The 126,629-nt window shown below is 32.2% G+C and overlaps 15 protein-coding genes and 1 long non-coding RNA gene across 26 annotated transcripts; 11 read left to right on the plus strand and 5 right to left on the minus strand.

Moving 5' to 3' along the window:
* The first annotated feature begins 1,085 nt into the window (after positions 1-1,085).
* LOC149904504 (uncharacterized) lies at positions 1,086-3,114 on the plus strand. Its single transcript, XM_090107515.1, has 4 exons — positions 1,086-1,769; positions 1,975-2,109; positions 2,309-2,352; positions 2,532-3,114. The coding sequence occupies exons 1-4, from the start codon at positions 1,761-1,763 to the stop codon at positions 3,004-3,006; spliced, it is 663 nt and encodes a 220-aa protein (XP_089963641.1). The 5' UTR covers positions 1,086-1,760; the 3' UTR covers positions 3,007-3,114.
* A 4,413-nt stretch (positions 3,115-7,527) lies between these two features.
* LOC149904505 (uncharacterized) lies at positions 7,528-9,184 on the plus strand. Its single transcript, XM_090107060.1, has 4 exons — positions 7,528-7,539; positions 7,815-8,468; positions 8,592-8,761; positions 9,072-9,184. Exons 1-4 carry the CDS (start codon positions 7,528-7,530, stop codon positions 9,148-9,150), a joined length of 915 nt encoding a protein of 304 aa, XP_089963186.1. The 3' UTR covers positions 9,151-9,184.
* Positions 9,185-16,778: 7,594 nt separating this feature from the next.
* Positions 16,779-27,494, plus strand: LOC149904506 (uncharacterized). The gene is made up of 4 exons (XM_090107468.1): positions 16,779-16,931; positions 17,212-18,348; positions 26,235-26,334; positions 26,849-27,494. Exons 1-4 carry the CDS (start codon positions 16,923-16,925, stop codon positions 26,959-26,961), a joined length of 1,359 nt encoding a protein of 452 aa, XP_089963594.1. The 5' UTR covers positions 16,779-16,922; the 3' UTR covers positions 26,962-27,494.
* LOC149904507 (uncharacterized) lies at positions 23,303-26,049 on the plus strand. The gene has a single exon (XM_090107149.1). The coding sequence runs from the start codon at positions 23,499-23,501 to the stop codon at positions 25,719-25,721; it is 2,223 nt and encodes a 740-aa protein (XP_089963275.1). The 5' UTR covers positions 23,303-23,498; the 3' UTR covers positions 25,722-26,049.
* A 48-nt stretch (positions 27,495-27,542) lies between the features above and the next one.
* On the minus strand, positions 27,543-29,823 carry Pex2 (peroxisomal biogenesis factor 2). Its single transcript, XM_090107474.1, has 5 exons — positions 29,503-29,823; positions 29,335-29,412; positions 28,825-29,250; positions 28,232-28,453; positions 27,543-27,679 (listed from the first exon to the last, which is right to left on the minus strand). Exons 1-5 carry the CDS (start codon positions 29,533-29,535, stop codon positions 27,596-27,598), a joined length of 843 nt encoding a protein of 280 aa, XP_089963600.1. The 5' UTR covers positions 29,536-29,823; the 3' UTR covers positions 27,543-27,595.
* A 742-nt stretch (positions 29,824-30,565) lies between these two features.
* Eaf6 (chromatin modification-related protein EAF6/MEAF6) lies at positions 30,566-31,815 on the plus strand. Its single transcript, XM_090107287.1, has 4 exons — positions 30,566-30,847; positions 30,933-31,136; positions 31,262-31,298; positions 31,382-31,815. The coding sequence occupies exons 1-4, from the start codon at positions 30,704-30,706 to the stop codon at positions 31,807-31,809; spliced, it is 813 nt and encodes a 270-aa protein (XP_089963413.1). The 5' UTR covers positions 30,566-30,703; the 3' UTR covers positions 31,810-31,815.
* LOC149904510 (osteopetrosis-associated transmembrane protein 1) lies at positions 31,803-33,551 on the minus strand. The gene is made up of 5 exons (XM_090107286.1): positions 33,382-33,551; positions 33,001-33,302; positions 32,651-32,877; positions 32,185-32,356; positions 31,803-31,978 (listed from the first exon to the last, which is right to left on the minus strand). The coding sequence occupies exons 1-5, from the start codon at positions 33,465-33,467 to the stop codon at positions 31,923-31,925; spliced, it is 843 nt and encodes a 280-aa protein (XP_089963412.1). The 5' UTR covers positions 33,468-33,551; the 3' UTR covers positions 31,803-31,922.
* Positions 33,552-33,916: 365 nt separating this feature from the next.
* Positions 33,917-35,278, plus strand: gdl (gonadal protein gdl). The gene is made up of 4 exons (XM_090107442.1): positions 33,917-34,031; positions 34,220-34,380; positions 34,468-34,601; positions 35,105-35,278. The coding sequence occupies exons 1-4, from the start codon at positions 33,940-33,942 to the stop codon at positions 35,243-35,245; spliced, it is 528 nt and encodes a 175-aa protein (XP_089963568.1). The 5' UTR covers positions 33,917-33,939; the 3' UTR covers positions 35,246-35,278.
* Positions 35,279-38,056: 2,778 nt separating this feature from the next.
* On the minus strand, positions 38,057-46,038 carry LOC149904512 (1-acyl-sn-glycerol-3-phosphate acyltransferase gamma-like). 3 transcript variants are annotated; one of them, XM_090106967.1, is made up of 8 exons: positions 45,942-46,038; positions 45,257-45,471; positions 44,990-45,162; positions 42,212-42,373; positions 41,920-42,120; positions 39,399-39,536; positions 38,503-38,722; positions 38,057-38,285 (listed from the first exon to the last, which is right to left on the minus strand). In XM_090106967.1, exons 2-8 carry the CDS (start codon positions 45,435-45,437, stop codon positions 38,209-38,211), a joined length of 1,152 nt encoding a protein of 383 aa, XP_089963093.1. In that variant the 5' UTR covers positions 45,438-45,471; positions 45,942-46,038; the 3' UTR covers positions 38,057-38,208. The 3 variants fall into 3 exon arrangements, with proteins under 3 accessions (XP_089963093.1, XP_089963095.1, XP_089963094.1); XM_090106969.1 differs by having other exon boundaries at positions 45,972-46,024; XM_090106968.1 differs by lacking the exon at positions 45,942-46,038 and adding an exon at positions 45,724-45,918.
* Positions 46,039-50,379: 4,341 nt separating this feature from the next.
* On the plus strand, positions 50,380-51,845 carry LOC149904513 (tRNA N6-adenosine threonylcarbamoyltransferase, mitochondrial-like). The gene has a single exon (XM_090106981.1). The coding sequence runs from the start codon at positions 50,613-50,615 to the stop codon at positions 51,840-51,842; it is 1,230 nt and encodes a 409-aa protein (XP_089963107.1). The 5' UTR covers positions 50,380-50,612; the 3' UTR covers positions 51,843-51,845.
* Positions 51,846-52,299: 454 nt separating this feature from the next.
* Positions 52,300-53,211, minus strand: sun (ATP synthase subunit epsilon stunted). 2 transcript variants are annotated; one of them, XM_090106983.1, is made up of 4 exons: positions 53,048-53,211; positions 52,834-52,964; positions 52,690-52,712; positions 52,300-52,399 (listed from the first exon to the last, which is right to left on the minus strand). In XM_090106983.1, the coding sequence occupies exons 1-3, from the start codon at positions 53,074-53,076 to the stop codon at positions 52,699-52,701; spliced, it is 174 nt and encodes a 57-aa protein (XP_089963109.1). In that variant the 5' UTR covers positions 53,077-53,211; the 3' UTR covers positions 52,300-52,399; positions 52,690-52,698. The 2 variants fall into 2 exon arrangements, with proteins under 2 accessions (XP_089963109.1, XP_089963108.1); XM_090106982.1 differs by lacking the exon at positions 52,690-52,712 and having other exon boundaries at positions 53,048-53,210.
* Positions 53,212-54,099: 888 nt separating this feature from the next.
* LOC149904515 (traB domain-containing protein-like) lies at positions 54,100-61,650 on the plus strand. Of its 3 annotated transcripts, none has more exons than XM_090106921.1 (11): positions 54,100-54,175; positions 54,567-54,751; positions 55,196-55,288; positions 55,557-55,726; positions 56,110-56,234; positions 56,318-56,444; positions 56,875-57,014; positions 57,489-57,640; positions 57,967-58,072; positions 58,792-60,007; positions 60,446-61,650. In XM_090106921.1, exons 2-10 carry the CDS (start codon positions 54,574-54,576, stop codon positions 58,904-58,906), a joined length of 1,206 nt encoding a protein of 401 aa, XP_089963047.1. In that variant the 5' UTR covers positions 54,100-54,175; positions 54,567-54,573; the 3' UTR covers positions 58,907-60,007; positions 60,446-61,650. The 3 variants fall into 3 exon arrangements, with proteins under 3 accessions (XP_089963047.1, XP_089963046.1, XP_089963048.1); XM_090106920.1 differs by having other exon boundaries at positions 54,117-54,252; XM_090106922.1 differs by having other exon boundaries at positions 54,128-54,152.
* A 359-nt stretch (positions 61,651-62,009) lies between these two features.
* Positions 62,010-64,650, plus strand: LOC149904516 (traB domain-containing protein-like). Its single transcript, XM_090106789.1, has 8 exons — positions 62,010-62,106; positions 62,187-62,332; positions 62,517-62,641; positions 62,729-62,855; positions 62,974-63,116; positions 63,225-63,382; positions 63,624-63,726; positions 64,526-64,650. The coding sequence occupies exons 1-8, from the start codon at positions 62,010-62,012 to the stop codon at positions 64,626-64,628; spliced, it is 1,002 nt and encodes a 333-aa protein (XP_089962915.1). The 3' UTR covers positions 64,629-64,650.
* A 3,260-nt stretch (positions 64,651-67,910) lies between these two features.
* On the plus strand, positions 67,911-68,738 carry LOC149904517 (uncharacterized). The gene is made up of 2 exons (XR_016457233.1): positions 67,911-68,230; positions 68,498-68,738. It is a non-coding gene; the product is annotated as an uncharacterized LOC149904517 (long non-coding RNA).
* Positions 68,739-69,566: 828 nt separating this feature from the next.
* Positions 69,567-72,068, plus strand: LOC149904518 (formylglycine-generating enzyme). The gene is made up of 4 exons (XM_090107058.1): positions 69,567-70,199; positions 70,499-70,670; positions 71,138-71,297; positions 71,606-72,068. The coding sequence occupies exons 1-4, from the start codon at positions 69,665-69,667 to the stop codon at positions 71,744-71,746; spliced, it is 1,008 nt and encodes a 335-aa protein (XP_089963184.1). The 5' UTR covers positions 69,567-69,664; the 3' UTR covers positions 71,747-72,068.
* A 480-nt stretch (positions 72,069-72,548) lies between these two features.
* Positions 72,549-113,600, minus strand: LOC149904519 (very long chain fatty acid elongase AAEL008004-like). 6 transcript variants are annotated; one of them, XM_090106781.1, is made up of 10 exons: positions 113,539-113,600; positions 87,614-87,657; positions 86,254-86,322; positions 85,890-85,972; positions 85,400-85,507; positions 83,375-83,458; positions 82,553-82,609; positions 81,579-81,821; positions 77,036-77,188; positions 72,549-74,556 (listed from the first exon to the last, which is right to left on the minus strand). In XM_090106781.1, the coding sequence occupies exons 3-10, from the start codon at positions 86,309-86,311 to the stop codon at positions 74,404-74,406; spliced, it is 939 nt and encodes a 312-aa protein (XP_089962907.1). In that variant the 5' UTR covers positions 86,312-86,322; positions 87,614-87,657; positions 113,539-113,600; the 3' UTR covers positions 72,549-74,403. The 6 variants fall into 6 exon arrangements, with proteins under 6 accessions (XP_089962907.1, XP_089962906.1, XP_089962911.1 ...); XM_090106780.1 differs by lacking the exon at positions 113,539-113,600 and adding an exon at positions 99,034-99,246; XM_090106785.1 differs by lacking the exons at positions 83,375-83,458; positions 113,539-113,600 and adding exons at positions 84,078-84,158; positions 99,034-99,246.
* Between the last annotated feature and the right edge of the window lie 13,029 nt (positions 113,601-126,629).

Genomic DNA, 126,629 nt, shown 5'->3' on the forward strand with positions numbered 1-126,629 from the left:
AATGGACACTAGAAAAATAATTTCAAATAAAATTTGTAGAGAAAATAATAAATCTAAAAACTACATACATTCATTTTATTGATTAATCCAAGATTTTACGAGTTATTAGCCAAAAACGATAAACCGTTTCAATAAATAGGCCCATAAACCGTAAACAGTAAGGTTTACCAAAAAGTTTACAAACTATAAAAGATGTAAAATTTTACTTTCTACAAAAAAGTCTTAGTAACTTTTGCTCTAAAGTGGATAGTTTTCGAGATATCGGTCAAAACTAAGAGAAACTATAAGATTCCGAAAAAAGCTATAAGATTGCGAAAAAAGCTCCACCTGGATCTATCATCATTTTGTGTTTAGCTAAAACAGAACTGGAAATAACAATAACCCTTAACCTAAAACAGAAATGAAATTGGATCGGAAGTGCAAGGTTTAAAAATGCTTTATTTACTGAGTTATGTCCGGGTCTTACCATTTGAAATGGTTTATTTTTCCATTTACATAGACATGTTTAGTACTTAACTTACCTATATTTTATGGTAAAAAGGAATCAAAGATAAACTATATAATATAGGGATGAAATTTGCAACATAAACGGCTGTATCTTTTATTTGTGTTGATTATTCATTATTATTTCATATTTATACCGCCACGCGTTCTTGAAAAAAAAGGTATTTTTAGACAGACGGACAACAAAGTCTGCCTCTCTGTTTGTCTGTCAACACCCTTTTTCTCAAGCTGAAATTTATTTCGAATACTCAAATCGATGGTCTCTTAAAGCTGTGAAAAAATCAAACTTATAAGCCAACGCAATCAAAAGATACAGCCGTTTTATGCTGCAAATTATCGCAAATTTCACATTCGCAAGGGAATCAAAACCTACATTGTATTTCCAGTAAACACAGAGTCTTGAAATTTGGTTAAAAGCAATGTCTTATAGCACAGATAAAGGAAAAATTGCTAAAACATACACATTTTAGAGTTACAACATAATAAAAAGTAGGTTTGTTCGGAGCGCGACTCCGACTCGCACTTGACCGGGTTTTTTTTGCCCCACCCTGTGCCCATGGCTAGCTACGCCCATGTACAAATGTATTTATTAACTCTAACGTAATAACGGTGATGATTGTTGAAAAAAATAGTCCCTCATTTTTTTACCAAACTATCTATGTGTACAAAAAAATGTCTTATAAAAATAAAATATATAAAACACATGTATAGTGCCGAGATTCAAGTGCGCCTCCAAATTTCATACCTCCTTTAGCTTTTTGTCCACTGTACTGCGATATTATGAGCAGGCGCTTAAAATGTAGCTAGGCTATTTTTCTATATGTTTCTATATGTGAATTTCCCTCTTCGCATAGGTATTTTAAGCAAAAAATTTATTTTATAAGGTCTTTATTATGGGTACTGGAGGTATTATGAACAAGAAAAGCAGTACGAATAAACAGTAACCAATTTTTACATAAATGTAGGTACATATGTATTTTTCTTTTTAATAATATACTATATGCATTTGCCACAGTACATACAGATAAATCGAAATAATGACATTATTAATTTACATGAAAATTGTAATGCGTAGATTTATTTAATGTTATGGTAATATTTTAAAGTCATTTAGCCATTATAAATTAATACATTATTTCCGGGATGTGCACGCAAATCATTAAAGCTAATAGTTGAAACTGATCTTTATATGCCTATTTAAGATACCGATAATCTATTATTTTGCGTAATAGAGGCTCAATCAGTAAACGTTCAACATGATTAAGGTAAGTCGTCTTCAATGTTCCAATCAATCGAGTAATATCCTTTTTTCGTTCAAAATATTGTTGACTATTTTTATCTTACTACTTGTATCGCCAAACATATATGTATTTTAAATAGAGGAAGATTGATGGGCCTTGTTCTTTTTTAATTAAACTCGATTCTTCATTGTTAAATTTCATAAGACATATATATTTAATACCATTTCAGTTACTTCTTTTCACCGCTGTAGTCGTAGCAGGGGTTGTAAGCGCCGAGGAACAAGTTGCACAACTGTCTCAAAACTATGAGAGCACAGACTACATAAGACATTATGAACCATACCCTTATCACGACAGGAGAGATGTATGTATTTCAAATAAAAATCAAAACTAGAGATATTCGAAATCTCATACAATCGTCATTTGTCACTGATACAATATTTGGCTTAAACGTGACATTGCTTACTGCAAACTCCTTTTTGTATGTGAACTACGTAAGCATATTAATTGATTCAGTTTATTCGCCGCAAATCTTATTAGTGTATTTAATGTTTTATTTACAGAATAGACATGATAGACACCATCATGATCGTGACCGTCACCATTCGTAAGTTTAACAAATTCGTAGAATTCGTTAAATTCGTAGTTTTAAGATGCTAAAAGGATATGTCTTTTAGCATCCGATGTAAATTCTTCAACTTTAATATTCCAAAATTAAATCGCGCCTATAAATAAAAACGAGCAGAGTGGTAGAAACTCGTTTGATAACACAATTTTATGTTACAGGCACAGACACAGAGGCCACGACGACCGCCACCACCGTGACAGGCACGATCACCGCGACAGACATGAATACATCCCATACCATCCACCCACTCCATATGTAGTTCCTAAAGTAGAAGTCAATTACTTGAACCACGGCGTTGGACACAGTGGCTATTCAAGAGCTGAACAGTATCATGACAGTCACGTTCCTGTCGTGCCTAAACCCTATGTACCTCCTGTTCATCACACTCCCTACGTAGAAAGAAACTACGCCACACCAAACTATGGAATCAGTCATTATTCACCCGTAAAAGAATCATACAGTCATTATCCTTATGCGGAACGGAAATATGAAAATAGCTATGAACACAACTATGGATACAGCTACCCTGAAAGAGACTACATTCCTGTTAAAGAACCTGAAGTCGAACCATACAACTATTATAATCCATATGGTAGTTACGACTCGTATAGAGGATACGACACTTATTATTAGATGAATAAATCTTGACTGAACGATATCTTATATTCTCCGGCCAGCTTTAATTTTAACACTAATAATTATTAAATTTGATATTTTATTTCTATATATTGGTATCACTTATTTTTTATAAATTTTTGCATTAAACATTAAAAATACTTACAATATTATGTTTTATTTTCAACATTAATTTTTCACAATGTGATAATAGATAATATTATGTCATTATAGTAGTTACAAGGTAGTTATTTATTTCTTAAAATGATCAAATAGAGAAAAGATATCGAACTATGAGTAGGTATAGTTCTGGGAATAAAAACTGAAAAGCATAAATATTAAAAAAATAACGAGGTAGAATTTCCCTATCACTCAGATAAAGTTTAACGTTCATGAGAATAAGTTCATTAACTATATATAAATTATATATTAGATACATATTTTTATTCCTCATTATAAAAATTAAGCCAATTAAAAAATCTGATTGAATAATTATCCATATTATGAGCAAACGGATATAATTAGACTGATAGAGAAATTCAGTTTCCATATTTGTACACAGATATCTGTACATTGTAATACTACGTTAGGTACCTCTTCACTTAAGTTATGCTAAATATTCCTAATTAAGTATCAATTTTGTTCACGCGATTTAACGTTTAACATAGCAATTATTATGCTTGAGATTGTGGCAGATATTTTTTTGTAATAAGTAATTGAGATCGTTAATCATCTTACGTAGTATTACCGTTCTTAATACACACATTATCAGCGAATCGAACATGCAATATACTTCAGAATCATGTTTCAAGTAAGACACGTGCTAAAAAATATTATAAATAATAATAATGTGTTTTAATTAATAATGCTGTTGAATCGTCTTTCAGTTCTTGATTTTTGCTGCCATAGTAAGAAGGGGTATTGCCAGTGATACGGAACTAAATGCGTATGGTAATAATTACAACACAGAGGATGTAACCGACGGATTATTGCTAAATTATAATCGTGATATAACAGTAAGTTTATTTTTAATCAATTTTACTCTTTAACTTGGCCATTATATATCTCTAAATTAATAACCAGAAAAGCTATTCCATTGTAGTTTAAAGATAACCTCCTTCTAACTTTTACAGAATAAATGGAACGTTGACGTGGATCATGTGTATGTATTTTATATTAATGGTTAAATAAATAGTAATCCTGACTTCTCAATTTCCTGCACAATAAACATATTAATGTTTCTAATACATTTCAAATTTTACAGATCACCTCCAATCAACATACCATACTGGGCTAATAATGAAAATAACCAGAATAATATAAATCCAAGTTATATATTTAACAACTATGGTCTTAATGATAACAGCTACTTGAACGGTGGTTCAATTCAATCAAATAATAACATTTTACCACACAGCGAAATAGTTCCAAATCTAGCAAATTATCCTGGACCGTTATTTTTTCCAAAAAAAAGCAATATATTTCATAAAGAACACAGAGTTACGGATGCGTTATTCAATACACAACGTGATTTCTATCACGACCAGATACAACCAATCAAAATAATAAATTTACCTAATAATAACAACTACCCGAATCGTGCTGAGAAGACTGAATTTAGTAATGGGAATATAAGATCTAACTATAACGCACACCGAAGTGGTTTACATTTTAAAGATGTGGCAAATATTATTTCTAACAATAACGCAAAACAAAGTGGTATACATTTCAAAGATGTTGTGCAGGAAGTACTTTTAAAAAAGAAAAATAACGCGAACGTGGAAGATGATGTTGATGAAAGTAATAATAATAATCAACATCCTTTTAAAACTGGACAAGAGTTACCTGTAAGTAACAGCTATGCACGTTTTGAAGACAATATAAAATCAAAACCTGTTTCTGAAGATATTGACTATCGACAATATGATAACAAACGTTTTAAGGAACCAGAAGATTTATCCAAACAAGTTTACGTGCCTGAAGTTTTTTATAAATCTCGTGAAGAAGTAAAAAATAATATAAAATCAAAAGCGCAACATTCTGTTTCTGAAGACATTGATTATCGTCAATATGATAACAAACGTTTAAAGGAACCTGAACATTTGTCCGAAGAAGTTTACGTGCCTGCAGTTGTTTATAAACCTCGTGAAGAAGTAAAAAATAGTATAAAATCAAAAGCGCAACATCCTGTTTCTGAAGACCTTGATTACCGACAATATGATAACAAACGTTTAAAGGAACCAGAAAATTTGTCCGAAGAAGTTTACGTGCCTGCGGTCGTTTACAAACCCCGTGAAGAAGTTGAAAAAAATAATTACAACGAGTCGCCCGAAAGTAATAGTCATAAAGATTCCAAAACTCACGGCAGAGTTGGCTCTAGTACTAATAAGGACAGAAATTTGTTATCGAAGAATTACGATCGCAACCCTTCAAATTACCCACAACAAGGACGAAGAAACAATTATTATAGAAATCAGCAACCTCGAAATAATGGTTATAGGCAAAATTTAAAAGGAAATGTTCCAGAAGTTGAAGACAATAATTATATTGCATACCTAAAACGTATAATCCAAGTTATTTTTTCTAATAAAAAGTACGTAGCCGATTTTTTAAGGAATGTGAATCCAGTTAAAGAGTTGTTTGAACCAATATACTATGAATTAACAAACAAAGGTTATGAAATGAATAATGACGGCAATATTGCACGACCTGAGAGCAGTTATAATCACAATAATAAAGAACCAGAAATTGATATAAGAAGTTTAAATAGGCCGAAATATATGAGAAATGCGGCATCTATAGTAGATTTACGTGTACAGCAACATCCTGTATTAGGCAATGATGGTGATGAAAATATTTATAATGAAAATATCGCATATACTGTTAATAGTAACAATCCGCAGATACAACGTTCTCACAGAAATATAGCGACAGTAGATAATATAGCAGTACCATCAGATTATACTTTAGAATATAGTGGAAATATTGAAAAAAATCCTGGAAACCTTGAATATGGTATTAATCCTCCCCAAGAAAGTATGAAACAAGACGAAGAGCCCAATAAGCCTAAGTTAGAGTATGGTTCATTTTATACCGTAGGCACTTTGATGCCCACAGTTGATGCCCGTAAAAAGAGTTCCTCTACCATATATACTCCCTGAGTACAGACGCCATAACGAAAGTTTTAATGATGAAGTACAGTAATATAAAGTATAATAAAGAATAAAATGTAAATTAATTTCTAATGTCACACTAGATTATAATTTTTATGTAAAATTTTATAAATAAATGTATTAAATGTGTCAATTTTTATTTTATTGTACTTAAACCTTTTTCACAATCGAGGCTTTATATCTGAGCGCATACCTCCAAATATTTTAACTTTTTTAACTAGCTCTACCTATATAATAAAAGAAAATAAATAATAAAATTTAAACCCTAATCATTTGTAATACACATAAGAAATATCTGCAATATTTCTAACACTGAAATATATCCATTCACATGGAAAATTCGAGCTCTATTTCATTTTTATCTAGGCTAAATATGATGTTAAATATTGACAAAAGAATGTAAATTAAAGAATTGTTTAAGAAGCAACACTTCTCATTCGGGAAAAATATTATCTTCTTTGATATAATTATACTTATAACTATGTATAAGCACGAATGAATTTAGACATAAGACAAAATTATCTACTTTCTTTAGCTCACTCATTGAACTAGAGATAATAATAATGATAGCTGTTTCTAATCACAGACCCTAATTACATTAATGCCATGTCTTTTTTCTGGATATAGATATACAAAAATTAATAAGGCGATAAGGCCGCAAATTTGTACGGTGAAGATTCCTTTTGGAAGATGCTGTATTTTATATCTGTGCATTGTACAATAAAGTGTTTATTTATTTATTTATTTATTATTATACTAGCAGATAAGTGAAGATTTTTATCTTCACTTCTCTGCTTTAATAGATACCTACTTAAACTGCGTTTTATTTTAACTTTGATGAGTACAGTTATTTAAGAATTTTGAATGATCAATCATTATTGATCCAATTGATAACAACATAAAGAAATTCTGTAAACTAATTTCTTTCGTGTGTATATCAGACTACGTTAGTTCTTAAAATAACATTTCAAATCACATTGACACAATTTTCCTACTAATTTATACTAAATCTGGTATAACAGAAATTGTGTTTAACCTTAGATAAGCAATAAATAATATTAGGAACACGTTAGCGAGACTCGTGTCAATAATTATATTGTGATTATATCAATAATTAATTAATGACCAGTTTACAATGCGTGTTTAGAAACATAACGCCCGCCCTTGACGGTAGCAAAGGAAACTCATCAACGTTTCACGAATTAAACTCGTTATGATAAATTCTCTTCAGGCAGGATATAATTCAGTAAGTGTCTTTATTAACACATATAAAACACTAATTTTTGCAGTAGATGCATCAGTATAAAGATCGCCTGATTTCAGAGACTGCATTATAGTGTTTCAAGTTTCAGCGCTATTAACAGACATGTGGTTACAGGTTTGTTTTATTATATTTTATTTAAAGATTATTCGTGCAGATTTGCGCAATGCAACTAAATAACTATATAATTTAATAAAATTCTAACAACCTTCCAATTTTGAAAGAAATATAGATAAAAGTGAATTCATTGTGACAGTGTGACGGATGTCTAAGTGAAGACGGATTTCATGCTTTTCATTTTACCCCGAAGTTATTTGAATAGAACCTTATATCATAACCAGGATATGAAAATTTTGCAAGTTTAATTTATTTCTCAAAATTTCTATTTTCAGATAACCGCTCTCTGCCTCCTGGCTATAGGAGTACAGAGTAATGCAGTTTTAGACACTCATTCTCACGGTCTCGGGCACCACGGCCTCTATCCGTACGCCCAACGTTATGGATACTACAGTTATCCACATCTGTCTCATGGCAACTATGGTCATTATCTGAGCCATGGTAGTCACCACGGTCACAACTATGGCCATAATTACAACCATGGATACCATGGATACAACTTAGGTCATCTGGGACATTTGGGTCACTACGGACATCACGGATACCTGGGCCACCACGGTTACGTGAGCCATCACGGCCACCACGGCTACCTGGGACACCTCGGCTACCACGGTCATTTGAATCATGGTTATCACGGTCACGGACATGGCTATCACGGCCACTACGTTCCCCTGCGCCACGGATACTCTCATTTGCTTCATGGATATAACCACGGATACAACTATGGCCATCATCACACGCCCGTTCATCACGGACACCACGGCTACTACGGACCTCTTCGTCATGAACATCATGGTTACCACCACGCGCCTGTTCATCACGTTCATCGCGTTGATAATCTACATCATGACAATCATGGACACAATGTCGGACATTTGGCCCATGGCCATCATGAGCCCGCCCATAATGTTCATGAACATAAGGAACACGTAAGTTAAATTTTATCAAATAAATTTGTATATACCTTCTCCGATACAATAACGATATACGAGTTCATTTGACATTTACATCTTAGCAATGGCAAAGACTTGAAATAAAATTTAAATTTTCAGCATGCATTCCCGGAGTACAGTTTCTCCTACTCCGTGCACGACCCTCACACCGGTGACGTCAAGGGTCAGCATGAGACCCGCCACGGAGACCAAGTCGTTGGTAACTACCACCTTCTGCAACCTGACGGCCATGTCCGTCACGTGGACTACAAGGCTGATGATCACCATGGGTAATTATTATTGTTTAAATTTATTAGAAAATGACGATTAAATCATATATTATGTTAAAACTTTTAACAGCTTGCTGGGCGATAGCATGTACAATATGGGACGCGAATTGATTTAAAATTAAAATAATTTTAATCGAACAAAATATACTTATAATTTCCTAATTTCTCAATTAGTCGGGCTTATATAGCTTTTAGGTACTTTTATCTATATATAATTAACGATTTATCGAACACGACAAAGATTAAAAATGTTTTCTTAATTTACATTCAACTACAGTTCAATTTTTAAACATAATGCTTTTGTCTGCAGTTTCCGCGCTAATGTCCACTACAAGTCTGTTCATCCACATTATCATCATCATGATCGACATCATGGTTACGCCCATTAAGAATATCGACTCCGCCAACTTTTTATTTGACCTCGAGTATGAAAAAGAAATTATTAGCTATTTCAAATTTAAAAAGTTGCAAAGGCTTTTTATTAAAAGCATTGAAAAAAACAAAATATTGTCTTTTATTTCTTAATGAGTCCTTTATTAAGTACCTACCTGGACATTTTTAAGGTTTTATTAGATTCCTCTTGTTTTTTTTTTAACTATTAAATGAAAGTGGAGAGTTTTAATATTGTATCATCTATGTTTATGATAAAGAACTTTTATGCGAACTTATGCGAATGATTAAAGTGCATATCTATGCCTTTCACCGTTTCACTTTGGCGCAAATGTACAGCATAGTAATTTGTATTTATTTCAATAGATGGCGTGATTATAAAGGAGAGAAATAATAAATCAAATAAGTAGGAACTTTCTAGAAAAAACAAAATGACGCCTATTAAATTTTAATTCATGCTATTAACGTGAAAAATATTTTCCATAATATTGTAAATTTTGTAAGGGGATACCATAAAACTTCTTATGGGTGCAACTGCTTCATGCTAAGTTAAGCATAAGCACAGATTACTATATACCTAGTTTGGTACTTTAATGAATCTGTTGAAGTTGAAATCAAATCTTGCCGCCCGATAATTGCTTGTAAACCCTATTAAGAGATTGAAAAAGCATTAGAATTTACGACACTCACTTTTAATACAATAATTAACTAATATATGTAGATATAAATATTTCATAATAATTCAAAACGAAGTATGTAATAAAAAGCGTATCTACTAATTAAACATGAGATTAATCTTGTTTTTACAAGGACTTTATTGCACACCAATTTCTAATAGATATTCAATTACGAAGAATTGTATAGTTATGTAGAATACATGTATCATGTTTTATTTTAGATAGTTTTTTATTATTTTTACATTGCTTTTATAGAAAGTTTCAATAAAACAGGGCACAGAAGGCTGGTCACTTTCAGTAGTTGGGGTCAAAACTCAAAACTGAATAGTAAAAGTAACTTATAAATGCATCTGTCCTCTGCGGAGGGATAAGTCATAAGATATATGGACTTAATATTTCATATACCTACCTACTCTATCTTACTTATTCGCAGAAACTATTTTAAAAATCATCATAACAAACTTAAAACCAAGACAATTTTTCCCTATATAACAGTTAGAAATCCTTTACGCGAGAAAATAATTCATAGATGCTAATGAAATTAGTGTGTATTTTCATTTTTTTACGATTCTATTTGTAAAGTTATCCAAATCAATAATGTTATAACGATAGGAGTAACACACTAATTTAATTGTTGTTTTTATTCTTCAGAGGGTGAGCAACAGTGCTTTACCAAGTAAATTAAATATAAATAGATATTTCCGTATTCTTGGTAGGTACAAGATTATGTACAGAAACAAGATTTACCTTAGGTGTACAGAGAGAAGACAACAACATTTTGCTCAATGTCTCTTGTAAATCAGAGCAAGGTTGGTTTAAAAGCAAGACCTCTAGGACTAAAATACCATAGAGGCGTTCAGAAGGGGATATTTTTTGCGATTTCCTTTCCTTATAACGCAATAACTACTAGCAATTACCTACAGTCCAAAAATACATAACATAGATGAATATTTTATAAAAAATATGTTAGTGTCATTAAAAGTATCTAAGTCGGATATTGGTACTTATATCACTGAGATAAAAAGGACTGGTATTTCCTTGTGACTCGAAAACAACGCACTTGTAACTACGTTCAAGCAAGCTGCACGTTTTAACCTAAAATATAATTTATAATACCATATAATACAACAGTTCAGCCAGTATTGTAATTCACTATTTGAACCCAACCTTATATGATACAGAGATAAGGAAATATTCGAATCCGTCCCTACTCTAGGGAAATAGTTTAGCTAGTAAATTATAGATTGAGTATTAATTTACGAAATACGGCTCAAGTGCTATAAAAATACAATTTATTTTGTTTTAAAACATTTATACAAATCAACTAACAGTTAGGTACTGGTAAATTGCTAAAAGTAGTTTTGTTTCGGATGATAGCCAGATCAAAAAGCAATCATTACTTGAAAATAAAATATTACAAATCCATATAATATACTTCTATACTTACGAAAAGCATTAGAAGTGTTACACATATTCAACATCTTATACTTACACTTTTACGTACCTTGAGGCTATTTAACAAGGCATGCGCCATACAGACTCCGAAGAACTGTCAAAATGCAACTATTTCTGGACCAAATTAAATTGAAGTCGCAAGAGGCACGTACGTAATACGCATATGAATTATTCACTATGCAGATTATAGATTATATGATTACTTAACAAGATTAATCAGTCTGATACAACCACTTTTCGATTCGAGATAAATACCCTTCCAACATCTACTGATAGTGATAAGTGTTTGAATAAATTTTGAAAGTGCAACTAGCCAAATATGTAATACGTGCAGCTTTTTATTACCTATAAATTACATAAAATTTTGACTGCAAAATGTTTCAGAACAACAAAGTTCGGACAACTATAAACATATTACATAGAGTTGTGATCGATAAATTATAAAAAGATCGTAATGAATTTTATATTAAAATTAAACGAAAGTTATTTTAATAGGAATACCCCGAATAGGTACGTGTAAGTTTAAACATATTTAAAACCAATTCATTTTATAGGAAGCCTAAGCATAAACTTTGACCCTGTGCTTTCAATTCACCTTTGAAAATACATAGGCGTAGCCGAATAATGACAAGGCGTATACATATTATATCCTCGCCTTTAAAATGTCATTTTGATCAAGAGGCACCGACAATGGATACCTACTTGGGTCACAATTACGAAAACAACAGTAACCGAGTTGTAGTCTTTCAGAGGCATTTCAATTGTTCTGTACTAAAACTTAGCAACAAAGAATTCACCAATTGTATGGTTATTAATTATTATTAATTACTCGGTGACAAAAACGTGATTTACTTCATTCAGTCTAAGTTGTGCCCTACTGACACTCATAAACAGCTAGTTTGACCTATTATAATGTCTAATTCCGTGACATTTGAATACTATGTAGCCGTCATGGAACAAAGATATTGCTTCAAAGGCAATGCTAGGATTGTGAAGAAATTCGCATGATGGAAAGGCTTACTAATGTATAATGAATACTAATATAACACATACGCAAGAGCGAAAACAATGATTTGGTTTTTATGACTTTTAAAATAATAGGTACCTACAGAGCTTTATGAGATTTAATTTGAACAAGCAAATCAATTTTCAAGTATCAACTATTTTTAAAACGATAAATCATTTTTAAAGAATAAATGTTAATTCAATGCTTTCATAAAAGCTCGGTTGACCTTCCGTTCAAAGTTCCAATGATCAGTTTGTCATCGTACTCACGATCGAATCTTGTACCTATACTTATATGTCCAGGTGTAAAAGGTTTATTGAGTAATCGCACTTGGCCTTTTTGTCATCTGAAGCTTATAGTGAAAGTGGTAATTAACGCCTTAATAACAACGAAAACTGGATTTAATCAACTTCGAATAATCTGGATGATCCCAGTTCTTGACGTGTTTTTAGACTGTATCAAGACTGTATCTATGTCATGTTGTGTATTATTATAATATGCTAATCTTTGTGTGATATAAAAAAGTAGAACAACAAGCAAATAATTCGCAATTTTGGATATTTGAATTAGTCAATAGAGACTTGAGTAAATGTAAAAAAAAAGATTAAATCTAAACAAAATACCGACGACGTTGCGGGCAAAATCCAATTCGTTGAAGACTTGTAAGCCCATTAAAGTAATTACATTTAAGTAATGTTGTTTTATTGAATGATTCTAGTTCCTTTCCCCGTTTATTTATTTAGTATATTAACCTTGTACACTTAATAAATACGAAATTACATTGAATTTGAAGCCTCGCGCCAGTTTGAGCATATTACGTAAAGGAATTAGTTATTACATTTTACTCGCCTGTCTTGGTACGTGCCGAGAAACTAGTCATCAAACAATATATCTGTTAAACTCGTTATTGATCGATCGATTTATTTACTTGTGTTACGTACGCCATATGATAATATGTTGTTGAACTATTTACAACATAATATTACGAAGTTTCAACTTTCGATGAACTTTGAGCACTGCATAGAGTCAATAAACATTGTCCTATAGGTAATCTTTTACAGAAAAAGTATCCACACTCATTAAGTGTACTTTCAATAGGAGTAAGAGTAGATATAAGACTGTATTTTATAGAAAAATAAATGTAAAATTTTCTGTAAATCCAAAGCGCACATTAATTAACCATTAAAGTTGTAAGACTTTAAAGCAATTAGCTCAAAACACTTCAAGTCCTAGACGTGAGAGTTGCATAATTTGTATTGAGTTGTGAGCTTAAGAGCTTATAGTACTTGTGCAAGGCACTACTGTCCTTATCTAACCTCCTTTACCTACGTAAATTACAGCACATGTGTAACTACGTAGGGTCACTTAATAACTAACGTACTATATGTTTGCAAAATGACATTATATTTTACGCAATACCGATTTAAATACAGAAGTTTATTGGTGACAAATTTAATAGACATTTTCATTTTGAATTCAGAATCATAGTTTAATATTAACACGTATTAACTTATTAAAATAAAAATGTAGAGCACAGCATAATTATTATTATACGTACTGAAAAAATGCATGCTATACTTATTCGAAAATGTATGAAGAAATGTCATGTCGTTTTCTCCAATACAATACGGGAACCTGTGATGTGCCTGTGACAAGTATAATCTGACAGTTTTTGCAAGTTTGAAACGGATATCGAAATTTACAATAAAGCTGCTGAAAAAGCACTGAGCATTGAGCAACCTGTTTTAAGCTACTTTGTTTACAATTCAGCTCTAAACAGCGAGTAAAACTGTATAACAATGAGGTATATTTTTGGATACGCATATCCAGTAAATGCCGATTATCTAAAATAAATTTGATTAATTCACATATATAAATCCATAGTAAGCACCATTGTATAAACACTTCTATTCGCATTAATAGCAAGTCCTGACTGATTAATTGCTCGACTGTGCTTCCCATAAGCTGAATCGATAAAGCGGAAATAAAACCTCCATTGATGTAATATGAATTATGATTTCATGTACGTAATCATAATTTATATGTTTTATTATTGTTGCGAATATATTCTGAATGTATTCTTGAATTTTTGATATATGTTTGCCAATTACGATTACTTAAATTACGGTGATACATTTCTAATTAACTAGATAGTATTCTTATATAAAAACTAGCTGCGTCCTGCAGTTTTACCCGCATAAATTAGGTGGTCTTTTAATTCTAGACCCTAGTGCTATTTAATGCCATTCATACATTCATATGCTAAAAAGCAGTTATTTTAATTTTACAAGCAGAGACATTTATTATTGTCATAAATTATGCATATATCCATTTAGTGTTCTTAAGTTTGGGAAATATAACTAATATTAGAATAATGTGTTTAGGAGACATTAAGTATTGCAAATAGGTTCTCTTGTAAAACTAGAGCAGGACGTTATGTTATGTAAATTATTGCTAGTTTAATCGATATAAGTTCACATATTCCAATACTAATGTAACTGCAAACGCGTAGGTTGAAATGTTAGTGTTGTAACTTGCAGGAACATATGCAATTCACCCTATGTGCTAAACACACCTTTGTGAATAATATAATTAATTTCGAAACTATTACAATTTGCATTTAAAATATAATTAACTTTTTACCACATTTAATTAATGAAACCTAGCAACACTCATAGTAAGAGCCAGATTCATAAATTTTTGCCACTGATTTATGATTGATTGATGCCACCTTTGTATTACGATAAATTTATAAAAATAGAATGATTGATTTTTTTTAGATATTCTGTTAATATTTACATTAAAGCATTCGGATGCTATAAAACTAAATATCAAACACTTTTGTATTATATAAATTGAACGCAAATTATATATTTGTATGGAAACAAAATACAGTATGTCAATTAAGTTTTGAGAGAGAAGTAACTTTTATTTAAATTTCCACAGCTAATTTATTTACAGCCAGTTTTGAACTAAATATAGAATTAGTGGAAAAGATAAAATCAATCTAGTTATTGATAACTCACGCGTAAATTAAAGCAGAAAACTGTTATATAAGCTGCAAAGTTTATGTGAGAAATTCGTGCTCAATAAATATTTTTGCGAAAATGAATAAAACTAGCTAACTACTTGCTCCGACTTTGCCGGGAACCAAGGTAAAAAATTATAGAGCTTTCGGTAAAAGCTTTTTTAATTTTTTTAAACGTGTAGTTTATTCTTTTCGTTCGAATAAATTATATCTCGACACAAATGTAGGTACCTATTTTTGATCTAGGTCACTTGTATGTATGTTAAAAAATCATCATATTTAATTTCGTCAGTATAATATTTGAAAAAAACATTTGGAGAGGAGAAACAAGGAGAAAATGGAGAAAAAGCCTTTAAAGTCAAGAGTCATGTTTATTTTAGCCCTTTACTAATTGCATAGATTGTCATTAGAATCGACATCTTTCGTGTCCGTGGGAGCCAAGAGGTCACGTTGTGAGAATGCATAGTTATCGATAACATCTGTTAATGGCTATTATTTATTGTAATCCATACCCATTTAGATATTATTGCACACCCGCCCATTTATTTCTATTTATTCTTAAGAACTTATACAAAAGAAAACCTCTGAACTTTTAAATACAATAAAAGATATTATGTACAAAGAAAAACTTAGAATCGATAACAAAGATCGATAAACGGATAAGCGTATTTTGAAAATAAATTTAAATAACCTGTAGCACTATTAACTATTCTGTGCCTGTAGTAATTAAATCCTTGAAATTATCTTTACTCTGACGATTATCTTTAGCTACCTATTACTTTTTAGGTATCCATAATTTCAGATAAAAAGGTCCACTAAATAAGAAATAATCGAGTAAAATGTCCACCTAATTTTGTAAAGTGTGTTCGTAAGTATCGGTATGCCAAAAAGAAGTAAAGTTCCCTCATAATAATTATTGGCACTCGTTCTTCAATCTGTCAGGCAATAAACACAAAACTGGGAATGATTTGATTTTCTAAGAACGTTTAGTTTAAATTTCAAAAATTTCCTATTTTTATTAATTATTGATAGTCTATAACTACTTCGCAATTAAAAAAAAATATTGTATGTATGCAATATTGATATACGGCCGCTATAATGCATAGATAAAACAATTTCAGGTCTAAAATATTATTACCAAATAATTTGAGTATGTATATTGTATAATTACTCTAATTACATTATAATATCTGAATATAATTAACATTCAAAACTAAATATCTATTTCCTTGTAGAGCGCTCTTTTTCAAAATATTACAAACTAATTAAAACGTACATGATCGTAAGTATTTTATTAATTATACATTTTACTGTTTCTTACTTGATACCTATAGTTTTGTCAAGAAAATTATAGTTATATACTATATCGTTACTCATTACCAGTATATTTAGATTAAAGCACTAAACCGCGCCCACTTTACTAACAGCGAATGTGAAAAAGTATGACCTGTTCTTACACATATGAGATTGCTATATAAGAGTTAGCGGGCCCACTTTGCTCTCATTTCAATTTACGCTTTGCCAAATACTATTCAAGTTTTCAATTACTAAGTGATATGCTCTTATAACAATAGACGTGAATCAAGGATTTGCTATCGGACAATCATGACGCCAGTAAGTATCATAGACACGAATAAATTTTAATAATTCACACACACAAAGCAAATTATGATTCATTTTTTACAAAAAAATTAGTTATCTTACTTCATTTTTATGAATAGTTAGACTATTGTCGAAATACAGTTCTCTGCTAACAAAAAAAATATATAAAAAAATTAGATGATCCTTATTTTATTATAAAATTTGACTAGGTACTTTAAAACCTGAATACCAAATAGACTTACCATAGAGCCTATTCAATTTCCAATTAGTTATTTAAAATTTTTATTTTCAGGTTATACTCTTAGCATTTGCGTTCCTTTCAAATGCCTACGCTTATCACGACCCGGACCTTAACTACCATTTAAGCCAAGTGCAAACTATACAAGGCTGTGGCGACGGCGGCTACTCATATCCCACTCCAGCTGTGCAATTAACTACAGCCGGTGTACAGGCAACAGCAGCACCACAATTCTTTCAACCAATTCAACAATCAGCAGGAAATGCGTATAATACTCAAGGTGGATACGCAAAAACAACCTTCTTCGAACCAGCTCCTCAACAAATGTCATATCAATCCCATCCGAGTTACCAAGGCCCCCAAAATTTCGGGGTTGAATCGTACAGTAGTGCACAAAGCGAACAGCATGGTTATGCTACTTCTGAAGGATTGTCATCTGCGGCGCAAACTAGAACTGTGATCCCATCGGCAACTTACGCTCAAGCTCCTATAATAGCAAAAATAACAGCCGCTCCCTTACATGCCAAATTCTCTTTGGCACCAGCAAAAACGACATACAACTCTCAAAACTTTGTATCTCAAGGAAATGTTATTGCTACAGGTTCATTAGCCAAAGCATCTTTAAATTCATACAGTGCCCAATCAATTGGACCAGTGGTATCTCAAGTGTACGCCGCTCCCAGTGCCGGTTACCAAACTTCGCCAGCATTAAGGGTTCAACAAGCAAATCCCGCTATTTTCGCTTCAGCGTCAAACCAATACAATCAAGGTTATACAAATACTGGTTATACATCAACTTATAACCAGTACAATCAAGGATCCTTGAATGCAGCAAAAGTACAAACATTGTACAGTGCCCCTCCAGTTTATAGAGCCCCGCAAGCAGCTCAATATTCTGTAAATCATGGACAAATCAACCAACATGCAGCTGTACAGTACTCAGCACAGCCTGTAGTGCAGTATTCACAGCCGGCTTTAGTACAATACAAGGCTCCCGTGATCACTCAGCACGTCGCACCTGCAATTCAATATGCTCCGATTTCCCAAAGTGCATCCAACATCGGCCACTACACACCGGCTGCGGTACAACAGGTCGTCCCTGCAGTACAGCAAGTCTCTCATCTAAGTGTGGCCTCTGGATCTTCCGCACATCATTCTAAGAATGTGCACACGGAATTTTTGGAAAACTACGTAAGTAACAAAATTTTTTGAATGTATATTCTAAACTAAAGTCTAAAAGTCAAATAAAAATATCCGATTTTTTTAAATCTAAAACCCGAAAATGAATTGCTTATCGCCGAAGCTATAATTTATGCAACATTTATCTCTCACATTAAAAGGTGATGTTAGTCTCCGGAAGTTGAATCATTTAGATATAAATAAAAAATAAACATTTTGAGATATTATACATTTCGATCCGTAAAAACCTTAGTTATTTCGTCATGTCCAAGCAATCACATACACATACGTGATGTAATGGAAATAGATCGGTACCAGAATATGCCATGAACAAGTTCTGTGACATGGCTATGACATGACCCCGATAAAAAAAAAACTAGATCCAGTTTTGATAGACTATCAATTTGTATCGATACTTTTAAACAATAGCTTAAGAATAGCTTAGCCTTTCTTTTATATTACCTAATTGAAAAACAAAACCAACATAATAGCGCATGTAAATTGTAAGTGTTGATATTAGGTATGTGCGTCATTTGACCGGAAGTCAATAAATATTTAAACGCGCGACTATGTAACAATATGAAAGTATCTTCTTTTATTTTTTATTTTAATGCAATTTTTCAAATATATAATCGGACGACCTATATATTATTATGTGTACAAATAAAAATATCCTGTATGTATAAATTTTTTCTCAAGTTGCAACTGCTTTTGTTTAAATTTTAAAATAAAAACTGAAATAGTCACGTTTCTATATTTCAACGTTTTGTATTCATCATTCACCAGGACATTCTTGTGCTCCTTTCATTTCGTAAGCTTACCTACCTATTAGGATACAAAATCTCCGTTGTTTTTTATGATAAAAATTTCCCTTGGCTAACCTCCCTCGCGTTCGAAGTGTACCTAAATCAAGAACATTCTGGAATCCTTTAAGATACAAAAAAAATCAAAATCGGTTTAGGAATCGTAGTAACGTTTCCTAATTTGTAGCATGGACTAATAGAACTTGAGTATATTTGTCTATGTTTGTAGTAACAACGCACAGAGATGCATATATGTATAAAATGCATATGTATAAATTATTATTTTCCAGTTATATTTCAGTTATATACATTTAAATTTTTAACAAATTATGTAGATTAAAATATTTCGCGTTTCATTATATCTTTAAATCATAATTTTAGCTTGGTTCTTTAATGATATTAAATTACAAAATGTTTTGTTATAAAATAATAAATCTTAACGCAACACCAAAATTCATTAACATCCACTTAGAAATTCAGGTCTGGCGAAACTGGACACGGCGAGGATAAATACTATTAACAGATGTTATCTTTCGAATGGACTTTATTTTCGAAATGCCCCATTCCAACAGTTTTACGCACCATTGCCAGTATTTAACTTACGAAATTTCGATTGTTAACAATTCCTTATTGATAGCAAATACAAGAACTGTTTAACTATACAGACTATTAAGTTTAACGCTAAACTTTTATTTCGAAATTTAATTTGCGCCATGCTAAAGACCGTTTTATATAGAGATTGCGAGCACGGAATTCTAAGAATTCTTAAGTATATTTTTCTGAATGAAAATACTAAAACTGACCATCAAAGCTATTTGCTTTTGATAAAGTGTGGAATTTAGTTTACCTCCATATTATTGGATTAATATTCAAGAATTTGCGGATTGCTAAATTCTCTTAGAATATCATGTTCAATGTCCGTGTTGTTAGCTTAGTTGTTAGCAAACCACAATTTGATTTATATGAACTGTTAGTGCTTTATGTTAAATTTATACACTGTTTACCTAGTTTATATTGTACGGACTTTCACTGAAGCTTGTTTATAATTTTTAAGTTTCCTAGCTTGCAATATCCCGATACCTACAGCTGGCCGGATTGGCACGGGATAAAAAATAAACAAAAAGTACCTATATGTAGAGAATCCACCTGCGCTTTTTTTTACGCAAGTATTATATTCATACATTTCGAAATTAAATACTTTTGGATTTGTGGTCACGGGGAGATTAAGCTCGCTGTAAAGTGTTTGAAACGTCGGGTTAATAATATAATAAATAAATCGCGTATAAATCCGCTAAAAACTCTTAAATTTCTTTTAACGATTAAATATTATAAAGTTTGATTTCGAATATAGGAACTGTAAAAGTTTTAATGTTTATCAACAATGAGAATAATTTTCTTATCCTTTTTCGGGAATATGAAAATATGCGTCATCCTTATATTATTATATCTATCCGAATTTAACGTTTCTATATTGTAAACAGGTACAAGAGTCTACCTATACTGTAGACTGTATAGGTTGATAGAGTCAAATTACTTTACGCTCTACAAAAAAAATCCCGAAAGATAAAAAAAATGTCCTGTCGAGCCATTCCGTAGATAATAAATGTATATGAATTTAATAAAATACCTATGTATGACCAAAAAATTGTTTTGTAGTTTTTCTAACACTAGCAAATAATTCTAGAATATTTTCTGTTGACCTGGATACATTAAAGTTAGCGTTAAGGCCACATAGCTCATATATAGAAAATCCATTAATCGCGTATTCGTAGTTATAAACCTTTAATAAATTGATTAATAAAAATTATTTATCTGATATATTGTGGCTGATCTGCGTTATTTTAGAGGCATTGGAATGGTAATTTTATTCGTTCCTATAATATTATATCTGTTAATACGGTGAGAGCCATAAATAGTAGTATGTAAACACCTTGTGCAGGCGAAGAAATGACAATGACGTCATGTCCATTTCATTACAAAATGTATTGGCAAATAAGAAACTTTTACGAGGGAGGATAAAAGAAATTGGCACGAAATCTTCAAAAGGCAAATCCGCATTCAACAGCATTTAGTAGTCTTCTTATTTGATCACTATAGATTAAGCAATGAACTTCGATTATGTCCTTACGCCGTTATTCGAGGCCTTTAAACAATAATGAGAGAGACATCTTTGATTTCCGGCCGACATTACGTAGTTGTAGTTCCAATTATCTCCACAGAGGGCCTTGTTGTCGCGCTTCCGTGTTTACCAGAGTGACGTTTGTACAGCTAAGCTTATAAATAACGGTTATCGCAGTAATTAGCTCATTGGCGTCTTAATTTTCGTACCGACAGTATATCTTGGGATAACGCTGTTAGCGTTCGTTTATTATCCTTTGGAATAAAAGTTGTAGTTTGCTATTATATTATATTACGTTTTGAAATTAAAATTTTAAATATTAAAATTAGTAACAGTTTAAAATTTAAATAGAAGTTGTCGTGTAAAGTGTATTTAAAATGAGTGACGGAGGTAGTGAGAAGATGCCAAATGATAATTTGGTATCCAGCGATTGTTCGTCGTCGTTATCGTCGGATGAAGAGGAGGTCGTACGTTCACCTAAAAAGACGGTTAAAAGAAAACGAAAAAGCAGCAAACCTAGTAAGAGCAAGAAAACACGTAAGGAAAATGAAAGTTTGTCATTACTTTCAAATCAGGTCAGTGAAATACAGCATTTTCTTGCGAATTTCTCCTCTAGTTTTGGCTACTACCCGCCGGGGTATAGTTATTGTTCGGATGGAATTAATTTAGATGATTGTGATCATGTAAGCGAACCGGCTGTCGAGCCGAGCGTTTCTTTTAATTTCGATTTGACTACAAATTTAAAAGAGCCAACCGTAGCAAATACTTCAACTGAACATTTGCAATTATTAAATTCTCTTCAACATTTTAATTCGGAGAATTGGACAAACGTACGTTATGCCGATATTCAAAAATTGTATAACGCTCGTCCGGGATTTGTTGATCTTGAAGTAAACGATGAAATTAAACAATTCGAAAAATCTAATAATTTAATTGCAACTGAAAAGTCGTTAAGTGCTATTACTCATGCGTTAATTATGCAAAGTGATGCGTTAAAAAAGGGCGTATCGGAATTGTTACAATGGACTAATGACAGTGAGGAAATAAACAAAGAATCCTTGCTTTCTAAAATTAAAGAGACATTTTCGGGCAGTTTTCAAAAAATTTCTCTTGATTGCTTACAATTAGTATGCGGTCGACGAGCGGATATTGTTGAACAAAGAAGGGATTTTTTCTTAAATTTGGTAAAAGATAAGTTTTTGAGGGTTAGTTTAAAAAAGATTCCGCCTTCTTGTGAATATATTTTTGAAAAGGAAGCATTTTCTGAATTTTTAAAAATAAATGGCGGTATTAATAAAATTTTTTCGCAAAATAAATCCTCCTTTTCTGCGCAAGAAAAGCGAGTTATTTCTGGGTCCCAGGCTGCGCAACCTGGACCTAGTACGTTTATTCAAAACCAAACCGGTCGCTCCTTTGCACCGTTTGCGTTCAATTATAATAATAATAGTTTTAGACATTATGCACCTCCCAAAGGAGTGCGTCCTAATTATGACTTTAATGAGCGTTTATTTCGACCTCAATTTAGATCACAATTTAAGCAAATGCGTTTTAACCGACCGCAATCTAACAGTACTAGTGCCTCGCGTCCAAGAGGCAAAGGTGATAAAAGATTTTGACTATTTACAGACGTTTCGGGGGGGCAGGTTAACGGAGTTTGTGAGTATTTGGAAAGAGAGGGGTGCTCCAGAAGCACTGCTAAAAATAATAACAGGTTACAAAATTCCTTTTCAAGCGAAACCGCCCTTGGTCATGCCGCGCCATACCAAAGTCCACTATCAAACTGTTCCATCTGTCGAGATGGATTTGGCAATAAACAATATGCTAACCGAAAATATTTTACAGCATGCCCCCGAAACGCCCAGTTTTTTATCTACCCTCTTTCTAACTCCGAAAAGCGACGGTTCAATGCGTCCAATTTTCAATTTAAAAAGACTGAATCAATATCTCAAAGTAACGAAATTCCGACTAATTTCGGTACATCGAGTTCCAGATTTTCTACAGCCGCACGATTTCATGGTAAAAATCGATCTCAGCCAAGCGTACTGTCACGTGCCCGTAGCCGTGAGTCATCGCTGCTTTCTGAGGTTGATGTACAAGGGCCAGATGTTACAGATGACCTGTTTACCATTTGGGCTTGCAACAGCACCCAAGGTTTTTGCGTCCCTGACGAACTGGACAGCGGAATTTCTGCGCGAAAAAGGTATTCGAATCATTGTTTTCCTCGACGATTTTTTAATTGTATGCCAGGACAGAGCCAAGCTCGTCAACCAAGTGGAGTTCGTGCTAAAAAGTCTAGAGGAGCTGGGCTGGAAGGTAAACACCAACAAATCGATACTCTCACCTCAGACCTCTTTAGAATACCTGGGTATAGTATGGGACACGTGGCAGAACAGGAAGTGTTTACCACAAAACAAAATCCGGAAAATAAAGGTAAATATTTCACATCTATTGGAGAGTCAGGTCATAACTTTGAAAGAGGCTCAGAGTACTGTAGGCTTTCTAAACTTTGCTCGTCTCGTTATACCCCAGGGCCGGCTCAATTTCCGTTGTCTCTTAACACTTTCAAACAGACTGCTGAAACACCAAGGCCGAACGTCGTTTCATCTGCCGCAACAGGTGGTCAAGGAGCTCAAGTGGTGGCTGGTAAATTGCGAGAAGTTCTCTCGAATTCATCCTCCCTCAACCACACATTTCTTAACAACGGACGCGGCGGATTCGGGTTGGGGGGCCGAGCTAAATGGTATTCATATGAAGGGAGAATGGGTGGGCGCAGAAAGCTTACTTCATTCGAACCAAAAGGAAATGCTCACTGTTGTCAAATGTTTAAGGGAAGTGGGTCCCTCTCTGATTCATTCGTCAGTTCTTCTACAGTGCGACAACAAAGCCGTTGTAGCCTACTTGAAAAACGAAGGGGGTTGTCGGTCGGCGGAACTGATGAAACTAACTTACGAAGTTTACCATCTGTTAGACATTTTCGACATACATTTGATTCCTCACCACATTCCAGGCAGTTACAATATGGAAGCAGATCGCCTATCGCGGAACATGTCCCCCGCGGAATGGCATTTACTACCATCAACGACAGATCTAGTGTTTGCGAAATGGGGAGTGCCAGATGTAGATCTTTTCGCTTCAACACGAGCTCATGTGGTACCCAAATATGTGAGTCTAGACCAACGGGATCGACAAGCATGGAAACACAACGCGTTTGCTTGGGACTGGACCTTCAGGTTAGCGTGGGTATTTCCTCCTCCGAGTGTCCTGCCCCGAGTTTTGATGCATCTCAATCGAGCGAAAGGTATGTACCTAATAGTAGCACCGAGGTGGCCACGGGCATTTTGGAGAGCAGATCTGAAGTCGCGAGCGATAGCACCACCCTTCACCGTCCGCCACCTGGAGACCAAACTAATAGATCTGACCACGGGTCTCCCTCCACCAAAGGTAAAGAATATGGTTCTCGAAATTTGGAAATGTGGGGGTGGTCGCAAGCGTTAGAAACATGGTCAAGCCAGCAAAAATCGCTGTTGCGGTCAGGATGGCGAGGCTCTACTCTTAAAACGTATAAACCTGCTTGGGAACGGTGGATTAATTGGTGTTTAAAACACAATGTCGACATTAAGAATCCAACAGGATCTGATTTAGCCAAATATTTAGCTGATTTACATTTAGTCGAAAAACTTGCATATAGGACAATTTTAGTTCATAAATCAGTCGTGTCCACTTTATGTAAAACGGAGGACAATTCTAAGTTAAGTTCGAATATTTTAGTAAAACAGATTTTAAAAGCTATAGCAAATACTAGCCCAAAATTGCGCGCGGGTAACATTTGGGATACCTCCATTTTGATATCGTGGTTAACTAATCATAATGTGCAGAATAGTAGTAACTTGTGGGAAATTTCACGCCGTTGTGCCATTATATTATTATTGTGTTCAGGTCGTAGAATACATGACTTGACACTTTTGAGTGTTGCAGAAGGCTTTTATGTAGATAGTACCATAGAAAATTCTATAGTTTTTTGGCCCAAACATGGATCTAAGACTGACTCGGATTCATATGTTCAATCGGGTTGGAAATTATTGTCAAACGCAAGTAACTGTAATATCGACCCCGTATTTTGGATTAGAAAGTTATTAGATCTGGGCATGGATAGGCGTAACTCGGCTAACGTAGATAATTTATTTGTAACCGTTTGTGGCAAGGCGAAAGCCGCTTCTAGAACTGTAATAGCTGGTTGGGTGAAATCTGCTTTGAGAGAGGCGGGTGTTGAAGCTGCTCCTGGTAGCGTTCGATCAGCTGTTGCCTCTAGGAGCTGGTTAGACAATGAATCTATAGATAAAATTCTTGCAAGGGGAAATTGGAGGTCACAAAATACCTTCAAAAAATATTATAGAAAAGAAGTGAGACCGGTTAATAATCAGAATAATTCTTTATGTGCTCTGTTTGAGCCCTTATCACAATAGTAAATTGAAATGATTATATTAATATATTTTTTGTAAATAATCACATTGGCGTCTTGTTTACCAGGCGAAACCAAACAATATCTCATTATTGTTTAAAGGCCTCGAATAACGGCGTAAGGACATAATAGTTGAGTTTTACTTACCATTAAAACTCGTATTATGTCCAGGAGCCTTATTCGAGGCCTTACATTAAGTCCTGCCTGGTAGTTTGATTAAATAATTAATAAAATAAAATTATTAAAAATAATGAGACTCAATGAGCTAATTACTGCGATAACCGTTATTTATAAGCTTAGCTGTACAAACGTCACTCTGGTAAACACGGAAGCGCGACAACAAGGCCCTCTGTGGAGATAATTGGAACTACAACTACGTAATGTCGGCCGGAAATCAAAGATGTCTCTCTCATTATTGTTTAAAGGCCTCGAATAAGGCTCCTGGACATAATACGAGTTTTAATGGTAAGTAAAACTCAACTATTATACGTGTTTGATAATTTTTATTTTTTTTTAGGATGCTCACCCTCGGTATGCTTTTGAGTACGGCGTAAATGACCCACATACTGGTGATATCAAACAGCAAAAGGAAGAACGTGATGGAGATGTCGTCAAAGGTAATCATTAAATAAATAAAGATATACAGTTTATACATTCATGTATACATTCAGAACATCATAAGTCATAACTTTATGAAAGCAAATAGTGCATTGTAAAAGCTTTTTATTGGTTAATCTATATTATTTTGAGAAAAGATACAATGTGGTTTTACTTTTAAATTATTCAACACTATTTACCGCTATAAATACTAAATAGGTAAAGAGTTTGTATGTTTTAACTTCTAACGCACTAATATCAGGAACTACTGGATCGATTTAAACAATTATTTCACATATTGATATAGATAAGTATATCTATGGACCACAGAACAAGCCAAGGCGGACCGCTAAAAGGTGATAAGATTAAAATAAAAATATAGATATATGTACATACTTTTAATTGCGATATAGTACGTAATACATATATATAGTACTTAACTAACACGTTCCATAAAATAATAATAATTGACATACGCCACTAACTCCATATTGCATCACCATGAATCTTATCGATAAAATTTGATTTATTCAGGTCAATATTCACTGGTAGAACCGGACGGCTCCGTGCGTACTGTGAACTACGTTGCCGATTGGGAAACTGGTTTCCACGCTGACGTCCACAATAGCAAAGACAGGAAACATTGAAAATTCTTATACTAAATACGACCAAATGCGAAGCAGAGTCAGGACTATAGGTTTAGATTTAAAAAAAATTGCTAAGGTTTAAATTTCGAACGCTGTAACAAGGCTGTAAGTTGGAACATTCGAGAATAATTCAATTTTTTTAGTCAATATCAAAAGAGAACAGGAAATCATGTCACAAAAATTACCTACTACCTATGTAGTTATGTATGTTTTAAAATTTTTGTGTCATCGGATTTAAATTATATTGGTTAAATTTTTTCTCGTAATTTTTAATACCTTTTAAAAACTAACTGATGGTTGTTACTTGCATTATTCGTGCCATAAATTTTATGTCCTATTTTTTACGTCTAGCACGAAATCCGCATCTTATTTTTAGTTGTAAGTAAGTAAATATAATTTAAATTAAAAATTAAATGAAAATGCGTATAGCATGTATGTTTAATGATTTACTCGAATAACGAAGATGTAAATAATTTAGGTTGTTAATTTTATAAATATTGTATATAAATTAAATAAAATACTGATTGTAACAATGCCAATATTTTATTTATGAACACAGCCTAGCACCCTTTGTATATTTTATTAAAATTCTTACGAACTAATTAAAAACATTTGTCATAAAATATAATGAATATTAATTGAGAACCAACTTAGTAATTTCTTTACCATTATAATAGCACTTTGGACACGCGAAATCGGAGTCAGCAATCTTATTGGCCTGAAAAAATAAAAAATACTGATAAAGCAAATTTTTGGATTATATATTATCTGTAAAAATAGAAGTGATTTTGTCACAAAATAATAGTTAGTAATAAAAAAATAGTTGCGTCTTATGTTTCATAAATCATAAAATTGAAATTCTAAGTTCAGTGACATCATGGGCATAGATAGGGACGTTTCAGAAGTGCGAGCACTAAAACTGTCGAAAAAGTATTCACATGTCATCGAGAGCATGACTCTATAACATATAAAAAATTTTTTTCTTTTACACAGGGCACTTCTCAAATTCCCATACAAATATGAGAACAATATACTTTGACGATGGTTTTAGAGCTCGCCAACCTAGAAGTAAATTAGGCTAAAACATTATGAAAGCTGTCTTTTACTTATCTTTTTTTCTAGATAATCAAAATAAAAAGATTAAAAAGATAGATAATAAAAAAAAATTAGGTACTATGATAATGATTTTGACGCATTAAAATATTATTAATTTATTAATGTACTATCTCTTCTACCTTAATTTATGCTCATTTTATTCAAAAAATCATACCTGTAAACAGTAGTAACAAAATATATGAGCGCAGCCCATAACATGAGGTAGGATAGGTTTTTCCGAGCAAGAAGCACACACTGTATTCACAGTCATCACTGCTTGTTTTGAAGAAGATGCTGGTCTGACGTAATTTCTCCACCACATGTATTTCAATATCTTTGCCAATTTTTGCCTCAGCCCAAACATGTTGACTAATGAAAGCACTGTTCCAAATAATTCCTAAAATAGATGAAAAAAAATTAAACATAAAAATAAATAAATCAATATTTCAGGACAATTTTCACATACGGCATGATCTGATCCTTTACTAAGCTTTCGCTTGTGTTATGGAATCCAGATGGCTGATAAACATACATATATAATTTTTAATACATACTTATATGAAAAAATATAAGTATGTATATATATAGATAATTAATACCCAGACACAGAGCAAACATCTATGTTCATCACACAAATATTTGCCCCGGGTGGGAATCGAAACCACAATAATAATATGTCTGTACTTTTAATACTGTATTTAAAGTTGCTTAATTTTGCATTATTAGATTTCACATAATATTTAAAAATGTTACAAAATGGTCACTTACAATAGAATTATGCCACAGAAGTTCTCTTGTCCACGATAAATCAGTTAAATTCTCTCTCACAACTTTATCTGCAGTTAATTCTAAACCCAGAACGAAGTCAATCAAGGCAGGATGCTTCCCACTTTGGATGAAGCGAAGAAAATTCAATATATCACCCACTATTTGATAAGTTTCCAGTGTATGTAACATATTTTGAACTTTAGTATTAGAAGTAAAACTGTACAATGCCCTCTCCTTTAAATATTTAAGACCTATTGTGTAGCCATAGTACCAATACAGTTTGCTTTTTGAAAAATTGTCTGCTCTATATTTTAATGACAACATTTCTTGGCCAAAGGTACATTTTTTATTACATACAGAATATTTGAAAATCCATGTTCTTATCAGAAGTTCAAGCTCTGGATATATTGGTTGGAGGATTCCAGGCTGAAAGATAAATTGATATTATTATTATTTAATATTGTATAATGATATTTTTTGAAATCATACAGGAACTTCACACATAGTTACCTCTAAAAACTTTGTAGCCTGAAGAAGTATGTTTTTGAATAGCTCTTCCAATTCCGTATCGAGTTGTATGGAATCCAACTAAAAATAAAGGTAAAAATTGCATTTATTGTTCATAATGCAATGCATGTTGACTATCACAACATACATATTTTAAATATATTACTTTACCTGGGTCACGCGTGGAATGTATGTAATAGACATATTGAAGTGTAAAAATTGAGACGATATTTTAATATCACCTATAAAATTAACTGTTTCGAACTCAAGTGGTAGGTAACCAAGTTATCTTTACGATAGCTTGAACTTTGCTTTTATAATACACAAATTTAATTATGGTAGATAAGGTTTTCCCTTATTTTTTTAAATGTATACCAATAGACTTTATATATTTCTTATTGTTAAAATTAGAAAAATAGCTGTGATTAATGAATAATTATTATTTTCCTAATTACAGTATCTCCTGTTTACACCTTTCATCATTCATGTTCCATTTTTTATATTGTATTTTGACAAATGAGTAATGACAGTTGACTCTTGACATAGAGCGCACGTCATTACCATCGGAAAAAATTGCGAATACAAAAGTTGTAGAACTTTATAATACCTACAACTATGCCATTGAACTTTTTTCCATAGGACTTGTAGTTTTGTCGGAAATCAAGAGAAACCATTTTTTAGCCTTAAAAGCTCCCGAACTCGGATTGTCTGTAATTTATTTTTCCTTTAATTTATATCGCATTCCCCTCCTTTTCTAATGGGTAATGGTAAATCCTACTGCGATTTTTTTTAGGTATTTATCATTTTAGAAGGGATTAGCCGGTGTACAACGCGTACTTCACTGTGTGAGTATAGAGCAAAGAGTATAGTAACTATGTATTCTTATACATAGTTACTACTATGTAAACCAAATGTTTCTATACTCTTGTATAGAGAGCAATAGAGAGTGACCGAGAATGCGTGCAAGCAGACGCCATCTTCAGATCTATTCTCTATCTGCTCGGGTCAAGGCTCGGGTTATAGCTAACTAGGTCCCTTCTAGGGCCTATCTACTTACAATAAAATTTAATAATTCCTTGAGCACAATACCCACAGACAATATACCAAATACAACGGGAATGGCAATATAAGGCTAGCATAAATTACCGATGGCAGCACTAGGTTTGACAGCTATAATAATGACATTTATGACTAATACATAATCTGTGCATTTATGTTATTGACAGACGACAGTTTTATCGTTTGCAGCTTACACATGTTCTGCGTTTATTTGTTTGTTATTCAACATTAATCCGTAGTTATTGTATATATAATAATTCCATTTCGATATTTGTGTTGTTTATTCAATTAAAAGTTTAGATAAAGCAGCAAAATGGTTGTCTCTCCACAAAGCCCCGCTAGTGAAACCCAAAGTGTAAAATCTAAAAACCTCAATATGGCGACGAAACCATCGCAATCTGTCGCAGATACAAGGGCAGAGTTAGCAGAACTAGTAAAAAGAAAAGCAGAAGTGGCTGTTAGTACACTTTTTTGAACAAATACAAAATTTACGTATTTTTTATGTCTAAATACAAATTAATTAAAACTTGCCGCTTTTTTAGGAGACACTAGCTAATTTAGAAAGACAAATTTATGCTTTCGAAGGTTCATATCTAGAAGACACACAACTTTATGGCAATATAATTAGAGGGTGGGACAGATATCTTACAACTAATAAAAGCACAAATTCTAAAGCAGACAAAAGAAACAGAAAATTTAAGGAAGCTGAAAGATTGTTCTCAAAATCCTCTATAACTTCTATGGCCGTGAGTTACACTGAATATATATTTAATAGACTACTTATATTGTGTATTATTTATTACTTGAATTAGAAATAACAAGTTTATTATGTATGCTTTTGATATACAACATGTTGAATTTGTTATTTCAGGCTGTTAGTGGATTGGTTGATCCCGCTGAAACGAAAAGTGAGTAGAACTATAAATATTTATGATAAATATTCCAATTGTTCTTTCATTTGTACTATTATGTAAACCAAATGTTTTTCCAGATGAGCGAAATAGTGAGACTGAATCCCAAACTAATGAAGACTCGTCAGACACCCAAATAAGCACTGGCTTGAGTATTGGAACTTTGAATCACACAACCATACATGGTTCTACTGAAAGTCTAGCGTCAAAGCCTTCTGGAAAACAGCAAACCAATGGCAGCATTGAAAAAAGTATGTCATTAACAAAAACTCCTACTCCAAAAATAGTAACAAGTGGTTTATTACAAAAGTCCTTCACTGCGGACTCCAAAATGTTATCTAGTATGGGTTTGGACAGCAGACCTGGAACACCAAAAGACAAAGATGGTGGGATGAGTCTTATGAGCAAAGGCGACTTGACACCTAATGCATTAAAACATAAATTATCAAATAGCAGTAGTAATAGTAATGTTAAGAAAAATAGTAATAAGAAAGCCAGAAATCGATAGAATATCTTTATTCTTAACAATTATCTCTAACCATTTAATGATCTCTATGAAGTAGTTATATGAAATACTTAATGAAAATAATTGTCTTTGGTATTTTAATTTATATTGAATTGTCAGCTGCTTCTGCGGCTATCAATAGACCTCATAAGTGACTGCTTAAATCTTGACTCTGTAAGAAAAATATACTTTAAGATCCATAAATAACATTACAACAAATTAGTATGTAATTTAGATATAATTATAATTAGCCAAATAAATGTTCAAACAATTTAACAGTGTTTTATTTTTTAAATATTATTCTCAAGCATTTTAGTGCTTTTATTTTGTTACTCAAAATAATATTGACATAGGTATTTTATTTTGGAATATACTTACGCTTTAAAACATTGGGTAAATCTTTGATTGGTGCGCAATATCTCAATGCTATATAGAACAAAATGGGAAGGAAAGATATTATCCCAGTGCAGCACAGAAATACAACTTCAGGGGACCTCCGTAAATTGCAACAACTCAATGTCTTGCTCCAAATAGATCTTGTTCTATTCATCTATAATAAATAATGAATCAAAATACTTTGAAATAGAGCACAACCTCTCTTAGATGTGCAATATTATTAACTTTATTTCAAATCATTAGAAAAAAATACTATTAAAAGTTCATTATAAATTGTAGTGAAAATAAATGTTGTTATAGATTGAAAACAAATAACAGTTGGCATTGTGAAGCCATATATAATATTGAAAAAACTGTAGATGTTAATGTGTCTTATAATTCTACTACAAGGACATATCAATTATCACATAAGGGAAATAAAATGCAATATCCAAACAGTCATACTCACAGAATCCACAATATCCATGCAGACACTATCCACTCCTATTTTATCTTTACTTAATGTTTTATAAAACTCATCCAATTCAACATATTTTTGCATGCATTTCTCGCATACAATTTTGTCATCTGTGTTTATATTTGAAACAATACACTGCATTGTGTCATTGAACTTTTCGTAAAATTTTGTTGTACTATTTTTAAGTGTTGTAGTTTCATTAGACCATATGAAGCAATCTGAAATATGCATGAGTATCATGAATAACACAGTTTGAGCTGATTATCTACGTAACATATCAATTAAATCATTATATATATTAGGTATATTATATATTATGAATGGATAAACTTTACACTTACCATTACAATTACCTTTATCCCAAATGCCTAACATACCATCATGGTGTCGCTGTATTACATTCAATCTATCCTGGGACATAAAAATTGAACCACAGGAAGTTCCGTTCACTGTGGTATTTAACAATTCTTTATATGTATCATGAAACTTGACATAGTGCTTTACGCAGTTTTCACATAATCTAATAGGCCGTGCATTTATGATTGAACATAACGTGAAATTTGATGCAGAATCAGCGAATGCTTTTAATATCTCAAAACACACCTCTGGGTAAGGATATAAATAACCTTGTCCTGCAAACTCCCTTGAAAATTAATATTTCTGTTAAAATATATTTCAGTCAATACTTATTATAATAGGTTTAATCAAATACAAAATCTTACACTGATGTAAGTTGTGGAAGATCGTAGCTTAAATTAGCATGAAGCAAAGTCAATTGAAAAAATAGCACCACACTGAATTTTAACATTTTACAAGATCTATCGAAATAAGCCAGGAATATCTTAAATCTTAATACATGAGAGTATCCAATGTAGGTGGTCCGTGGTAGGTGGTAGGTACCTACGTCCTAACTCCTACTCTTTGTTTTTATTTGGTTGCAAATTTACTTTGAAGTTTGAAGTTTGACAACTTTTACGAAATGCCAAAATGCAAATCAAACGTCAGATTTTAAGGGACATTGACATAATATTTTGACCTGCCGCTACTTGTAAGTTTTACGGTGTTACTCTAATCTTGTACTCACAGCTTGTACTATAAATTGAAAAAAATTGATTATCTGTTGCAAATAACAGCTGTAATTTTGACATCTGGCTCAGAGTAGTTGACACTTGACAGAGATTGGAAAAATGCACAGATTTTGATTTTGTTTACTAAATATTTTGGCAAACTTAGTTGTAAAAAAATACTAATATGCAAAGAATTATATTCAGTGTTTGAAAATGGATTTTGTTGAACCTACACCGGAAGCGTTGCAGAGAAAATTATATTTTCTTTTGGAACAGCTACAAGACATGGCCAGAGAATTACCACCGTTTGTATTTTCAATTTAATAAAATCCTCCTTGTTTTTATAATTTTTGTTAAAATGCTTATTTGTTTATATGGATATTGCAGATGAAAATATAAACATAGCCATTCAATAGCTATTATATAATTTGAAAATTTACTTTGAATTTATAAAATACAGACTGTTTTAATGTTGAAGTATTTTTTTTTGCAGCAAATATCAAATGAGAGTCCCAATAGAACTGTTATCAGGGCTTGCTAATTGCCTTCTTAATGATACTGTTTTCGAAATAGTCAAAGGTCTTATGGAAATTCAACATGTCACTGAAAAACATTTATTTCAACAAAGGCTGCAAGTTGTTAATAAACATACAAGTAAGTTAATAATCTCTACTTAGATAAAAGTAGCAAAATTCAAAGCTGCTGCTGTATAAGTAAAATAATAATACAATGACTTTACAGCTGAAATTCAAAATATGATTAACTCTACTCCTAATCCAGAAGATCAGGAAATACAAAAACACATTTTATTAAAGAGACACAAAGAAGAAATGAAGCAGACTGATATGAAATTAGTTATACAATTAGATCAAAAGGTAATTAATATTTTAAATTTTCCCAGACAAAAATAGAAGAGTTATATCTCAACCAAATATTATGTATTTCTTATCATTCATACTTAGCCTACACATTCTTATTTAAAGTGGATTACATATCAACAACTTTTGCAATATAAATATCGTAATTGCCATGTACACATTTGTGTATCACCCTCAATGCCAAACTGTTCCTCAAATAATCTATACTAATATTATAAATCTGAAGAGTGTTTGTTTGAATGCGCTAATCTCAGGAACTATGTACTGGTCCAATTTGAAAAATTATATCGGTGTTAGATAGCCCATTTATCGAGGAAGGCTATAGGGCCTATAGTATAGGCTATATAATAAATCATCACGCTAAGACCAACAGGAGCGGAGCAATGCGGGTGAAACCGCAGGGAACAGCCAGTGCTTAATAAAGTCAAAAATAATTTCAATTGGATACTTCTTCTTTTCTTTTCTCTACTTTTCAATTAATGAAAACATAATTTTCACAGGTCAGTGATCAACAGGATACACTTGAAAAAGCTGGAGTTCCTGGATTCTTTGTTACCACCAAACCAATAGAAATAAAAGTACAAATGTACCTGTTAGATTTTATTTTAAGACTGAGTAAAATGGATATTCCACAAGTTTGAATTTAAGTTTAAATATAATTGTATATAATTTTTTATTGTTTTTCATTTATTTTCCAAATATTTTTCACAAATCAATCTCATGGAGAGAACCATGATAAAGTTATAGGATTTTTTTAATAGTTCAGATTAATGATATCAATAAATAGTTCAGATATTTTATCATTTTCTACTGCCATTTTATTAATTTAGGTAAGAAATAAAACAAATTATTATTTCGAAAGGTTTTAGTAAAAATGACTACATCAACAATAATTGCAAAACAAGTTTACACAAATATTATACAGTATCGATTACTTAACTCTGACATTACAAGCAAATAATTTTCTGGAGTTTGACCACCTAATAAATAACATATACCTAGTACATAGTATTTCTCCAGAAAATCATTAATTTTTTACACTATTAATACTTCAGTTTAAACATGTAAATCCTTCATACATTTTTAACATGTTATCACAAAAAAATTCCAATTGGTATTTATTTAAGAACCAAAAATAAAAAAAACAATATCTAAAAATACGAGAGAAATCACAAAAAGTTTAAAAAAAGTTGCACATATGTAATGTTTATTTTGTGCTAAATTACATATTTATCTTACTGTAAAATATAGAGTATAATCTTATAATAATGCATAGGATTAAGCCATATGTTACACAAATAGAAATTATTAAACAATTCAAACCACCAGAGTTATACTAACTTTAAAATACATTTTACACAAAAAATATATATTTTGTCTTGTATGTGGGCAGAGTTTTTACAATATTAACCTTTTGAACGCCAATGACATCTATAGATGTCATGCGCAATCGTGCCCTGTGCGCCAACGACACCTATACATGCCAAGAAACAGATCATAGATAAATACAAAATAAACATATTAAACCTTTACTTTTACGTGTTTTATTTATACAGTTTATGAACTGAATCCCCAGTTATTACATAATTGTACACAGTAAACAAAATTGCCAAGTAGTTATTCAAATATTTGATGACAAAAAATAACTTAATTAATGGCTAAAAAAGCATGTTCTCTCGCGCCAATGACATGTATACGTGCCTACTAGTGATGTAGTGTAATATTCAAGTAACTTCATTAAAATTTCAGCGAAATTACTCTAATTCGCTTAATTTTTGTAATAACTACAAAAAAAATATATAAGCTTAGTCACTGAGAAAAAAGGTAAATACTACATTCTTTGGTATAATACCATATTGTCTATATTGTGGATATTGTTGATTTGAATATTTTCCTTTTCGCCAATCATGCGCATCCCTAGCACAGTATCGATATGCAATCCCTTCTGCGCCATTGACATGAATAGATGTCGAACTGGTGACGTCGTAAGCGCGTGCCGTGTTGTTAAGTGCGGAAAGTTGTAAAAATATTTTATCGAGTAGGTATCTACCAATATTATAATCGCAAAAATGGCAAGTGAAGAGTTTTATAGTACAGAAGAACTATTGCGCATTTTAGAAGTTTTCAAAATTTATTACCTAATAAGTCTAATCAGTGCCTTTATTAGAATATTCTTATGATACAAATTGTCGCTATGTCATATCAAAATATGGTAATTGACCTAAATAGGTACCTACATATAATTAGTATTTGTAATAACTCAAGTATTAAACTAAATGATTGGAAAATAAATATGTAGTTTTAATGCAATTCCCTTTATTTAAAGGTAATAGTTGTTTTGATATTTACAAATAAACACTCCACGATAATACCTATAGTTCATATAAACTTAATAAATAAACTCGATAAGTTATAATAATATACAGCTACACATCCCTAATCAGAAGCGAGAGATTATAAAAAAAAGGATGGTTGCCCGCGCCATTGGCATGTATACATGCCAATGGGGCGTAACTGATAGAGAATAGTGCTGTAACTTGCTGCAATTTTATATGTATTTTTGTATCTCAAAAGGTTGATTTTTTTTGTTGATAGTTGCTATAAATGTGGTCTTAAGTTTTTACAGTAGGAGATGAGGTTAAATAAATATTATTTTTGTGTTATAAGCTGTTTATTCAAATATTCAGACGTGAATTATTATGTTTATCGATAACATCTTGGAATCCCTACTATTTTCAAGGTTATCTCATTGAATTTGTGGCTTGGCGTGGAGGGCACGGCGATGCGTTTTTGCTCTGGCGGTCAAAAGGTTAATAAATACCAGTACCATAATGCTATTTTTATAGGTTTCACACACACACTTAAATATAAATACTGTCTGTCAACCCATTTTTTTATCAAGTGAATTACTTTAAGATGAACAGAAACATTTAAAAAGGGCACTCATCAGTATATATTTATAGTATTATAAAGAATTAGTCACATTTACACACAGTCCATAAAAATAGGTTACATTTATATAAAATTAAACAAGCAAAAAGATATTTAAAAATCCTGTTCTTATTTGAGCTTTTTCCATTTGTGATGAATTTTCTATAAAAAAGCTTTCCTTGAAAAAGTTATGTATATGTACTATATTGAACCTACCGTTATATTTTCCTAGTGGTTATTATTATGAAGACAAAAAATACATCAATGCTACCTACAAGATTATAAAATACGCAACATTTGTAAAATAAAGGACTTTTCTTATAATATTCAAGGATTTGTATTAAAAATTTGCTGTGAAAAAATATATTAGAATACAACATTTCAAAATTTTGTTCAGTTTGTGCAGTACTTACTGAGTGTGAAAATAGAATTTGAATCCTAATCAATTGAACAGCTAGGTACAAAATTTAATAATTTCCTTTTGAGTTTTAAATTTAATTATACTCACACATATAATCACATAAAGTGTTGTAAAGAATAAATATAAAACAAATATTCAACAATCACTAAAATAAATAGACATATTCAAGTATCATGTATGCTAGGCATGTACTTTTGTCAATTTTTAAGTAGGTATAAAAAATAGTTTACTTGGTCTACATTTTTAATAACGTTACTTCTTTTCTGTCCCATATGAAGACCCATGGCTGATCTGAGACATTCCAATCGACTTTTGAAGCAAAACATAGACTGAAAAATAAAATAAAAAAATGTTAAAACACCAGCTTGAAATATTTTTTGTCGCAAAATCATCATTTATTCATTCAAATTATTTTAAGTACAACTTAACTTCAATGGAAAATGTATGTGTCCATAATAAACATACTTTATTTCTTCCAATTAAAAAATCTAAAAAAAAATGTAATTTAATTAAAAAAAAATATTTATTTAATTTTTTAATACTCACAAGCAGCGATAATAGCGCCTCCAATGGATAAATATATCAATCGGCCGCTAAAAAGAAGTCCCATGAGGTAATACAACATAGGCGTTAATGTGACGATCGCCCAACCCACGGTATTTAGTAACGAATACACACGACGAGGTCTGTAGAACGGCTCCACTCTCTCCACACCAGACTCTTGGAAGAAGTCGCCCGTGTTCATGAACGATTCCATCATTTTGTCCTGAAAAATCATATTATTTACTAGCTTTTGAAGTGAAAACTTCTTTAACGGCGTTGGGTATAAAATCTTAAACTCGCGTCAGGACACGTGGCCTGATCGAAAAGGCGTAAGACGGATTTTTTTAGCCCTTATATTCCATGCGTAAGACGGATACCATTCCAAAATATCAAACATGCTGAACGTTAATAATCAAGTTTTCACTTCTGCCGGCACTCCCGGAGTGCAACCCGTCTTTTTTTTTGTCCACCCGCACAGTTCTCATTCCCGTTGGATTTTCGGGATAAAAACTATCCTGTTATGAGTTACCAAATTGTGTACCAAATTTCACGAACAAACATACAAACTTTCGCATTTATAATTTTAGTAGAATTAACAAGTTGTGTGTTTATTATTTTCCAAACAATAAATAACTTGCATTTTTTTAGTGCACAACACGACACGGTCGCGGCATGATCATGACACACCTATCGTATTCTTTAAACGTAAGTACTTAAGTTACAAAATATTAAATTTCAAATCTTACAATTTTATAACTTATATTTGAAAAACTCAAGTAGGTAAGTACATTTTTGACGCAAATTGCTCTTTAATCACCGACATCCTGATAACTAAATGTACGCATTCTAAAGTTTTTTTCTAAAGATAGAATACAAGAAATATAAATATGCTATCATACCTTTACGACGAAGAGATCGTGCAACCATTTTGCACCCTCTGCCTCACCCTCGGGAATTTTCTCAACCGGTATTCGTTCAATATACAGGTGTGCGTGCACCGGTTTTCCATACAACATACTCATCAATGTAGGCGGAACCTATTAGAAAAGTAAGAATAAATAGCACATTAATCATAATTTATGTGTAAATTCAAAATAAGTTTCTCCCGCGACTTTGGTCTCATGGCACGCAGATAAGACGTTAGATGCAGTTTTTCCCGCGTAATTTTAATCATTTATTCGTCCGCTGATTATATCTTTAATAGGTAAGCCGTTCTCTATTACTTTAAAGTTTAAACCCTAAAGATAAAGAAGCACATCGGCTTCGGGCTTATGATATAACAGTACAGATTATAGAGTGCATATAAAGAGTCATCGTTTGTTGTCAACCAATTAGGTTGTCAACGTTCCATTTCCTATACAGGGTGTACCAAAAAGTAGTGATGAACGGAAGCTGAGAGGTAGAGGACCTAGAGGGCTATCCGAATCACCCCCATGTATGTTATGCGATTTTTCGTATTTTCGGAGTTATGACGATTTTTTCAATTTTTCACCTATCGCCGAGTACGATGATATTTTCACTCATGCTGACGTAAATGATTGCGGAAGATGCTTGATTTTTTTTGTGTGCTAAGCTGAAAGATAGGCCAATTCAGTATGGTAACATTTACTATCGTTAGATCTTTGAATGGAATAAAAAAAATAATTAAATGGCAAGAAAGATAAAATTACCCAGTATGTTCACCACTTCAAGGGCCCGTAAAAAAATAAAATCACATAAAAAAATTTTTCCGTTTGACTTTTAAAAACTTGCTCTATCTATCAGATAGCTACCCTGAAAATTTCATTTTATTATTCAGAAGGCTTCAATCGAATAATTTAAATCTAAATGTGGTAAGTGCAAAAATTGAATTAACATGATGATCATTAAAACCAATAAATAGGTGTTTAATTACCAGAAATTTTTAAAATAACCCCGCTGTTGCTCAATGCAAGTGCGACATCACCGTAAAAAGTTGTCTTTTAAATGTCTGAATGCCCTTTTATCATTTTTAATGGTTTCTTCTGTTACTATGAATTTCCGGGTTATTTCGTCTAAATTGTGGCATTCTCTCAAGTAGCCGAAGTCTTTTTAATATTCCCATTGAAACAAATCAATGGGGTTTAGGTCGAGGGACCGTGGAGGCCAGGCTTTAAGGCAGGCTTCACCGGCGCATGCGCAGGCTGCAACGACCAATCCATCTTTCAGGGTATCTTGGCCCTTTAGCCTGGCCTGCACGGTCCCCGGACATAAACCCTATTGATTATTTTCCGTGGGGATACTACAAAGACGAGAGACTGCCACAATTTGGACGAAATAACCCGGAAATTCATAGTAGCAGAAGAAACCATTAAAAATGATAAAAGGGCATTCAGACATTTAAAAGACTACTTTTTACGGTGATGTCGCACTTGCATTGAGCAACAGCGGGGTTATTTTAAAAATTTCTGGTAATTAAACACCTATTTATTGGTTTTAATGATCATCATGTTAATTCAATTTTTGCACTTACCACATTTAGATTCAAATTTTTCGATTGAAGCCTTCTGAATAATAAAATGAAATTTTCAGGGTAGCTATCTGATAGATAGAGCAAGTTTTTAAAAGTCAAACGGAAAACTTTTTTTATGTGATTTTATTTTTTTACGGGCCCTTGAAGTGGTGAACATACTGGGTAATTTTATCTTTCTTGCCATTTCATTCTTTTTTTTATTCCATTCAAAGATCTAACGATAGTAAATGTTACCATACTGAATTGGCCTATCTTTCAGCTTAGCACACAAAAAAAATCAAGCATCTTCCGCAATCATTGACGTCAGCATGAGTGAAAATATCATCGTACTCGGCGATAGGTGAAAAATTGAAAAAATCGTCATAACTCCGAAAATACGAAAAATCGCATTACATACATGGGGGTGATTCGGATAGCCCTCTAGGTCCTCTACCTCTCAGCTTCCGTTCATCACTACTTTTTGGTACACCCTGTATATCTCCTATTCATGACCAGAATAATTGAGAAGCGTCAATTACAATAAAGTGAATATCACCTTGCTACGAATGTATCATTCATTGTTTACACGCACTTATTTATCATAGCATATAATTTAGATGTATTTACTATTAAGTTTATCATTATACGCATATTATTAATATACTTACTTACAAATAAATACTATTACTGGAAATGTGTAAAAAAGCATTTTTTATGTACATTTACCTAGTAAAGTTATATTTTCTGTGTTGAAAATTGCTTAGTAACGAGTATGATAATTATCGTGTGATATCGTAATTATGTATTGATATTACTATACCTAAATGCATCCTGCATTTTTTAACGTGTGAAGGCCTCATTAGTTACTCATTTAATAAATTTAAAATGCAAATATACGATTAATTTTCGAACAATGTACAGCATCATTATTAAATTAAAACACGTCGTACCTTGCTATCTTTCTCGAAGGCCAATTGAATATTATAAATAACTGGTATTTTTCCGCGGAAATGCTGTAAGCTGGTCGTGAAACCTCTTGTACGGGGTGTTAGGTGATGCTTAAGTAGTGGTAAATTCTTTTCCTTGGCAAACTTCAATGAAGCTTCATGTTTTTTCTCCGTAAAACGGGTACCTTCGGGCGTCAATAATAGCTGAAAAAAGTGATTATTAATACCATTTTAGTTACCATACCAGTTATAAAACACACATAATAATAATTAATATTCATTTGTAAATTCTCACCCATACTGGATCTGGATATTCACAAATTTTCGCAATCTGTTGCTTAATAATTTCCTTATCTTTTTCGTACGATCGTTCTAAAAATACGAACTCGGAAAATTTCCACATCCAACCGATTGGTGGCATGTATTGAATGGACTTTTTAGCGTAGGCTTTACAGTTCTGAAACAATTTTATTATTTAAAAAAATGTCTCTGTAATATTACAGCAGGCAAATTGTATATAGGGACCCGTAGACCGTAGGAAAGTTTTTAATGAGTAGGAAGATTTTTATAATTTTCAAAATTTAAGTACGCTGTACGTGATTTGGTGCGACGTCCATTTGCAGCAATCCTTATTTTAAGCATTTTGTTTAAAAACGATACATTGCTTTTAGTCTAAGGATATGGACCTTAATTGTGAGGACGAAAAGTAGAAAAGTATTATGAATTTGCATCCGAAAATATCAATTAGAAGAATAAATAATAATTAATAATAATAAATAAAAGTTCATTTATTTGCATTCATAACTTAAAACTTTTACAAAGGAACTAAATATTATGTAAACGTGTAGCATTTTCGTTGTGTAGGAATAGTGTCTGAAATAGGTCTGTGAAAGAGTGTTACTAATAAATTTAATACTGTTTTGCTTGATTAATTATAAACCAATAACGCATTCTTATTAAAATAAGGCGTAATTAAAGGAAAAATATTGCGTCTGCTATATTTTTAATGTCTGCAATAAAGAAGTCATTGATATAATCGAAGTCATAATAATAACAAACAAAACGAGGTAAACGATTAATGTAAGTTACAATACTTAATTAAATTCTTATTTCACTGATAATGCTGTGATAATTTTTTCAACTCATTAGGGTCTGGTTACATAGCGTGATAGTATAGTGATATACACATTCTACTGTAAAAGTAGTCGCTTGTATTATTTTTAAATGAAAATACACTGTAATAATTAAAGCATTTAACTTAAGAAAATAGCAAAAATTATTGAAAAAGATTTCCTGGAAGATTTATAATCAGAAGGTTGGTTCATCGACGATTTTATAATCAGAAAAAAGTGGCATTCAAAAAAATTAATAATCTAATAACAATTCCATGAATGTAAATTTCACCAACGGGAGTGCAATCTCACACATGAATTGTTTTTTTTTATCTCTCGGAATATCATTGGTGTCGAGATACTTCCGTTCGAAAATTGTTTCGTAGAGAGAAGTATGCTCGTTCCGCGAGGGATATTCATTTGGTCTATTCATAAAAACTAGCGAACGTCTTTTCTAAATTTAAAACGATGATACCTAGCAAAGAAAAAAAAAATTCATGCGTTTTTTTCTAAATTTGTTCTATTTATTCGGTGAATACGATTGCATAGTGACTGTTCTAAATGACCGATACCATTGATTAACACACGGTAGTATTTATCAAGGGCATGTAATCTATTTGGTACCTAATTAGATTATACAATCCTTCTTACATAAAGTCTCCTTATCTTCAAACAGCGGAACACGAAAAGCCAAATCGATAGTCATAAAATAATGATAATAACTGTTACTTTGGTAATTCACATATACTTATTTTCCATTCAAAATCTTTGATAATATTTATCATTTAGTTTACTTTCATAATATGGTATTTTTTGTGACAAATGACTCGTTATTTCCCATTTGGATGATACGCGGCGGTCAGCAAGTAAAATCGCGTAACTCCGAATTCGCGTAAAATGGAGTAGCGAAAGTTGGGGTATTTCTGTACTCATATTTTGAGTAATATCTCCACCGAATGTACTTAATTACCTACATACATAAAATTAATGAACAATTGATAATATATTTTTATCATTATAATATCCAATATTACTAATGAGTCACTTTAAATTAAACAATAAGATTATTATTCAAATTAAGTTATTGACATAAAGATCTGTATTTGGGTTGTCCAAAAAATGTTTACCTAAAAACTTGTATTAAAAATTATTTACATATTATTATGAAATATGTTTAGTCCTTCAAGTACTATCATCTCCCTACTAACTACTATATACTATCACATGCCCGCTAGAAAAAAAAACATAACTTATTTGACAAGGCTCTTGTGAGTTAAATTTTAATTTAAAATTCAATGTTATCACAAATAACTACAATCTCTCATCTTTCAAAATCTTGACAAAAAATCTGTAGACCATGAGTGTTATTGTGTAACAATCACAAAAAAAGCTTGAGTAGGTTGTTTTTTGCTGAGGTAAGGCACAAAACTATTATCATTATCTGGCTGCTAGAAATTTTACAATTCCTGCATGTGTTTTATATGACAATAGTTTTAACTTAAATATTAAAATTTACAATTCAAAAAAGCAAACAGAAATAATAAGAGGATGTAATAATACTTTGTAAGACAGCACACACACAATTATCAAAATATTACATCAGTAAATATTATCAAAGATAAGTCCTTTAATCACAAATGAATAGAATATCAATGATAAATCAAAGTCAAAATGATTAAAATTAATAAAAAAGCAAAATATTATTATTCATTTCTAACCAATTTTCGTCAATTTACTAAATATTGACAACAATGACCAATCTTGATTGAGACTAGCCAACCAAATCTTTGGTAAATATGTAGGATGATAATGTTGTCAATATGCAACAGAATTAAACTATATTTGGAAGACTAACTAGGCACAATTATTCTCTTGGTCAAACTTGAAAACTATGATGAAATAAAATACTAGTAAGGACTATGTTAAATTAAAAAAATAAACATTAATTTAATTATACTTACTCCTAATACTTTGATGCCGTCACAAAAATGCCATCCCATAAGCCAGTCTATTTCATAGCTGTGATTCATTATAAGATATCCATGCTCTTTGCCATAATATTTATCATATTCATCTTTTTTAACGTAAATTGACATTTTCGTTCCAGCCCACCATTCTGACATGAACACTAATTCTAAAAACATAATAATATATTTTAACATAATTCATAATGCTAATGTACATTAAATAAATTCATATTTACATACAGATACAATTAATATACTTACGGCATGCAAAAGAGTATGACAAGTAGTAATTAATTTTTCTATACAAAGATTTATTAAAGGGGCGAAGTCCAAAGTATAATATAGCTTGAATGAAATTAAGCAGTAATCCTGAAGTGAAGTAGGATATAGCAAAACATAAATGAACAAGTGTTGATTGCTTCAACACACTTAACAAATACATTTTTGCGTCAGCTTCCTTTTGTGGTCATGTAATCCTTAAAATAATTAATGAATATTTATTCTAATGACATAACAATTAGCATACAATAAGATGAACATAATAATATAAATCATTCAAGAATACTTATTTAAAGTAATACATCTAATTCATTACTAAATGAAAGTCAAATTTTATTATAAAAATAAAGTTCAAAAGTAGGTAAATCACTATCTATTTAGATGACAAAAAATACTTCACGCCGATAAACCTAATACCACGAAGAATATCAGCAAAGTGTTAGCCATACCTATTAAATAAAATATAAGATACAATAATTATTACACTCCACGCACTATATTTTATAATAACTTAAATGTATTCGGCGAGATTCAAATTAGTAATTTATGATAATATTAGATATATATTTGTTTAATATGCTTGAAAGTTTTAACACTTGATAACGTTACATTATAGACAAATTAAATTTATTATTTTAATTTTAGTATCTTTACATAAATTTAATACCTCAACATTTAATTTCAATGTTAATTTTACAAAAACGAAAACCACAGAGGGCACTGATAGACACTGTAATGAAATGATTAGCCGTGGTCAATGTTACCACTATTGAATATTAAATTTAAATCTAATTTAGAGTTACCATAATAGTTATTTATTAATAATTTAATTATAAAACTTTTATATAGTCCAGCACAGAAGGCGGCCTTATCACCTCTTCCAGGCAACTTAATGTGTAATTATTCAATCAATGACATATAAAATCATGTGAACTATGGACATACAATCAGGTGAACTATGGACATTCATTCACTGCCGTACACGGACTGCTCGAGCCGTCGCTACCGCTAATAAGCCAGGCTCTATCAGGTTTCAGGACATGATCCGCTACGCTGGCCAAGTACGGATTGCGGTTGCTATATAATATGTTTTTGATCTAAGACATTTAGTGACATATCACACTAGCGGATTGCGAGCGGTTTCAAAGCGGAGCGGGTGCGCAACGAATACGTTGCGGTTGCGCAGCGAATTCGTTGCGGACGCGTGGCAGATGCGCAACGTTTACGTCGCAGTCATGTACACTCATTAACAAAATGGAATCCGTGCTGGTTGTTACTTATAACTTGTGATAGTATAATAATTATGAGATCATTATTTTTTACGAGTTTCATAACATGTTAATGTTTAGGGTATTGTTTTATCTATTAAATCTTGGTCGAAATGCAATCAGATAACTTAATTGCTCATTAAGAAAGTTCATTAGTGAAATAAATGTTAAAGCTCCTTAACTAAAACAGGGCTATCTTATTATTAGATAAATAGCAGTGAATAGAAAATTTTATCAAGCAACCAGCAACTCACTATCACTTTGCTCATAATTAGGTTCACAAAATCTCTTTATAACATACGTTGCTATGGGAGAGATTATACTGGTCAGTCGTTACATACTTTTGGAATGTATGGTACATTCTAAAAGTCCTAGTAATTCAATTTTATAGCACCTTTTTTTAACAACTCCAGTTGTTATTACATCTTTAGTTAACTGTTAAGTAAGTGCATTTCCACAGTACGGTTAAAAAATTGAGTGCTACAGAAACGATGGAAATATTGAATGGAAGTTAGGCAAGGCGGAAGGGCTGGCTTTTGTGCGAGAGTATACAAAATGACGCGTCCGCAACGAATTCGCTGCGCAACCGCGGCGTGTTCGTTGCGCGCCCGCAACGTATTCGTTGCGCACCCGCTCCGCTTTGAAACCGCTCGCAATCCGCTAGTGTGATATGGCACTTAAGGTTTATGATTTCATTCACCGTTTGAGCAGTGATGACGTTATCCAAGTGCGCAGATATATTTAAAAATCAATTTATTTCCTGCGCGATTGACTAATTTAGAACCCTCGGCCACGACCGATATGTCTGAAGTCCTACCACTAAACCATAACTGCTTTGTATGTGAATTAATTTGAAATCTTTTTTCTTATTGAGTTACACAGATTAGTTACATTTTTTTACTCTGTGGTTTTTAACTTTATGTTTTTATCGACACTGGCAAAAAGCCAAGAAGCTTCAAAAAGCCTTCGTTCGATGTCAAAATAGTAATTGTCATTTGTCAATAAACACATGTTCCTATTTTAGTATTTTTGTTTTATAGTAAACCGTAGTCATGTAGCCACCCGCGTCTTACCCACAAGGGCCTCTCGCGGACGCTTGCCTACCAGATTCACCTCACCTCCCGCGCCCCTCTGTAACGGTCGGCGCGTCTGCCGCACGTGCAGCAGGGACGCTTGCCAAAAAGGTTCACCTCACCTCCCGCGCCCCTCTGTAACGGCCGGCGCGTCTCCCGCACGTGCAGCCGTTAGTTGAGTCGAGGATAAACCGCGAACGCGACACTACGCCTAACTTTAACGTTTCCCGCGCAAACCCTAACTTGATCTTGTGTGTATTCTCATAATATAGTGTATTGTGACCTTGTGTGGAAAGGCGACCACTGATCCACAACCTTTGTACAAGTATTTTATTAGTAAAGAACTGACATCCACCCCTGAGTTATCATTTCTGCCTGCTGGCAGTGGCGTACCCCATACCTGTGACGACCCATGTCTATATCTGGCGCCCAACGCAATACAGTGTTTCGCGGCAGTATCAATTAAAGCTGTACCATTTACTCCCAAAATCTCGATTTTGAAAATGGGACGTAAGTCGCGACGTTTTAGATCATACCTCGATGGGCAACCCGTTATTATTGGAAGTGATCACCAACCACTCCGCTGGCTGCTGACCTTAAAATCACCAACCGGTCGGCTAGTGCGGTGGGCTCTCAAACTCCAGTCGTTTGATATACAATTCCAGTATACTCCAGGTAAAGCAAATGTTGTGGCCGATACACTAAGTAGGCCGATCTGCACAGGAGAAACCCGCGATCAATGCGGCATTTGCTCTGTAATAATAGACGTACCTGTGAAGAAACCGGATCTGTTGAGACAGGAACAGCTGGCAGATCCAGAACTGGAGAAGATTGTCAAGGAGCTCGAAGCCACCGATGATGTCGCAGCCCAGCGATGGACAGAGCGGGGATATATGATGGATCAAGGAGTGCTGTACCGGTATAACCCCGACTCGGACAGTGAATCACCACAACTCGTAGTTCCAGCTGGTCAACAGCAAGACATCTTGAAGCAATGTCATGACTCTGCAGTAGCAGGGCATCCTGGTATTGACAATACTTACAGGAAAGTATCACAGCTGTACTTCTTCACAGGAATGCGCAGGATAATAGCCGACTACGTGAAAGCCTGCGTTCAATGCCAACGATACAAGGCCACCAATAACAAGCCTCCAGGCCTCCTCCAGACGCCCGTCATGAATCAACGTAACGAGGTGTTGGCCATAGATCTATTCGGTCCATTACCGGAAGGAGAGGAAGGGGAACGGTGGATATTGCTCGTTGAAGACACGGCCACAAGATGGGTAGAACTATACGCACTTAAGGATGCTACAGCTGAAGCCTGCGCACGTGTCCTCATCGAAGAATTCTTCATGCGGTTTGGGTTGCCTCGTCGGATCATATCCGACAACGGAGTTCAGTTCATTTCGGCAGTCATGCGTCAATGTATGTCAGTCTTGGGTGTGACACAGAACTTGGTGCCACTGTACCACCCAGAAGCCAACCCAGCAGAAAGGAAAAACCGCGACCTTAAGGCACAGTTAGCACGATTGGTTGAAGGAGACCATAGTACCTGGCCCAAGAACTTGCCGGTGATCAGATTTGCTCTAAATAGTGCCGTGTGCCGTACAACAGGAACAACACCGGCGTACCTGACATTCGGAAGAGAGCTGCGGTCCCCTTCGGAAGCAACACATGACCAACGTGCCATACTGGACAAAGATAACTTTGTTCCACAAATAACACCCTACTTACGACGATTCCTCAGCTCGTTGTCGGCGATCAGAGAACGAGTCGAGAAGCAACAGGACAAGGCGAAAGAATACGCCGACCAGTCGCGTCGGCGGGTAGAATACAAGGTGGGTGATAAGGTGCTACTAAAATCGCACCTCTTGAGCAAAGGTTCAAAGGCACTCACTGCAAAATTTATGCCGAGACGCGATGGTCCTTACGTCATCACCAAGAAGATAAGCCCTACGACGTACAACATTGCGCGTATGGAGCTGCCTCACGAGATTATAGGGAAATACCATGTTCAAGATTTGACCCCGTTCATTAGTAACGATGATACTCCGCCGGATCCTGTTAACCCCGTCAAGAAACGCGGACGACCGAAGAAGGTAAAAGAGCAGCTAGTCCAGGAACGAGGGCGTACACCTGAACTAGAGGGGGAGTATATAGTAAACCGTAGTCATGTAGCCACCCGCGTCTTACCCACAAGGGCCTCTCGCGGACGCTTGCCTACCAGATTCACCTCACCTCCCGCGCCCCTCTGTAACGGTCGGCGCGTCTGCCGCACGTGCAGCAGGGACGCTTGCCAAAAAGGTTCACCTCACCTCCCGCGCCCCTCTGTAACGGCCGGCGCGTCTCCCGCACGTGCAGCCGTTAGTTGAGTCGAGGATAAACCGCGAACGCGACACTACGCCTAACTTTAACGTTTCCCGCGCAAACCCTAACTTGATCTTGTGTGTATTCTCATAATATAGTGTATTGTGACCTTGTGTGGAAAGGCGACCACTGATCCACAACCTTTGTACAAGTATTTTATTAGTAAAGAACTGACATCCACCCCTGAGTTATCATTTCTGCCTGCTGGCAGTGGCGTACCCCATACCTGTGACGACCCATGTCTATAGTTTTTAATAAAATTTGTAAATTACTCTAAACCCAATTTTATTAATTTTAATTATTATTATAATATTGTCCTTAAGTATTGCAAAGATAAATAAAAAAAATATCTACAAGTTTTTCTATAAAACTTTGTTTTGTAGTACATGTTACCTCAGATGAACATTGAAATAGTTGTTGCCTGTGCTTGCTGCAAGCTTTATTGATAAAGAATGAAGTTTATTAATATAATCCGACTTTTGGATAACCCATAAGAATAAAATCGTTAAGGTAAACATCAAACCTTCATCATTATCAGTATTTCAAATGGGCTGCTGTAAGTCTGACTGAAACAAGTAGGCTTAACTATAATTTCATTCATTTAAGTATATAATATAAAAGAATATTATAATGCGATTTTTTGGTTTAAGTTATAGTAAGATAAAATTTAGGCGAAATTCTCTTGTTCGCATTCCATTCTTTAAATTTTGTAGTCATTCTGAGAATATAGTTATTGGCATAGAAACATCATGTGATGATACTGGATGTGCAATTATCAACAGTAGTGGCCGAATACTAGGAGAAACTTTATTTTCTCAAAATGTGACTCATCTTAGATATGGTGGTGTGAATCCTTTAATTGCTAGAGATTTGCATCGTGACAATATAGAATTGGCAGTAAAAGAGACACTTGGCAAAGCTCAGCTTAGTATGAAAGATATTGATGCAATAGCAGTGACAGTTAAGCCAGGATTGCTGTTCAGTCTACAAATAGGTGTTAAATTTGCTATGCACCTGTCCAAGTCTCATCAAAAACCTATTATACCAATCCATCACATGGAAGCGCATGCATTAGCTGCTCGAATGTGTCACAATATAGATTTTCCATTTCTGGCATTATTAATATCAGGTGGACATTGCTTATTAACTTTAGTGAGAGGTGTGGATGATTTTCTATTACTTGGTGAAACCCTGGATAATGCTCCTGGTGAAGTATTAGATAAAGTGGCAAGGAGAATGAAATTAAGAAATATACCTGAATACTCTCAACTGGCTGGTGGTAGAGCTGTAGAATTAGCTGCTCAAAAATCAATGAATAAAGATTTATTTTCTTTCCCACTACCTCTATATAAAATTCGGGACTGTAATTTTAGTTTCAGTGGATTGAAAGACGCTTTCATAAGGCATTTATTGAATAAAGAGGTTGAGCATTGCATTCAAGGTGATGAAATTATACCAGAAGTGAATGACTTATGTGCTGGGTTTCAGATGGCAATTGCAAGGCATTTGGTACATAGAACAGAAAGAGCTGTGCAATTCTGTGAAAACCATAATTATCTACCTAAAGCAAATAAAAGCATTGTGGTATCTGGTGGTGTTGCTTGTAATAATTTCATTTTTGAATGTTTAGAATCATTGCGGAGTATGGGCTGTAATATATTTCGACCACCCCCTAGGCTGTGCACAGATAATGGTATTATGATAGCCTGGAATGGCATAGAAAAACTAAAAACAGGATATAATCCTACCAATTTTACTCTCAATGAAATTGACCCCGTTGCACCTTTAGGTATTAATATTAAGAATAATGTTGTAAATGCTAACATACATGTAAAATCCACTAGATTAAAAAATGTTTAGAAATATTAGGAGTCTTTATCTATGTGCCCATTTCATTTTTATGTTCCTGTTTCTATTTTGTTTCTTCTGTTCCCCTGCCCTATCTCATTTTGTTTATAACATACAATGAGAGTGAGGAATAAGAAGAGTTAAAAAATATATACCTTATAGGCTTTTACCAACAGTTTAACTTTACATTATCAGGAATCTTCTATATACATATATAAAACTCAAAGGTGACTGATATAGTGATCTATCAACGCACAGTCCAAACCACTGGACGTATCGGGCTGAAATTTGGCATACAGGTAGATGTCATAACGTAGGCGTCCCCTAAGAAAGGATTTTAGAAAATTCATCCCCTAAAGGGGTAAAATAGGGGATGAAAACTTATACCATGAAAATTTATCTTTTCCGCGCAAGCGAAGCTGCGGGCAACAGCTAGTAAATCAATATAATTAAAATAACAACAACAATATAGAGTAACATTTGAAACCAAGATTTATTTAAATATGACTAAAATATAATTGCAAAATTTCATCCTTCTTCAGTCTACTTAGCCGCAGCATTTTGAAGATCTGAAAAATAAAATGTGTATATTAATTTATATTTAAATAATTGTGTATTATGATGCACACTTTGTTACACAAGACAAAAACTTGTTAGTCATCAATCATCGGTTTTGTCAAGACAGTATCACATGGGCATATTTTATTTGAATGTTATAATGTTTTACATAAGATTATCATACATTTAAACAAAAATAAAATCACACATTTTAGTAAGGAACAGCCTAAACTAAAAATTAAATACATGCTAATATATGGCACAAGATTGACGAAACACACGGGTTAACAGCCTAACTTACACCTGAAGTTTAGTCTTTCTCATCTGAAAGTCAAGAATAAATTTTAGCAATTGCTATCAAAAGAAGGTTGGAATACTTATTGCGAATTGAAAATATTCCTTTCGACATATAGATTTTCATTTTTATTTATGAAAATAAACTTACGAGCTGGTTTGCCATTAGCCCAGGGTGTTATACGAACGTGGGATTCATCGCGACGCAATGCCTCCGTTCGGAGTTGCGGCTTCAGAGATCTCCTCAAGATCTGAGCGGCAATGTTTGAGTAGTTTATGTAACTAAAAATTAAGGTTTGATTATGTATGGTATTTCTCAAAACTCCACTAATGAAACGCTACTAAAACCATGTAATAACCCTTACTTTAAACCCGCTTGTCTCCAGGCACTCATTTTAAAGTTTTCTTACTTTATTTAGCAATAAAATATGTACAGTAGATAACCAGCGAGGTCTAAAGATTCCGAAATTAAAATCTTGAAAAAAGAATCCTCGCTATGATGTAACAGATGTGATGTACAGAATATATAAAATACTCCGAGATAAAATATGAAAATATTCCCAGATTATAAAATTCTAAAGTTGCCATTCACTCGTAATGCTAGGCGTCCATTACAGGCGGATCGGGCCGGGCCGCATCGCAACGGGCCGTCTCTAATAGACACGCTGTTTGCTCCTGCGTCCACCTGTACGGGGCGCGGCGGACCGCCTAGGCAGATTTTATCTAACAGACGCTCGCCGCTCACATCCGCCTGCCTGCGTCCACTAGACGGGTCGGGGCGGGCCGGGCCGCAGCGCACCGCCGGCAGAAATCCGCCTGCGAAGCGATATCCGCCAATGCGTTGCGGCCCGCCCCGGCCCAATCCGTCGCTAATGGACGATGTTTCATACAAAACATAGGCCGGCCTATTTTTGCGTTGCGATGCGGCCCGGCCCGATCCGCCTAGTGGACGCCAGCCATAAAAGATTGTTGTTCGTGATTTATGATGTAAGATGAATGAGGAATAGAACTATGTAGGTGCGATCTTCATTATAATAAGATGATTTCTTAAAACATGTGAAATTATTGCAAAATTACCAAAGTCATTGGTCATAGCGTGGCTTATAGCGTGGCCGTGGTCATAACTCATAGCCATAAGCCCAAAAGACCTTGCTGCCACTCGAAAAAAAAAAGAACTTGACACATGTGGCACCGTGTGGCACTGACATTTAGATTTAGTATTGCCAGCTCAATTTTTAAGCACATTTAATTCCTAAATCTAAACACAAACGTTTTTGGTAAAGGTAGAACTAGCATCATATACACCTTATATGAATTTTAAACCTTTTATTTAAGTGCTTTATAAAATGAAATTGTATCAACAAGTCTCATATATTTCCCATACATCATAATATATACATATTTAAGTTTTTGGAACATTTTGTATACTTGCAACACTTATCGGATAACGTCTGAAGTCGTTTGTGACTGGCACGTATTTAATTTTTGGAAAAGTAAAAATAATATTTTTCTTTCTCTTTTTGCTCATGACTCCAATATTACTTAATTAATCCTCGCATTTTTTACATTTGTAAGATTTTGCACACACTATGTTTTATTTGCTTTGCTTTGGTTTTATGGTACATAATTACAAAAGTTTTCATAACGTCAAGCTGGTATTTTATCAACATACCTATTATTATTTAAATAAATAATTATTTAAACTAGTGCTAAATAGCAAAATAAATTTATTGTTAAATTGTACAATCTTTGGATAAGTGTCTATAATACATGCATTGAACATTATATTTCAATTTCAACATATCCACGTAGCAAACTTACAAGAAGGCAACCGCCACGAATATATTTTATGTTATGGCTTGAACACATTTTGTGATTTCGCAGGATTTTTATGAAAAAAATGGAAGCTGATGGTGAAAAAGAACATTTGTTAATCAATCAAGCATCCAAGGCTGCAGGAGTAAAGTGCGATATTGTGAATGAATGTCAAATGTTTTTAAAGGCTGAGGAAGGTGGAGGAGATGCACACAAAATTATGGGAGATAATATTGTAGCAGAGACTGAAAAAAGTAATATAACTACTTTACTTTTTAAATTTAATTTTGTGCATACTGAATATTGAATGTATTCATAAGTAAATTATATTGTGTAGAATATCGAGATTTTATATGGAACTGCTAACACATTGCAAGTAATATGGGTTTCCTAAACTGTACAGAAACTCAATGACCACATAACATATTATGATAGATTGGTGTGTAATAATTTATGAATTTGTGAAGGTCTTACAGTAATAAGCTTATTAAGTCTCTTATCTAAATGTGGTGTGTATAAGGCTTCCCACCCACAGTCTTTCAGTAGACATCACAGTAACAGTATTTGAGTTCTTTCTAGTATAGCATAAAATAAAATATGGTTCTAAAAAGGAGAAATGGAAGAAAAAAAAGTATAAACTGGTTTTATATGTGATTATTTTTTTAATGAATACAAGTTAACATAGTGCTCTTTTTCAGGTAAAAATAACTTTATTAATCCACCGCAGCCTGAAAGTAAAGAAATTTCATCAAAGGAAGCCTTACATTCAAATCCAGATAATGTGAATGAAGGTGAAGTACATTGAATCATTTTTATTTGAATAACATTTTTATGTTTAAATGTTCAATTAATTATGTTGAGAATAATTTAATATTTAGAACTACAATTTAAATAATTATTACTAGACTGCATTTTTAATAGAATGAAATACAGATCTAAATTATAATATTATAATCCTACAAACTCTTGAGATAGAGATTATAAAAGAACACTAATTTATACTCCTACATCAATTTCAACAGGAAATTTATCCTTTTATAATGAATTTAAACATTATAGGAAATGGCCGACAGTCTTTGAATGATAGTGCTAAAGGTCAAGAGTCCCCGGATTTAAGACAAGATGGATTACCAAATACTGTTACAGTGTTAGATGCACCAAATGGTGGTAAAGTGTACTTGGTTGGAACTGCACATTTTAGTTTGCAATCTCAAGAGGATGTTTCAAGGGTGAGTTGGTTAAATACATTTTAAAACTAAAAAAAATGTTGTGTGGTTTTATGAAACCACGGTAAAAGTGAAACTTTATCGTACGGTTCGACCGTCACGCGACATGCGCTACATAGTCCGGGATACATCGTCCATTTTTGCAAGTGATTACTATCAAGCTAATTTTTCGTGAGTAGCTTTATTTTGATGAGATGCCCAATAATTTCATGTACGAAACTCTCGATTGTGGAAGCTACCAGAGGAAACAAGGATAAAATATTTTGATTTGATGGTTCTCAAATATTTATTACACAATTTGTAGGACAATATGTCCTACAAATTGTATGTGTGTAGTTATATTCTTACTGAATGTTAGGAAAATGTTAACAATGCATTATTTTTAGGTCATTCAAGAGGTATCCCCACACATAGTTATGGTTGAACTCTGTGAGCAAAGGACCAATATTTTATTACTTGATGAAGAGGTTATTTTAAGAGAAGCTAAAAATATTAATATTAAGAAAATTAGGTAAGAATTCAATTTTTCTTAAATTAATTGTAATCCCGATTCATCATATTTTAATTTCTACATTTTATTTTTTACGTTTTTAGGGCAACTATGGCTCAAAATGGGGTATTCAATGGTTTAATGTACATATTGCTTTTAAATATGTCTGCAAATATCACCAGGGAATTGGGAATGGCACCTGGTGGCGAGTTTAGGAGAGCAATGGCTGAGGTAATATTTAATTCAATTACTGCTATAGTTATTAGTACAATGTATTTATAATTACACTAGCTTTCCACCCGCGGCTTCGCCCGCTTTGCCCTAAAACTTATTAAATTATATACTAAAACCTTCCTCGAAAACCACTCTATCTATTAAAACAAACCGCATCAAAATCCGTTGCGTAGTTTTAAAGATTTAAGCATACATGGGAATATAGAGACAGAGAAAGCGACTTTGTTTTATACTATGTAGTGAAGTTATATTGTTAAATTTTACGAATTAAAGACTTTAAATTTTAATGGGTTTTAAATGCATCCCTGTGTCTCTCCATGACCAAACTGCAAAATGTGCAAAATGTTGGGTTGATAATATATAACAAATAAATAGTGTTTATATCCATTTAAGTCTTTAATATCTAATCGTTAAAATTTTATTTTAGGCTAAAAAAGTTCCAAATTGTATAGTCCAATTAGGGGATCGTGCTATTGACATCACCCTACACAGAGCAATCGCATCTCTATCCTGGGGACAAACGATTCGGTTCATTTGGCATTTACTTACATCTAACCAAAGTATAAGGTATGTTTTTTGTATCTTCTGTGAAATTATTATTTGTTAAAGTAGGTACTTGATAGGTAATAAAGATTTATTTTTATAGCATTACAATGTCATTTATAGGTAATATATATTTAATGAATTTTTCACAATAGTTTGGACTCGCGTCATTCACTTACCATGATGACGCGGCCTCAGACCTTTATCAAATATTTATTATGTAAAAAAATTGGTTTATTGTAAAGTAGGTTTACGATCGAGATGTTTACGTGATAACGTCTTATTGGTGGCAGCGCTCGAGATGAGACGGGAGATCGGTCCGTCCCTCTCTCGTTATACCTGCGATCGCGCTCGTGAGGTTTTGGTGTGACACAAGTTTCTGAACATGTCACCCGACTAAAACGATTTTAAAAACGTTATCACGTCAAAATCTTTTCAAATACATATTATTTATATACATAAATTCTAACAATATATAATACAAAAAAATAATTGCAGTTTAGAAGAAGTAGAGAGATGCAAACAGAAGAAAATGCTAGAAGACATGTTGGAAGAAATGGCGGGCGAGTTTCCCGCTCTCAAGCGCGTGTTCGTCGTCGAGAGGGACATGTATCTGTGTCACTCGCTGCAAGTCGCCGCTTTGCAGACACGTGAGTGGGAAGCCTTATTATTTAATAAAATAAAAATAATATTATGTAGATTGTAGAAATGAATTTACTTACTTAGTTGTAATTTTTTAAGAAATTTTTTCAAATCCAATAATTTATATACTAAATACTTTTGACTAAGGGTTATAAAATGTTAAAAACGTTTCATAATGTTTCAATTAAGTATAAAATTAAAAAAAAATGTTTCATATTTTGATTTTAATAAGAATTACATTAAACCAATCAGTACTTATTTGTGTTTAATCTGCACTTTTTTCAATCTTATATACCCAAAATAGGTTTTTTTTAATCTAATAAAATATTTGCAGGTAGGGAACCATGTCGTATCGTGGGTGTGGTTGGTATCGGTCACGTGGCCGGTATCGTCGACTATTGGGGCAAGATCACACCGCAAGATATAACGCCGTTGCTTGTGTGAGTATTTATAGCATAAGAGAATATTTGTTTTCATGTCACACATATAGCCGTTGTGGCAGTTAAAGTTCACATAGTTAAAATATAAACTCAAACATTTATTAATTCAAGTAGACTTCGTTTAAAAGAGTGTAGCGGCCTTATATATATTTTGGATAGCTAAATGAAACAACGGATTGACAACCTCTTTATATTGCAACCAATTACCAACTAAAGTACAAGTGACAATACATATTAATGTTACATGATACATGACCAAATAAGTTAATTGTAATATACTGACGGCACAGAGAGCATTTGAAATCGTCAAAATGCAGAAAAATTATAATTTACCACAGTTTCTAAGAGAAGAACCGACGAGATATACATCTTGTGTAACCGCATTGCTCCGCTCCTGCTGGTCTTAGCGTGATGATATAATATAACCTATAGCCTTTCTCGATAAATGGACTATTTAACACCAAAAGAATATTTCAAATTGGACCAGTAGTTAGGAACCAATGATTTTATTTCCTGTATTTTAACGTTTTTCTTTAAGAAACTGTATTAAGCACTATGTAATTTATGTATTATGACTGATGTACATGTCTTTAAGAATAAATATTTTTTTACTTTTTAACTTTACTTTAGTTCCTGAGATTAGCGCGTTCAAGCAAATAATCTCTTCAGCTTTAAATATTACTTTATTATTCATTCATTAATTAATTAATTCCTTCCAGCGTGCCGCCCCCGTCCCTGTCGACGCGTATAATCCGTGTGTCGGTGCGCGTGGCGTGCGCGGGCGCGCTGCTGTACGCCGGCTACAAGCTGGTGCCGCGCCGCTGGCTGCCGTGATGCACGCGCACGGTATATAGCATCACTACATAGTACAATCCGTGTGTCGGTGCGCGTGGCGTGCGCGGGCGCGCTGCTGTACGCCGGCTACAAGCTGGTGCCGCGCCGCTGGCTGCCGTGATGCACGCGCACGGTATATAGCATCACTACATAGTACAATCCGTGTGTCGGTGCGCGTGGCGTGCGCGGGCGCGCTGCTGTACGCCGGCTACAAGCTGGTGCCGCGCCGCTGGCTGCCGTGATGCACGCGCACGGTATATAGCATCACTACATAGTACAATCCGTGTGTCGGTGCGCGTGGCGTGCGCGGGCGCGCTGCTGTACGCCGGCTACAAGCTGGTGCCGCGCCGCTGGCTGCCGTGATGCACGCGCACGGTATATAGCATCACTACATAGTACAATCCGTGTGTCGGTGCGCGTGGCGTGCGCGGGCGCGCTGCTGTACGCCGGCTACAAGCTGGTGCCGCGCCGCTGGCTGCCGTGATGCACGCGCACGGTATATAGCATCACTACATAGTACAATCCGTGTGTCGGTGCGCGTGGCGTGCGCGGGCGCGCTGCTGTACGCCGGCTACAAGCTGGTGCCGCGCCGCTGGCTGCCGTGATGCACGCGCACGGTATATAGCATCACTACATAGTACAATCCGTGTGTCGGTGCGCGTGGCGTGCGCGGGCGCGCTGCTGTACGCCGGCTACAAGCTGGTGCCGCGCCGCTGGCTGCCGTGATGCACGCGCACGGTATATAGCATCACTACATAGTACAATCCGTGTGTCGGTGCGCGTGGCGTGCGCGGGCGCGCTGCTGTACGCCGGCTACAAGCTGGTGCCGCGCCGCTGGCTGCCGTGATGCACGCGCACGGTATATAGCATCACTACATAGTACAATCCGTGTGTCGGTGCGCGTGGCGTGCGCGGGCGCGCTGCTGTACGCCGGCTACAAGCTGGTGCCGCGCCGCTGGCTGCCGTGATGCACGCGCACGGTATATAGCATCACTACATAGTACAATCCGTGTGTCGGTGCGCGTGGCGTGCGCGGGCGCGCTGCTGTACGCCGGCTACAAGCTGGTGCCGCGCCGCTGGCTGCCGTGATGCACGCGCACGGTATATAGCATCACTACATAGTACAATCCGTGTGTCGGTGCGCGTGGCGTGAGACGGTGCCACGGGCGAAGCCGGGGCGCACCTCTAGTTGTTTTATATATTTCTACTAGCTTTCTAAAGAACAACCCGCATAGTTCCCGTTCTCGTGGGATTTCCGGGATAAAACCTATCCTATGTGTTAATCCAAGTTACCTTCTATGTGTGTGTTTCATTTCATTGTAATCGGTTCAGCAGTATTTTCGTGGAAGAGTAACAAATACATACTTCCCATTCGCTAACCTTCTGTGGGTGTGGGTGTGGTGTGTTATGATTCCTTAGCCAGTACGAGCAGGCACAATTCTCGGCTCCCACAATTTTTGCGTGAAAGAACAATAAATATCTTTTAACAGACAATATTATGTCATGAATACGTCAATAATACAGAACTTTTTCTTTCAGGTGAATCCATGATAATCGGATTGGAAATATTTCGGAACTCTAAAATCGACCAAGTCGATGTCTTTTGAAACGTAAAAATTGTTATAAATTAAAAGGGCCTACGGTTAGACCGATACTATATGTTTGAGCTTATGTGTTCTCTATTATTTTCTATTTAATTCCAATTTGCATTATACTACACTTTCAATCTAATTGCAATTCACTTATGTTCAACGTTTGGTTAATTTAAGTGGAGTTAGAATTTCTTTACTTTTAAGAATACAATAATGTTATTTTGAATGATTGCTTTTATTTTATTTATAATTCGAAATAATTATCGCAGGACTAATATGTTATTCAGGAAATTACAAATTTATTTATTCTCTATGTTCTTCTTATAATAATCTATTAATCTCAACTGAGTCATATCGAAAATTTAAACTTATCAAGACAGACAGACTTGAGACATTTTTAAAATAAAGTGGGACCTAAAATATAAGAAAATACAATTATAAATTAGATATAAATCGTGTAGAATTTAAGAGTTTTTCGTTATCTTTTTAAAAGATATAATACAATTATTTAGCAGCTATATCTACATTGAGTTATGTTACATAGTTTTATTCCTATATGTGCATTTGCGGTAGATTTTGAACACATTTAAATGATTTATTAAATAGGTACATGTTTCAATACATAATTCATTAGACGTAAAACTTGTTACAAATTGAAATAAATATTTATTTTCAGTTCAATGTATTTTAAAAATATCTCAATTCTCTTAGATACGGTCAATTTATAACACCAATAGAATTAGTAATAGGATTTTAAAACCTTAAAAAATAAATTAAAATCATAGTTAGAAAAAGGACTTTTATGTTCTTTTATCTTGAAAATCATACACTTAACCATTCGATCTATTGCTATCTCTACGACTCACGAATGCATGACCACCACAATGTTTAAATTCTCTGTGTGAGAAATGTATTTGAATTATTAATACAATGTCAAAATTGAGAAAATATTGAATAACTTTAATTAGACTGATGTTATATTTTGCTTTTATTATTAGTGTAATCAATATAGTAGTATAGAATTGAACTAGGTTATACATATGTTTCGAATTTATTAAATTGTAAATTTAAATGCGATTATAATTATTATAAAACCAATCCAATTGCTGTTATTATAGTTATTATGTAAAAATAAATGCGTTTTTATTATAATTGGCTTTTATTTTAATCCAAACTCCGTCTTTTGTGCATTGACTATTAAGTATTAAAAATTTTAAAAGGTGTACTATAGGTACGATTGCTAAAACGCCGGCAAACCTAGGGCAAACTCATAGCAAGTTATGTTTTGACATTTTAAAGTATGAAAACTTTTTAGAGAAGTCAGTAAAAATATATAGAACTATTTTTGTTTCAAACTCCTTTAGTTACGTTTACTAAAAAATAATCACAAAATGACATTGATACAACTCGCAACAATGGACTGGAATCTGGATGTGGAAATAATAGTTTAAAATACAATGTTTTATCATAAAAAATTAAATTACAGTGTTTCTTAAAAGTACAATCAAAATATGCTATACTCTACAGCATGCCATATATTCAGGTATCCGTTAATCACATCAAATCTATCGAGATCGTTAATCGGTGAAAAAATTTCTAGAGTTAACTGTAAGTAACCTGTTATAGAAGATATTTTTTATGTTTATATACAATATGGCAAATAATACGTTTCTTATAAATGATTATAGGTATAGCATCAGCATTTCGAGGGTTCAGTGATACAAAAATAGAATTACCTCCTTCAGCGTCTTTTCTGCAAAATGACGGCAGCGCCACTGTCGTGTTACTTGGGACCGTCCATTTCAGTAAACAATCAGTGGAAGATGTTTCCCAGGTTACTATGTTAAATATTTTAATTGCACATGGCTTCGGATGTACGTACTTATAACTTGCTGATTTTCTAAATTATTTTAATTGCAAGCGCGGCGTTACGGTGATGTATAAATCCTCTAATTCAATATGTACTTACAGAAGGAATATTAATGTGTAATTATTTTGTATTGTAATTTTATTTTTAGATAGTGAAGTCACTAAATCCAAATGGAATAATGATTGAGCTATGCCGACAGAGAGTGTCGTTACTAGAACTGGATGATAAAAAGTTCTTAGAAGACGCCAAAAAATTTGATGGAAAAAAATTGAGGTCGACTATTTCTACTACATATTTGCAAATTTTTCTTTAATTAATCGTTAATTATTTATTGATTTTAACAAGATTTTTTCTGTATAGACAAGCAGTAAAAGGTCAAAATTTTGTGTCGGGTATGTTACATGCTATGTTGCTAAAAACATACGCCGATCTCGCTAAAGAGTTGGGTGTGGCGCCTGGGGGAGAATTCAGGAGAGCTTATCATGAGGTTGTATTAAAAACTTATCGCTTTATAATATTAGTGTAATAGTTATTAACTTATTAGTAATTATCGATTAAAAGAGAGTAGGTAAAAAATCGTAACTGAAAGGGGGCTTTTTTTTCAGATGAAAAAAATTCCTGGCTGCAAATTATTTCTCGGCGATAGACCCATTCAAATAACGATTGCAAGAGCTTTCCAGTCCCTCAGTGTGATAGAATTGGGACAAGTTCTTTTTCATTTAACTAATTCCAAACCAAAACCAATAGAGTGCGTATTTAGATATTTTTCAATTTTAATTTAACGATTCCCCAGCACGTTGTTTATAAAGCGGCTGCTTTCTCTCTTCGTATCCGTTTACTATATATTATTTTGCAGTAAATATCAACTAGAAAAATACAAAAGTAAAGACTTTGTTCAAGCCCAATTTGAAGAAATAACGAGAGAGGTACCGGCTTTTAAGAAAATATTTCATGTGTTCGTTGACGAACGTGATAAATGTCTCGCGTTTTCTTTGCAAGAATGTGTACGTGCCGGTAAGTTTATTTTAAAAATATAGTCCGAGGGACCGAGGGTTATAAATTAAAACTGTTATCTGAGAATTGAAAATAAAATAATTGTATTTTGAATATTGAATCGATCATCGAAATATTACCAATTAATACGAACGGTCTTAGGCGAATACAGTTGAATAATTGTTCTTGGGATGAGATAATGTGTAAGCGCTTATTGTGAGGTGCATATATGTGCATACCATAATTCTTTTTTCCTTGACAGTCGAAAAGCCTCGTGTCTTGGCAGTTGTAGGAATGGGCCATGTGGATGGAATTATGAAATATTATGGCAAAATGAGACAAGAAGACATCGTGCCATTGCTATTGTAAGGGGTTAATTGTTTTTCAATGGGTATATATTTTGATCTTGTTGCTTTAAATAATATTTATGAGTATTCAAATAATGTTAAGCATATTGCATGCTTGAAAAATGTTAAGTAGAGTTTTTTATTTTTATAATGAGTAATGACTGAAAACCTTATAGCCTCAGCATAAAGCTAGATTATTTCAGGGAAAGTCAAGAGCAGCTTAAATTTCATATGTTTTTTTTTGTCGTAGGCATAGACAGGAGCAGTATAGACACAATAAACCTCTAAACAATATTCCTTTTCCTTTCTTCGTTTTAAACATATAAGCCACGACACTTAAAACTACACGATTATCTGTCGTCACGACACGGTGGGAACGCGCCCTTAGTTTTCATATCATTTGTATGTTCTGTGTGATGTGTTCGGAATCAACAACAATCAAATTCACAACAAGATATTTTATTATTTTATCTACAGTTTAGATTAAATTCTTATACATTTATACGTTAGCGAAATCATTCAAATTAGGTACTTAGTTATTTTCTTAATTTTTTGAGTATATCCCATACTTAAGAAACAGCAATATTTTTTTCTACTTCAGCAAGATGTTTATGTATGTATTTTTATTTTTTCAGTGACTAAATTATGATCAACATCTACTTTTTGAGAGGAGACATTAGAGTTCATTTGCAAAATAGTTGAAGACATACTTAGGTAAAAAGTATTGCTGTTTATATTTTTATAATGCATTAAATTTTGTTTTTTGTCGTTGTATACTTTCTTATCAAATTAAATAAAAAAATTATATTTGTTTCAGAATACCTCCTACGCCCGTGTATTGGGTAATACTTCGTGCAACCATAAAATTCACATTTTATTTTTTGATATTTTCTTTTATTTACCGGCTAATTTTTGGCTAAATAAAATTATTGTTCTATGTTTACCACCAAATAAAGAAACAACAAATACGTTTGTGTTTTATTTAAAATCTAAGAACTGTATATTGGGAGAAAGCACAATCTTATTTTTGAGCTTATTGTGATGCAAAGTGTATGCAAAGGTGCAAAAGTAAATAATAGCTGACGCAAAAACCTCCGTAGTTCAAGAGGATTTACAAAAAAGGTGTTTAGATGATCGTTTTTTATGAAACTGCTTAATTTTCTTCAAAATATATTGCGAAGGCAAGCGCATGAGCGAAAGAGTTATCATTGCGGGGTTATATTCTTTATTATTATATACATTTCTCGTGTCACTGTGTTAGTAATCATACTCCTCCCAAACGGCTGGACCGATTCTTGTGAAATTTTAGAGTAAGGCAGAACAACGTCTAGAACGCACAGGTAGTTAATTTATAAGTAGTTTGAATTGAAATGCGTTAAGTAAGAATAGGTATTATAAAATATAGGGAACAATTTATAACCGCACCAAAAACACATTCAAAGATCCGTCCTATATTATTGCACGCCTCATAAGCGAAGCGTTGAGGTGGGTACCTACTACTGTCACTTCGCGCAAAACATCTGATTTTTCAAACTTAAAATGTCTTTATGTATCATACATTGCACTTGTAAGATAATACATACACACACATATTAAGAAAAAACACTATTTTTAACGTTCATGATATTTTTGATGTCATTTTTGTTATTTAAACTAGTTAAAAAACAGTTTAAAAAAGTTCTGTCTTGGACGTCCGTGTGTCTGTATGTGCGGATCCTTTTTCTTGTTAACACGATAGCGACCGAAATACTTTACTAATCGAGTCTTTTTTTTTCTCTTACGCTTGAGTATGCTCAGGAATAGAACCCTTTCATTTTTCAGGGTCTGATTCGATGTGGTTTAATTGTTATTAAATAAACAAAAATAATAATTAATAAATATTTATTAAAAAAAAATTATGAGGCGTGCACTTTTGGATTTTCCAAATTATTTTTTTTATATTTGCCTGTATTATCACAGGTATTATATAAACTAACTACTCTTTGTTACTTGCTCTGTGGATCCGTTATCAAATTCGCCCTCGGAGCAATTATCAAGCCTGGAGACTCAGAGGAATAAACCTATAGAGTACTTGTATCGAGCGTATACAATTTACATATATTTGTTTCTCTCTATCTAAAGAAAACGTCGTATGAAAGAATGAGATAGCTATAGACTACAAGCTACGTTTAAACATAGTCATGGCACCATTTTTACTATAGGTACGTATTTAGATAGATAGAAGGTGATAGTGATGGGATGTGCTTCAATCGATAAAATCGTGAATGCATTTTGCATTTACGGTTTCGTGAAATAATAAATAATAAAAAAAACAAAATTAATCATAAATTTCAGTTGAATACATTATTTGTTTAATCCTACGAATATAATAAATGCGAAATTATGCGAGAATGGATAACTTTCTCTTTCACTGCTGAACCGATTACAATGAAATTTTGTACATTCACACATAGGATAGGTTTTATACCGGAAATCCCACATGAACGGGAACTGTGCGGGATTTTCTTTAAAAACGCGGGCGGAAAGCTAGTATATTTTAAAATAAATTTTAAAACTTGAAATGTAACTAATTTAAAATAAAGATCAATAAAGTTAAAGGAGTGAGGAGAAAGGCACACTCAGCATGAATTTTAACAAGTTCATAAAAGGACAGTCTTAAAGAAAACATTTTCCTTACATCCTACTAATAAAGCGAAAGTTTGTGAGGATGGATGTTTGTTACTCTTTCACGCGAATACTACTAAACCGATTACAATGAAATTTGGAAAAATTACTTTTGATCCCGTAAATCCCACAGGAATGGGAACTATGCGGGTTTTTCTTTGAAAACGCATGTATATTAAGTATGTATTTCAATAGTAGTTTCTGATCTATGAGAACTGTCATTTAATCAACCGTTTAATTTTCACACAGTTACACATTTAAAGTAAATGTGTAAAAAAATTTCCAAATAAAAATTCACTCACACACAAATGTATTTATTATCTAAAGGAACAAAAAAATACGTAAGCGTAAGATTGCACAATTCTTCTAGAGTATCCATCTTGATAACACGCAGGCTCGAAATGCAGTGAACACAATCTAGCAAATTTCGACGGCGTCCAATCTACACGTCTCATGTTTTATACCCATTTTTTATTTAGCTCTGGAAATCTAAAACAAAATGAATTTATTAATAATCTAAAAGAGAAACAACAAACTAAACAGATAAGTCAAATAAAACAACCACGTGGTATTTTTTATTTTCCTGCTGTAGAAAATTTACATCTATTATTTGCTACAACAACTACATATAAATCTGATATAAGAAACAAAATAAATAAATCAACGTTAATATGAAATAGATTTTTTGTCATAAATCGATAATATACGCTAGATGTGTTACAACACTACGGTGGTAAACAAAATGCCAAACGTGATAATATTGTGACATTTTTTAAAAATTATTTAATTCTTTTGTATTCCACAACCCCATAAAGTGAGTAAATGTTACAGTTACAACATAAACTTATAAAAAAGCGCTTGTTAAAACCTTCAAATAGGGTTAGAACATAAATATTTATCAATTTGCTGAAAATCACTTACCGATAGAAAGATATTTTTTCATTGTTTTCATCCAAAACTCCCATTCGACTAGTAATAGCCGGTAGTTAAACATACAATAGTCATTTTAGCACACTGACAAATAAAAAGAAACACTATACACTTTATATTTTCTAAATATTTCGTTAAAAACACTTGACGCACTGAGCCCACCAGCTGGTTGGAAAACAAACTGACTGCCGGCGCGCTACGTTTGAAGACAGTGCAGATACTCTATCGCTATCTCAATCTGACTTATGCTGTTATTGACTAAGAGTAAGTAGATTAGAAAATATGTATTTTGTTCTGTCTCAATAGCCCGGTTTACACGCACGCTCTTTCGCGCGCGATTCGGCTTTCACGCGGGAAAGAGCGAGAATTTAAACGATGACAGAGAGAACGAGATTGCGCGTCCACTCCGCACACACTCCAACGCGCCATGCTTTCCTTCGTTCAATCGCGCGCGATTATCGTTTACACGCACAATCTTTCCTCTTTCCTCAGCGCGCGTGCTTTCCCGCGTTCAATCCCGCGCACTCAATCACGCGGTAAAGAGTGTGCGTGTAAACCGGGCTATTATAAGAACTCTATAGGTTTATTCCTCTGAGCCTGGAGAAGTAACAATTAATTGAACAATATAGCACTAGTTTGGCCTTTTTGGCTTATGGCAAAATGTCATGCGAAAAAAGAGGACAGATATATGTCAGTTCGACAGTTTGAAATGACATGTGCCCATGTCAATTTGTTTCAGTGACCAGTCTGGTCACGGACGCATGGTGATTTTAATAATTATTTTTGAAGTGAAAAACGAGTGTTTTAGTTTAATTTGTTATTTTATGAAAAGACAATTGACTAAAGATAACATGGCTTGTGATGCTTACGGCTGTAAAAGCCGTAGTAATGTGAAATCGGACGAAGATAGAAATTTGTCATTTCACAGGTTAGTGTTTTGATCAATTTTTTTGTTAATTGTATGATAAATAAGTTAATTTACCTTATTTTCTTAATCATCTATGTTTTATCTAACCGTAATCATTGAAATGAAATCATAATCAGCTTAGTTTTTAGAAAAAATTCAAAATATAACTTCCATAGTGTTGTGCAATTATCGATACTTGAGTAGGAACGAAGTACTTCATTGATAATGACTGCTTTAGGTTAGGAGAAAAAAAAGGTATTTAAGTATGGATTTTATTGTTATTTGCAGGTTTCTGGCTTGAGAACAATTAAAAGATGTTTGAGTTAAAGCTATAGCACAGGAAAAATTGGAAGCCTTCAAAACATTCTCGGCCTTGTTCAAATCATTTCGAATCAGACGGGAAGAAAAGTAAAGTGCTTTGCAGAGATGCTGTGCCACAAGTTTAAGGTGGCATCTATTTTAAATAATAAATATTGTAATTTGGTAATTAAGTATCGAAATAAAATGTTGTTAAAAAAATAAATGTTTATTTGTTTTATTTGAAGCAATTTATTTTAAACTTGTACCAATTTTTTCCTGTGGGAATGAGTTATTTTCCTGTGGTAAATTGTAGCTTATATGTTATTCTGATGTTTAAACTATATAATTGTAAAGTTCCATAAAAACTCATTCAGTAGTGTTTACGTGAAAGAGTATCAAAATATGTCCATTCTTATATATTTTTGCTTTTATAATATTAGTAGGATACGACTATTGATTTGTAAAAAGATCAACTAGGTGGAAGTCAGATTCGCGCACGAAGGGTTCCGTATGTAAAAATACTATGAATGAATCTATGAAAACAGGAAAAAATACGTACCTTTTTACGAAACCATAAAAACAACCTAAACCGAAATACCTAATAATATTTTTTTATAAATACCACTACCATACAATGCAAGGCAGTCAATACGCATCGTAAATGAATAATTCCAAATTAAACGAATCTTAAAATTTGAAATTACCTATCCATAATTCAAAATTAAACGAATCTTAAATTATCTTCAAGCAATTTTATAACTTAATTTTTTTATTTATCGATATTTTAGTATTCGATAAAGTAAAGGCAAGCACTACCTTTTTAGAACAAAAAGTGGCTACATGTGGATTTGAATGCCAAGCAGATAACAGTGTGTTGTCTCTTTCTATCGCATTAATTAGGGTATTGAATAAAAGAGAGCCACTATATAAGAAACGTTCAATTAATTGTTACTTCTCCAGGCTTGTTAATTGCTCCGAGAATTCGCCACTGTCAGCTGTCAATTGTCATTGGCAAATTAATTTATGTGTATTGTTTATTTATATTGCAAAATGCAAATATTCTTTACAATGTATGTAATCTTTTAGTTGTTACAATATTTATGTCGCGGTTATGTACTTTTTATGTTCTTTAGAAACTGGGTAATATACTAAATCATGTTGTGGTTAGAGATTTTCCTTATTGCTGTTTTACACTTTGATCTCATTCAAAATAAGGATAGTGGTTGTGGTTGTAATGTAAATCGTAATAAAGAGGAACGAGGATATAAAGATAGTATATTTGGCGCCGGTTTTGATGAAAGTCAATGCAAAGTAAAACTCGACGAAGGTATCGATAATGTCGAAAGAAATGACAGTGAAATGGTTTTAATTCCCGGTGGCACGTACCAGCTTGGCACTGATGATATAGTTATAGAGGGAGATAAAGAAGGTCCGAAAAGATTAATACAACTAAGCAGTTTCTATTTAGACAAATATGAAGTATCAAACAGGGAATTTAGTCACTTTACAAGATTAACTAATTATAAGACTGAAGCTGAAGTTTTTGGAGATAGTTTTGTGTTCACATTGTTTCTGAATAAAACATTTAAAGAGGAATTGAAAGACTATCGTGTGGCTCAAGCCCCCTGGTGGTATAAAGTAAATGGTGCTAATTGGATGCATCCTAATGGACCCGATTCAGACATTATAGGTACATATATGTTTTTATATTAATTAAATAAACACTCTTTTGTTTAGCATTAAATCAGATAGTAACTATACTAATATTATAAAGCGGAAGAGTTTGTGTGTTTGTTTAAACGCACCAATCTCAGAAACTACTGGTCTGATTTGAAAAATTATTTTGGTGATAGATAGCCTTCATCAAGGAAGGACAAACAGAAGCGGAGCCACATGGGATAAACCGCGGAGCACAGCTAGTGTCTTATAACCTTATAAGGCATGTTATCATTTTTATGTTCTTATTTTACTGATTCTTAAACATTACAGAATCAATGGATCATCCAGTAATACATGTATCATGGAATGACGCTAAAGCATATTGTGTTTGGAAAGGTCAGAGATTGCCGACTGAGGCAGAATGGGAAGCAGCATGCCGCGGTGGGCATAGAGATACAAAGTACCCATGGGGCGATAAATTGTTTCCTAATAGAAAGCATATGTAAGTTTTATTGTGTACATTTTTCTGCAGAGTATTTTGATTAATTCTAGAAGTTTCTTGATATATGAAAGTAAGGTCTGTAGTTGAAAAATAAAGTTCTTAGGTCTTATTTCTTAGTCATAAAATATCTTAGTTAATTGCTTACGGAAGGTATATTATCTGCATTTTTGTTCTTAGAACACTATACTATTACTAAAAGACATATCCTTACTACCTTTTAGTCATTACTAGGTTTCCACCCGTGCAGTCAAAGAAAACCCCGCATAGTTCCCGTTCCCGTGGGATTTCCGTGATTGCGTCATTTTCCCGGGATAAAAAGTAGCCTATGTCCTTTCTCGGGTATCAAAATATCTCCATACCAAATTTCATGAAAATTGGTTCAGTAGTTTAGGCGTGATTGAGTAACAGACAGACATAGTTACTTTCGCATTAATTATAATATTAGTATGGATTATTGCATCTTTCAGGGCCAACATATGGCAGGGTACATTTCCAAACTACAACTCTGAGAAGGATGGTTATGTTGGCACTAACCCTGTTCATTTGTTTCCACAAAATGAGTTTGGGCTTCACAATATAGCTGGCAATGTTTGGGAGTGGACCGATAGTAATTGGACCCAGGGTGATGTATGTAATTTTTTTTTAAGTTTTTAAAAACTTTGCATATAATAAACAAATAGACTCACAAACACACTCAAAAATTGTCAAAGTAAAACAATACCTACATGTCTAATAGGCAGAGTTTTCTTATGTACAATCAAATTTCAACCTTACTGCCACATAATAAGGTGTTTATTCAAATGTTTTATACAATGCCATTTTACATTTTTGGACCTTTAAACAGGCAAATGTGAGTCTTGTTGTCTATTTAATGATTATATGTTGGATATATAAATTTCTGATAATTTTAATGACTGTATTATATTAAATTTCAGACCAAAGAAAAAGTGAAGAGGGGTGGTTCATATTTGTGTCACCACTCATACTGCTATAGATACAGGTGTTCTGCCCGTTCACACAATACTGATGACAGCTCTGCGGGAAATTTAGGTTTTAGGTGTGCTAAATCTGCATAATTTATATGAACAAAGCTAATATTATTGTGTATGAACAAAGCTCATCTTAAGTGTAGACAATGCATTTACTTTGCTGTTTTTTTATTGTTATTTATATCAAACTTTCATCTAAGATTTTATGATTGTGTGTTACACGTATTTTTATTGTATAATAATTTATAAGGTTAAAGTGTATTGTACTTAATGACTGGGTTTGAACTTAATAATAAAGAACAAAAGACACCTCGCTCATTATTATATAAGTGTTTCAATGATGTATGTTTTGTCTATTCTGTGTGTAACTTGTCTTCCAATTTATGAAATATACTATTGTATGAAAATATTTCAATGTTTTCTTTTAAAATAATTTTTGTTTAATTCAGACTCAGTATTCTCAGAGTCAATTTTAAAACTAAACAACATAAATGTGGTAGAGGCTGGCCAGCCAAAGCTGAACCCAGGGTTTTTTTGTAGCGGACACACAATCTGGAATGTCATCATGGCGTTTCTGCGTAGTTAGATGTCAGTTTTGTTGAAAACGGTTGAAATCATTTGCTTTAATTACGTGTAAATGCTGTGTTGTGTATCCAGCTGTCTATATACTATGATCACCTTTATGAATATCATAAGTATCAAAATGTTTTATTCCTACTGATGTTACCAGGTCCTATTTTTTAAATTTACTGGGTTCAGATTTGGCTGGCCGGACTATGTTGATATTATTGATTCAGTTTTACCTAAAAGGAATATTAGTTAACCTACATACATATTTATGTAGATAGATGAAGTGTTATGGGGAACATATGAAACGAGATATAATAAATAACATTTTACCCTTATAGTTTATTTGCATTTTTGTATAAAAAATTGCATTTTTACATAAACCAAATTATTATTACTATTGAAACAATTTTTATTTACAAAATGGCGAGTAGAGCATTTACTGCTTGTTCAAGCAGAACTGCTTCGAGTACAAAAGCACCTTAATTTGGTAAGTACAAAACAAACGGAAGACAGAATACAAACTTAAATGGGCTATTTGCTCAAAAAATCTATAGACGTTTATAAAAAATTAAGATATTAAATTAGAACATACAATTTGAATTATTTTATTCAATCTACAGAGTGGCAATAATAAAAGGGCTCGCTGCCACGATTTAACTGCAAACTTGAATTTTTGAATACATCTTAATTTAATTGTTAACTAAATTGACTAAATAATTTTGTACCATATATGGTAAGTTACATGAATACTTAAGTTTGCAAATATCGAGACAGTTTTACAATATTTGGTATAAATAAAAAAATATAAATTAAACAAAAATAAATAGCCAACACAACCTAAGTGTCACTACAAAAAACAAATTTATTGCATTGCAATAAAATTTGAAATCATAAAGTGTGATATTCAAATACTGTTTTTTCGTACGCATCTGAATTAGTAAACAAGAATTGTGAATATTTGGTCTTTTCAATAAATCGGAAGTTTAAATTAAAGTTGCTGATTGGTCGTCTATGCAGTTATTTAAATATAATTCATATAAAAAGGTTAATTTGTTTAGTTTGAACTAATTTTCTATAAATATTCACAATTCAAGGTTACAAGTAATAATATAGCTTTAGCTATAAGCGTACACACAGTAAATATTAAGTCTTGCCAAAATGCTTATTTGAGTATGTTTAAAATAGAAGTTACAATTTGTTTCAAAACAAGTAATAAGTAAATTCGTCTTTAATATCTAATTAGAAATAATAATTATGTAATGCTTGTGCATATTATTTTATGTTTATAATATTAAGTAAAGAAAATCGCACACTCAAATAAACATTGGGCCTCTTCTTTATGCCTAAATAAAAAGTCTCATATACAAATATTACAACAAGAATTGAATGTTATGTCATTAAATATATAATAATGAACTAATAAAAACTTCATTGTAATTTGTAACATGAATTTATATATTTAACATCTGAAACTAATAAATAATTTGTTCATATTTGATCAATCGATCTTACTAAATAATTGAATAATAATTGTTTTAACAATTTCATAGATGCCTTTTAACAAATATACAGATTTTTATATTATACACAGTTTTATAGAAATAATGTGATCTAATTTATACTACTACATTTCTTATTGGGACATTTTCAGTAACATGCAATTATAAAAAATAAGGTCAGTTATCGTTGATTGCAAATAACGTTTTTACATGTATATTTTTCTAAAAAAATGATTCCCATAGTTGATATTGCACATTTACATTACTCAATTTATGAACAGTACAAACACGTCCTGTATTTATTATTTACTTTAATAAGCACCCAAGATATTGACGTAATAATATAATACATATAACAAGTCAAAACAATCTTCCAGAGGTAACTAAACCCTAAAAGCGATCGTATTAAAAAGTACAAAAGGCTACGCTATCACGATACGAAATTTAGCTACAATTTGTATCGTTAAAATAAAATGTACACCACTGACACCGGCTATATACACTAGATAGATCACATTAGCACTAGACAACAGTCACCGCGTCGGTCGTGTCCGGGGCGCGGGGGCGCTGGGGCGCAGGGCGCGGGGCGCGGGGCGCAGGGCGCGGGGCGCGGGGCGCGGGAGACGGGGCTATGAATCACAGACTACGGAATGCTAGAACGTTCGGCGGTGAGCGTCAGTTGCCCGCCGGCAGCACGGTGCGGGCGCGCACGAGCCCGTTCGTGTGCCCGTTGCTGAAGCCGTTCTTGAGCGCGCCGTTCTTGTACGGCGCTTCCTTGGCGTCGCTGATGTCCGTCGTCACTGGGGCGGGCGGCGAGCGCGCGCGGACCTGTACAATGTACATTTTAATAATTGAAGTGAAACTTCAACAAACAAAAATTTAGTGTAACATTTTTGCGTTACGCCGTACGCGTGACATTTTTGCGTTACGCCATACTCGTGACATTTTTAAGGTCATAAAGAAGTTTCACTTCTTACGTGTGTACTCTAGTACACGCATACATTTTTTCTTAATACATATATATAAATGTCGTGTCACAATGTTTGTCCTCAATGGACTCCTAAACCACTTAACCGATTATAATAAAATTCGCACACCATGTGCAGTTCGATCCAACTTGAGAGATAGGATAGTTTAAACATGTAGGTACCACGGGCGAAGCCGGGGCGGACCGCTAGTAAAAATAAATGTTTAGCTTGTGTTTTCTGCTTTCCCTTAGGGGTAAGAAAAAGAGATGTTGTTCGATGCTCAAACCTACCCGATTTCATAATTTTTCTGAAATTTCATGAAAATTTTATATAATAGATTAGATGCAAACTGCCTATGATCTATGCGTCTTAACTTTTTTTTAAGGCCACATAGATTATTTGTTTGAAAACGTTCGAACGGGGCTTTATCTATTTAATGCAGTTGTGGGCGGGCTGCAAATGGCTCAACACAGTAATAATAATATATTTTATTATAGGTCTACCAGAATCTGATGGCATATTTATATTTAAAAAATAAAAGATTTTCATGTGGCAACTTTATTTGACAACTATCAAATTGGTCGTCAAATTATTTGTGTTGATGATTAATTTTTAGGATTTTGTCTTCAAAATCTTCGAAATGTCGTTAAAACCGCTGAGATCACAAGCAAGAGGTGTTGTTTACAATGTGTATAGAAAAATATTCGATGAAGAAGGGTCAAACACATCACAATTTTCAATTTTAAAGCGCGTGAAAGATTTTATTGCTTAATTGGACTTACCCGTTTTGATACTTTAAAGTTATAAATAGGTAACTATAATATTCATAATATTGTTTGTTGATTAAAATATAATTGTATGAAAACTTATTACAGGAGTTTCCAATTCGGCTATTTGTCAAGTCCGACTTGTACACCGTCAATTTTATAATGTGTTAATTACTTAAGAAAATAAACATGATTTTATTTTATTATTGTTTTATTTTATAAATAATCGTTAAATATAGTAAATAAGTTTTGATCTGCATTATCATTACATCCATATTTTCACATGCCATAATGATATATATATTCAAATATAGGTAACTATACAGTGTAAATACATAATATTATGTATTACCTTTAGAAAAGTAATATGTATATTATACATGTAATAAGTGCCTACAAAATATTACGTGGATATCTCATTATTAAATACAGTATTATCCACTTGTGTAATGTGACTAATGATATTGAGGACAAAATAAAAAATACGCAGTATCAAGATCGTTCAGTCCATTTTCCCTAGGGTTGCACACTCAAAATTTTGATTTCCCTAATTGCCATCAGATTCTGGTTTACCTATATACATAATTATTTTCTTGTAGCTCTTATAAGATAAATATGTATATTACATAATCATTTATTTTAAAAACATTGCAAATGTTTTTAAATCCGATGTGCATAACTGATGCCTGAGGTACAGGTCACCAGGTCTCCACTAATCAGATATTTTAATCAATAATGCTAATATTATTTGAATATAATCACACAAAGTTAGAATTTAAACAGCAATTAATAAATATGTATCTTTTTTTTGCTTAATCTAAAAATCGGGACATAAATATGTATTGGTATTATATTTAAATGTATAATTGAAATACATACATTTCTAATTGAAATATGAATATGTATTCTACTATTTTGGATACTAGGTAAATAATTAGAAAAAAAGGAAACAATGCCGAATTCTATAATAAACCTATATACATTTAAAACAGCCCAAAATATATGAGCATTTTAAAAATAATATTATAGTATGTTCCTAGGTCAGGCGGAAATTCGTACAATGACCTAACAGGGGTAACCAACCTTTGTGTAACCTGAGAACATTATTAAAGGGTGAAAGTGAAAGTGAAAATCTTTATTTCAGTAACCTACTGTTTGACTTTGACTTGATTATATCTAACTTACTTTGCAGTAAGCTGTAGGTATGACACAATTTACAACAAAAAAAATGTTAGACCAGTTCTGCTCTTAGGTTCTAACTTCTAAGTGTTTTATAATAAAAATAATAATAAATATTTTAGTAACATCTTATGAAATAAGTGAATTATTTATTTTTAGCTTCCTAATCCGCACCTCATCCAGACATGTCAAAACAAGTTTGTCATCTCTGAACGACCACGTCGCTCACCTCACCTTGTACCATGAAAAGCGGTACGCTGCGTAAACGATAAAGTAGTGTATGAAGAGCGATAGGTATTGTTTTATTTTGATGATAACATAATACTTCGTGTCATTGTACGAATTTCCGCCTGCCCTAGGAATATACTATACCTTTATTTCAAAATTTATTACCTTTGGTTTTGAGTAGGACTGGTTGTAGAAATCTTTGAAAAGGAAGAAGAACATAACGGCGTGCATGCCGATCCACCAGACGAACGCTCTCGGGTAGTCGCACTCAATGAACAGCAGTTGGAACGCGTGAACCATGATACCGATGAATTGCACCTGGAAAATATTAAACAATTTATATTTTTGGTTTTATGGCATTCAAATGCTTTATAAATATAAATTTATAAAGAATAGAAAAAAATAATTTACTACCTATATGCAACTTTACAGAAATACGTCAATCACGCGTGGTAGGGATAAAAACAAGATGGCACGTAACGGAAAAATGTTACACTAAATTTTTTTCCAACCCCGATAAAGAAGTTTCACTTCAAATATATTAAACATCAGCATTGAAGTACAGTAAAATAAGAGCGTGTGTGCCGATCACACCAACAGGATCACACCACAACACTTCTAACAAGAAGTGAAACTTCTTTTGTAAGATTAGTGATACCAAAATCATCGCTTTACTCCATGACGTGACGGTACTGCCATGACGCGACTTTATATTTCTCTCAACGCGCCTAAAGAAGTTTCACTTCAAAAAATACTTCTTTTACAAGTACTTTTAAATCGTCATTACACAGATTTATGTATTAAAAGAGTATGCAACTAGACTCACAACCGCCCAAAAATTGTCCGTCCAAAAATCTATCTATGCGTGTAAGGCAGAGTTTTTTAGTTGGCGTATACAAATAGACCTTGAACATTACTGCCCCGAAATAAGGTGTTAATTTACATAAATATTTAAAACGACACATTTTTTAATTTTACTAGGTTACTATTATTTTGTCTAGTATCGATTATTTAATTTATATCAATATGAATGAGCATAAAAAGTTAATTGTTAAATTAATATACAACTCGACCAAGCTAAGTTGGTCGAGACTCGAGGAGCAAACTGCATATACAACTTGACCAAGCTAAGTTTGCACCTTGTTGCAAACATAACAATAAATGAAAAGTAAAATCTATCAAACATTTGTTTACTTTTTTTAAGTCATACCGAATCCGCAAACCGTACGTAAGCGTCAGTGCAGTGTGACGTAATCGACGCGAGGTGCAAACTTAGCTTAGTCGAGTTGTACATACTATCAATACGCTAAATATCATTCAAACCCGTTCTGCTGTTTTTGTGTAAATGAGGAAGAACGATAAATACTTGTTATCATTGTTTAAGAGCCCCTTGTACTGAAAGTTTAGGCATTTTAGGCACTGAGATGGCTCGCGCCCGCGTTGCGCAGGAGCCGGCGCGGCATGAACTCCGGTGACCTATGAAGGCGGGCGATTATGCCACAGTATAAATAAATCAGTAGTTCGATTTTATTTGCTATCGTAGGAATGTTGTTGATAAATAAATTTACTACTTATCCTATACCATTAAACGAGCAATATTTGCATATTTATATATTTGTTTGTATATATACAGTGTGGAAATTTTCGATGTGCCCTGAATGGAAAGTACTTGAAATACTAGGGATAGCAAATTTTTCTGAAAGAAAACATTCCTTTTTCAAATTTTATTTTATTATTCAAATCGATAGAAACAATATAAAAGATAATTTATTGTTAATTTCTCGTAAAAATTTTTTGGTCTATTTTATACATACATTTAAAGTTTAAAATGAAACTCTCGTTCTGGATACATTAATTTATTTTCTTCTGAAAATATTGGTAATAATAATTAAAAGTAAAACAAATAAAAAAGGCAAAATAATAATTGAATATAAGTATGTAATAAGTAAGTTAGTGTATTCAACCAACTTAAAAAAGTGTGACTATTTTACAACAATTTGAATAATAATCAATTAATGATTTGTATTATTGTATACAATATCGAAGCTTTTTAAGAAATGTATAAAATACTTTTTTATGAATTATTAATTATTATCATACATCATAATATTATGTTACCGGCAATATATTAAACCCTTCTTAGTAAATGTATGTTATTCCGAGAAACGGTCGGAATGAAATAAATTATATTCGTCACATTACCTATGATATCTTTAAATCTGAACTTTTCCTAAGTAGCAAATGTGGGTGGTTTTTGGGCTAGCGATTAACCAATATGAGGTCAAAACTAAAATCCAAGTTGGCGCCGACGAAAATTTGAAATGTTTTCGTCATGGGTGTCATTTTCAAAGAGTTGGAGTAGCTATTAATCAATATGAGGTCAAATCTAAAATCCAAAATGGCGCCGACGAAAATTTGACAAAATTTCGTCACGGGTGTCATTTTCAAAGAGTTGGAGTAGCTATTAATCAATATGAGGTCAAATCTAAAATCCAAAATGGCGCCGACGAAAATTTGACAAAATTTCGTCACAGGTGTCATTTTCATGGTTTTTGGGGTAGCTATAATTAACCAATATGAGGTCAAAACTAAAATCCAAGATGGTGTCGACGAAAATTTTACATCTTTACGGCATGAGTTTCATTTTCAAGGTTTTTGAGACAGCTATCGATAATTTGGTAAGTATATTTTTCTTACAACCGTTTACATATTTTTCGAGCAGAATTCAGAAACCTTGAAAATGACACCCGTGACGAAAAGATGTAAAGTTTTCGTCCGCGCCATCTTGAATTTTAGTTTTGACCTCATATTGGTTAATAGCTACCCCAATAACCATGAAAATGACACCCATGACGAAAAGATGTAAAATTTTCGTCGGCGCCATCTTGGATTTTAGTTTTGACCTCATATTGGTTAATAGCTACCCCAAAACCCATGAAAATGACACCCATGACGAAAAGATGTAAAATTTTCGACGGCGCCATCTTGGATTATAGTTTTGACCTCATATTCGTTAATAGCTACCCCAAAAACCATGAAAATGACACCCATGACGAAAAGATGTAAGATTTTCGTCGGCGCCATCTTGGATTTTAGTTTTGACCTCATATTCGTTAATAGCTACCCCAAAAACCATGAAAATGACACCCATGACGAAAAGATGTAAAATTTTCGTCGGCGCCATCTTGGATTTTAGTTTTGACCTCATATTGGTTAATAGCTACCCCAAAAACCATGAAAATGACACCCATGACGAAAAGATGTAAAATTTTCGTCGGCGCCATCTTGGATTATAGTTTTGACCTCATATTCGTTAATTGCTACCCCAAGAACCATGAAAATGACACCCATGACGAAAAGATGTAAAATTTTCGTCGGCGCCATCTTGGATTTTAGTTTTGACCTCTTATTGGTTAATAGCTATCCCAAAAACCATGAAAATGACACCCATGACGAAAAGATGTAAAATTTTCGTCGGCGCCATCTTGGATTATAGTTTTGACCTCATATTCGTTAATTGCTACCCCAAAAACCATGAAAATGACACCCATCACGAAAAAAGTCAAATTTTCGTCGGCGCCATCTTGGATTGTTGTTTCATAAAAATAATATTTGTCATACTCATTGAATACAGATCAACCAACATCATAATAGTCTTTCTACTAGTACTTCAAAACTTTGCCGCTATTCCTATTCAATAACCCATAAAAAAGAGGATCTCAGGCAAGGTAATTTTTAAAACATAATTTTAAATCACTACATAGTATAAAACAAAGTCGCTTTCACTGTCCCTATGTCCCTTTGTACGCTTAAATCTTTGAAACTACGCAACGGATTTTGATGCGGTTTTAATAGTTCTTTCGATTCCCGGTCGAAGAAAATGAATTTTTGAAAATCTTTGAATGCAGTTCTATTTCTTTTTAAAAATAAAGGATATTTGCTATCTCCAGTATTTCTAGTACTTTCACCCAGGGCCCATCGAAAATTTCCACACTGTATTTACAAACAAATATATTAATATGCAAATATTGTTCGTTTAATAGTATAGAATAAGAAGTTAATTTATATTTACAACAATAATCCTAGGATAACTAACAAAATCAAACTACTGATTTATTTATACCGTGACATGCTCGCCGTTTTACTCGCCGCTCGGTTCTAATACGCGAGCGGCGACTGCAACGTGGTCGGGAGCAAAACTAGCACAGGTCCTCCTTCGATGACGTCCGGCTGGACTCTGGCGGCACTGACGTGGTGCGCGCGAGTCGCATTTTACGTATTATATTTTATATAGAAAAAAATAAGGGCTAAATTAAAAATCTATCCAAAAATTTCCCTGTAAAACCTGATTAGTAAATGAAATGTCAAATTTTCATAAACATAGCGTTCCCCTAATTCTCATAAAACTGATTATGCTTTTAAAATCGATGTTACTTCTGATTTTTTTTTGATCGAGTCAAATGTTTAATATTGTGTTTTTATCCAAAAAAGTCACTAGATCAAACGTTTATCTGTGCTATATATTTTTTTAGGATTTTAAATATGATGATTTCTATCCAAAAACCATGATTTAGAAACATACATTTCGGAGCAGGGCCCCTTAATGTATTTATTTAATTTGCATTAATTTTCATTGTTTGTTTTTATTCGTGTGTATTAATTTTTTAACGGCAACATTAATCATATTTTTATCGCTATAAAAACTCACCATTTGTAGAGTTGTTAAATACTTCTTCCACCACAAGTATTTCTTCATGTGTGGGCCCATAGCGGCCATCATGTAGTATGTATACATTATGATGTGCACAAATGTGTTCAGAAGACCGAAGAATGTGGAGTGACCTCCCGGAGTGAACTTAACGCCGAACCATACAGACATGGGCATCACTCCATGGTGGATCACGTGAAGGGTAGATACATGATCGAATTTCTTTCTTAGTACAAAGAAGATCTGTAATGTGAGAAATGAGAAGAGTAATTAAAAGAGGGAAAAAGGAATTTTAAAATTATATTCTACGCGGTGAAGTTCGTAGAGCCGTAGTAACTTTATATATTTTTTTCAATACTGTGTACTCAAATAATCTATATATATATAAAATTCAAAGGTGACTGATATAGTGATCTATCAACGCACAGCCCAAACCACTGGACGTATCGGGCTGAAATTTGGCATGCAGGTAGATGTCGTAACGTAGGCGTCCCCTAAGAAAGGATTTAGAAAATTCATCCCCTAAAGGGATGAAAGTTTGTACGATGCAAATTAATCTTTTCCACGCAGGCGAAGCTGCGGGCAACGGCTATCTTCAATAAAATTAAAAAATGTTGTTAAGAATTGGAAAAATATATTTCTTTAATTTTTATAAAACTTTATAGTAAAAAAAAACAAGCTCTTAATTGGTATTCCGGGAAATAAACAAACCAAAACAAGGAAGTTATGCAGAACAGGTAGTTTAATTATAAATGTACAAAGCGTTGTATCATTAAATTTTATCATTTTAACAATTCAAATATAAAAATTATAGCACCTTGAAATTATTTTCGTGATGTATTTGTTCTTTTGATTAGTTATTAAAACATTTTACTGTACCTAATATATTTTTTATGAATAAAACTTTACAATAAACGTGAGCGAGATTGTAAGAAGATAATATTTCTATTAGAAGTATGTAATTAAATACGTACCGTATCAAAGAATTCTGTGAATTTTGAAAAGTAGTACCACCAACATGCGTGAACCATCTGAAAATTTAATACATACTTCTTAAAATGTCCAACGCTAATTTATTTTATTCTTTATGTAAAACAATTGAATTTGGATAAGATTGTTAAGGAATTTCATGCAAATTATTATAGGATTTAAAATCGATGATTTACGAAAATTAAAAAAAAAAAAAAAAACTAAATGCAAGTTCACTATTCATCAACAGGCTACTCTATACATTACATTGGAGAAAATATAAATTTAATCGTCTAAAGTTTAATATTGAGGTAAAGTTACGAAATCTTATAAGAATATTTTTATTTCTATAATTAAGCCATTTTAACCCAAAATTAAACACCTGTTCCCAAGGCAATCATAGCTTAATAATCGCATGTAAAATGGCTAGCATGATTTTTTATTAATTAAGCTTATCTGAATATTTATGATTTGGCTACCACCGCGTCAAATGTATGAAGCTTATCTTAATGGATATGAAATCGTGCAGTGATTATTATATATACGCAATGCATTAATTATTATAATGACAGTTAGAACATTCAAAGTACAGCGATAAGTAAAACATTTAAACACAAATTTCGAGAGGCTGCACTAATACGTCGTAGCCAAACGTTTTCAAGGTGGTGTTGACTAAGAAACGTCGTCATTTATTTTTGTTAGACACTGTGATCAAAGTTCAGTTTTACAAGCGAACTACCATGGAACATTCGGGTGAGAACAACAAGGATTCTATGGGTGGTATTAATTCGTTGGATAGTGTAAATACGGTAGAATTAATAATTCACCCTCATTGTTTGTGGATGTTTGGAGTGGTCGACCGGCTGACAGTGAAAGTTATACCTGCCTGTGAACCAGCCCGCGGCCCCGATCTGAAACAATATGCCGACACCTGACCCTGTGTTATTTGTTTTTGCATAGCATGTGGTCGCACGGCGCTACGACCGGTTAATCACCAGCTGCCATATCTGGTGTAATTGTCAGTTTCTATCATCCAAATATAATACAGGTAAGATTTGTACAATTTGCAGGATCCATGCAGGCCAGTTGATAGTAGCAGCCCAGTTCATAATTACGTCATAAGTAAGACCAATAAGGTGTATGATTATATGAAAAGTAATATCATAATAAAAATACTACATGGTTCTCATTTCACGTGATCGTTACAAAAGTGTGTAATTTTATCAGCGATAAAATTTCTTTAAAATGTCTTATCATAAATCGACCACTAAATGGGTCAAAGATATGATAAGCGAAAAATTGTGTATCAACTGGCTACATTGACCCTTTGTGTTAGTATTAAATAATATAAATTAAATAATAAGTAATATAGATCTGTACAATAGTAACTTAAATAATAAATATATATCATCGCTGCACATATACCGCTGCGATCGTATTTACACGTCCTGAAATGATCAATGTATATTTACAGTGATGTTAGTTTATATTGTTGGCAATGCAGACATACGGCGTCTTCTCTGAACTTACTCTATTGGCTATAGGATTGTCAGTGTAGTCCACTGGCTGGCATCGAAAGCTGTAATGATTCAGCCAACCTCCCATCAAGCTCTGGGCACATTATTTTAAATTTTGATAAAGAACTTAAATTTGCTATAAACTAACCTAGCCGTAAATAAAACTTACAAAACTAATTAGTATTAAAAATAAACACAAGAACATTTCAAGCATACTAATAGGTAGGTCTGTAATAATATAATAATAAGTTTTCTACAAAAGATGTGAATGGAAACTCTATAGGGTGCAACATGCACGGGTAGTTAATAAAACCAAAATATTTCAATAGCAATTAGTGATTTAAAAAAACTGGTTTAGGTTTTTTAACGTTAAGGTAGAAAGTTTAGTAATTGGTACATACATAATTTAAATAAGGAAGGCTTAAATTATTTACTTAAAGTAGTATCATTCCGAATTTAATTTTACTGTACATTTTTTTTTCATTTAACTTGTGTTTAAATTAAAAATTTATTGATTGTTACAAAATTATTTAAATTAAATATAATATAAACTCCAAATAAAAAAATGTAATTTGTAGATTTCATCATGTAATTTTTAAATAAAAATCCAAAAATGTTATATGTGAACTAGGAACAGGGATCAATTAAATTTTATCGAGTTCATATTTAAATAATTCTCCTTTTTTCATTATAGCTATTATACTTGCAGTATTACAAGTGTTTAGAGTCAAATCTAGCTTTAATCCATCAGTCCCCGGAATCACAGACACAATAGATAATCTATTGTGTCGCGCCCCGATCGGGGCGCTCGGTGGTCAATGGGTTAATAATACCTACAAATATTGCATCAAAGCTGTCTTTAAAAATAACTAGCCTCATAACTCATTATTTATAAAAACAAGTATTCCATACCTTTGTGATTGCTAATCGAAACAATAGAAAAAATTAAACATAGATAAAGGGGTTCCTAGAAAAATAGAATAATCATATCACATCAATTACATTGATTTCAGACTAACTACTATTTTAAACTGGAAAATAAAAACACATTGAAATATATAATTTTTTTACTGAATTCTTCATATTTAATTACTAGGTCACAACACAATTTCTATTAAATAAAAATCATGTTTTATTGATAGTAAAAAATATAAAAAACTAAAACAATATATTCCACCTATACTATATAAAAATATAGGCAAATAATGAACAGAAATATTTTTTATTTATAGGACATATAATATAGTGACCCGGTAAATTTTTGAAGTATTTCATAAAAATAACTTAGGTATGAATTTACGAGAATTATTTAAAATAAAATTGTGTTTTTCTTACCTCATAGAATAGCCACATGCTGAATATCACTTGTGAGAAATTATAAATTATTAATAAATTTTGTAATTCATAGGGTTTTCTGTTTTCCATAAACTTTGGGCCTATAACCTGAAATGCATAAAAGGGTTTATGTGAGTCAATATTCATCATACTAGTGTATAAACATGTATCCAAATTTTTTGTCCTAATGCACTATCATGCTGCTTATAAGTATTTAAGCAAAAATAATAGAATAGAAGTAATGTTTCTTCTATCAGTAGATTATATTAATATAACTCATAAAATTCTGTTAATAATAATTATTAATAACTAATCAAAATTTGCTTTTTTATGACTAAAGGAATTAACTTGTTTTATATGTTATATGTACTTATTTGTAAATAAGTATCTGTTTTACCATAAGTAATAATTTTTTTTGGACGGACAATAATTAATCTTATAATATAATCATAAATATTGAAAATAATTGTTTTGTGCACAATTTAATTACCTTGACTAGATAAACATAACTAAGACATATTATTAACGTAGGAAATGGTGAACTCATCAGGAACCATGGATTTGTCCGTGGATCTGAAAAATATAAGATTTTATTAAATATTATTTACACATTTTAATCTGTAGACATGTTCAAGTCTAAATCAAATTTTTTATGTATACAAGATTCTAATATAAATTTTACTTATGTAGTAAGTTTTTTAAGCATACACTTACTTAGGTATTTACATTTGAATGTTTACCTATGTATTGAATAATGATAAATAAAAAAAAATGAGTAAAAATAAAAAAAAATCCTTTTTAAAAGTAAATGATATATTTAGTGGTATGAAAAATATTTAATTTATAAATCTTACCTCCATATTTATTCATATAATGGTGCATATCATTGATATATTGTAGCACTAGTGCCATTGTGACGGTTTCTGAAAGTCGAATTTGACCATTAGTTGCTGAATTTTAATTTAATTTATTTCAAGGCAGGATGAGATAACAGCAAAGTACATGTCTCGTTTAACACTTGATAATAAATGACACAAGATTAGTGATTACACACACAACACGATTTAGGTAGTTTCAGTACTCCTTATAAATCCAAGTTCTCCATTAATAACAATTATTATGACTTTAATTTATGAAATCTCGTAACGAGATAAAATTTGGTAGACTAGATTACACATTTTACATCACCTATCTACCTTTTACATGTTCTTACTCAATAGGTTAGTCACAAACTGGCAAGTCGCAACTGTTTTATATTAAGTGACAAACAGCTGCAATAGATGGCGTAAGAGACAAGATAATATGCAGCGTTCTGAATTCTGATTGTTCAAAAATAGATTTAACACATTCATATTATTATGAGTAACGACTTAATTTAACGTAAACAATAATAGTTTGTTTAAATTTATTACTGAAATTTGATTGTGTTGATCAGTGTTATCACATCCCCTATAAAAAGAAGACAAGATTTTAAATAATTTGATATGTAGGTAATATGATGTTTATTTAAAATTTAAACAAAAATTTGCTTTTCATAATTGATTACCTACTTAACGAATTAAAAAAAAAGATCAAAATAATAAATGAATAGGTTTAGGTACCTAGAAAGGGCCTACGCGATTCGATTCGTTGTCATTTTGTGACGTCCAAGGTATTAGTATTAAATATCTAAACGAATTAATAATCCGAGTTAAGAAATAACGTTAAATACGTTTACGTTTGAAGTAAAAAAAAATCCTAATTGAAAATATTGAAGTGCAAGAAATCGTATTTTTCAAATGACATATGACACGAAATTGACACATAGAGGTCATTGACTTTCCAATTCTGGCAACCCTTATTTCCAAAATAATTCGGCAGTGTATTATATTATATTATTCACTTCAATAATATTAGTAAAAGTTATGTTAAATTCGGTCTATCCATATCGCAGATTAACCGGAACAAAGCTGGAGCGTTAGCCGCACATTCCATATATTTTGTCGGCAACACGCATGGGCGCGGTGCAGTCGCGCGCTTCTTCACGTATATTTTACGGAAGAATGAACTGCATATAATTAATAATATTATCTTCATTATCAATGTCATTATCAAATCTTAAAAGAAAAAAGTTACAATAAGGTGTAGTTTTATTTATTGTCACCCTATCATAGAAATTTGGCGCATTATCTAAATCACTAATGCTTAATTTTAGAATAAAAAAAGTTAACTTACTTTAGCGGGCGTTTATTATTAATTTTCCAGGTTGTCGCTTTTATCTGAAATCAAAATGAAATGTCAGCTATGAGACTTTAATTTTATTTTTAAGATTAAATGCGAGATTATTGGAGGTCATAATATTTAAGGGCAAGATCAGGTTAGTGACCTAACTACTACGGTCAACTACCGTCCTTCTCAAAGTTTTGAAGGGAAGTATTTAGCATACAGTATGAGTTTCACAGTTCGACGTACGTATAGGGTTATACATTTATTTATTTATAATAATAATTATTATAGTTATAGTAGGTAATAAAATACAACTAAAAATAGTCAGACATCAATTCAATAAATTACTTTTTTAAAATACTGGTATTATGTGGAAATATATCTATCTACTTAGAATAAGAAATGTATTTTATCAATATTCAACAGCTGTTGAGCTGCATTATCACTTTAAAATATAATATATGTATTTAATATGTTTCGATCACAATTCTCATTATTAAAAAAGTAGGTATATTAATTATGTACTAGGTAAAATAAATAAAATATTTATATTTTATTTATTTTGTATGTACCTGCTAGGTAAGTAACTATTAAATGACCTTATATTGGATTCGCTTGCCGGAAAGTAAAAATTAACTTGCGTATTTTTAGGTACGTAAAAGATTCATGGCTAAAAATTATGTAGGAGTGACCAGTGGCCACGAAATGAGGTATTTCATCGATTTAAAAGTAAATCATTCATAATTATTGATGTCAGGGTCTTTTTTAATAGATTTTTAAATTGATGTACTATAAAGTAAAAGTTTATTCGTTTTATGTGAATACTTTGGCTAAAACGTGAGCAGTTAATGGGTTTAATATTAAAACATTATTAGAGTTATCATCTTATCCTTACTTACGTTACAAGAATTGATTTTTCCTAGTATACAAGTAACCGATCAATGTTGAGCATTGCTAGGTATCATAACTTCCTTGGTAGCAGTTTACAAATATAATTAGTACGGCACAAGAGCCTTGATAACAAACGATGACGTTACTCATTGTTTCCTAAGTAACTATGATCTCGATGGTCAATGCTGTACAATTATGACTGACTATAAATAGTACACATTCACTACAAGTTGATATCGCCGATTCTTCCTTTTTTAAAAGTACATAAAATTAGGCATAATATATATACTAGATATATTATGAATCTTTACTACAATTTCAAAGACTTTGATTCTTAATTTTTTCGCTTCTTATCATAACCTTATAGTTATCAGCTACTCAAACATGTATTCTGTAAGAAGTTCAACTATACAAACTTGTTACAACTTACAATATATATGTGTATTTGGTAGGTACCTAGTTATATATGTATTATTATCTTTTTGTCTATTTTATAAAATAATCTGTTACCACCTTGAATACTCAGACAAGAATGATCGCAACACCTGCACATTCAACGAGCGTCAAAAATATAAAGAGAAATATTAATATAACTAACCAATGTATTTCTTAAATGCTAATCTAACTAATTTTGTTGGTCTCTACCATATGTCATCTTAAAATTCTCTATTGACCTACTTTACTCAGCAGCTAGGATCATATGATAAGGTGTGCATTTACGTAGACTATACGTCATGATAAGAGATAAAGTTTATAAATATATCATTTTAAAGACGTCTAGATTTATGTAGAGTCATTATTTAAGAACATAATACATTTAATTTAAATAAGATTTAAATACGCTCTACATCATTTTACTTTAATAATATGTTCCTAATAATAATATTTGCATTGTGTTGGCACGTGTCCATAATATTATTAATGAATGTACAAGTAAAAGTAGTCTTAAATAATGGTATTAATTGAGCCAACAAACCCAGTTAACATACAACTGCTGTTACTTTCATATGGTTTGATATAATTTTACAAGTCCTTATCGCGTTCGAAACTCGGCTATCGGATAAACAGTTGAGATACGTGCTACAGACGATCGAATACTTCATTTATTTGAGCGTACGTTTTTTCACGTCTTGCTTGTCAGCACGTAACCACGTTCATTTCTTTCATGCTACCTACTCATATCACCTATGTTATGTTTGTATCTGATCATTAGATAGCACGGCTTATAAACGATTACCAAAATTGATTAAAACCAATTATACTTCTTTGAAACATGACTCGTTGTAGGTTTATTTGTTTTAATTTTTAACTGATATTGTTTTAATTTTTGACCATGTACTTACTAGGTACATTTCTTTTTCGTTTGAAGTACCTTTTATTTCTATTTTTAGGGCGCGAATATGTATTCAATTTTATTTGATTAATCTGCTTTTGAAATAGTTATCTCAGGGCTATCTATTCAAAAATTGTATTAGAGTGGAGAGCCTTAAAACTAGAACTATACTAGAAGGCCACGTTGGATCAAATGTATTCGCAAAGATAAATTATTCTAGCCTACTATGCATGTGTTATCGTACATATTATATATATTACTGATGATAAAGTGAAATCATTTGCCGTGGTTGTTCTGTAAGTGGGTTATGACGTAATAAGAATGCGAGTGCATTGCGACACCCATCAACCTAGCGCGCTCTAAATGACAACCGATTATCATTTTGCATATGCATCTGGATTAATATACATACTTAAGGGTAGTCTATATATATGTTGAGGGATAATTAAAAAAAAACTATTTTTATTGTCCGTTTAGTAATCGAAAAGTGGGCCATTGGCTGCACGTCGTCTTACGTAATGTTGTGGAACCGAACGCGGCTGCTTTTGCTGCACCGAGAACTCCTTGAATATGCAAGATCACAGTTTTAAGGCTACAAAAGTTTACATGAAACTGGTTTTAGAAATTAGAACAACTTGCACATCGATGTGCAACGAACTTTACTTGCATAAATATTGTATATTTTGGTAATGCATTGTGAGCCTAACATAACAAATTTCAACTAATGAGTTATCGAGATTAGACTATTTTAACTTTAAATTACAACCCCTTTAATAATATCCTGTGAAAATATTTTACTACTTTTAATCTATAATTTATTAGGAATTTGAAATAAAAATACCATGTATTATTTTCGAATATTTTGTTCTCAATTTGACTTGCTGTGTGCCGAAATCGAACCTTTTATTTTGCTTTTTATTTGTCAAATATAAAACATTGAATTATTGAATTAATCAAGGTTTAATGAATTGAGTGAAGACATCAGGGTTATGACTTTACTGTTTTGCATGAGAACATAAAACTAAATAAATATACAAAACTTGAAGAGAATAAAAATGTCAATGTCAATTTTCTATTGAAATATATATCGACCTCATCTTTGTATTATTTATGCAAATGTAGAGCGTGTGTTTAAATTTATATTAAATTTACCTGCATTCCAAATTATTTCCAAATAATTATATTGTGCTTTGAAAATGTAACTATGAATAAACAAATATGGTTAAAGAATACAGAAAGGCATTTCTTTTAGGAATGTCTACTGGTATCTGGGACGTAAATAAATAATTTGCCTTTTTCTCAATCTCAAATTTACGAGAACTCTCTGCTGCTGTACTACGAATAACCTCAATAAATATTTGTTACATAAAATTTCAACTTATTATTTATATATGGTCGGTCTAAATGTTTTTATGAAATTAAACAATCATTCATAAAACGCAAGGTCGAAGTTTCACCTTATGTAATCAACCTTAAGTATAATATAGTTGACAACAATGACAATGCAATTAAAATAATCTCACACACAAGCATTAGTTACACATGGTTTAAATTGTCAACAATTCATTAATTGTTATGAATCACATATTTAATTAAACAAATTTTCTTATATAAATTGTAGTAGGCAGGCATTTCTCATTATGTTTCAGATTATTAATTATAATTTAAATACCTAATTATTCAAGTATTTTTAATATTTGAAATGTTAACTATCTTTCAATTTGAATAAAACAGCGTGTACTATTTTAAAGAATATAGAAAAGAAGCGCTCGTAGGGCTTGAACCCCATCTTATGCTGATTTATAGAAAAAAAACTGCCAAAAATTTGGTATGCTTTGTTGTAGTAGACACTTAGGTGAGCATAAAAGTGTGATCAAAAGGCATTTACAGTCACATCACATCTGTTTTACATCACCGTGAAATTAGACCCATCAAAGATCGACTATAAAATTTACAATGTATCAGTATCTGGCGGATTTATATTTTACGTGATGTGATAATTGCCTCTACAAGATGTGCCTTATCTCGATTTTCATGACACTCTTTGTCTTTTTACAAATTAGCTTTGGTTGTTATAGTACAGAGTACCTACGAGTAATATATTATGTTGTTTTGTTTCCATAATATTTATTCTATTAGACTTAATCAACTATAAATATTCTTCGCTCGTAAGGACAATAAAAACATTATTCGTACTTATTTAGGAATAAAATTGCGTTAGTAACGTACTCGGTTCCTGTGTCGACGCGTATTCACGTGACAATAATATATTATTGTAATAATCCTTGCTACAAATTCTTTATTTAGGTTTATAATATTTACCTATTTGTATTATTTTTGCCTAATATCCGGGCTATTTATATGTTTTGAAGAAACTCTATGTATATTTGAATTGGCTTTTTTTAATTTTATTACCTATGATCTAGAATTTTTACTTTATAATATGTACATACCTAGTATAAAAAACATCAATATCTGCTCAAACTTTTTATATCGTAAATTAATGTATTTAAAACGAATTCAAATGACATTACAAAAGCCTATTGCGTGAAGAAAAAAATGATTTAATAAATAACACCGTACTGAGTCATGGCATCTGTTAAAAGGTAGAGTGGGGAAGCCCGAATGCTATTGACATTCAGACAACGTCCCTGGTTCATACTACTGTCTGTGGAGTATAAATAAAGGACTAACAATAAGTGCATATCTCTGTCACTAAGTACGCGAAATCTCCATTATAAAGGTTAGGAATGAGGAAAATTTTGCAAAATATTTGTTATTTCCCTGAGGATAAAATCTACTACTTACCTAGTATACTAATTGAAATGCTTTATATTTTGTTATATTCATACTAATCAGTCGATTTATAGCATAACTTGAGTATACTCCGGGTTCGACCATATAATAAGCATATATATTATGTTCCTAATATGTCTATAGGATTGGCTCAGTTTTTGAATACAAGATTAAGGTCTAAGGACGAAGAATATGGATCGTCATCACAATTTGTTAATTTTATACAAGTTAAACCAAATTGTATCAGACTAACTAGAACAAAAAGAGGCAAATATTTATACAATGCAATTTTAAATAACTGGTATTAACACTAGCCTTTAACTATCGACGAGTACTAATTAAAGCAGCAGTGTACGACATTGACAATGAGTGCATATTTGCACGCAATACGTCAAAAACTCCGTTTTGTTATTGAAAATGACTTTCAATGAAATGTTACCGTGCGTTTATATTACGTGAAAGTACATTCACAAGAAGATAAATAACATTGTACGTATACCGCGGATATTACGCTATAAATATCGTAACTAAAGAAAAAACAACTTTTCTAAAAAAATATTTTAACCTTAAACATTTAAGATAGCGATAATATTCATGTTGGGTTTTTATAAGGTTGTGGTTTTTCTTGTAATTAATTTTACAGTTTAAAATTTAATTTATTTTATATAGGATGTATAATGTAAATGTGTGAATTTTAGCTTCGTTTAGCACAATTTGAACCAAGTATGTATTGTTTTTAATCAAGACGTCCGTTTCCCAGATTGATATCTGTGACCTTCTATGCTGCTCTACATTTTAAGGTGAATTTTGATTTGATCTGTTTTAAAATCTTCCTAAACTTGCATAACAGTTTTAGGAACAAGGATAAAAACCGAACTCGTAATATATTTGTATTGTAGTTTAAAAAAATGAAAATACAAAATTTACTACAATAGTGAAAAACAATAGGGACTAGGAAGTAACAACAGGAACGTATTAATATTATACATACAATCAATGCAACGCAGACCAACAATAGCGTGGAAATATAAAAATCAATTCAGAACATAACACACGACCGTGTGTAGCCCACATCATCCTTCTTACATTGTGAATTGTATTCTCTTGGAATAAAGATTGATATTTATAACGTCTCACTACTACATTTACCAACCTATTTTTTACGATACAAATTACCAAGGCCATAGAGAAAATTTTAAGCGAAACATTTTGTAACTCTCACAATACTTTTCTTTGTTTTTTTTTTATTCATTTCAACGTCGACATCAAGGTGAGAGAATGAAGTACTTTTCTATTTCGTGCAACTCTTTTATTTTTTATATCATTTGCCCAATAAATCTAAATTGATTGTGAATGGCTTAATGGAATCAGTGAGGCGTATAATTATGGTACTACTGCTAATAATCACATTTTTCACTAAATGTGCTAAAACATGTGGAATGTATCAGCCTTGATAGTAAGCGCACAACAGGAAATTTGTGCAGTCTATACATATTCATTAAAATAACAAAAGTTTGAATGGAATAAAAATATTTTTTTATTTATACAAAGGAATGTTCTGTTAATATTCGACTTTTTAGCGATTATTTTGTTAATTTTTGGTGCAAAATCATTGACATCGTCAATACGTCAAGGAGTAAAATAAAATTAGATGAGCTGAAAGAAGGCAGACGAAATTTTATAAATATGTAATAAAAGTTATGTAGGTACATCTATTAATTGCTTTGTTCCTTCTTACCTATTATGTATTTCAAGCTTCAGCATATCAATTTATTTTTTTCAAGATGCAATCAGGATAATTTATTATCTTTTATAAAAAATAGTTACCTACTAATAAAAAGATTAATTTAGATGTTTTATAACAATACCAATGATATGATGTAGAGCGCGTTATGAACATATCTTTAACTCTATTTTTTTTCCATACCATAGTCCATAACATTATAAGTTTCATTTTATATTTACAAATTTTTACTTTGATTTTATATTTTCAAAAAATTACAGATTGGACCTTGTGCTGCCAATTTTAGTGTTTTCATCAAATTCAAAAACTCCTACCTACTAGCTAGGTATATAATAATGCTTAATTTAAGTCTTCTTTTAATTTATACACGATACGTCCGAAGTACATCCAGTATAATATATATTCAGATTAAAAGGCTCAGGAAATAGCGATTGCGTCGCCTTACGAGTAATTCTTTTAACGTAACAACGCCTTGGGTTGGCCTTAGTGTCTCACGTTAATTTATGTATTATAGAATGTGATGTCAAAATTATTTCGTAAATTTCTAGTTTGGACAGCCTAGCAAAATTTAACGGAGATAATATTCAAAATTGATAAATTCAAGTACTTTGAAGTCGTTCCTTGAAAAGTTTTTTATTGATAAGTTGGTAACGGTATTAAATCAATGTAATTATAGATAAAAGCTTTTGCTTCAACACATAGAGTAATTGACTGAGAGGTGTTCAGGGATAATGGGTAACTGCCACAATTCGGGCGGAGAGCGAATGCACGGAGCGCTTGCGCAACACCCGGAGGCAACACGCTTGACCCTGAACTCAATTCGGCCACGACCATTTTGCAACTAATCACTGGTCGTTGCGCTTCAGGTGGACGTCGCGGGCCGTCGCCGGCACAAATGTAAACATTTACAGGCGGCAGTCGAACGCGCGAGGCCGAAACGGACGTGATCCCTGACATCATACACCATTTAATGACTATCCTTGTTCTAAGTACAACCGCTTGTCACCTTACGTGATTAATTTTAGCATTGAATTTGTCGTTGTTACTGTAAATTGAAGCGTGAACACACGGAGTTCTCATCTGCGCTATGAGTATCATGAGCATCAATAAATACTTCCTTTTACGACAAACTATTCGAGGTTGCTAGGTTTTAGGATAAGTTGTTTAGTTATGAACATAATGTCACAATAGGTTTTAATCTTTATGACTAAAAAAAAATTTACTGCCTTTATCCATAGATATTAATATTATGTACTATATTTGCCCCGATTTAATCCACGGCCATCCACAAAAGCAGACCTCGTCAGATATATTATACTAGCTGCTCCGCGCGGTTTCACCCCTGTGGCTCCACTCCTGTAGGTCGTAGCGTGATGATTATATAATATGTACATATATAGCCTTCCTCGATAAATGAGCTATCTAACACCGAACGAATTTTTCAAATCAAACCAGTAGTTCCCGAGTTAGAGCGTTCAAACAAACAAACACTTCAGCTTTATAATATTAATATAGATTCATATAAGTATTAAACTTGTTGATAAACTTTACTTTATAAGTTATTACGAAAGAAGAAGAAAAAAAATAATTCAGATGGATATAATTTGCCAAATTACCTTATTGCCATTAGTCGTTTCAGTGAGAGAAGGGGTTTGCGATAGCCAAAAAATGTATGTAATTAATATTCATGGCCGTTTTCAAGCATAACTATTTAATTAAGACTAATCAAAAATTGCATAAAGTCTAATTTAATCAAAAACGAAGCAAGTCGATTTTCTAGTTAATTTTTAATAAAGATTTTTTTTAATTGCACTCTACGCAGAAAGCAGATAACTTGAAAGTATTATTTTATTTCAAAATATTTTTGTACAGATTAGATAGACAAGGTTTTTAATTAAAAATAGCAATCTAATGTTGACTACAAAATAATCAACACTTCTTTTGTAAATCGTACCTTGTGTAACCGTCATTCTCAACATGTATCAATTATTTATGATCGATTATTATTTGAATGTCAATATTATGAATAAAAGTTAAAGAAGAGACTTATTGCATACTTCTTTTCTATAGATATGTACTTGCATAAGGCGCGTAATTATGAATACATAAATTGTGATTATTATTGTATCTAACAGTCAAAGAAAATTATGTGTTGCGTTATTGATTTTTTGAAGCAAAAACAATGATTTTCATCCAGCTTTCTATAAACTGTGCCTGACTACGAGCCTGGTTATGTTAAAGACAGAATCAAGAAAATTGCTTCTCTTATAATTAAAAATTAAGTTCCTATATCGTAAATCTATAGGAAGGTAACAAATAAACATTGGAATTTGGATTTCCGATAATTAATGTTGTGAATGCATACGTGTTAGTGTTTAATCTTTACTCGATGCTTGGAAAAAATCTCTACTGAGGTTAGTAAAACATTTTACTGACCATTGTTCTGGTGCACAAGATTTTTGAAGAACCTAATGTTTTTATTACCGAATCAAAACATCAAAACAATAATTTAGAATAAAAAAAGGGGAAAAACAGCTAAGCTTGTTTCATTCATTTTATTTTGATGGTACTATAAATCACTCTATTGACGTCATGCATGAAAATGTATTAGGTATTAAGAATTAGTTTTTAATTGCAATGTTTACAGTTTGTTAATAATTTTGTCTATTAGTGGGAACCTGTATCATTACATTACCCAGTTTATATTAATGAGTTTTGCTATTAATTTTCTTTCTGTGTCGTATAACTGTCGCTAAAATTTTTGTCGTAGCTTGTATAAATCATATATACGGAGATATCGATTTTTAGTTGATACACGATCAACAAGGCAATATGGATTTAGATTCAGAACCTATTCTGTTATTATTTTAAAGAAGCTTTTTTCAAATAAGATGTAAGCCGACGCAAAAAATGAGCATAGGCATGAACGATGAGGATAAACAGAAGTAATATATAAAGTTTCCAAAAAACCTGTATTTGCTAAAAAACAGATGAGCGATTTATCATGTTTTACACATGTAATTCACCACACAAAACAATAATTAACATAGAAACCCGTTCAAACATTTCTATAATATTATAATTAATGATGTAGAGCGCTTTATTTTATATCAGAGAATTAAACGCGGGTAAGGTTAGCTTGTGTCATTGACTATAAAAATATTTTAAACCTTGCTAACTGTAAAATGAATGAAATTATCATAACTGGGTATTATAAATATTAGTGAATCCATATCAAAGTGAAGGTATCAACGAATATAGATGATTCGCTGAGTCGTTTGATATTTACCAATAAAGTCATTTTTTTGTGATAAGTTCAGTTCACAGGTCTCTTTCGCATAACTAGTTGTGACCTTCGAAGATTTCCGATGTTTACTTTCCTTATTTAGTTTATGGCCTCCGACTTTGTAGGTGGTCGCTCAGATTAATTTTGTCCTTTTACAGTATTTCTTACGATCCTTCTACACACAGTCTGATGATAATTATATGAAATAACTTCAGGTTTGGCTATTCGTGTCAAGTTCATAAACTCATATTACTTAATCGTTCTAAGACACGTTTCGATTAATCAGTCATTCTAATTGCTGTTTACTCGATCGTAGCTGGCTCTCTCTGGTTATTCTTGATGTCCTCTACTGAGATAATTGGAAGAGTATTTTATGCAAGTCATGTAAGTTTGCTCAACAGAACTAAGGTTAAAATCTAATAATTGTCGAAGAATGTTTTGCCTCGTTTCAACACCGCGCTCGCGCTGAGGAGCCGAAAATTGATTATATGTGAATCATTGCCATAAGTTTTGAATTCTATTAAAACGTCACGATTAGGTGTTGGAGGATAGTAGGGAGTTAATCTCATGTCAGTGGCCATTCGACGTGACCTTACGTCACACGTCCACCGTTTTGCGCCGACACACGCGATGGGAATACTAACGTCTGCAAAACGCCTTGGTGAATCCTTGGCTTCAAAACCGAGCTCCTTTCTTAGACGATTGCATTTAATGAACGTTTAAATCTTATCACCTTTTGAATTGAATGTAAAGTAATCTCGGTTGGGCAAAACGTTTATTTTATGGATCTTGAGCGAAAGAGCGTTAATATTGTATATCGTCAACATCGATCAAGTATTTGCACATCGACATCAGTTTACATAAGGAATGCTCATTAGAATGGTGTGTCCTTCATATACTATTATATATATCTGAATCGTAGTAGTATATATATTTTAAGCATATTCAGAATAAAGGATGACCATTGTTCACCTTTTCTCTTGATCCTTACGGATATAACCTTTGTAAATGATGTATCTTTGACTCTACATTTCATTTGTGGCTTATAAAATGCTATATTATAATATTTGGCTTTTCTTATCGAGTTAAAAGCTTATCTCTGTAATATTTTTAAGAAAAAAAAAACTTAATTAGATAATTCTATTAATTTTTCCAAAATATTTATGTTCATAAAATTAATAAGAAAGATTTTATCTTTATTTTATGATACACATTACACATTTATCATGAATCAATTTATATACAATTATTATCGATAAATAAACAATGTTCATGAGTAACTTTCAAACAAACTGCTCTTTCTGTCACATGATTCAGACGGTGCAAGCTGATTTCATAATTGCGAGCGGAATCATCTTATATATTCACTAGAGTCTCACCTGCGGGCGTCCGATACTGCGAAACAACGCGGTTCCTTTCCACCGCCTATCGAGTTAGAGCACACACACTACCCGAAAGTGGACTGCGAATATCCAATACGCAACATACGAAGGTGAGGGCGCTAGGGTTGCGAGAGCGCGGGCCGCGCGTAAATCGCGTAGTGGAACTACGAAAACTGCGCCTGCGCTCGACGTGCAAGCGTGCTCGGTACTGCCACCGCGCGCCACTTCCACGCTCTTTTATCACATCGCTCTTCGCCCGCCTTAAACTTGACTTTTTGCGATTTGACGTCACGATATATTCGTTTTATTAATATTTTTTAAGTTGAACACAAATACAATATAGATTCCATTGGTAAGATTGATATAGGATAATGGTTATAGGTACCATGAATGTGCAATTTAAAGCTCTCATATTTTTCTTTGGAGTGATTTTGTTTTTAACGATCCGTTGTAGTTGATAAAAAATTTATGCTTACCGTATTGTGCGCGACTATGAAAGAAAAAATAAGTATGTATGTTATAAAAACACGAATGATAGAAATCATCAAAATAATTTAATTAATAATTATAACGAAGCTAGGACCTGTGGAAATTTCTGATAAAAAATTCCACAAATAAATTTATATTTGATGCTGTCATTATTTTTTACCAATAAAAAACATTGTCGGCATCATGGTCGGCATATTAGGCGAAATCAAAAGATGACGTACAATATCTCATTTGTAGTATTTGTAACTTCATATCCATCAGGAATACGCAGAATTTTTCAAAAAAATTAACCTTTTTAAAGATGTAGTATAAAAAGCGAATTACATGATCAGCACTCATATTATTATAAGAGATTAAATTTATTTATAATTTATTAAATATCGATTTCATATAATTAATTTTACAAATAAATATGTATGTGATGTAAGTGAATTTCAGGAAAATGATTCCGGTCTTTGCATTACAGAACAAGGAACATGTCTCTATGGTAGAGCCTCACAATAGATTTTATTATATTTTTAAAGTATTTATGCTACATCTTCCATGTTTTTATATTGTTGATTGTTTATTTACCTGATACCGGTATACGTAGTTGTGAATATTGATAGATACGATGTCTTATAATGGATTAAATGTTATTTAAAACGTTTTGAAGTCATAATATTTGATGAAGTTATGACTTCAAAACGTTTGTTAATGTTAAGTTAATCGATAAATTAAACATTATAAGATAGTTAGAGTGAAGAGGAAAAAAATGATGTTTTAAAATAGATATACAATTTTTTATATTATATTTTTTTATGATTTCAAGTTGCGTTTAAGAAACATTTTAAACAGATGAATTTGTAAATTCTAATGTAGGTATCTTAATCTTATCTTAATACTATTATAAAGGCGAAAGTTTGTATGGATGTATGGATGTATGGATGTTTGTTACTCTTTCACGTAAAAACTACTGAACCGATTACAATGAAATTTAGCACACATATAAAGGGTAACTTGGATTAACACATAGGATAGGTTTTATTCCGGAAATCCCACGGGAACGGGAACTATGCGGGTTTTCCTTTGAAAACGCGGGCGAAGCCGCGGGCGGAAATCTAGTATATAATAAATGCTGAAGCTGATATCTACAAAGGACGGACGAATTACGGAAATATACGTCATCATTGTTAAAGTAATCTCGAATCTGTACAATAATAATAATGACAAGCAACAAGCAATGTTACATTGAACTCCATCATGATAAATACAAACAAGTTAATGAATAAACGACGGAATTTCCAATAGACCTTAACAAGGATCTGAATTTTTCTCTGTTTTTATTGGATCGCATAAAGGGCTCCATTGCCAACAAGTGGGGATATCCGTAGATTGAAAATATACAATATAGCAAGTTATTTATACTTGGGAAATAAATAAGATATAGTACGGTAATTTGAGCACCGTAGCGTTGGCGGACTTTTAGCACTTTTAGTGACATTTTGCTGGGAAGGTCCCGATATGGGATGTTTTTATTATTAATGATAGAGTTTTCAACACTTCGTTTTATATAGGAAGTATGAATAAATATGATTTATTTCAGGCGTTCGTCTTTCAAATGGACAATCTTCTAAGACAGAAATAAGGGTTACCTACTACGGCGTTTAAATAGATCATTCTTCGTTACCTCTTTTTACTTTGAGATTTCGTACGGCTTACCTATATGTTTAATTTAAATATCTCTTTATCTATTTACATTATATCTATGTGGTTTAAAAGTCATTATATACAGTTATGTTTTGACGCCGTTACCGCCACTAGCTTATTTTTCCCAATGTTGTGAAATTGCGGAAGTCAACTTGCAGCTGTAGTGAAATACCTTTTCGTTTCATAGAAAGGGTCAAGGTTACGGTTAAAAGTGATTACCTTCGTATATGACGTAGCTCCAATATGATGCATACATATTAGGAACTTATTTATAGTTTAGTCTTAAATAAAATAATTTTGGTTAGAAGGCTAAGTTTTTTAAAATCTATTTTAAGATCTGGTCATTTATTGTTGGCCATAACATACTTAATAGATTAGTTTTATTTTATGTAATGGTTAGCACTTTATGATGTGGGAATTTTACGACATAAGGCAAGCTTAATTATACCTATCTACGTAAATATGTTATGCCTGAATACCTATATCATTCGAGCTCGTGACCCATAACAGCGTTGAATCAATTAGCATTTGATAACGAATAGCTAAGGTTTTTATTTACGCTTATTTTGTGCCTCAATTATAAAATGTTTGATGTGATCATAGTACACAGAACCTACGTATAACATCCGTATTTGAATCGTTAAGGTAATTTCCGTTTAACCGTAATTCATTAAGAAACTTTCCGAGAGTTTTTATTTATTTATTCTCTATTATCTGTTCGTCATCATTAACTATAACGGTAAATTGTATGCTGTTTTTATCGTAGCAAACTTAATAGTTACAGGTATAAATTTTTTTGTGCCGACATCTCCGTGATTTGTGTTGCTAAAATGTAGCATAAACATCATAATGTTATTAATAAATTTAGTATATAAGGCAAAGTTACAACTTTAACTACCTAATTAAAAAGTTTCAATATTTTTTTATTTATTTCTATACTCTTTTAATTACCTATATAATACATACATATCTAGTCTTTTAATTCAAGTTAAGTTCTTATAATTTGGTCTTCTAATAACTGAAGAGTAAATTCAGCATATTCTATTCATATAGCAGGTATGCATAATTCATATTAAATTCAGATCATTCTGATAGTATGCCTAATATTTTCTCTATAGATTTATAAATTTTATATTTTTAAGGTTTATATCCCAATTAATCATCATCAGTTCCGCCACCCATGATTAAGTGCAATTTTCTGATATTATAATATGGATTTTACTTGTGATTACTTGTCATTGACCTTTGATATTGAAATAAACGTTCAGCAAACTGACAATGACCGTCCTTTCGAGAATCTACTTAACTCATGAGAATCAATATCTGCAACTTCTAATTAATTATGCGTGCAATAAAAAACGCAAAGACAGTATTTAAAAGATATAATCTTTAAATTTTCCTGTCAAACAAATTAACTAAAAATATTAAATGTAAACTTTGGACTTTTTAAAACTCATAAAATGCTTACAAAAAGCGTAGCAATGTTCATATAAGGATAAAAAGCAGCATTTTTTTTGTGATTACAATTTTTTGAACTTAAAAAATTCTATTTATATGCAATAGACTAAAAAAAAAGTATAAGGCTTATCCATTATAATTATCTAATTTATAAGTCTTAACATACGCAAAGGTGTAAATTAATTTGACATTGCGCAAAATTTGATGTCCGGGTACAATAATTACAGATGTATCTACAATGGTAAAAATAATACGTCATACATGGTGTTTTCATTTATTCAAACATTTGGCGCTACTTCATAAATTGTTTTACTTGTTTTCTACTCTACATCCTGTTTAATACGCAACGACGTAGCGTTTGAAGAAATTGTTTACAAAAAATAGGTTATTGAGATGACATTTTATGTTTATTGCTTTATTTGGATACAGAAACGATGTAAATTTATTTTTTTCATATTCAAAATTCACTTTTACGTACAAAGTACTTTTTTTCAACAGCCGGTTTTTCATTAGCCTGAAAAGTATAATGTTAATTAACAAGATGCAGATCAACAAAAACTTGATTAAAAATTATAATTATAGGTACAATGCTATGCATATAGGTAATCCATAAGTTCAACATATTAATATTTAATCAATAAAATATACATTCTATTATTTAAATTAATTACTTAGTTCATGAATTGTACTAAAATTTATAAGTCACAGAATTTCAAGGTTTTTGAACTTTGTTACATTTGGGTTTATTCGGCGTCTTTATTTTTTATTCATTTTGAGCGTGTGATTATTAAAAATCTCCATTCATTACTCGTGGTCAGCATCCGGTTCGACCGGTTATTTACCGCAATTCTAACTTAATTTTCGACATTGTATGAGTTTATACAACGCATATCTACTAATCATAAATAAGAGAATGTAAAGATACACGGCGGAATTGAAATCCTTTCATCCCATAAGTTCCTTTCGTTCGTCTACAGCCTTAATGATAATTATATGAATACTATGTTAATTATTAAAATGAAAAAAATCTAGGTGCTAGAATTGTATATTTCTTCTCTAAAAACATATATATAAAATTTTCGTGTCATAATGTTAGTTACGATATTCCTACGGTGGCTGGACCGATTCTTATGAAATTTTGTGTCCCTATTGGTAGATCTGAAAATCGACGGACATCTATTTTTCATTCTGATAAGAGTAATGCAGAATAACGTTTGTCGGGACAGCTACTATGATATATTTTTACACCTTTGTACTTACCAATATCTCGTAATATTTTAAAACTTCAGAACAGTATTTTCCGCTTTTTCAGTTATTTATTGTTCACATTCACACGTCTATGTAAACTATATCGATTTAACGGTGATGCGCACGATGCATTGACATCAACACAATCTGATAAAACAATGTGCTTATGGCTTGAAATAACGTCGGGTTTCCACGTCTGTTTTTTATATCATTTCCTACTACGTAACTAAGTAACTAAGTACTTAGTAAAATGGCTGAATATAGAAGGATGTTGTTATAAGTATAACTTATAAGATTTATAAATGTATCTATATAATATATAGTTCTGTTTTCATATTATATTCCTTATATCCTTTACAATCCTTCGTTTATTGTAATAAAATTGATAATGGACACAAAGTATAGATAAGACTGAGAAAATTACTAGAAAGCAAAATGTTAGATACTTATGTAGATTTTTCGAAAGGACAGTCGCAACTTGAATAATGGAAATTTGAATTACAATAAAAATCACGGAATATGAAAAAATTGACCGTTATGGTGGCTATAAAAGATTAAAACATATATTCTTATACACGGTAAATGTACATGCCCAATATTTACAGCCATTAGTATATAATTGTCTGTTATTAAATTGGCTAAAATTACATTGTAAAGTTTGAGTTTGACGCAATAAAACTCGTAGCCAGTATTAAATATAGATAATTATGAGTCGAGAAGTATAACCAAGAGCATAACGGATTGTTTTTTGTTTGGAAAATATCGATCTATGCTATAATGGTTAGGAAAATCCGTTTGCACGTTTGTTATGATCAAAAAATTTTCCACACTTGCAAATATCGTGGTTAAATACCGCAATGCACGCGTACTTAATTTCTCATAAACAAGAATAATTTTCAAGTTCAATTAGGTATATAATAGTATGATCATGACTTAGATACATTGTGCATAATAAAATATACAATTACTAGCTTTCCGCCCGCGGCTTCGCCCGGGAACTATGCGGGTTTTAGGAAAACGCTCAAAGAAAAACCAGCATAGTTCCCGTTCCCGTGGGATTTCCGGGATAAACCTATCCTATGTGTTAATCCAAGTTATCCTCTATAAGTGTGCTAAATTTCATTGTAATCGGTTCAGTAGTATTTGCGTGAAAGAGTAACAAACACACACACATCCTCACAAACTTTCGCATTTATAATATTAGTAGGATGTAGTTATACCACAGTTATAGGTACTTTTGATTCTAGGGGGATATCGTAGGTTGCTCTTATTACGTAGAAACTTTAAGTACCTATTAGAATTTTCTATTTTATATCTTTTCAATTCAGTTATAATTCATAGCATTGATATATTAGGTTTAACGAATATGATTAATTTAGAAAAGCTTTCTTTTTAAATATGTAAGATTTAGATATAATGCATGCAAAACTTAAAACTATACCTACCTACTTGAACCTTAATCAAACCAAATTAATTCCAATGATGATATTATAATTCACATGAACACATTCTAATTATAATTATCATTACAAAACATTCTATTTATTAAATCAAGGATTGAAACTAGAGTGCGTACAGTTATGTATAAAGCGCTATATAAATTATAAGTTGTTTTAATTCACTTAATGGTTGTCTACACCGAGTAATAAAACGTGATATACCTTCCAGTAGGGACTATAAAGACTGAATGTTACATATTACTGTAATGGAAGGTCAAAAAAGCTGTAAAACATTAATTTTGCAACATAATAATTGATTATCATAGGTACTCGCTTGACCTTCTTCGTATAATGACGACGAAAATATGTAAACGATATGTCCAAAGGCCATAAAGTCCTCTTTGATCAAGTTAATATTTTAATAAATTTAATATATTCTAGTTTTAATAGAGTGCGTAAAGTTTCGCTCTCACGCGAATTAACACGTGCATATAGAATTTTATTTGAAGGTGGAATTGGGTTCTGCACGAAAACACAAAAACGCCTGATACGATTCCTGTCTCTATTTCGTTTGCCTATTGCAGCAAATGATTAAAGTTATACGGACGGAAATAATAAGACAAGCTTTCGAAATTTGATTGTATTTTAAATGAAATGGCAATACGACGAACGAATACGAATATAGGTCACTTCTCTCTACGAAGAAGAATAAATAGGTCTCTCTTACAAGAAAATTTATAAGATTTCAAGGGTTACAAAAAATTTGTATGTGGGTACATTTATCTTCACGCTAGCTTAGGTAATACGTACTCAGTTTTATCACTACTGACTACGTCTATTATCAGGACCAACAAAAATTTATATAATTTACATTTAAAACAATTTTCCTTGATATAATAGGTTCTGTCTGTATCGAGAATCGACTGCGACTTCTTAATATACCTAATTGATATTTTAAAAATGAGATATTTATTTTATAGATCTCTTATATATGTGTGAGTTATCATAAGAAGTCAATAATAGTAAATGACTATTCAAATAATAATTAATTATTAACTTAGATCAGCATATGCAGAAGGTAAACGAGCTACATATTTCCTGATTAAAACATTTTATGTTTGAACAAAAACAATTTCATTTGCAAATGAAAATTTTAAAATCTGCATTTATTTTCTGTATTGATTTATATTAAATTTTTTAATACATATATATTGTTACAAGAAATGGGTTTATATTATACCTATTATATATTAATTATCTAACATTCGTACGAATCAAATAGGTTCTTCGTTCAAAGCATGAATATGTGTTAATTTTTTTAAAACTATCAGAAGAGATTACTAGATTGTATACTATAGGTATATGATGATTGATGCTAAAGATTAATACAAGTGTATTCGGCTTTTGCTACCTTTCAAAACGTTTCTCGTATGAATGTTTTTTTATGTTTTCTACAGCATGAATGCAGTGAAGTATTCAAAATTCATGAATAGCGACGAGGAACATCGATAGAAAAATTATTTTGAATATGTAATGTAACAATTTATTAATTAATTGGATTTACATACCTAAGTAAATTGCATTTTCTGTTAATTTATTCAATTTCTACAACGCTATAGACATTGCACTTGTGTATGATGCACGTGGAAAAATTAAATATATTTAATAATATATGTAAAACATACGTAAATCTGAGTCGTATAATGTTTAAACATGGAGTTTATTGCTCACTTGTCACGAATATTCTTTACGGTTTATAATAATGTGTCATAATTACTATAGATAAACAAAGATCATGTATATAGAAGCGGGTCTATAATTACTAACTCTATTAAAAACTCTGACGTAGGAATTATAACATTTTTCCTTTATAAAACAGGTTTCTTTAATAAATAAGTACTTGTGTAGGGCTAGATCTAGAAAATTATTAAAATTGCAATGATTCATAGAAATAGATTAATCGTGGATACCAGTTTACCATGTGTTGTATACCTAAACTATAGCACCTGGTTTATAATGCAAATATTAATATAGATAGAAACACAATGATTGGAGGGGAATCTTATAACTCAACCATCTAATACCTACTTCGAAGATACATTTTACAATTAGAAAAATAACTGGTTATTTTTGTTTATTATGGCAAATCATGAGATTAGACATAACAAGCAGATAAAAAGGGAAAATCCTAAACTGTGAATATTTATAACCAAAAGAATTTCCAATGGGCGAATCATTTATACCAATAACTTTGTGTCCCTACTAAGTGTAAAACACATTGCTAGCATTTGGGAATAACTGACATTTGTCTCAATATAATGTTAGTTAGAGTAAGGATAGCTTTATTTTATACAATTAAACAGCTTATAGCTTATACAACAAAATATGGTGCAAATTTATCTATAAAAAAATCAAGTCTGTCAAAATCAGTCTTCAAGGTACCCAAAACGATAAAATTAATGTTTACTGAACCGTTAAACTTTGAACTAGGTTTGCATTTACCTTCAATTCTCCACGGAATTCGCTATTTGCCGCAATCACATTTTCTTAAAAACATTTTTTATATTCTTATACATGTACCTATGTGAATTGTGATTATTGTTTGAAGATTGTTTGGATAAGAAGTAATACCACAGAATATATGTATATTGTATAACTAGCTTTCCGCCCACAGCTTCTCCTGCGTTTTGAAAGAAAAACCCGTTCCCGTAGGATTTCCGGGATAAAACCTATCCTATGTCCTTTCTCGGGTATCAAAATATCTCTATACCAAATTTCATGCCAATTGCTTCAGTAGTTAAGGCGTGATTGAGTAACAGACAGACAGATAGAGTTACTTTCGCATTTATAATATTAGTATGGATAGTACTGTAATACAGTATCACATAAATTACATCAAAGTAAATTTAAACAGTTGTTTATTAGTAGGTATTAACTTACAAAGACGTGGTCTTTAATCATAATTGTTTACTAAATGGACAATATCTTCGATTTTTTATTTGCCTGTGATTATTATGGGGGCTATATTTTTTGAATTTTATTTGGTACCAATGCATATGACGCAATTACGGCGATTGAAGTAACATTAACAAGATTTTTCCCTCTTTGGTGCATTAACTTATCAATTACTAGCGGTCCGCCCCGGCTTCGCCCGTGATACATATTTCGCAATAAAAGGTAGCGTATGTTCTTTCTCAGGGTCTAACGATTGTCTGTGCCAAATTTCATTTCATAATTGGTTAAGAGGTTTATGCGTGAAAACATTACATACGTACATACATACATAATTAGATACATAATTACAAACTTTTCCTCTTTATAATACATATTAGCACAGACTAATAATAATATACTACGTATACAAATATTAGTATAGATGGGTTGAACTAAAAAATAAAAACTATAATCATTTTCAACCAGATAAATGATAACTTTCTGAAAGAGAATTAAAAAATGAAGCTTTTTGTTTTTACCTTATGCTATATTATTTAATATTTTACGGAAAACTGACTAGGTCTACTTAGGGTTTTCTAATTAATAATCACAGGCTCTATATTATCAAGAAATGATTCTAAGCTATTTTATAATATGTTTATTATGGCCTTACTCAATAATATTTATGAGGAAATAAAGTAATTAGGTAATAATAACATAATATCCTGTATTATAAAATATTTTATAATTACAATTCTTATAAATCGAAAAATATTCTGAAAAAAAATGAATGTTTTTGTGACAAGGTAAAATATATACATCATTTATTTTATTACTATAAAAAATTCCTACATACCTATTCATTAAGATGAAATATTGTGCATATTTAATATAAATTAAAAAAGTTATTACACAGTACATATCTCCCAATTGGTTGGTCTTTAACGTTTGTAGAAACCATTGAATCAACAAAACTTATTTAATATAAATACAAATGTTTATATTGGGATACTTAGCAATGCTCTTTTATTTTTGTTTATTTTTCAACATGACACTTCCTGAAAAAGTGAAAATTAGCTCTTATGGAGCAACCTTTCGTCACACCCCTTAATTTCAACTCGCTGCAATTATATAACTTAATTGCAACCCAACTACATACTAACATTTAAAAATTAGTATATTAATTGCATGCTCAGAAACAATTTATTGTTTTTCACTACCCTATGGGAAATTCTTACAGATGAAAAAAATGTAATGTAGAGAATACCTAGAGATACTATAAAATCTAAAAAAATACTATGAAATCTCTATTATATACTAGCGGTCCGCCCGGGCTTCGCCCGTGGTACATATTTACGTTTTCCCTACATAAGAACCATCCTCGTACTTCAAGGAATATAATAAAAAAGAATTATCGAAATCGGTTCAGCCGTTCACACGTGATGCCGTGACAACGCGAAACGGGTTTCATTTTTATATATTACTAGCGGTCCGTCCCGGCTTCGCCCGTGGTACATGTTTACGTTTTCTCTCCATAAGAACCATCCTCGTACTTCAAGGAATATAAAAAAAAAAGAATTATCGAAATCGGTTCAGCCGTTCTCGAGTTATGCGCTTACAAACACATTTTGCGATTCATTTTTATACGTTTTCTCTCCATAAGAACCATCCTCGTACTTCAAGGAATATAATAAAAAAAGAATTATCGAAATCGGTTCAGCCGTTCTCGAGTTATGCGCTTACCAACACATTTTGCGATTCATTTTTATATATAAGAAGAAGAAGAAGATAATATATAATTACTTTGAATAAACCGCGATACCGTCAGTAACGTTGCATTAAATTGTTGCAATAATTATATAGGGTTATTTTTTATCACAATAGAGGTAGGTCACGGAAATAATTACTTTAATGTTTTATACCTAATTCAGAAAAAAATATTTACCTACCTAACCTGTACCTACCTAAATGGTAAACCGAATAAAGGTACTACTTACCAAGGGTCAATTATTATTTGGGGGTCGCTAAATTTAAACTTTATCGTATACTATATCGATAACTGTGATAACTAAAAAGTGAATTACTTTTACACTCACCGTGTTATAGTAAATCTATATCTTATCATCTCAGGAATGCATCATTATTTATTATCTATAATATATCATAATACAAGAATTATAAAACACAATAAGATTCTATTTACTTATCTTTCGGCCGTGCTCACATGTCTGTTGATAAAGCACGTTTTACATCCAAGTAAAATAAGTCTCTATTTCATAATTGTACTACAAATTAAATAAAGATTAGATATATTTGTGTCGGTAAATATTTTAGAAATTTTGAATATTTCGGTGATTTAAGTGCTTTATGATTACACTAACATAATATTATAATAACAAGATATATGCATAATTTTCTTCAGGACTTTTGGTTGGATTTATTGATATCTCTTGATGGAAAAACAAGTAGAAAGACTGGAAGAAGCAAAATATATGGAATATTAATTGGAAATCGTAATAAGTTTTATCATCATCATTTTACAGTTTAACGCAATGAAATTCTTAAATGATAATTGTAAAATATATCTATCTAAATTTTGATATTACATCTATAGAATTAAATAACCTACCAGTAAGTAGTTAGGTATCTACCACATATGATATTCTATTATGGTACCTATAGGTAGATAGTGTTATTAATACATGCGCTCAATTACAAAATCAACATTGTAATGGCAATTCTTCTATATAATGGTTGACAAAGATAAATTATAAAAAAAACGTATAATTTAAATTCCGTTAGGTAAGTAAAATATTTAAATAAAACACATATTCTTCTAAAATTTGTTGAAGTTTTTATTTGTATTTTTAATTCGATAGAAACTGAGTTATTATAATATGGTTTAATAGGAAAACCGCAAAAAGAGTATTTGCATACAAATCGTTTTTATTTTTTAATAGGAACTCAATGTTCTTGTTTTGTTTACGCATAGCTTAAATAAAAAAGTTTACAACTTTAAGACATTATTGTGGAAATCTACACTAATATTATAAAGAGGAAAACTTTGTTTGTTTGTTTGATTGTAATGAATAGGCTCATAAACTACAGGACCAATTTTGATGAAATTTGGCATAGATAATCTTTAGACCCTGAGAAAGAACATAGGCTACCTTTTATTGCGAAATAGGTATGTGCCACGGGCGAATCCGGGGCGGACCGCTAAAAATAAAAAATAAAACCACGCTCAACTCCTGAAATTATTGTATTGTCACCGATCCTTGATAAGAGTAGAGTACAACGTTTAAATAAAGTGGGCCAAAAACGATTCTTAAGGAGTCGGTTACATACAAACATGCATGGAGAAGCTAATATGAGCATGTTAAAAACAAATATTCTCTATATCATTTAATTGTGGTTTTTAGGGTTCCGTAGCCAAAATGGCAAAAACGGAACCCTTATAGTTTCGTCATGTCCGTCTGTCCGTCTGTCCGTCTGTCCGTCTGTCACAGCCGATTTACTCGGAAACTATAAGTACTACAGTGATGAAATTTGATGGGAATATGTGTTGTATGAACCGCTACAAAAATATGACACTAAATAGTAAAAAAAAGAATTGGGGGTGGGGCCCCCCATACATGTAACTGAGGGATGAAATTTTTTTTTTCGATGTACATACCCGTGTGGGGTATCAATGGAAAGGTCTTTTAAAATGATATAAAGTTTTCTAAAAAACATTTTTCTTAAAGTGAACGGTTTTTGAGATATCAGCTCTCAAAGTCGTAAAAAGTATGTCCCCCCCCCTCTATTTTTATAACTACGGGGTATAAAATTCTAAAAAAAATAGAGGTGATGCATGCTAATTAACTCTTTCAACGATTTTTGGTTTGATCAAAGTATCTCTTATAGTTTTGGAGATAGGTTGATTTAACTGTAATTTATTATATTTGCTGCTACGGAACCCTTTGTGCGCGAGCCCGACTCGCACTTGGCCGGTTTATTATTTCGTAAAACGTATACCTATTAGTCATTTTAATTGCTTTAAAATATTTCTGCACGATTACAAATTAGTTATGTTATGTCGCATATTTAAAAATAAAAATATTTTTTTAACATTTTTAAAAATAATTTCCGTATGTTGCTTCAAAAACCAACATATCGTTGAAAGGAACCCAAAATGTTAATAAGCGGGTATGCCGTATGTAGATTAAAGAAAACTTTCCATAAAAACAAATAAATTTAAAATACTTATAGATTTATAACTTTATAAGCATACTAGCTTCCGCCCACGACTTTGTACGTGCATCCCCGTTTTTCCCCGTTCCCGCAAGACTTTTGGGAAATCCTTTCTTAGCGGATGCCTACGTCCTAACATCTACCTGCATGCCAAATTTCAGTCCGATACGTCCAGTGGTTTGGGCTGTGCGTTGATAGATCACTATATCAGTCACCTTTGAGTTTTATATATGTTACAATAGATTCTAGAGGAAATGTAAAAACTGAAGAAATTACATTTAAATCCATCCAACCTGTCCGTTTTTTCATACGTTATAAAAAATAGCTTTCTTTGTCGCTATATCCCTTTGTATGCTTAAATTTATAATATAATATATAATACTACGCAACGGATTTTGATACGGTTTTTTTAATTGATAGTGATTCTCGAGGAAGGTTTTACTTAGTATTTTATTCAGTACGTTTTAGACAAAGCGAGCGAAGCCGCGGACGGAAAGCTAGTCTTTTATTTATATGTATAATTGACATTTTATGCTTATTAAATGTTTTATTTAGATTCGTAAATAGATGAGATATAGAAACAACCATTTGCGTGTTATTATTGATATTTTTAATTATTTCTATTATAAAAATTACTTAATATCACTTAAACATAGATACCTCTCTACCTACAACACAAGTGAAAATTGTTAGAATCTTACCTTAACTTTAACTCTAATTCCGACAAAATATTATCTGCAAATTTGAAGCTTGATACAAATGTTTTATAGGACTACAGTCAAATAACTATTAGAAATTATTTTTAATTTAATGGGTTATAGGTAACGTTGGATTAACGTTGATTTGTAAACAAACAAATAAAATACTTAATTAAAGTATCATTATTATTGGCAGATGCTTCCGGATAATATAAATGTATTTTATGTAGGCCTCTATATCCTCGTTGTCACACAAATTTGTCACATAAGCGTGAATACGAGGAAGCAAATGTATTAAGAAGTGACGTACTCACCAAATAATAAGAAAATATGTACACAATGCTTAAAATATTCGTTTGTATCTAATACAGGGTTACAACTTTTCGTACGTAAGTATATGACGACGCGCGTTAAGAGAATAAATACGAGAACGTTGTATTTCTTTGACTATTTTATTATACGGTGATTACGACGCGGATGCAAATCGCTTTAGCACGATATTAGACTGTGTTCTATGTCAACTAAACAAGTTCAAGTTAGTTCAATATATTAATTTATTCTTGTAAACAACAAATTATACACAGTACGAAGCTACCTAAATCAAGACTATAAAGCAAGTAATGTGGCGCACGCAACTCAAAAGAGAGACTCACTCATAAATATTTGAAATAAATTATATTATCCTTACAAAACAGCCTGACAAAGAACGGAAGTTAGTCGCGGAAAGATTGCTAAAATTGATAAATCATAATTATTTAGGTGTGAACTGTATTACACTAGTAAATAAAAACACGTATGTGTTAAATTTGAGCTTGCAGAGTTCTCAATTAAATAAGCGTGATAAGTAAATTAAATTTCGTGCGTTTGTATCTATTCCTTCTACAGTAGGTAAGAGCAGCGTAGACTGCTACGGCGTAGACTACGAACGGGACTCCTGTCTGAAATGTTTTATTACTTTAATTATATTATACCTATTAATATAAAGCGATTACAAAAAAGCATAATATGGTTTTTCTCGTTTTGAGTTTTATCTGAAAAAAATAATATTTAAAAAAATTACAAATTAATTATTGGATAAATTGTGATTTAAGCCAGAGGTGAGCTTATCAATATTTTTTATTATACCTTATACAGGATTAAGTACAAAATTAATTAGTTAATACAGAGATGGAATTTTTGTAATAAAACATTGTTGTGAGACATACAAAAAGTTTTATCACATGTTTTGTTAGTCTACATTATTAGTACTCTGCTAACTGTCAATATAGGAAGTTATAATGTTAAATTATACATACAGTGACCAGAATGGAAAAAGACCAATTGGAAAAACATCACATAACTTAAATGGAATAATCGGAAATAAAATCCGATCAGGTTTTGGAGTGACGTACGATTTATTTTTTTTGAAATATCATTAATAACAATAACGACCTATATTTACGTCATTAATAAATGAAATCATTTTTATTTGTTTCGTTAATATAAAAAAAATATGTAAATTTGTGTTTTTGCTTGCCATAAAAAATCGTTGTAATTGAAGGACTCACAAGTCTTGAATCTTGGAATGTCTTGGATACAATTTAGGATTACAAAGCATATTAAGGTTGACATTAATTATTATATTAGTTGTGCCTTATACAACACAGGAAGTTGGATGAGTAGGTATCTTCTCGATCTATTGCTATTTTCGGTCAGGAAAACCTTGTCTTTCGATCGAACCAAAAATTCTTTACGTTCCGAAGGATTTCTATCCCACACATTCTTAAAAAGGATATGCGTAAAATACCTCTATATAAAATATGTTGTTTATGAAAAGCCCGTGTCTCATTTTGTATATATCGGTTTCTGAGGTTACCGTTATCCTTATTTATTTCCTAAGAATGGCAAACAAATGCAGCAGCAGAAGATTATAATAATTTGGAAAATCCAAAAGTGCACGCCTCATAATTTTTTTTTAATAAATATTTATTAATTATTATTTTTGTTTATTTAATAACAATTAAACCACATCGAATCAGACCCTGAAAAATGAAAGGGTTCTATTCCTGAGCATACTCAAGCGTAAGAGAAAAAAAAAGACTCGATTAGTAAAGTATTTCGGTCGCTATCGTGTTAACAAGAAAAAGGATCCGCACATACAGACACACGGACGTCCAAGACAGAACTTTTTTAAACTGTTTTTTAAGTAGTTTAAATAACAAAAATGACATCAAAAATATCATGAACGTTAAAAATAGTGTTTTTTCTTAATATGTGTGTGTATGTATTATCTTACAAGTGCAATGTATGATACATAAAGACATTTTAAGTTTGAAAAATCAGATGTTTTGCGCGAAGTGACAGTAGTACCCACCTCAACGCTTCGCTTATGAGGCGTGCAAAATGCGTCATATCTAACTTGAAATGTAGCCTTTAATTAATTTAAATATGTTCAATGTTCATATCACAACGTTCAATTATCAATGCTACGACTACGTATATTATTAAATGCAGGAATGTGTAGGTATGCCTTGTTCAATCTATTTATTTAAGTTTTAATTAATTCAAAATATCTGCACGGTTATAAAATCATAATGTTGAGCTGCGCTTAATAGTTCAATAATTTATCCTACCGATGATAAACCAGAAACATACTTTGTAATATTAATCCATACACGTGTTCAAACTACGTCATTTTTCATTAGGTCGTTCCACTCAAATGAACATATTCAAAAAGTGCAATAAGTAAAATAAAAATCTCAGTAAAACCATACACAGTGGCTATGGATAAAATTTTAGCTTTGATATGACAAAAATGACGTGTGCCACGTGCGCAGTGAAATAATTGATTGGACTTTGAACGTAAACTTGCTAAAACTTAAAACGTCGAGACCTCAAGGATATTGGCTCGTGTCTCGTTAAGTGTTTGGTGTTGTTGAGTAACGAAGAACTTGACTTAAACAGTTGACAAGTTTGTAAACTGTTTTTCCGATTTTTTAAATGATGGAATACGATTTAGCTATAGAGATTGTAGGTACTCTACGAATCATAGTTATTTCATCATTCATTTAGTGATTCTATTTTATTTATTTGTGTATGTTAGTTAATTATTTAATGTATATTTTATTAAATCACTATACCGTTAGATACCTACATAATTTAAATAAGTTTTCCAATATAAGATGGATAATAATAATTATAAGTAACTCGATACTTCGCTGATTATAAATTATAATATATTTTGATGATATCTATACTAATTGTAATTTATGGTAGAGCGTTCAAGTAATGAAGGCTTCGTTTACGTTTTGTGCTAAATACATTCTTCTTACAAATTTTTCCGTTTATAATATTAATAAGATAAATTAATATGGAAACTAATTTTAAACAATTACATGTAAGTGCGCAAATAAAATCCCAGTTTATAAATCTTTCAGGGTCATGCTCTTTGTGTCCCTATGTATGCTTAAATCTTTAAAACTACGCAACGCATTTTGATGCGGAATTTTTTTATAGATAGAGTGTTTCAAGAGGAAGGTTTAAGCATATTATTTATTAATATGCTAAAATATATAACGTAAGCGCAATATATAAAATAATAGTAATATATAAAATAAGCGCAGTACAAAATGTTATTATTTTATATATCCACCAAGCACAAGGACGTTGACACCGTATTGACACCGTCGACGTAGAGATGGTCTCGCAATTTGCCGATTTGAGAAGGTCGTGTTCAAATTTCAACCTTACCTTGTAAATTCAAGTACAAAATCAAACCACACTGAGTCCATCCAAATACGGATGTATTTGTTTGACTATGATTTTTGTTCATTGGAAAATAATATAACCTGAAAAAGGTATTGACTCATATGCCTGCATATTTATAATGCCTATTTTTATTTTATTCTACATTTAAATTAATTTGTTATTGTATATTTTTTAATTATACAGTAAAAACCAATAGATGTTTACCATTTACCGTTTCAATTCGTGGGATTTCTCTAATGAATAAAAAAATTAACGACTGTTTAAAACTTTTTAAAGTAAAACAAAAAAGAACTGTGTTCCCATAGTTAGTTATTATGATAATATCAAATGTAAGTATTTTAGTCGTAATGTTTCTTATATTTAATTAGCAAGACAGTAAATTGATATACCTACGTTATTAAGCTGATAAGTTATTTTATGTAGCTTTATTTACCTTTTATAAATTATTTTGTTGGTCATTAAAATCGTATAGTAATAAACATAGTTGTTTATTAAAACCCTAATATTTAGCAATATAAATATGATATTAGACACAAAACTAGAAGTTGGCTCCGTGAGCAAACATTCATCTTTTTGATATCTATCTAGTTATGAATTGAGTATTTGTTCATCTATTTAGTATAATATTAGCAAAAGCTTTATAGCTTTATCTTCCTGAGTAAGCAGTATTAGTAACATAATATATTAGTTATAACTGGTTATACCACATTGATTGCTACGGTCATTATTATAAACTTATATTCATGCATTTATTAAAGTTCCCATTTTCATTTTTTGTTTGTTTTTCTTTTTAAGAAGCATTGCACCCATTAGACTTAAAAAATAACAATGGCAAATTATGTGAAATTATTATATGTTACAGTCAGAAATCATTGCCGGTTAAAACCACATTTGACTGCGAAAATCAGTCAAAAACGTTTTTGACTAAGCGCGATCTAGTCGAAGTCCCAATAAGTCCTAAGTGATAATAAAAGATATTACTAAGCTTATAGCTTATTCATTCAATATAACTAGAAACACAGGCTTTTATTTATTATTATTTCCTATAGCGAAGAACCCGGATAGTAAACACAATATAACAAAAAAAGCGTAGACAATATATAGAGCAAAAACCCTATTGCTCTATGTTCTCTACGTTTTTCAGATAAAAAGTACACTATTTAATGTTGAAGCAGTATGATCGGTTATTGTTTGGCTTACTATCATAAAATAATATTACTTAGGGACTATAATTATCAGTTTAAATAGGCAGTTACCAGATTCTTTTGAAATCAATATTGTCAATAATATAGGTAATTCATTTGTATTCATCATAAAATGATAAAAATATATGTATAAAAAAATGGATAGTACCATTATTAGTCTAGATTAGTCTATAAAAAATTCCCTGGTTCATCCAGATACAATTGCGTAATCACTGTCCATTCAATTTGATAATAGTTTCTAATGTCTTCACTTAACGATGTTTTCGTTATCATTACTAATAACTAGGGTTTTCAAATTAACCGCAACATGATTTAAATATAATGTATTGTGTATTTATTTACATTAATTAAAACACATAGTTGCTCAGGTAATAAATGGAATATTTAACAACAACATTATAATAGTACATTGACTTTTTAAATGGCAATAAAGTAATTTTTTATACAAATTATGACGACATCGTCAGTTTGTGAGCCAAGATATATGTTCTTTTGTAAAATTATAAATACACGGAACATTTACGGTCTAATGAAGATGATGGTTATCACTAATCTGGCTATAAACGAAAATGTGACTCACTGCCTAAAACCTTTGGAAGCATTTAAGTGTTTATTTCTATACTTTTCATTTCATTTACAAGTTTCACTTACAAACATTCTTATTTAGACATAGCGTAACTTCTTAATTTTTGGAACATTAAGGCCCTTCGCTCATGGAGCTACTCAAAAAGAACTAGTCACAAACTCAAATTACTAACGAGTTGCCTGAGGTTCACAGCCCATACATGTTCTATGGAGATTCGCACACGACGCGACTAGTTACTAACTGGTGAGTAACGCGTTAGCAACCAATCACGCGCGACACGTCGTGCCGGTCTCCACGCTACTGGTTTCCCGAGTTTCTTTGTTTTTTATGATAAAAATGAACGAGCAAATAACAGAAGTGACTGAAACCTTATAACTTGAGTAGCGTTGTATGCGAGATACAATTTGTAACTGGTTTGTAATCGTAATTACTGATTAGTTCAGTCATTTTTGAGTAGCTCCATGAGCGAAGGGCCTAAAATTATTGGTGTTGATTTAAGTTGCTTTTATAGGGTGTCCCAACAAGAACGCAAGATTTAAATTTGGCGCCATTCGAAGTGTCATTGTTTGACATATCAACAAGTGTTATTTTTTTTTAGTAGAAGGTATAAGGTTAGTGAAAATGTAACGCTAAACGAAGGATCAACGCATTCTCATAGTAAAATTTGTTTTACCAAAATAGTGAAAGTTTTGCGGCTACAGTAAGCAAATTGCGAACAAAGAAATTGCGATCAGTAAAAGAGATTAATGGAAAAATTTGCTGAAACTGGGTCTGTTAGTGATGTAAAGACAACAACGCGCCTTTGACCTGGTCGATCAACCGAAAATATCGCAGCTGTATGTGATGATATCGCTCAAACTCCATCCATCTCAATTCAACACCGAGCTCCAAAAATTGGTGGTTCCGAATCCACTATGCAGCGAATTTTGATAAAAAATTTGCGTCTTGCATGCCGGAGGGGATGTGGTTTAAACAAGACTTCGCCACATGTCATACAGCCAGAGAAACAATACAATTGCTGCATCAGTCATTTCTCGGTCATGTTACTTCACGCTTTGGGGACCATAATTGGTCACCTAGATCATGCGATTTAGGGGTTTTTTTTTAAATCCATGGTTTATGCGATTAAGCCGACGACGACTCAAGCCTTAAAAGACGAAATTGGACGCTGTATTAATGAAATACCAAAGCATTTATGTAAAACGGTCATTGAAAATTTCATTAAAAGATCGCGTATGTGCCAGCAAAGCCGCGGCGGCCATCTCCCTGGTGTGTTGTTCCAAACATAACCTCATCTTGTCTACTTCACGATATAATATAGCTTTCACAATTTTTTTTTTAATATCTGCGTTTTATGTCAAATTTAAATCTTGCGTTCTTGTTGGGACACCCTATATATTTGAGTAATCGTTATTTCATCATTGATTCTACGTAGAAGCGTCAATACTTCTGCAAAGTATATTCACAATGTCTATAATTATGATACTTTCGCAATTCAAAGCTGCAGTACTCTAGCGATTGTAATAGTTACAGAAAACATATTTTAAATTTCAAAGATAGCAGTGCTCATTGTATTACATCACCCTGTGAAGTTTATTATCTACCTACTTCCAAAATATTTTGATGAAGTATATATTAGAAAATAAACATAAATTCCGCGTTAAGTAGGCTAGAAATATTGCACGCATTCTTTTTATTTTGATATAATATGTCTAAATGTACTCACTTTTAGTAAAATGCATATATTGTATATGCAGGGGCATAGTAAAATTAATGTCACCCCAACCAATGTTTTAGCACATAAAAATTATATAAGTTTATATAATTTAACCAGATAATTTAACCAGTTGGTTAAATTATCTTGTAACAATAAATCTTATCAACAAAGTACTTTAAGAAAAAATGTAATACTTAAATGAACTTAAAAGAGGGCATTGACCTGATAATTTAAAGATTATTAATACTAATAACATATCAGTTTCAGTGCTACAAATAAACGAATTAAAAAAAAAAGGTTATTTTACTAGATTCAAGTCATTTGTACAGAGTTTAAAATTTAAATATTAATATCTACTACTTAATGTCAGTATCTAAAATAGCTCTATTTTTAATTAGCGCTCCACATTTTTAGTGATTGATTTAAAAAAAATATTTAAACCTGTATGTAACCTGATTTCTCCATAAATCGTTCTTACTCTGAGGGCAGAGGCAACGAGGGCGTTGCTACGCAAAATTATTTAACTCTATATTTATTATGACTTATTAAAAATATCCCCACCGGCCTATTAGTTGTCTATATTCACTTGTGGGAACAATAAGCGTTATATTAACCTTATTTTTAATTACCTTGGGGAAATAGCCCACTTAGTTTATTAAACAATTGGTTGAGTAAGAAAATGTGCAATGACCGTTACGAAATCCTTTAGACTCGAACTATCTTATGAAAATTTTCAATGATAAGCTTAATTTAATTTATAAGTGTGCGTATCCAATGCAATTTATTGAAATAACTTTGCTAGATATTATACTACTTAAAGGATAGAAAGATCAATAAGTAATGAAAACAACTGTAAAACCTATAGGCTATAAGTAAATGTATGATGGTTCTTTTGGGAGTACGCTTTTCACACATGCATTTTATAAACATATCACATCCAAAGACGTAAAACTATAATGTGAATTGATATACAGAATTAATTGAAAAGGAACAAAAATGGTAAGGTGTGTTTTAGTCCTGAATATTGTGTAGACCCGTCTAATTCGTTTAAAAATACTTTTTTATTGGATATCTCTTAGAGTATGTACCTACATAATTCAAGGTTCATAAAGCCATCTTGTAGCAGCATTAAAAATGTGAATTAAAATAACCAGCCGAATGAAATAAATACATAAGATATTTATTTAGTTTCTATATTTTCTCTTCCAGGTTCTATTTTTGGCTCAAAAATGCTGAAGTTATGAATTTATTTTAGTAATATTTAACGCGTTTAAAGACGTTGTTACATAATATTTACTAATCATAAAAGGCCGGCCAAAACACCAAACAAACAATTAACAACAGTAACACTTCTAGTGTTACAAGTGTTTAAGGGCGGTGGTGACCACTTAACATCAGGTGGCCCAACTGCCCCTTTGTTTTAAATAAATATATTTGAATTTGAATTTGAATTTGAATTTGTAGAAAAAAAAATCTTTTTTGTTAGTTCTTCTATTGAATGTGAGGTTTAACTCTACAGATGCTGTTAGTTGTATCACAGACTAATAATAATATACTACGTATGTTGTATATTAGAAGAACCTTCTGTAGGTTACTAACATATCATTTTAAATTTATTGCGTGTGTGTTTACAGAATACTCTTTCAGTACAACAAACCTTGAGTAGGAAGAAACTAAAGACCCTGAGATAATTCTTATTAATAACTTGCAATCACCATTCGAATATTATAGGGAAATTAACAGATTTTGTTTACTTATTTAAAAAAGAAACATGAGTTCCTGCTTTGGTCCAAAACTTGTTGTAATCAGGAACTTTAAATGCTGAGACACATACCTACCTACAACAAATACATGATAACATAACAATGTTTAATTACTTTTTAATAACTGATATCTATAACTTATAAGTCTCATTTAACGTATTATACAGGGTGTCCCACTATCGGTAGGTATACTAAGCGCGAAGGAACGTGTAGTCTTGCATACACTGATCACGTAAAAAATAGTTAAACAAAATTGCGTCAAAAATTGTTTGCTACATTTTTCCTTAAAATTGGGCATTTTGTCTATGAAAACATAATCTTAAATGATAGCTCACGTGCGGGTGGCAAAGTTGGGCGGGTAAGCAACCCGCCCAACTTTGCAACCCCTAACAAGCAGTTAGTAAAGAATTCATCTATGTATTTGAAAAAAAAAATGAATCTGTAATTTTATAAGTATTTTTTACGTACTCAGCGTATGCAAAACTATAACCTCCATTGAGCTTAGAATACCTTCGGTGGGACAGTGGACACCTGTATAAAAAATCATCGATCACTTGTTCCAATTAATTGGGATATATTTTCTTTATAAATAATAATCTGTATTTGCTTTTTCCGCCTGCTATTTCCGTTAAAATATTCCAAACAGAAAGTTGTCCATTGAAGTGGATGAATATTGACAATTGACATCAAGACAGTTGTAAAGTATGTAGTTAGTACCGTCATTAATGTTGAGAGGATTTAAGAAAATCGATGCTAAGTGTAGGATTAAGTGTATAAAAGGCGTTTTTGTACAAATTTATAAATATTTGCACACCAATACCTGTGTACGTTCAAAGGTCGCGTTCACGATGGACAGTAGTTTAAGTGTTTATTTTGCTTATATGTTTCATGTTCAAACAGATATAACAAAGTAGGTAATCATTATGTAAGCAGAAGTCCTTGTACATAATTTAAATTCCGGAATATACACATCGTACACACTACGGAAATATTATTTTCATCTGAAACAGGCTTTAGTCAAACCTTTGAACAATTTAAGTAAAACCTTTGAACCATATCTATTGATATTCACATATTTTAGTGTAATGTATGGCGACCGGTTGTTGATACAATATCCTATCTATATGTATCATAGGTAAAACTTGTCGGACCTCATGGCGAAAAGCATCATCGCATCATCCGATCATTTTCATGTTCACGTTTCTATCAGGCTTTCAATCACGTGGCGAAAACATGTACGATTGTACGACGAGTTCGAAGGATCGGGTTTGGTGCAAATTTAAGCTCTTCTCATAATATATTCCTACTATCAACGGTATTAGGATATTATAGAGATATATTTTTATGCGAATAGACGATAGACTATAAGTCTGTTGCTACGAGCCTGTTCTCAATTACCTAACACTTAATAGCTTAGGATATGAGAGGCCAATTTTTTATAAATAGTCAAGGTAAATTCACATTTTTATAACTTATATCTATATCTACATTATGCATACATACAACAATATTCTTGATATAATTTAATTGCAATTCAGAGTCCATCTTGAACGTGATTAAATGTAGACATCTAATTCAACTACTTCTAACTCAAAACTATTGTATACATGGGCCATGGCCCTTATAATAAACTCTTGTTGATAAATATTGTATGAGTACTTAATACCTACTTCAAGTTGTTAGGCGTTAGAGTTGTAGTAAAAACGGCGTAGTAATATTTAGTAAATATATTCAATGTTTGATTAAACTGAGTAGCATCAAATAGACAACGTATTGTGCCTATTGAATATACATATACCTACCTATATCGTATAATCATCCTATAACATATTATGTGCTACGAACAAACGAATTATAACTTTAAAATTAGTACTTGACAGTAGTAAAAATGTAGTAAGTATATCTCGTCACATGCTCGTCACTCATCTCTTTGAATTCATCCATACTAATATTATAAATGCGAAAGTAACTCTGTCTGTCTGTCTGTTACTCAATCACGCCTAAACTACTGAACCAATTTGCATGAAATTTGGTATGGAGATATTTTGATACCCGAGAAAGGATAGGCTACTTTTTATAGCGAGATATGTACCACGGGCGAAGCCGGGGCCGCTAATATTTTATATGTATAAGTAGGTACTTTTGCACCCCTTACCTATTTGCTATTAAATCCTATAGCGCCGAGTCTGCTCTGACGCTATCACTCTACAGTCTACTTATAAAAACAACAATTTCTATCCTCGTAACGCCCAGGCTATTTTTACCAAACATTGGCTTGCAGCCCAAGTACCTTTTAAAAGGTTCACATGGTGCGGACCCGGAGGTGATGAAATCTAAAAAAAGTGCCTTATTATTTCCGTATGAGCGTGGGATTTTTTCTGCATGTAAATGTATGTCAGTGGAAGGTTTTGAGACACTAAATAACCCCAAATTCGTTATTCTTTATTTAGGCATATGGGCTTTAATGTATTACAAAACCCGATTTCGCAAAATTCGTATTTTTTAAATTATTGATTAGCGGTAGACAATATAGGGTTTATTTTATATTACAAAAAACAATGAACATAAATATTTGGATTAATACATGTCTTCCAAAATTTTAATGACCAAAAAGATATCTCACACTAACAATCTGAGAAAAAAATATCAATTTTTGAACAATATGATCATTATTTTCTGTACTTATTATTTTTAAAGGCTAGTTTATCACGTGTTTTAGGATTTCTATCAGAAGAAATCCACTTCCAACAGATGACAGAAGCAAAAATTAGCAAGTTTCTAAATTGGACCCAAAAACACTATATAATAGCAACCCATATACCTTTTAAAATCAGAATGATAGTAGGTAAATTGATATATTTCTATAGAAATTTTAAATAATTTCGCAAATAAGAGTTGGTTTTTAATAAAAAAATATTATTTTCAGATTCTTCAGAACTGGAAGAGCTTTCTTGGTTTTGGTTTATATCACAGAGTACTTTTATATATATGTTTATATGTTGTAATCCTCATCTCCAAATAGTTCATACTCTTCTTTATCTGACTGATTTAATACTTCTAAAGCTTCTTCGATTTGCTCATCTCTCATTGGGTTACCTGAAAAGGATAGGTACTAAAATATTCTGTAACAGACTAAATAATTTACTTTATATTATGAAGGAGAAAACGGTCTAAATCATAAGTTTCAAAGGCAAATCAAATTGATAAGTGGTTTATTCCCTTATACCTTTTAAAATCCAATAATATGTTAATACTCTTATACCTTCTAAAAGGTATCCAGATTTTACGAGGTTATTTTACACGCATATTCTTTATTTTCGCGTAAATCTAAATGTAATTATAATATTTACTTATTTGTCAACAAGCAGAGCAAGATACTCTCAGTTAAAAACCTAAGATTGCATCAATAATCATGGATTGAACTTACCACGTCCTCTAGTCAGTCAAGATGGCCAGACTTTTCGCCGGAAATTACATATATTTTATTTTTCTATTGGCACTATTGCTTAACCATAGACAAAAACATACTTTCCAGTAGCCGGATAAAAAACAGTAATTAGATTTGGCGCGTAATTTAAAATGCTACGGCGTTTTCAAATCAGATACTGTCAGATACCTTTAAAAAGGTACCGTGGGCGTTTATGTCATAAAGTTGGATAACAGCTTGGGCCGGTACCACTATCGAGCTGCATGCCTTTTAATAGGTATCTGGGCGTTACGAGGCTATGACGTAAACTCAAGATGATAAAATTAAATAAATAAATATATATATTTTAATACAAAATGTTCCTTTCTTTAACCTTCAGCTTTTGGTTTTAAAAATTCGGATATACTTAAATGTTGGTTATTAATTAATGAGAATTCTGATCTCTTGCAAAAACACGTTTCAGAACGTGATTCGAAAAAGTCGATATTAAATATCCAATGCTAAGTAGTTTTTTTGTTTATATTATGGTGATCATCGTTGGATATAAATATACCTATGCTACACTTTTGGTAGGTGCTTTGTTTTTTTCCGTTGTGTAAAAATAAATGGAAATACCATGGCATGGGCATAAAAAATAACTATTTTTTGAAGCCACCAACCAGCCAGCAAGGCTTTTTTTGTCCGTATCGAACAGATTTTTTTAAAATCATGATTGTATGATTATTTTTTTTAATTATAAATTTCATTTGTTAAGGGAAACTTCTTTAACACCAAATGTCAAACAATAAACTTCTACAAATACAATAAGTAACAGCCCTCTTAATATAATATTAAAATCTTGTATGGCCAACGCGACGTCGTACCGCGTACTTGCTACCATATAATAAAAATAAAAAATATAAATATATGGTACTACTACTACTAAAATGAACATACCTAAAACCACAGACTAATAATAAT

Source organism: Colias eurytheme, chromosome 11, assembly GCF_061535395.1.
Source record: "Colias eurytheme isolate Ceu_HAF_F1 chromosome 11, ilColEury1 Martin Lab GWU primary, whole genome shotgun sequence".
NCBI lineage: Eukaryota > Metazoa > Arthropoda > Insecta > Lepidoptera > Pieridae > Colias > Colias eurytheme.

Excerpts from the sequence above, each read along its gene's own strand:
- LOC149904504 (XM_090107515.1), top strand. Across the intron at positions 2,110-2,308 it reads CTTATCACGACAGGAGAGAT|AATAGACATGATAGACACCA; the intron begins GTATGTATTTCA and ends TTTTATTTACAG. Across the intron at positions 2,353-2,531 it reads GATCGTGACCGTCACCATTC|GCACAGACACAGAGGCCACG; the intron begins GTAAGTTTAACA and ends TTTATGTTACAG.
- LOC149904505 (XM_090107060.1), top strand. Across the intron at positions 8,469-8,591 it reads TTCATGAACATAAGGAACAC|CATGCATTCCCGGAGTACAG; the intron begins GTAAGTTAAATT and ends TTAAATTTTCAG. Across the intron at positions 8,762-9,071 it reads AAGGCTGATGATCACCATGG|TTTCCGCGCTAATGTCCACT; the intron begins GTAATTATTATT and ends TTTTGTCTGCAG.
- LOC149904506 (XM_090107468.1), top strand. Across the intron at positions 18,349-26,234 it reads CGGAATTTTTGGAAAACTAC|GATGCTCACCCTCGGTATGC; the intron begins GTAAGTAACAAA and ends ATTTTTTTTTAG. Across the intron at positions 26,335-26,848 it reads TGATGGAGATGTCGTCAAAG|GTCAATATTCACTGGTAGAA; the intron begins GTAATCATTAAA and ends TGATTTATTCAG.
- LOC149904507 (XM_090107149.1), top strand. The coding sequence starts at position 23,499 with ATGCCAGGACAGAGCCAAGCTCGTCAACCAAGTGGAGTTCGTGCTAAA.
- Pex2 (XM_090107474.1), bottom strand. The coding sequence starts at position 29,535 with ATGTCTATTACATACATTCCACGCGTGACCCAG. Across the intron at positions 28,454-28,824 it reads TTCTGTGGCATAATTCTATT|GAATTATTTGGAACAGTGCT; the intron begins GTAAGTGACCAT and ends CATCTATTTTAG. Across the intron at positions 27,680-28,231 it reads TTTGTTACTACTGTTTACAG|GCCAATAAGATTGCTGACTC; the intron begins GTATGATTTTTT and ends TTATTTTTTCAG.
- Eaf6 (XM_090107287.1), top strand. The coding sequence starts at position 30,704 with ATGGTTGTCTCTCCACAAAGCCCCGCTAGTGAAACCCAAAGTGTAAAA. Across the intron at positions 31,137-31,261 it reads CCTCTATAACTTCTATGGCC|GCTGTTAGTGGATTGGTTGA; the intron begins GTGAGTTACACT and ends TTGTTATTTCAG. Across the intron at positions 31,299-31,381 it reads TGATCCCGCTGAAACGAAAA|ATGAGCGAAATAGTGAGACT; the intron begins GTGAGTAGAACT and ends ATGTTTTTCCAG.
- LOC149904510 (XM_090107286.1), bottom strand. The coding sequence starts at position 33,467 with ATGTTAAAATTCAGTGTGGTGCTATTTTTTCAATTGACTTTGCTTCAT. Across the intron at positions 33,303-33,381 it reads CTTCCACAACTTACATCAGT|GGAGTTTGCAGGACAAGGTT; the intron begins GTAAGATTTTGT and ends TTAATTTTCAAG. Across the intron at positions 32,878-33,000 it reads GGATAAAGGTAATTGTAATG|ATTGCTTCATATGGTCTAAT; the intron begins GTAAGTGTAAAG and ends TGCATATTTCAG.
- gdl (XM_090107442.1), top strand. The coding sequence starts at position 33,940 with ATGGATTTTGTTGAACCTACACCGGAAGCGTTGCAGAGAAAATTATAT. Across the intron at positions 34,032-34,219 it reads ATGGCCAGAGAATTACCACC|CAAATATCAAATGAGAGTCC; the intron begins GTTTGTATTTTC and ends TTTTTTTTGCAG. Across the intron at positions 34,381-34,467 it reads AGTTGTTAATAAACATACAA|CTGAAATTCAAAATATGATT; the intron begins GTAAGTTAATAA and ends ATGACTTTACAG.
- LOC149904512 (XM_090106967.1), bottom strand. The coding sequence starts at position 45,437 with ATGTATTTGTTAAGTGTGTTGAAGCAATCAACACTTGTTCATTTATGT. Across the intron at positions 42,374-44,989 it reads ACGGCATCAAAGTATTAGGA|AACTGTAAAGCCTACGCTAA; the intron begins GTAAGTATAATT and ends AAATTGTTTCAG. Across the intron at positions 42,121-42,211 it reads AATATCCAGATCCAGTATGG|CTATTATTGACGCCCGAAGG; the intron begins GTGAGAATTTAC and ends CACTTTTTTCAG.
- LOC149904513 (XM_090106981.1), top strand. The coding sequence starts at position 50,613 with ATGCGATTTTTTGGTTTAAGTTATAGTAAGATAAAATTTAGGCGAAAT.
- sun (XM_090106982.1), bottom strand. The coding sequence starts at position 53,076 with ATGAGTGCCTGGAGACAAGCGGGTTTAAA. Across the intron at positions 52,965-53,047 it reads TGGAGACAAGCGGGTTTAAA|TTACATAAACTACTCAAACA; the intron begins GTAAGGGTTATT and ends CTTAATTTTTAG. Across the intron at positions 52,400-52,833 it reads GGCTAATGGCAAACCAGCTC|ATCTTCAAAATGCTGCGGCT; the intron begins GTAAGTTTATTT and ends TTTATTTTTCAG.
- LOC149904515 (XM_090106921.1), top strand. The coding sequence starts at position 54,574 with ATGAAAAAAATGGAAGCTGATGGTGAAAAAGAACATTTGTTAATCAAT. Across the intron at positions 54,752-55,195 it reads TGTAGCAGAGACTGAAAAAA|GTAAAAATAACTTTATTAAT; the intron begins GTAATATAACTA and ends GCTCTTTTTCAG. Across the intron at positions 56,445-56,874 it reads TTAGGAGAGCAATGGCTGAG|GCTAAAAAAGTTCCAAATTG; the intron begins GTAATATTTAAT and ends ATTTTATTTTAG.
- LOC149904516 (XM_090106789.1), top strand. The coding sequence starts at position 62,010 with ATGCTATACTCTACAGCATGCCATATATTCAGGTATCCGTTAATCACA. Across the intron at positions 62,333-62,516 it reads CAGTGGAAGATGTTTCCCAG|ATAGTGAAGTCACTAAATCC; the intron begins GTTACTATGTTA and ends TTTTATTTTTAG. Across the intron at positions 63,383-63,623 it reads GCAAGAATGTGTACGTGCCG|TCGAAAAGCCTCGTGTCTTG; the intron begins GTAAGTTTATTT and ends TTTCCTTGACAG.
- LOC149904518 (XM_090107058.1), top strand. The coding sequence starts at position 69,665 with ATGTTGTGGTTAGAGATTTTCCTTATTGCTGTTTTACACTTTGATCTC. Across the intron at positions 70,671-71,137 it reads TTTCCTAATAGAAAGCATAT|GGCCAACATATGGCAGGGTA; the intron begins GTAAGTTTTATT and ends TGCATCTTTCAG. Across the intron at positions 71,298-71,605 it reads GTAATTGGACCCAGGGTGAT|ACCAAAGAAAAAGTGAAGAG; the intron begins GTATGTAATTTT and ends ATTAAATTTCAG.
- LOC149904519 (XM_090106781.1), bottom strand. The coding sequence starts at position 86,311 with ATGGCACTAGTGCTACAATATATCAATGATATGCACCATTATATGAAT. Across the intron at positions 82,610-83,374 it reads AACATCCACAAACAATGAGG|ATGGTTCACGCATGTTGGTG; the intron begins GTGAATTATTAA and ends TTAAATTTTCAG. Across the intron at positions 74,557-77,035 it reads AGTCCTACTCAAAACCAAAG|GTCCGCGCGCGCTCGCCGCC; the intron begins GTAATAAATTTT and ends TACATTGTACAG.